Below are 126,186 nucleotides of genomic sequence, written 5' to 3'. Positions count from 1 at the left end.
CTGTCCCACAGCAGACAGAGCTGGCTGCACCTTCAGCTCTGCCCCGCTCAGCAACTTCGGTGCTAACACACCATCCCACAGGGAGCTGCTATTTCTGCTCACAGGAACAAGCTTTCTGCTAGAATAGGTACCAAACACCTTCCAAGCAGCAGGTAAGAGGCTGGTGGCTTGGGGTTTAGCATTATTCAGCTTCCCTGTGGGATAGAACATCCATAATACCTCAGTACAAATATCCTTTCTGCCTATGAAGATTTGAGCATTCCTGTATTTCCTTGTTACATGAAACCACCACATTGGTATGAGACCATCTTGCACTAAGGCAGCTCTGGGCTGCAAGGAGCAGAGTGCTCTGAGATTGGCAATGATAGTGAAGAGCTGAGTGTGAAACCCATCTACATGAAAGCAATGAACCCTGGATTGCAGAGATTGCTTCAGAAAGTGCTTGGGCAAAGCCCCACCAATACAGCTTGATGCTTTTGGGGAAAGGCATCAGGAGCCTCACAGGCAGGGAAGGAAACTGAACCTTGGCCTCTCCTTTCTAGGCAATGCTCAGCTGTTGAGTATCTGCTTGTAGCCACTTGTGCAAGCGAGGGGAAGGGCTGCAGGGCAGTGCCACATGCTCTCAGTCCTCATCCTCCTGTCCTGCCTCTACTGTGACTCTGGACAGGGCAGGGACACGAGGCGTGTGCTCAGCATCTCCTGCTGCCAGGACTCTGTCACACCCACATGCATTACCCCAGCCTGGGATCCCTGCACAATGAGGCATGGCTGCATGGATGCCAGTGACACCCGTGACACAGTGACACCTGTGACACAGTGAAAATGATGCTCTACCACAAGAGAGCCATGTGAACATCTCGGTCCTCAGGGACCTTTCTTCTGCTGTCAGTTGTTATTTCCCAGACCCTGCCAACTCTCTTCAAGCCACATGCCCAGCAGTTGTGTGGAACTCTCCCCCAGTGAGGATGACTGGATGGATGGATGCAGTCCTAAGGCAAAGGGCCTTAAGTTACCCCACGAAGATGCAGTAACAAGATGAAGAAAGGTGCCTTCTGCTACTTTGCTGAGGAAAGTGACTCAATCGGTTGCAGGGGTAGGCACAGCTCATCTCTTCATTCAATGAGAATCCTTAATCCCATTGCAGTTTTATTTATTTAACAAGAGTGACAGAAGAGATTGCAAGAGGAAAGTCTGCATGTTCTAAGGTGCCAGTTGGGTATGGTTTCTTCAAACAAGCCCCTTCACCCTAAAGACTTAGTTGCACTACTAAACCCAGAGATACAAGAGAACTGGGTGTAATGAACTGGACAACACACCAAAGGAGACCTCCTTGTGCTGAGCTGCTACTCCACAGGAACAGAAACTGCCTTAACACAGCAGCTAGGTTTTGTCTTCTGTCTTGAAAAACCTCACCCCTATTTGTCATGTTGTGTTTTAACAAGGTCCCCACTGCTTCACTCTGTGCTGTCATTAACACACTCACCTCCATCCTGTCACAGCCTGGAATCAGCCTTGCAGTGCTGGTTGGAAGACACTTCACTTGTGGCACTTGACTCTTCCAGGACACATCCACGGTGTAAAGGACACATCAGCTCCAGGAGAGGAGATGGAGGAAGCACATTAATCCAGCAGGTACTCAGGATCCCAAAGGAGATTTAATGAGTGGGATCAGCAGCTCTAAACACAACCCTCAGCCTTGCTTTTGAGATAATGGTAAATAAAACAGTAGTGCTGCACAGTCACTGTTCAAATATTGCACAGAGAAGAGATGCCTGCTGAGATTAAGGTTACAAAGGACTTTCCCACAGGTAACAGGTGACTGTTTGGGCAAGTGTTTGTTATGCCAGCCTGAGGGAAAAGGGATCAGTCTCCCCTTCCTAAACTCTGCAAGGGAAGCAACTGTAAACAAGGAACAAATGTAAATGAAAGGCAAGTCACTAGCACTTTATCTTCATACAAACTTAGATCAGCAACTTGCCATGGAGATGAACAGTAAAGCAAAAAGTTACTGACAACAGAGTCATTTTGCAGAGAGAGCAGGAAGTGAGGCTGCAGGTAGGGCCACATGCACTTGTCCTACTTAGAATGGTAGATTCCAGATATGCCTCTCCATCAGGCAAAATCTCTACTCCCCACTCGGCTATAAAAAGCAAGATTGTTTGAACCAAAAAGCCAAGAAAGGAAGTGTCTGGGTGCTGCAGCAAAGATTCCCTTGGATTAAGAGGGAAAAAGCACACAGCAGGGACAAGCAGAAAGAATGTACCTATAGATATGTACATATACCACAGTGCTGTAATTTTTGTATGTAGCAGTCATGTAAATAAATGTATGGTTTTTATAAGATACATATTATAAAAATCTATAAAGGCATATTTTTAGTAAAAACAATGCTCTTCTTCTTTTGTAAATAGTTCTCTTCAGAATAAAACATCATTTATATGATACTGTCTCAGCTCTCACCACTTTACTGTGCCCAGCTGCAAAACAAGCTCATTTTTTGAACTGTCATTTAACACCCAACAGCATCTTTGGTGTTGCATCATCCCATGAAATTCAGTCAGGTAAAGCCCCTGTGTGTGCTTAGGGGAGAGAACATTTACATCTTTTGGTGCACAGGAACCCCTAAAGGTAGGTAACTCATCCACCTTCCAGCCCTGGTGTCCTTTACTGGCCCTGGGATGGAGGCAGACTCAGACTGGAAGGAGTTCAGACAGCAGACACAGACAGTGACACGCCCACAGCTGGCAGCAGCTGCAGCTCAGGCCATCCTCACATCCCCAGGAGTCCCCTCCAGCTGCTCCTCCTGAAGGCGCAGACGCAGCAAAGGCTCCTTCCAGAGCAGGTTTCCATCTCTGCCCCGGGAGCAGCCTGGGCAGGGCAAGGGCCTGCTGAGGGCACAGCCACAGCTGCAGTTCCTGCACAGAGTCATCAAACACACAGTAATTTCCTGGCCAAGTGAGGAGAGACTCCAGATGCTTTTTACTCACCTTGGGAGAAGGAGCTTTCAAAGATCACTCAATACTTTTTTTTGAGCAGAAATACAGAAGATTACAGCACAATCACAGGCATCTCACTTCACACTGAAATAAGTTACCCGTTCCATCTTCCTCTTTCATGCAAACTAAAACAGCAACTAAACATTTGAAAGCATTAATTATGTTTTTTTTTAATATCCCCTCTCAGGAAATAACCCTTTACAATCAGCAGCAGAGCTCACCCCTGGCTTGCCACCCTCCACCTCCAGGTGCTGGACAGCAGAGGAAACAGAGCCTCAAAAAAAGATTTGGCAGCTTGTAACCTTTATTTTTAGTTTTTTAAAATTATTTAAAAAGCATAATTAGAAACTTTCATTACAGAAATAATCCTAGCAAACCAGTTAGACATTCCATTGCTCAACATTTAGGAAACTTCACATCAGCACCACTAGAGACACGGTCCCCACCCCTTCCAATTGAACAGTGATGGCAAGAACAGAGGTAACTGCTCCTCTACAGCCAGCTCTGGGGAAAAAAAAAAAAAAAAAAAAAGAAGAAAAAAGAAATTCCCACTTTAAGCCAGGAAGCTGCACCTGGATTGACAGAACTCCAATCACAGCCACAAAAACCTGGACTCAAAGAGGACCAATTTTTCCATATAAGAGAACACTCCAGGCTTGGGTGCACCATTTCCTCATTTTATTGCATCATTTCCAGTAAATTCAGACACGTTCTTTACTTCTGCCTATATGAAGTTACTCCCTCCTAGATCTGCACACAGCTACCAACAAGATTCCCAAAGTAACACAGCTGGGCCCCTCAGTCTGCAGGGGGGAACCCCCACAGGACAGCTCCAGGGACCGGCCCAGCTCCTCCCAGCACACACCACATTCCACACTGGAGAGCAGGCAGGATGGACTGCTGTGCCCGAAGCCACCACTTTGCACAGCCTCTCAGCATTGATCAGAGCTCACCCCAGCACCACCATCCCGGCTCACTCCAGTTCTTGGTTACCAGTGCAGGATATGTGAAGAAAAGAGGTGGGTGAAGGCAGCTGGATCCATATCCCAGCACCTGAACCCATTAAAAACCCACGTGTTGCACATTCATCGTTTGCACTTCGGAAAAAGTCTTTAAAGTGATTGACTGTGATGTGATTGTATGATCGGGGCTCTTACCACAACCTGAAAAATCTAAAAAAATGCAGGCAAAATAAGTGACTAAAATTTAGCCTCTCCTGGAGAAAGGGTGAGGAAGGGAGAGAAGTGGGCTGATTCCAAGCTCATGGACATGGGTGAATCACATCCTACCAAACTAAGGCCAGCAATTCCACAGGGCCACTTATTGGCACATGGAGTATGTCCACCTTCAAGGCCTTAAAGGAAGTCATACCCTCCATGCCTTTTAAGGTAAAATTATTTTTTAATATTATTTAGGCAATAATTCAGGTGCTGAGCATGTCCTTTCAGCCCAGACATTTGATATTTTAGTTACACACACATACACTCTCCACCTTTAACTACATCTATTCAGGCTGAGGAAGTGAGCCCTTGTTTTCCCAGAAAGGCTGACGAGGGCCAGGAAAATGTTGCTGAGCACAGCAAGCCCAGTTTATTCCAAGTGTGATCCTCCACCACCACATAACCCAAGCAAGCAAGCTTTCCATTTCTTTGCATTAAACAGCAGTCCTCCTTCCTAACTGAAGAATCCTGGGAATGATCCTGCAGCTTTCATATTCAGACATCGATAAGAAGAGCTGGATTTTTTTTCATGCCTTTTCTCTCTCAAAAACAAAAGCTTTGCCACCAAAATTCACATTCAAGTTCAGATTGCCTATTTGTGGACAGGGCAACAAGGAGAAGTTTGGGGGTTTTGGCAGAATCACATGATTTTTGTTCTTCTCAAAAGAAATGGACCCTCACTTAGGACACTGGCGGAACCAGAAGCAGAGGTCAAAGTTGTTAAACTTTGATTTAGAAAAAAAAAAAAGGTTTTATCCAAACAAATCCCACTTCTGCAGGTCAGTTTGTTTTCCAGTATCTTGATACAAACTACAGGAGAGCACAGGTACAGCTAGGCTGCAGCACAAGGAGGTGAAACCCAAGGATCCAGCCACAAATCTGGATGATGGCAAGCTGAAATTCCAGGCCCCAGCAGCAGCTCCAGCTGCCAGCCCAGGGGGTGGTGAAATGAAACCCCGGGCTCCAGCAGCGACACCTGCAATCCTGGTACCTAGAAAAACACAGCCTGAGCCCCAGGAAAAGCCAGGGACTCCAGGAGAAGCCAGGGGCCCCAGGGGCACCAGATGCCAGCCTGGAGCCCAACAGAAATGCAGCTGGAGGCCCCAGGAAGCAGTCGCTGCCAGCCCGGGGCCAACTCAAATTAAGAACTTTTAAACTTTTTCTTTAAAAAGATGAACTCTGCAGTCCATGATTGGTTGACATTAAGAAGGCAGAAGCCAAAGCGACAACAGAGAGGCGAGGCTGGTTAAAGCAATATACATTATATACAAACTCTTGGGTTAATTAGTCCACTTGGTAGGCAACGTCCTTCTTGTCTACAAGGCGCACTGGAATGAGCAGGGGAGGAGAGGGGGGCAAGATTCCATCCGATACCTTCTTGGCACTGCAGTGGGAAGGTGCCAGCGCCTCTTGATAGAAAACATGGAGAAAAAATAATCTTTAAATAACGGCACAAAACTGAGAAAGTCCTCCCAAAGCCTGCCCCAGTGGAATTGCCCGAGTCTAGCTGGAGGGGCTGATCTGTCTGAGAGCAGAGTCTCTGCAGCAGGGAAGGGGCATTAGCAGCACCGCTTCTTCCTTTTACTGTTCTTCGTTAGCTTCACCACATCGTTCTGTTGCTGCTGTTGCTGCTTTGCTAAGTTTTCTTTCTTTGCTCGCAGGACAAGCTCTGTAATGCAATTAAACATCTGCAAAAGAAACAAGCACACTCAGACCACCCCAGAACTCAGGCTGGCTCCTGTGGGGTGTTGCTCCTTGGAAGCCATTCCCCTTTTCTGTAGGTTTCAATAATGCTTCAGAGACCTTCCCCAACCCACTATGGCCCAAATGGAAATCCAAGACCTTTTCCCAACCCACTCCCAAGCTAAACAGTACCTCTATCCCTTTTTCCAAACCAGTAAGTAAAACCAGGGCAGTTTGGCAGTTGAGGCCAGGAGTGAAGCCTGGGCAGTCTTACCTCCTACAAGCATTCTCAATTCTTTCCTGCCTAATACATGAGCACTGCAAAGCTACTGAAAATGCAGTGTGGGCTCCTTCATTTTGCTTCCCCAACTCTTCTAAAACAGCTGAACGTCCTCTTTTTGACATTTTACCTACTACTGGCAACTCATACAAGCACTTTTTCTTTCTCAATGGGAAGAATGGAATTTTTATTTCTTCTCAAACCATTATCCCTAAATCATTACATCTCTACTCTTCTGAATATTATATTACCTCTTCCACATTAATATTTTCTTTGGCGCTGGTCTCAAACAATTGGATCTCCATCTGCCCAGCAAATTTATAGGCATCTTCTGTTTCTACCACTTTTCGGTCTGGGTCATCATTCTTATTGCCCACTAAAAAAGGAAAGAGAATGAAAGTCAGTTTGGTATTCCAGCAGGCCAGCCCACGAAATAAGATGCCGTAACTCCCTAATTACCTACCTAGTATCCTGCAGACATCATCACAGTTCTGATTAATTTCATGCAACCACCGTTTTACATTCACAAAAGATTCTGCGCTCGTTACGTCGTAGACAACAATGACCCCGTGTGTTCCTCTGTAATACCTGTGGGGTGCAAAGGACACCAAATGTTAACTCAGGGCATCACCTTCTCTTCCACTGAGCTTCTACAGGATTCACAACAAATCCTCAAGTTATGGTAATCAAGTGCCCTCATTTTCTCTCCATTGAGACTCACGTAGCTCTTTTATAACAGCTTGATCCCAGGCTATTCCTCCAAAGCTACAGAGCTCCCTGCTCATTCCCTCTACACAAAGACATTTCCAAGTCCAAAGTCTTCTAAAATCTTCCTTGTTCAGGTTGTCAAGACCTTCAAAGATGACTGCTATCTTCCAGCTACAGGACCAAAGGCAATGGTACCTCCAGCACATCCTCAGAACTGTCTGTGATGTGATCCTTGGGGCTGTATAAGCCACATCAAGTTTTTGCAGTAATTCTGTTATCTGTGAACGATCCCTTACAGACTAAAATTTCAGCAGATCTCCAAATATACTCAGCCTTCAGTCACAGTTCTCTTGAGCTCTCAAAAATTTCTGTCTTGTTGAGCGACTGTGTTCTGATCACACCTTCCTACTCAACAGATCGACTCCATATGTGCATTCAATATACTCTGCTACCTTTAGCCATTAAAAATAAGCTTTATTTCAGTTTATTCCCATTAGTCTTGGGCAACTGGCACCTTTAAAAGATGATGCACAAGTCTGATACGCAAGAAAAATATCTGAATTCAGGTTCCAACATTATCACCTGCAGGAAGCTACCAAAGACAGACAGTATGTGCACCATGAAAATGCTAAATAGAAAACCAGCAAGCTCTAGCTTCTCAGTTTTCAGCCACAATCCCAAGGCCACCAAGTACAGTCCCTATGGCAAATTAGGCAGCTGTGACCCAAAAAATAAAAAGTAATTTAATAAAAAGGTAACAGTTAACAGTGAGGTCTTCATCAGGATCCATTTTTTGTATTATGTGTAGCTTTATTCTTTTCCTTTCATCCTCTTTTCTTTCTTCTGATCAATATTAAAATTTTTAATAAAACAAATTCAAGAAACCAGCATACAAAATTGAGGATTTTCCCTTAAATTGTGGTAGCATTCCTAGACCTTGCTGTCTTATCACAAGCACTTCTTGCAGTACATCCACTGCACTTCAGAGATGTCCACTGAGACCATTCTGCTCCTCTTTGATTTTTCCAACTCAGCAAACACACCTTTGAACTTCAAAGCTTTCAATCTAACCCAAACACACCTTTGAGAAGATCTCAAAGCTTCAACTCACTTTGCTACTGAAGTGCTTAAGCAAGTCACTGTCTCTTCCCACCTCCAGCCTCATCATCCTTCTACAAGAGAAGCCACCTGCCTTTATGCACCATCAGACAGACTTGCAGAGAGGCAGAGATCACCCCCAGAGTCACACACCTTCCTCTCCACATCCCCTGCAGTGACAGCCCCTGGGTACCAGTGCTCCTCCAGGATGCTCTGCAGCAGTAGAACAGTCTGCTCCTACTGGGCACTTGCAGAAGACACTCAAATACTTCTCCCATGCCATGTTTTACCAGTGATTTATGCTGTGCATTTGCTTCCCTTGGCAAGAAGTAACTCAGGTAAGAATTACTTATTCCCAGCCCATAAGAAACCCTGCACTTTCAAATGTTCTAGTCCATTCACAGTTCTTTCAACAACTTCAAAACTTGCTACAGCACTGCATTTGTGCTTTACTTGATTACAACACAACTTTATTCATAACTTGGATGCTTTAGAGGGAAAAGTACTTCATGGCCTGAATCCACATGTTGCAAAAATAACCCATCCTCTCCTGATGCTGGCATGCCCTGCACACTGGTTTTGATGAATCCTGTTTTGTGTGATATCATCAGAAAGGGAAAGATCCCCAATCCCACCAACACACTGCATTTCTCCCCAGCTGAACAATAAACCAATTATCTTCAAGCTCTCCCATATCATCACCTAATAATCTTTTAATTCAGCAGCCCCCAGGCTGACCTACCACTTCCTCCCCAGCACTGAGCATTGCATTTGCCAAGACAACACAGCCCTTGGAGAAGCGCAGTGGTTCAGCTGCACCTACGCAGAGCTGCTTCACTCTGCTGTGCACACCGAGCCCAGCCTGGCGTCCCTGTCAGCCCAACCAGGGGCCCAGCAGAGCATCCTGCTGCTCCTACCTTGCCCACGCACCTCCATTTTCCTCTGAGCAAAGCAGATGATGTCGGGGAGTGGAGAAGGGGCAGCCTGCACGCACCGATCCCACTCCTGACACCTCGTCAGCGCCGCCGCGTGCTGCTCCCGGGATGGGGGCTGCGGGCTGGACCCTGCACAGACACCACCACGGCAATGGGAACCCTGCAGGGGCTTGGAGCTCCTGCCACTGATATTGCCAACCACCTCACCAGAAATAGCTTCCTTTGTGCAAGACAGCAACCCCTGACTCCTGCTGAGTGCCTACCAGCATACACTGCTGCTATTTTTGGAACGGAAAATTGTCTGGCACATCGTTCTAGAAAGGTTGCCAACCCCTCATCTACACTGAAATGTCATTTTCTCTATTGGCTGTCATTACCAAGAGAGATAAACCTGAGAGGTAAGACCATGACTACCTGTTATTCTCTAACTCTTAAGTCCATAGCACACATTTTTTCTCAAAAAGCTGGTCATGCTATTTTCCATCAGTTGTTAGATGCTCTGCATCCTAGATAACATTTAAGGCTTAACAAGTACAGAGAAGCTTCTCCAACCCCAAATGCAGGACAGTACTAGAAAACAAAATCTAATTTATCCTATCCCATACTTCAACTTCCAGAATGATGCAGTGCAGAATTGCTTTTATAACAGGTTGTGGGCTTTGGCGAGTAGAGAACAGATGGGGCTTTTGGCATTCAGGGAGGAGTAGGTGTAAATTTTGTGCTTTTGGCAACCAAGAGGTAGTTGAGACTTTGACACAAGAGAAAGAATGTCTTATCTCCTTCCCATCCACATTTTTGGGGAAATGGAGACCACAGAAACGAAAGCAGAAGAGACCTGAAGTCCTCAATCTGAGCCTCTCAGTCACAGACTGATGCTGGCTGTCCTCTGTGTGGTGGGAGTGCTCTGCCATGAACTCTGCAAACCCCCAAAGCCAGCATCTGCTGGTGCAAATACCTTCATGAAATACAGAAAAAAATGTTCTAGCCCAGTTATTCATGTTAAGAGTATCCATGAAAGTATCATCCTGAGGTGAAAGACAACCAAACCTCAACTGTGTACACCCTTGGATGCTTGGCAGTAGCCAGCAATCTCCCACATAGTTGGAAGTCCCTAGACCTAGAGGCTTTACATTTAGCTTGGGTGTGGAAAAGGCTTAAGAAACCCAACATTTAATTGAAATAAACACCTTATTGTTTGTTCTACCACTAGAATTAAACTGGGGCTTACCCCAACTCAACATGTCCTTCAGCCACCTGCATCCCCTCCTCACATCCCTGAACACAGTCTTGGGAAACACGAAGGAACATTTGCCCCTCATTTCTGGGGCATTCACTACTGCCAGAAACCAGTGAGAAAGCTCACAGATTCCCTCTAGCAACTGCTTCCCAATATGAACATCTGGAGTTATAACAACCAGCTTCATGGAGCACAGCAGTAGCTAGGTCAAATTTAAAAGAGACACTATGTTGGTCCAGTAGGATCCATATGTTGTTTTTTTCAGAAAAACATTTAACTGCCAAATGTGAAAGGGCACTGGTTGAATCCAGCTTCTTTGTTCATATTTCATTACTTTGTAGCACACATTTCCTTGACTTTTTCATTCATTTAGAATTTCCAACCATTTTCCAGAGACTTCTAATAATCTGATTTCATACTCATCTTTCTTTCAAGTCCTTGGAAGCACATCTATTGTCAGTCAGACCAGTCTTTGAAATACTAGACTTTTAGTAATATCTGCTTTACTAGACACAGCAATTCTATCATCTCAAAGATTTATCCCTCTCTCAAACATGCCATTCCACAGGAAACCATGGCAGAAGGTCCCTCTGCTATCACTATTCATCCTGAGCTGGCATCTGACAGCCATTATGTAAAGCTTGAATCCTAAACCCACAGTCCTGAATCAGGACAAAGTAGTCCTGTCTACAAGAGGAAATCAAGTACAGGGACTGGCTGTTCATGCATTTTAAGTATTCCTGCTAATACAGCTGCATCCTGGCATGCTAAATCCCCGGTGAATTTAAATCAAATTTAATTTGGATGACATTCCATGGCAACCAAATTCACACAGATCAGCCTCTCCTCCCAGAAGGCAACAGCTATCCCAGTATTTCCACATTTAACAGACAATAAAACCAGCTGCCTTTATACTTCCTAGTCTGAAATTTTCTTGAGCTTCTGTAGAATACTCCAGACCAACTTGATTTCTGTTCCTTAACAGTTTTATTCTGCTTTTCAGCTTTTGACTGTAGCTACAGTCACGTGAAATCAAACTACTACAACCTTTTAATGTTTCCCAATTTTCCACTATTAACTTCCTACCACCTCTACCATTTTGCAGTTCTAAGTCCACACAGCAGCACTACCAATCTATTACTGTAATTACCAGATGGGCTGTAATTTCAGGCTTGCTTGCCAGGCTTGGCTCAACATCAATCTGAACTCTGCCTTTCACTGTAAAGGGACTCCCTGACCTACTGTAATACTGAAGGAACACCTTTTATAATCTTAACTTCAGTCTAAACCTCAGTCTAGTCAAAGACTAGGCAGACTACTATATTCTGTTGACAGGGCACTCACACTCCACCCATGATTTGACAGCCAAGCCTTTTTGTAAGAACAAGCAAGGTTACTTGATTTGTCAGTTAGTTTAGGATAAATAAATCAGTACTACTTTGCCAATAAATTAAAAAAAAAAAAAAAAAACAAAACAAGCCAGCCATAACCGTTTCTAAAATTTAACTTTTGTTATTGCCTGCTTTTATAGGTGATATGATTAGGAACACTAGACAGGCACAGCCAACCAACATAGCAAGAGGAGCCCTCATCCCACTATAATCAGCATTCCCAAAGCGTTTTCTTCAACACTTCAAATGCACTTGGACACATGAACCTCTGTGCCCAGAACTGCAAAAAATGCAGATCTTTTTCCTGACCATGGAGTTACCATTCAGCAACTACCAGAGCGCTAAGGCAGAAACCCCAAAACGTTAGATTCCCCCCAAAGTAAAATATGCCTCACTTGGGGTAAAAAGCAATGCAAAAGGAAGCAGCAGCAGAGTTCCAAGAGGTCACAGTACAAATGCCTCAAGCCATTTCAGCTTATCTATTTGAAATGTTCATCAAGAAAAGCATTTCCATAAAACACTGCACAAGGTCCAATCCGCAGCTACTCCCGTTGACAGAGGGCTCCCCCTTTGCTGGTATCCCTGCTCAGTGCTGGATACACCATGGCTTTCTAAGCTAGCTGGCATCAGCCCCACGACCCAACGCTCGCTCCCGAGCCCGAGTCGTGCCGGGGAATCTGCAAACAGGAAGGCCATTTGCTGACTCAGCAGTAATCGGGGCTCTCTGACTCGCCTGTCACAGCTGACAGGGCCGCAGCACTGCACGGCTGCCTCCCCCTCACCACTTCCTTCCCAAAACTGCCTGCAGCGCTCCAACAAGAAGTGATGTCACACACAGGAACCCTACAAGAGGCAACCGAGTTTTTTTCAAGCTAAACACTTAAGAAACAATGGAAGTCACCCAGTAATATCCGTATAGGAGTGCAGAGGAAAGGGGTGGCGCACACATCACGTTCAACTTTGCCATTTCTACACATAACACAGATGTAACCAATCTCATTATTTTCAGGTCTGAGCAAATTAATCAATTCATCGGCTGAAAATTATCCTCCTCGAAAATAAGAGCCAAAGGAGAAGTGAGTCATGAAAGACCAAGTGAAATACATGGATCTTTCAAGAATTATTTTGGTTAAAACCCAAGGAACAGAAGTTCCATTTCCAAGTGCATTTCTCCCTCTTCCCCCCGTGAGCAGTCCACTTTTACTGCAATCAGTTTACAAACACATTTTATTCTTAGTTCCCACCACCGCAGCTCTAGGTGTGGTTTCTTCAGGAACAGGAAAAGCTCTGCACATGCTGTTCAAAAGGACAATGAGTTCGAATCTGAATTCCAACCAAGGAAAAGGTTAATATCATGTGGGCGTCTGCTTCAGCAGAACTCCACATAAAGATAGCTGCTAAAGCATTTGTCCTAAAGGAAAACCAGGAGAAATCCTACTCTTCAATCTTCAAGCTGTCCATTAGTTAGATGACACTGACAGAGAGTTTGCACTCTGTGCTTCTGCTGTGCAGTCAGTCAGAGGACAAACTTGGACAGGCACCGAGACAAGCTGTCTACTACATGCTGTCTAATAACTCCAGTTCTACCATTTGGAAACCAGCAGCAGAGGAATAAGACAAAGCCACCACAGAAACACACAGAAAGGGGAGGAAGTCTGAAATCCCAGTTCCAAACCTTGCCAGAATATCACCACCACAGTCAGTTCTGACACAGCTGAGAGAAGTTTCACTGTACAGACCACACAGCTATCATTAGTTAATCAACTGCAACACTTAAATAGCTAAACCCCAACTCTGGACTACGAGATCCAGACCCAGAGCTGCACAGCACAAAGGCTGGTGTTACTCACGTTGATGTAATAGTCCGGAAGCGTTCTTGGCCAGCTGTGTCCCAGATCTGCAGTTTCACCTTCTCTCCATTGATCTCAACTGTCCGGATTTTAAAATCCACTCCAATGGTGGTAATGTAGCTGCCTGGAGGGAAAGCGTGGGTAAGTGAGAACCTAAGCCTTGTTTATTTTGGATGTCCCACAGCACACTTCTTGAACACGACTTGGCAGCAGCTCTCAGACTGGACAGGAGAACAAGGTTCCCCATATCTGCTTACTGTTCAAAATGCCTTATATCATGCTGATCTACGTATTTTTATCTGTACGTAACAGCTTTTCTTCCTAGCCATAAAACCACTTCTCCCATGCCACCTTTAAAATTAAGAGCTCAGTGTTACTAAATCAAATTATTATTTTTCTATCCCACTGATCAAGAGCATGTGCCCAAATATCTCAAGAGAAATAGACAGTAACTATGAGCGCATTTCACTTGTGAAAATTTTGAGACAACACTTTGCTTTAAGTACTTGTGGAAACACTTATTTTGAATACAGTCCATTTGAGGAGTTTCCTCCCAATAAATTGGTTATATCACAAATGTAAGTGGTTTACCACAATACTCAATCAATCTAAATCTCAAATGACTAATAGGAAGTCTGCAGAGTATAGCATAACCTAAACCACCCAAACTGTTTCTGGAACCACCTCAGTATTTCAATACTCAGGGACTTCCAGCTGCAAGTGAAGATCAGGCAGGATGGCCTGCACAGGCTTATACCAAGAGATGCAAAGTTAAAAGCATGATGTATTCCCAGCACAGCTATCAGTGGGCAAACACAGATTCCTTACAACCAGCAGCAAACCTAGAGCATTTCACTTACTGAAGGAAACAAACCACTCACCTGAGAAGGTATTATCTGCAAAACGCAACAGCAAACTGCTCTTGCCCACACCTACAACAAACAAACACAGCAAATCTTTCAATACAGTCATCCTGGGGGTCAGGGACATAACAGTATTTTAACCATCCACTGCATAAAAATCAGCACATCATTTAGTACCATCCACCTTAACTATTCATCTCCACACTCTCTTTGGAGATTTGACCAAGCACAGTCACCCCAAGATTCAGGATGCTCCTGGCAGCAGTGCAGGGAGGGGGGACTTGTGCCCTCCCTCCTCCTGCCCTCAGCAAACCCTCCAACAGCAGCTTCTGAACTGTGGTCAGTTCAAGTGGTCAGAGAAGAATAATAACTAAAAGCAAGTTCACAATCAGTAGGCTTACATCTGCTAGGGAAAGAGCCAAGGCTGAGCATGTCCTGTGAATTAACAAGTGCTCAGAGCACTGCTCTGAATTCAGCACTCTATTGAATTCCACTTGCACATCATGTGTGACGTCAGTAACAGCACTGCCTACCTCCCATTCTGTGTGGAATTTGGACTGCTCTGACAATCACACCAGGGCTCGGCACTACAAAGCTCACATTAGCATGGCCACAGTCTAACAGAAGCCGAAACCAAACAGGAATTAGGAATCACTGTCCTGTACTGCCATCCAAAACAGCCTTGCTCCACATCTCACAGGGAGGACACACACCTTTCTGAAGCTGTCCCTGTTGCCAAAATGTTCCATGAAATGCTTTGAGTAGCTCTTCATCCAGGTTTTCCATAACTGATTGCACCCTGATCACACCCTGTTGCAGGGAAGCATTTTTCACAGTGCTTCAAACAAGAACTGTAAGAAACTCATTCCTGCACACCCACCCGAGGGAATCTGGGTATTTAAATGCCTCCATGTTGTTATCTCTGCATAACATCTCTGCTGTTAATGACCCTTCCTCCCCAGAATAAATCTGCTATGGCATGAAAAGGAAATTCAACTTCACCGAGGTAATTATCTATTAAATCTTTTCAGGCAGAAGTTATCCAAGGTAATTATTTTGATGATACATAACTTGCAAGTTCTTCTTAATAGAAGACCTATGCAAAGGCTATGCAGAACTCCAGTAGTTCTCAGCTGCTGGCATGTGACAACAGCTACCAACAAAAAATAAAAACCAGCCTAAAAGTCTGCATGATTACAGTAAGCCAGGTCTCATTTGCAGAGACTTCAAATCACCAGCCATCTGGAGAAGCCATGCTCATTCCTCATTGCTACCAAGCTAAGGAACAAAACAGGAAAGGGACTAAAAAATGCAAAGCTACAGCATGCATGTAATCAATACATCTGAGCTCAAAAAAGGTAGCAGAGCAGTTCCTGTACTTAAGAGGACTGGTTATTTAGCAAGAATTAAAGCTCTGCAAATACCAGTCAATTAAGGAAAAATAAGAAATTAAGAGAAAACAAGGATGTTTCAGCAGCAAGTGCTGTGCTTCTTGACCAAGCAGCCTTGGCCTTCAGCTCAGTGAAAGGCAAGAAGGTGCCAGAACCCACAGACCTGTCAGACCACAGCACCATGTCCGAGCTCAGCCAGCCCTGGGCGATGCTGCAGAGCTGCACATGACACTGCTCTGTCACACTGCCCTCCACTGCACAAGCTTCACAGCTCCCAGCAGGCTGGCAGCTTCCAGAGAGAAGAAAGCTCCCGAACTCAGGAAGTTCTGCATGCTCCCAGTGACAACGATCTCACTAAACAAACCCTGCCTCTGACCCACACTGTTCACACAGAGAGAAACCACACTCTTGGTGACCCCACACTTCCCACACAGAGCTGTTTGAAGATCTGAAGAGAAGGCTTGCAGGGCCCTCAGCTTCTTGAAGACAGCAAAATGAAACAAAACAAAACAAAAAAAGGCCTACTGACTTTGCACAATTAAAATTAAAAGCGTATTTCAGCGCCAGACAAGATTCTAAGACCCATATCTTACTGAACAGTAGAGTGAATTAAAGAAGCAGATGCAAAGCACAGATCATCTGTATTATTTTTAAATATCTGGCACAGCTGAAATCACCAGCAGCTTTTCAAGATGACCTGTTCTAAAAACACACAAACCTACTACCCCTCTGACAGATTTGCATACAGGGGAAAGCAGATGAGACAGAATTATCCTATCCAGTAACAGTCCACTTCCTACTGCAGGGAATAAATGTCAATAAACAAGGCAAGCAAACTGTTTTGTGCAAGCAGGGACAAAGCCATCCTGTTTGGGTTAGCAAAAACAAAACCAAAGAAAAATCAATAGTCAAACTACATAGTGAGACTTAATTACAGTAGAGAACCACAGGCAGCCTGACAATTCTCACAACACTCCTTTCACTGGGTACACTATGGGGATTTTGCTCAAGAAGACTGAGCTGACAAAATTTATTTAATTGTTTAAAATGAGAAGTCTTCCTCAGAGTTTTCACCATCCTGTTTATCTTGCCTGGACAGTTTTGGAACTCATCAGCAACCAACAGAGCCACTGCTCTACTCAGAATGCAGCATTTGGTTGTAATAATCCAAGGCTCCCAGAATTGCCTGGGGTTTAAGCTGCTCTGAAGCTGCTGTCCTGTCTCCCTCCTTAGATCCCTTCAGGCAGACACAGTTTAATGTAGAAAAAACCATTTTTTTACGTGAAGCTAAAGCTTCTGAAGGTGACAACTGCCAAGATCGTGCAACATTACCCTTTCATCAAGAGCTGTGCCTCGCTGCATGCCGGGACCTGCCGCCCCAAGGACCACACCTCTGTTAAAAGGAGAGGGTGGATGCACCCTTCTCCAGTTTATGGAAATTCAGCTGTAAGCTGCTGGAGTGCTACCAACACCGAGCTGCACCGACGGCAGCAATCCTCCCAGTCCCAATTCCTGTGCACCCAGACCAAAGCACCAGACACTGGCACAGCTCACACGCTCAGCCCTCCAGAAGTGTCTGAGGTTGCTGAAGTATTTAAAGGTCTATTTTCAAAAAAACCTCAAACCACGCCTTTATCTCCTCTTTTTAGATATTTGCATCATAGGCTACAACAAGAAGCGCACAAAGCTACCAGCTCTTCCAGGATTCATTAAGAAAAATAAGGCACTCTAGAACTGAGACTTCAGGCTGAAGCACAAAAAAAGTCTTAAGGAATAATTAAGGTAATAACGACTGTTAAAACGTCCTAGCTGCCACACTGGAAACAACAGTCCTTAGGGCAGCCAGCCCTTCCCATCGATCCCTAAACTGCCTGTCACAGGGGAAGGGAATTCCCTGCCCATCCCAGCAACAGATTAGTGGGCGCCGTCAAAACATGCGCTCGCCAAGGTTGATGCCGGCAGCACTGCCGGTGCTATCCTGGCTTCTACGTGTCTGATCTGCCTTTTCCCGAACCCAGCCAAGCTATTTACCATAATATCCTGCGGTAGCCAGTTCCGCAGGTTTATCAGATAAAACCTCCCGGAGCCCAAGCGAACGCGCCCCGCCATTCACACACAGCGCGGGGTCCCGGCTCAGCCCCGCGCCGCGGCACCGGCAGCACAACGCCGCGGCTGCCCCGGGCGGAGGAGGCCGCCCCACCCCGACTCCCCCGCGCCGCCCGCCCCGGCCCCGCCGCCGCACTCCGGCCCCTCACGGCCCGAGGGGCGGCCACCCCGCCAGCGGCCTACCCACGCCCCCGGGCCGTGCCGCCCGCGCTCACCGCTGTCGCCGATGATGAGCAGCTTGAAGAGGTGGTCGTAGTCCCGGGCCATGGCCGGGGCGCGGCCGCGGGCGGCGAAGCGGGCGGGGGGGGGGGGGGGCGGGGGGCGGCGGCGGCTCCGGCCGGAGCCACTTCCCGGACAAACAGCCGGAACTGACAGCGGGGCCGCCGCCGCGCATGCGCCGGGCCGCCGCCGCGGGCCGCCAGCTGCGCCGCTGCGCCTGCGCCGGCCCCGCCCCGCCCCGCGCCGCGGCTGCGCGGGAAAACGGCCGCGCCCTCGCGCGCCCGCGCCTGCGCGCGAGGGGGCGGCGGCTGAGGCGGGCGGCGCGCGCCGGCGGCCATGGCGGGAGCGTGAGGGACCGGGCGACCCCCGCCGCCCCTCCGCGGGACCCGTGTCCTCTCCCCGTGCCGAGCCGCCGACAGACCGCGGCCGGGCGTGTGCTTCCCCCTCAGTTCCCGTAGGTGCTCGTGTGAGGACGCGGCAGAAAGCGACGCTGCCCCCAGGAAAGTGAGGGAGGCGTGAGGGAGCCCCAGCTGTCCCAGCTCTGCTCCAATGGAGAGATTTGTGTAGGTACAGGAACAGTTCCCAGCGCAGCCCAAGCCGCAGGTGAGGAGCCCCACAACAGTGATACGAAGTGCACAGGTGTGTGTCACAGGCCTGGCAAGTCAGGCCAGTTTGAAATTAAATGCCTGGGGTTTTTAATCCAGAGATGTGCCTGTGTGTGGCTCAGGAAGGGCCTTGACCTCAGGCCCATCTGCAGCTGTGCTTGCCCTGTCCCCAGCCCACATCTGCAGTTCAGAAGCACTCCCAGTCATCTAGTAGCCTGAGTGATTTTGTTATCAGTTGCACAGACATTGACTACACAAATTCTGCAAGACTGTGGTCACTTTTTAGGTGATTACCACTTCTAAGTGGAGACATGGCACAAGAACAGTGCTGGGTTTTGCTCTGATAATTTTTCTTAATAAACCATTCTCACTGGTACTTTACCATCTGAGATCAAGTTTGAATTATTTAATGAAACATGTTACTAACATGCATTGTCATCCAGATGGGAAGAGGTATATTAGCATTAAATAACTTGGATTGTTACAGATTATAAATGAGTCTGTATTAGGAATAAATTGTTCCCTGTGAGGGTGGTGAGGTCCTGGCACAGGTTGCCCAGAGAAGCTGTGGCTGCCCCATCCCTGGATGTGTCCAAGGCCAGGCTGGGTGGGGACTGGGCCAACCTGGTCTAGTGGGTCATGTTCCACTTAATTATAAACCTTTCTTAATCTTTACCTTGAAAAACATATTATGGTTTTCAAAGTTCACCCCATCAAGGTACTCACATCCTGGAATCCACCCATGTGACCTTTAGCTCACATTCACTCTGCAACTGATGCATTTTAAACACCACAGATACAGATATAGATGTCACTCACCCCAGACAAGCACTGGGGCAATCCAGCACCCCCAGAGTAACTGAGGACACTGTAGCTGCAGGGAAATCCCTTGAATCCAGCACACAAACCACCAGCTCAAACCCAAAATGACAGTGACTCCTCTATTACTTCTATTTTTAAGCTCATGAAACCTCATCATGTGAAAAGCACGAAGTGTCATAATGTTACCAAATAAAATGGACAGTAAGAACTGTGACTAATCAAAAAAAAATCAAAATACTTGAATATTTTATGCTTTTACATTTGTGTCTCTTCCATTGTAGTTTTTAGCACCTTGTAAGTTTAAACCTCTCTCATAAATTATTTTTTGATCTTCTTGAAATACACACAGTTCAGCTGTCATCAGAGACAGCTGCTTGACAGTTCAAAGATGTTATTACCATCAGTTGTAGGGAAAAATTATCTTTTACTGACAACTGGTATTTTAAGACATTTGAAATGAGAAAAAAATTAATTCTTTAGTCTCCAAGTTGGCACAATCAATTTATCAGATCTCATGTTGTGGCAAAAATTATGGGTGTTTTATCTCTGATATATTAATACTGCAGTGTATAAATAGTTTAGCAAAAGTAGCTATCAAAATCCAAATCGAGTGTTTCACTGTGACTGAAAAATCAGCATATTCTCCACAAGTGCAAGTGAGCTCCTACCTGTTACTCCTCCCTCTCAGGAACAACTAAGCTCAGTGCAGAAATTCAGCTGCTGTTTGGGAAAATGAATGAGTTTTTCCACTTGCTGCTACCTAAGCTGGAAATACAAATCATCAAAATAGTAAAATATCTTATTGGCTGAAATGAACAAGTTAATAAAAAAGGCTTCATTTACCTCTGATTTTCTTTCCCATGTTTATGTGGAGCATCAAATGGAACCAGAATAAGCCAAGGTGCCCATGAGCAAGAGCTCAAACAGCCATTCTTCACCAAAACTTGTCATTTTTTCATTCCTTCCTGGCTGCAGTGATGGAGTGAGTGATTCCAGTACAATCACTGAGCTTTTTGACACCTACTTAGTAGGTTTTGAGTGGCATCAAATTTTGTGCATGTTTCAGGGCAGAGGTTTTTGCATTGCATGGTTTTAACTGCTGTTCCTGGGATCCCAAAGCACAGCTAATTCATCACAGGTGAAACTCATTCCAGTGCCCCAAGCTGCCAGATCTTTTAAGAGCATTTAGCTGAGTTTTCACTCTTGAGTATTACCAACTCAGTGCAAAATATGTCGTTTTAAGATGATTTCAGATTCACAAGTACTTTGAAAGGCAAAAATCAGAAGTAAAACCCACCTTCAAAATGCAGCTAAATGTGATGAAACAGAACACAATTTCCATCAGACCAACTGGGAAATGCTGCAGTTTTGTAGAAATATGTCCAATGTATAAATACAAGATCAGAGATTATGAACTAAAGAGCCATTTTGTAGCTTGGCTTCATAGCTGATCACAAACTCAACGTGTCCACGACATGGTGGTGTTGCAACAAAGGAACACCCAGACCTTGTGCTGGGGTGGACAACTGAGTTTGTTATGTGGGGCTTGCAAAACAACAACTCAGGAGACCTGGGCCAGCAGTGGCCACCTCGAGGCAAGGAGGAGTCAGAATGAAACCAACAGAGGGGCAGCAGTGTAAGTTTAGAAAACATGGAAATCTCTAAGGAAATACATAGAAAATCTAAATTTATTTCATTCAGGGGTAAGGACACTGAAGTGATGATGCAGTTGCTGCAAAAATGAACTGTTTTCAATGTCTGTGGGAACAGGACAAGCAGTAATGGACTCAAGTAGCAGCAAGGAAAACTTTTTCTTCAGGTAAGTTCTGACAGTCTGATAAGTTCATGTAACAAAATAGATGGCATAGAGAGGTTATGGAATCTCCATCCTTTAATGCTGTATAAACAATTGTGTGGCAGTCAGCTAGGAATGTTTCAGTGGGAGATGAGCCTATCTTAGGTACAGGGTAAAATAGCTGATTTCCCAAGTTCCTTTCACTAACTCCTACAGCAAATCTGGTGTCAGGATGCTACACCACAGGCTGGGAACTGACACAGCACCAAGAACCTTTTCTCAGATTTTTGTACTTCTGACCAGAACAAACCACAGCACTCCCAAATACCTGCTCACTATTGTATCTTGCTGTCTGAGGCATGAATATGATCAAAATGTTCTTGTGTTTGCTGCTACTGCCATAACAATCAGAAAATTGCTTCTAGCAGAATGTGTGTTCCCATGGGGTTCCACCTCATGCTCTCAAATTTTATGTGTATTGTGTTCTCCCGTCATCATGGTTTGAGCCATCCAGAGTTACAAGCAAGGAAGATTACACACACACACACACCACCCACATGAAATAACAAATCTTAGTGCTCTGTCTTCTCAGGTGCAACCAGCTTCTGTGAGTTTGATAAAATAGGTAAGGCTCACATACCTATAGCTCTACAAGAAATGTAAAGCTCATTTAGCCTTCTAAAAATTTGTATTCTGCAAGATTTTCAGTATTTCCATCAAGTGACATCAAATCTACTAGTAAATTGATTTTTTTTTTCCCCCCAAGAGAGATATATGTGACCAGGTAAAATAAAGGACTTTCTTGGAGCAGCACAACTCATTGACCAAAAGACCTAAAGCCAAGTTTTTATGGAGCTTTTGAAGACATAAATAAAAAGGACTTTTTGTGAGTTGGGTAACTAAAAAGCTGTCTGTAGTCAAAAATACTTTGGAAATTAACAGGAGTAATTACAAATTTCATTAAATGTCAGTTCTGGCTTGACTTTAAACCCTGTCTTGCCTCAGTTCTGCAAAAGGTTTTCACAGATCACAGCACTGTCCACTCTACAAAGTGTATGCCCTAGAACAAACAGGTCTGAAAAGTAAATCACAGTTTGTTGACAAATGAATTTGTAAAAAGAACAGTCTACATCAGAAGGATCAAAGTCAGAGCCTTTATTAAATGTTCCTTCTCTAAACAGACTGCATTTAATCCCCCTTTCGCATCTGTGATTTCTAAGGCTATTTTAAATACTTCGTTTTACAGGGATTTTCAGTCTTCAGAACCGTCACAAGCAGCAAGTTAGCAGTACACAGAAACAATACAACTGAACTTTCACTGAGTTCTGTTCCTGCCTCCCAGGGTGTGTGCAAAAACCAATACCTCCAGTAGTGGAGTTTTTGCACAGACCCTGAAAAGGAAATAGTTGTCACCAGAGATTAAGCCTGATGTGCTCTAGCCACATCTCACAATTGGCCACAGCTGACCAGTACTGGTTAGTATGTCTGTCTCTTGCGCATTATCTGTTTCAAAAAGGGGACCAAATTTTAAATTTTCATCTAGTGTGGGTCTAATTAAGGCTATTCTGGTATATTTGATACTAAAATACTCTCTGGGAGTCCTTTTCATGAAATCCCATCAGAATTAACATTTTCAAAAATGAAAACATTTATAATAGGTGTTGGAGTTGAAATGCTGATGCAGCGGTTGCTTCAGTGTTTCCTGGTCCTCGGGAGCTTTATCACGTCAGGATAGTGTCATCGATCTGTTCCTCAGAGTCAGCCTGCCCAGCCAGCTTCCGCAGGGACCTCCTGCAGCTTTCATTGAGAAGCTCCAGGCTGGCAGCATCCAGAATCTTGGAAACTGACTGTGGAAGGGAGACAGCAACAGTTACCAACTCCTTACAACACACCATTCAAAATCAGAGTGAGTGAAAGTGCCTTACACGCTGTATCAACTAAAATCTTTCAAACATCCCAAAAATCTCCACCTGGTTTTACAATTCCAGACATGAGAACTATTCAAAGGCAGGTCAGAATTAAAAAACAGGTCTGGAAATGGATGTATAAAGTGGTCTATCCTAAATACTTCCTAACACCACTGTGACCATCCAGGTGACCAAAGCAATGAATTATCAGTGCCAGCTGACAGAACTCAGCACAGGCAAGGCTTAAAAGGGGGTGTGTTAATGCCTCAATTCTACTAATGCTGCCCTGTAAGGTTGTACAGAACAGGTGCTGCTGATTTCTTCAGAGCTTAGCATGCTGCTGAAGATATAAAAGAAAATGGGACTGTCCCACTTCATCTATTTCATAAGAGACTTCCAGCACATTCTGAGGCTGCAGGCATCTCACAGAGAAATGCAGAATGAGGTGACACAGCCTTACTACCAACAATTATGTTTTTTTTTATATGTCTCATACCTCAAGCACTTCTTCACCCGCTCTCATCTTCAGAAGGTTGACAATAGCCTGGTCACTGTAGGCTCTTACACTGGTGTTTTTATCTTTTGTGTTGTCCAGAAGTGCTTTGAGAATTGGCTTAATTGTCTGAGTATCCAATGGGGGAAGATGGCTTTTATTTGCCCACCAAATCATCTTTTCTGCAACTAACTTTATGTCACTGGATGAGTTCTGAAGACACTGAAGGAGACAAAGATAAACTTCCATTCAGATATATGGACACATCTTTAAAGCAGTTCTTAATTTTTTTTCTAATTTTAGTATTTAAAACTGCAGACAGTTTTCAACTCACAGGTACACAAGATACACACTTGTTACCAATTAAGTCTGACTAAACTGTAAGAGAAGGTCAAACCTTGAAAACATGACAACTTTTCAACAGAAAATTTCTAAATATGTAGTTGGTGACAGTATCACATGTTCATCTCAACTGTCTCAGGAAATGACAATGAACACTAAGTGCAGAAAAGCTGATAGTGTCAGCCCCTCTACAACATACTCACTCAGCAACAACAGCCAAGCCAGTCTCTGGTTGGAATACTGGGTGCATTTTAATAGTGAATTTAATTTCAAAATTCAAAGAATGAGAGTTTTGTATTTTAACCTTAACCCATTTAAAACATGAAAGCTAATGTCTGAATGTCAGGTGCATTATTAATATGGTGATAAAGGTTTTGTGGCAACTGTGGTATTTTATATTTTAACACAATACTATTATATTAACATAGAAAAGTTGGACTTCAAACAAAAAGTCTGCTTTGAAGAATGTTGGCTGTATCATGTCAACTTGGTATGTTTGATAGTTTTTCAAGTAAATTGCAAAGAAATGTAAAACCTGAAAATGTAACATGGTACAGCATCACCCCTCTCTATCTATCCTTGTCTACCAAGAGGGATACTCGCGTGTATGGTGGGGATTGGGGAGGGCAGACAACTAAAGAAATCAAAAAACCCCAGCCACACACCAAAAGAAACAAAAAACCAATAAAGGAATTTTGAAGAAAAATATTTAAATATTTGAAATGAACTGAAAAAAGATTTCAATGTTCTCAGGTCAGGGGAGTTTTGGTATTTGATACATTTCTAGCAAAGGCTGTTTGACCTTTAGCAATGTTAAAAACCTGACAGCTTCCTCACACTCTTCTCTGCCTCTGTGCCAGCTGTTTGCTACTGTGAAGGAAAAATGCATTTATAAGACTCAGACTTGGGATTCAGCACAGAAGGCTCAAAAGCAAATTTCCATGTTAGAGCAGGGATGGCAGTGTTGTATTCACAGCTTCAAAGCAGGCTGATAACAGTGATTCTATCTGCACTCTGCCTCAAAAAGAAATTTCTAGATTTTCAGGGACTTGATAGACCCACCCATGAGTTAGGTCAAACAGAGATTCAGATCACATAAGAACACCAGCAGTTGGCTAACATGAAAATTCTTACCTTAATAAAGAGGCTGGAAAGTTTGGGAGGCAGGTTGCCTCCCTCTTCCATGTGGTATTTCATGAGAAAGCCCATCCCTCTGATGCCACTAACTGCAATGGGGATCTTCAACATAAAGACAAGAATTGGTGTTACTACAGCATTTAAAACCAAACTCATGGTCTGTCAGCTTCTGTGGAAGGCTAAACCCATCTTTCAAAAGAACAGCAGCATCAAAAACCATTGGGTTAATGGTATTGGGTAATATGAAAAAATTCCAATGCAACCATGGGCGAAAAGAAATAAGGCAGAAGGCCCCACCAAGTCCACAAAATTCCTACCCCAAGCTACTCATTCAACACCAGATTTAAACTCTCCCTCCTAAAATGAGTAATTTCCACTTCTTGCAAACTTGGTCTATGAATGAGAACTCTCTAGGGAAACAGGAGAGTAATTTACTCCAAATGAAAGCTACTCTGCAGGTAAAGATTAAATAACCTTCATCTGCCCAGAGATCAGAACTCAAAGAACCAGAACAGTTGTGTAATTTCACCATAAAAACTGCATAGCCAAGGGAGAATCTTCAGATGGCACTTGGAGGTTTTTGTCCTGTTTGGAAATACAGGAACCTGTTCTTACACCTTTCAAAACTGCACCCAACAAGAGCTCCCAACAGCACTCCCCTCTGTGGGGCAGGACTCACCCTGTCAGCTGTGGCATTGCTGATGATCATCTCCTGGACACTGTTGTAGTATTTTGGGGAGCACAGCTTGCCAGGAGCCACATTCACAGCCACGGAGAGAGCCAGGCTCCGGCCGTGCCTCACCATCCAGTCAATGCCAGAGACATCTGCTGCAGAGGAAAGAACAGAACAATGGCAGGGCTCCTGCCACCTACTCCTCTTCATCTGAGAGGCTTTTGGCACTTTATCAATTCACTGCCATAAAATGAAATAATGAGCAGCATCTAAAGAAATGCCCTGCTTCCTCCATTTCTCCCAAAAAGACATACAGCTAAAATGCAACACCTTTTCCAGGCAGAACACCACCTGAGCAGGCAGGGAAGCAGACACAATCAAGGGACTTTCTTGTTCAACTCAGATACTTCTGATGGTTCAAAATTAGACAAGCTTTGACTCTCTAATAAATTTGTAAACGTCATCTATAATTTGACCAGCCAAGAGACATCCTTTCTAAGCCCACAGGGGAGAGTAATCCATAACACTCTCAAACACTGGGGGTTCTATATGCACGGTTTTTTCTAACTTGGAGGCAAAATAGTTAATTTTCCAAAAGCATGTGAAACCATCAGATGTGGCCTGCAGTTAACATCAGCCAACCTAAGATTACAGTGCTCTCCCAAAATGTGGGATGGCCCTCCTGTCCATCCTGCCTGAACATCCCTGCCACATCCAACTGTCCTTGTGTTGGCAACAGCAATTACTCAGCCATGCTAGGACTTTTATCAAGCCATCAGATAACAAATCCAAGGAAAAAAGTCTGGGCAACCCCAGCTGACAACCAGTTACCTGTGCTCCCTGTGCACCAGAGTGCACGAAGTAAGAGCCTTGAGCAAAGAAAAGCACAAGAAAATACAGAGCAGAGATTCAGTCACAAAATTAGCCCGAATCAATGGCTGAGAAGGAATCTTCCCTGCTTTCAGCATCTGTTCCAGTCCTGTAAAGAGTTTCACCTACCCAGTAAGTGCTGGTAGAGAACAGTGCTGAGCTCGTCGTCGGACAGAAAGGCGCACAGCTCTGCCAGGCAGCCGGCCGAGGCCATGCGGGTGGCATCCTGACAGGGGATGGGAGAACACAGAACATGGCTTGAGATCAACACACCCCAGAGACAGGCAGAAAAACAAACGTCAGAAGACGACAGGAGAAAATAAATAGTAGTATTTCACTCATACTCCTGAGGATTTCTTTCAGTTCACATTGCTTCTTGTACATAATGGAACTTAAAACCAAATCTAAGGTCAAAAAAGTCAGCAGAGACTGAAGAATTACAGATTTTATCTAAGTTAAATGGAAAAGTCATAAAGATGCAATTCAATGTTTTAAAAGATAGTTCATAAGAGCTTATTTTAGATTCACTTACTATAAGTGTTATTTCTAGCAATCTCAGCATGAGCTGGTTTACTTGATAAACTCTTACTACTCTTCATTTAACATTCCAAGCTTTTGCTGTTTTGGCTTCCTTATGTGACCATTTCATTACTGTCTACTTATCCCCCAAATTTATTTCTATTTCTATTTCTAGCATGTCAACAGTATCATGTCTGTTACAGAGACTGACATAAAAAATAAATTATTAGATGATTAATTTAATCTCCTTCATGTTACCATTGCTATCTGCTATAAACAGAAGACCCTATATTAAATTTGGAGAGCTTCTCTCATTGGAGAAAAATCTGTCATTATCTGAAAAATTTCTCATTTCTCTGGAATGATAAACCTTACCTGAGAGGCTACCATGCATAAAGTGAAAGCACTGCAGGCTTTCTCCAAGATAAAAAGTAAATCCTGACTGCAGAGCTACCTGAAACCTGTTAGTGAGGAGCTGCAGGTCAAACCCACATATGCAGTTGCCAAGGAGACATTAAACTGGAGGCTTTTCAAAGTTACCAGGGACTGGGCAGGAATCTCCAGTTCTTGACTGTGACTACATCATCAGTAATTTTCCCAGAAGTTATTTTACATAGTGATTCTGTTCAGATTTTAAATGTAAGAACAAGACTGTCTGCAGCAGGGGACCTTTGCAGGTGGCAGAAGCAGTACCTCATCATGTCCCAGCATCCCCAGCAGCACTGTGCTAATATTCTTCCTAATTGCAGCATCCACTTTAGCACCAGCTCCTCGTGTGACAAACCGCAGCGCTTGCAGCATCGTGTCCCTGGAAGAGACCACATTCTATAGTCAGACTGCCTCTCCCCCACCCTCCAAGAGAAATTTGCTCTGGATACCTGTAGATCCTTGCACAGCAATTACACTGAGATGCCTTACAGTTTGGGAGAGTGATCCCCTCTCTGTACTGCTGGTGAATCCATCCTAGGCAGTACTTCCATGTTTCTATCTAACACAACACAGATATTTTCTGTTTGTTCAAACATTAAAAAAATTATCATGTCAGGAAGTTCCTATCTTAGGGATCTGGGCCGGCTGATACAAGAACAGCTGCTTTACTTCAGGTCAGACTGACAGTCAATACTGCCTTTTATCTGAAAGTGGGCTGCTTGGGCATGTGCAGGAGAGGAGAACTGGGCAGACCCTAAGCACTCTTTCCCCTAAATACTCTCACAGCTCACCTTCTGACACAGGAAGGCCCCATCACCCCCATTCCTGGTTTACATTCCACTGCTTTCATTAATACATGCATCTTACTCTAATTGAGGTTTTGTTCATTCATCCCAACTCTTTCTTTCAACCTCAGTAAGCAGGAAGGTCTGAGCTGTCAGCTGCAGCTCACCTGATGGCAGAGTCGTCGCTGGAACGAATTCCATTCAGGAGCTCTGTGAAGAGAGGATCCACTTTGACATGGATGACAATGAGTTTCCCAAGAGCATCGGCAGCTTTAAGGCGAACAGCACGGTTTGAGTCTTGCAGAGCTTTGGTGAACGTTGTTTGCAACTGGGGCAAAAACGGTTTCAGAGCAATCTCAACCTATTCCAGAGTGGAAGAAGGGAAAAGTGGTGGGATCAAGTATTAAAGAGCTAGAGAGCAAAGCCTGAAAACCTCTTCTACAGCAGTTTGTTATCAGAGAACCCTCGTTAAATCTAACGCGCTACTAAAATAGGAAAAACATGAAACAACAATTTACCACAAAACCTTTGACCTTTTCCAATTTAATCATCTTTTCTTCACACTGAAATACAATGGTAGCACTGAGAAATTTTACACTATCAGGTACTCAGAGCACTGAATAGAAGCGCAGCTCTGTTCAGATACATAAGATCATTGCACTTTAAAATACATTAAATGGTGGATACAGGAGAGATTAATTTCATGGTGGGTTTTAATCACTTGAAAGTGGGATCAGCATTTATCAATGTTTCTAAGAAGCCCAGTGTTTCAGCACTGGGGGCTTTCTTTGTAGGCCAGAAGCTGCTGGAAGAATGCAATCCAGTTACAGTGCTATTCCTACATCTCAAATCCACAGCAGCAGGCATCCCAGCTGTATTTACATCAACAGCAGCAGGTACTTCTGAAGGTTGCCATGGAAAATGTTCACAAACCACAGTCCAATACTTTGAATCTTACCTTAGCTAAAAGAAGGCTTAATGTTTCAAGCAGAGCCACCTTGACATTCCAGCTGAACCGATCTCCCAAGATTCGAATGAGTGGCCCAGTGATGCTCACCACAGATGGTTTGAGAGCTTCAGCAGAAGTCAGCTTTATAACCAGCCCTAAGGCTTTTGCTGCCTCCTCCTTCTGTTCTGGATTACCAGTTAAAACACCTTCCCGCAGCACCACAAGTATGGAAGTCACTCCCTGTCACGAAAATCAGATAAGAAAGCTTAGAAGCTAAGATGCAAGAAATATGTATCTTATTTTTGCTGCTATTATACACCAGATGCACAAACTTGGAGAGTTCCTCTCAATTTCCTGTTGACCTTCAGCTGCCTGATTCCACATTGACAGAGCTACTTTTATTTGGTTTGATTTCATGCCTCTCCGCCTTACTAAGCCAGTTGCTATGAGAAAAGTGGTGGCGGTTCAGGGAATTTTTAAACCAGAGAAATTTGGCACAGAAGTCCAGTGTTACTCCCCCACAAAAAGCATCCAGTAACCATAACTTACGTGCATAACAGAATTGTCAGAGACCTCACTGCAAGAGGGGTCTTCTGTAGGGTTACTCAAGAGCTCTAACCCACAAAAAGTCTTTCAATATACAGGTTTGGAACGCCTACATAATCACTGCTTCTAATAGCTATAATATCAATCAGCTCTCCCCAAAGGTGGGGTATTGTGGCTGTGACTCATTCTGATCCTTTACCTTCTTGGGAATACAGAATCCTGGCACATGCTCGCCCTTGGCCTCATTCCCTACAATCCGGATATCCCTGTGCAGGTCCTCAATGAGAGCAAGCTGGTTCCCAGCGTCTAATTTCTGCAGGAGAGAGGGGTAAAACAAAGATCAGGCAACATGACATCCAGATATCTTTTGTGAAGTCTTCTCAGGCCAGGCATTACTCCTGTAACCTTTTTAAGCTGCCTCTCACCTTGGTGATGGAATTAAGGGCATCCCAGCTTTCATTCAGAACTACGGGGTTGGTGTCATTAAACAGGCGAATCAAGCCTGAAACCAAGCTCCTGAGATGCCCAGTGTAGTCTGCTTTTGTCTTGGAGCAGTAGATATTCAACATGACAGCTGCTGCCTGTCTCATGCCCAGCTCAGGGCTGCGGGTAGCTTCTAGCAGATCTTCAGTTATAATTCTTTGTCCAACATCATCTTCCACAGACAGGATCACAGACTGGCAGTTTGCCATCTCCTGAAGAGTCCAAATTAATGTTACATTAGCTCTCAAACAGAACAAAGCCAAATTTAGCCCCAGCTTTCTCCGTGTTATCCCCAGCATTGTCTCTAGATAAACCCTAAACACGCCCTACTGACTAACTGTTTCTCATTAAAGAGCTGCTCACATCACCATTAAAGGCTTGACTCAGTCCTGGTGCAGACACAGGTATGGTATGACCCATTCCTAAAATTTAACAAGTGACCAAACTCTGAGCTGATTGCTTCAGCAGCTGCAGGAGGGCTAATTTACAAAAATTAGAGTAGCTCAGTCTGCCCCATCTTACTCACCCATGAGAGACTGTGAGTCTTGTCAGATAACATTCTCCTGATTTAGGTAGTTTAATGCTGTGCGTCACAGCCCTAATTACAAGCACGTCTGTGGGTACATTAGAGATCTCCAGGCAGACTTGGGGCTAGAAGCTGATCTAATGGGTATCCACAGCAGAAAGACAACAGGACTCTGTCACTCATTCCTAATTCACCAACTGATTATGAAAATGTCTGTCCACAGTCACAACTCCAGGATGTTCTCTGGAGTCCAAACACCAGATGTTTTGGAAAGCAGTATGTGAGGAGTGCAGCATGCAAAATAGGAGATTTCCTCCCTGCAGCCCTTTAATCTCTCAGTCTTCTACACCAAGAATAAATACAAAGTTAACTAGACTTTCTGGCAGCTCTCCAGGAATAAGCAAACTGAGAATTTTATCTTGTAGCAGGCCAAGGAGACTTTTAAATGGATACAAATAGATTTGGAAAGCATACGTTTTTTGACTCACAATATGCCACCAGGCAAAAAGACTCATCCTGGAGAAGCTAATGGACTGAATTAAACATGCAATCTGTGAATCTAGAGAACACAGATTCTGGGATGGGAAGTAAACCTGGTGCACTATCTTCAGGCAACCTGTCACAACAAAGAGCTGAGCTGTGATACTTGCCAATTGCTCTTCACTGGTGCCCAGCTTCTCTTTGAGTGCAGACATCATGGCAGGCAGGATGACGCTCAAATGCCGTGTCAGAGCATCCCCTGCCACTGAGGAGAGGAAAGCCAGCACCCGGGTGTTCACTGGGGGGGTAGTCAGCTACAAAAATAAAAAATAACACCAAAAATTGAGACAAGCAGAAAGTTTTTTCAGAAGGAGTCTCTTTCTCTACAGCATGAAATATTTATGCATCACAAGCCAAATAACAACGTTTTGAGCACAAAACTAGAAGAAAATTTCAGACTATGCTCTCCTTTTTGCTATATTGGTCCAAAGAAAGCTGGCAACAAGCAGAGGAAACAGCAGAGATATCAAGTTTAAAATTTGTTTCCCAATGTACCTTTGGCACCAAGTAAGGCAGCACCACACGGCTCTTGACAGCCATAACTTGTTTAAGACCATCCACAGCAAAGTCAGCTGTCTCTTCATTATCCTACAGGGAAAGAGAAAGAGACAAACCTGAGAAGTGATCTGTGACACACTACGCTAAGCCCTGTTTCAAGGGACAATTTTACATGCGATCATAGGAACAAAACCAAGTCCTTCTATTAAAAAATGTGCTCATATTCTCATAGTACCTAGAAAAACCCAAACCCAGCTCTTCTGTCACATCAGAAAGATTTTCCATTTCAGGCATGGTGGCCAAGCAACTTCATCGGATGACAGTGGCAATTCCATCGCAGAGCCAGGTGTAGCAATTTTTAGGCTCAGGCTTAAGCCGTAACATCTTCCCTACCACTGGCTAGGACGACTCCAGGAGGAGACAAAATACTGCTGCCATTCCCTGGTAGGTCTGCCACCACAATCCTCCTGCTCCTTTAAGTTAATTATTCAAAACTTGTCCCACAACATCATTAATCAGGCTGTTGACTAATGCTGAGCAATGCTCACCAGCTGCTTCAGCAAGAAGGGCAGGATGTCTTCAAGAGCCTGATGGCCAATTGTTGAGTGCAGCTGTTCAAATGTTTTGGCTGCAGCCTCTCTAACTTCTTCCAGAGGGTCACACAGTGCTTTTCTCACTGTAGGAACCAGGGACTCGGAGAAAAGCAGCACCTGTGGATGATGAAGAGATAAAATTACAGAATATCTAAAGCATAACAGATGCTCAGTAAAGTAGTGAAGAATGCAGAATTTACACAACTGAAACTAAACTGCAGTTTGCTTGGAATAATATTGGAAGAAAAGCAGGAACCATCAGCACAAATAGCTGCAGTGCTCTAAGGCTACCTAGTGGAAGATTTCTAGCATTGTATCTCGTAAAAGGCAATGTTTAAATTTACTGACTGACACAAATTCATACAATTTGCCTGAGCAGCAACTCAGTGTTTGTTACAAGACCCGACTTCAGACCACAGAACAATACAGCACTAGCTGTATTTTTCTGTCTCAACTGCAATACCTGTACCATAACATCAATACCTGGGAAAATGGGAATTCCACCTGGCACATGTGACTCACCGCATCCCTGCTGGTTGATTTCATGATCTCACTCAAACCAATGCAGACTCCTTGCCTCTCATCACTCTTGTCTGATCTCAGTCCATCTTCCAGGATAGGAATGATTTCAGGGAGGATCTTCTCACCTAACTTTCGGACAAGGTCTCCTAATGTCCGTGCTGCAACCTGTTCCCAAAAGTGTATTAATTATTTTCCTTTTTTATAAAACTTTAGAAGGTGAACTGTGAGCAAATGTTCACTTTTGACCATAAGCTACTGTTCATAGTGCAGACAGAGTGTAGGAATGGAAACAGTATTACAAATAACCATTGAAAAATAGTTTTACTGTCATCACAATCTCAGTTGCCTTCAGCAGAGAACTCAGACCTGCTCATGCTCCGAACAGTTAAACCGATGACAGCTTTGGAGTTACTTATAGAGAAGAATTATCCTCAGTTCCTCAGGAGTTATTTTCTACAGTCACCTGCAGGATCAGGAAGGCACAACTTAATTCCTCACCGTTCGTTTATCAGCACAAGTACTGGCCAGGAATTTCAGCAGAAGCCCAAAGAGTGTTGGCAGGATTTCCCGCAGCGTACGAGGAGTGTTTGAGACAACAATTTTCCAGACATGTAAGGAGGCCTGGCGCACCACCAGCTGCGTGTCCGAGCGGCCCATGTACAGCCCTGCCAGCACCCTGTTCCTCCTCTCCACTCCCAAAGCATTAATGATAGCCTGGAAAGAAATAGCACACAATTGTATTATCTGTCCCTGAAATCTATAAAAAGAACAGAATACATGATTATTCAACATGTCTTTACAGCAGGCTATCCAAGCTGATTCAAAATAGGAGAATTTGAAAAAAATAAAGGCACAACAGGCAAGAATGGCTTTACCTTGTTTGACTGGGCTGTTCCAAAGTTGTCATCCTCTGAGGCAGTTTCTGTGGTCATTTTTCCAGTGACTCCTGAGATATGGAATAGGAGATCTCCAAGGAGCTGAACTGAGCTAAACCTGGCAACAGGAGCAAGTCAAGTGTTACAAACAGGGTGCTCAGGCAGTACCTGTCCAATTCTGACAGGATGTCAGGTACAGACTGGAGCCAAATGTGAAGCACAGCTGGGTCTGCACTGAAATACTGCATGGGCTGATGTGTTAAGTCAGTCTGCCGACATGGCTGAAAGCAGCATGATAAAGAGAAAGGGAAGGAGTGAATTCCAAACTGGAAGGGCTGAGAGAATTTTCAAATCAAAGCAATGAATCCAAGAATAGCCTTGACTCTAAAAAGGAACAAGACATTGTCTGCATCTGTCTAAAGCAAATGACATTCACCTGGGGCAAGAGTACTTAGCAGCACTCAGCTGGCACAAATCATTTAGTGCAGCTGATTTTTGAGTAACTGCTATTGGCTGTGAGTGCCCCACTGCACATCTCCATACACAGGAGAACAATAACTTGCTCAGCATTTGGAGAAATGAAAAACAGTACACAAGGGCTAAATATTGCCACATCAACTGCCTTGGTAGTGCATTTCAGAGTCACTGCCAGAATTAATAATCCAGCATGAATGCTCTGCAGGTAATAGGAAACCTGATCCAGCCTGGCAGGGCTTTGCAGACTCAAGTGCTGTAAGGCATCCTAATCAAATCAACAAGCAAAAAGAGACACTTGTTTTTGCTTCACAGGAGGTCTCTGCATTTTTCTGAGGAGAAACACAGAGCCTAAATCACACAAGTTTTTCAAGCAGGAAGGGAAATGTTTGTGATTTAGCTGGTTCTGCCTTACCTTATCCTCCACAAGTCATCAAAGAGCCCATCCTCGAGCTGTGGCAGGAGCAGAGCAATGGCAGTCTCGGCGTACATGCTGATGATCCGCTGTCCCGCACGCAGCGCCGTGTCCCGCACAAACTCATTCTCGTCTGCCAGGGCCTGCACACAGGCACAAAAGGGGCTCAGAAAACTCAGCCTTTCAGCACAATGCACAAAAGCAACAGGAGGAAAACAAACCAATGTTTTCTCTCTCCACCATGAAAACCGAATGAACTACAGAGTTGTGAATGCACAAAGATGACTTCCACAAAATGACTAGTGACCAAAAGTAAGAAACAGCAAGCTAGTAACTAAGGAGAAATAATTTATAATTTCAATTCCCTTTTTTTCTAGTAGTCCAGCCAAGCTGGACAAGTATCTACACATCCCACAATTATCTAAAATTTTACTTAAAATACTCTGGAGGCTTATTTTGATTCTGTGATAAATAAAATTCTTCACTTTTGCTACATACCTTAAGGATACAAGGAATGATGGGGCCAACATAGGGAGTGAACTTGTCTCCAAAGGTAATTGGCAGGTAGTTGAACATCATGATATAACCATCTCGTACATGTGGAGCAATATCTACTTTACTGGCAGTTGCTACAATTTCTGGCATAAGTTTCTCCAGCTTTTCTACCCCCAAACCAGCCATAACCTCAGCCAGACCTGGGGGGAAAAAGCAGGGACAAGAGCTGATACACACAGGAAACAAGCAGCTAATCTGACTTAATTTGAGAAGGCCTGAGCTCAGTGCTCACACACAGCTGTCCCCACCTTGAGCAGCACCAGAGCGATCCACTGAGCTCTGCTCATATGTCAGTGTCTCCATCAGCCACGGCAACAAATCCTCAAAGCACGACTCTCCCATACCCTTCACCATGGCCCCCAGGGCCTTCGCAGACACTGTGCGCACCTAACAGACAAAAGAAACAGAGATCTGCAAAAGGTCCAGTCCAAGGTGCTACAGATGTGCCAGACTGATTAGGAAAATATTTAACCTAATGCACTGTAAGACAAACTGTGTTTGTACAAAGACTTACTTCAGGTACAGGATCCAACAGAGAGGCCTTCAGTCCGGGGGTCACACTGGGTAGGTACGGAGCCAGATCCTAAAACAAAGAGGCCCAAAAGTCAGAACCAGATTCAAAATGAGAGAAAACACAGTCACCTTCATGTAAAGGACATTCATCCCTTATAATTAGCAAATATCCTTAATATCCTGAGAGTTTAATTAGCTGCTCTCATAATACTGCAGACAAGCATAGTGAATTATTCTGCAAGTCCAAGGAACACCAGTTCTGTGCAGATCACTCAAAACCTTTTTAATGCTCACACACAACCCAGCAGTTTGTGTCTTAGGAAAATCCAACACTCTTAACATTTACACAAGGTTTAAATGTAGAGATTATCAGCACAAAAATTAAACACAGATCTTTAGCCTACAGTCAGGTCCTAAAAATACTTTTCAAACAAACCCTGAATCCATTTGTTAGCAGCTGATCTGTGTTTCACTTGTTTGTTTGTTAAGGCATTTCTCATATGGTAAAAAAAATAACAAGACCTTTTTGCAGAGATAAATGGTAATAACTAATGACCAAAGCTGACAGTCTTAAGGACCTCAGAACTGTCACTATCCTCATAGTCATCTGCTCATTTACATACATTTAATTAAGAAGCTTGCATACATGCTAGCATTTTCTGTCTTAACAGCAAAATCTCCAAGCCAAATAAATGGTCTCTGGTTGCTTGTCACAGTGATCAGTTAGAATATAGTTAGAGGGCTTTTTTAGCACTGTACCTTCTGGTCAGTCAGGGAGTACATGTTCCCAATGATCTGGGCAGCCATTTTCCTGGTGTCTGTGGAACGATCCTGGAAAGCTCTCTGAACAATTGGCATGATCAGGGCTAACGATGGAGCATCAATAAAATGGACAAATTTGGTATCCAGTAGCGTCTGCAAACACTTCTGAGTCTTCCTGGAGGGGTCAGTAAGAGCATCCAACAGAACTGGAGCAATTGCTGAATGTTTTTAAAAAGGAGAGAAAAAGACTTTATTTGTACATAAACCAAAAACGTGCCAGGATGGGCTGGTGTGCTCTCATGGGGTGTTCTAGGCAAGAAGCAGCACAAGGACAAGAGAAACTCTATTAACATCAGATGAAAAAATGGACAGGAACATTTAAAAAGCCTGGAAGCAGACAGCTGCTGTTAAGCTTTCATGTTTTACTTCTGCAGGATTAGTTTCATTTCTATATGAATTTGCATTTAATCCTAAATATCGTGAACAAAAACCTTGCTATTATAAACCACAGTCACATCAGGACATTGGAGATGCACAGACAGGTCTTACCCAGGATCTCTGGATTCCTGATGACAGACCCAATCTGCCTAAGAGCCTGCTGCCCTGCATTCTGCACCTTCACATGGGAATCCGTTAGCACTTCAGTGAGTTTGGGCACGATGTTGGGTAAGCAGGAGGAGAGCTGTTTGGGAGCACAGTATGCCATAGCCCCCAGCAATTCCACTGAGCCTGTGAAGAAAGTACACCAAGAAAAAAAAAAGACAAAAGAATAGACAAAATACAGTATTAAGAACTGATATGAGATGATGATCACATTTACTTCAAACTCAAATCCACCAGTCAGAGAACACAAAGAAACGCTGAAATGCATTGTTAGTTACTCTATGCCACCTAAAGACACCAAAAAATACTTTTCTTTTGTACAAGGGAGAAGAAATATGTTAAGGAAATTCCAAGTTCTGAAGTACAGCTATAGATACGGGATACAAACTGTCCCTTGAATATGCCAGGGGGAAAGAGGTTACTCGAATGTGTCAGGGAACTCAGCTGTAAAAAGCTGGAGAAGTTCCACAGTCCCTCATAAGACAATAAACCATCATGGCCATGTGTAGGGATGAAGGAATACACAAGGGGGATGACAGCAAAGGGAACTGAGGGTCACTCTCAGTCATGTCAGGTGCATATTGGTCCATACCAGCTTTAGTTCTCCAAGATTCCTCTTCTAGTGCCGCAAGAAGTGATGGCAAAACCAGCTTCACCCCATGAGTACTCAGATTGCTCATTACAGCTTTGGCACAGTCATCTGCAGCCTCCAAGGAGAAGAGAACACTTACAAACTGTGACACAACACTGTTTTCCTTCCTCTGAGACTCTCTGGGAACAAAGCCTTCATATAAATAGTGTCTCACTACAATGATGCAGCTGGCTAAGTAGTTCCCAATTAATGGCCAATGAAATCAGATGCTTTCAGTTACTAAGAAGATCAAATTGTTATTACTGGTATTTCAAGGGATAGGTCACCTTCTCTATTTGCCTTGTTACAAACAGGATTTGCATCCATATCCATTCCACTTGGGTTTTTTAACATTCTGTGATAGCAAAAATTTCAAGCACCTTACCTCTCGCACATACTGGTTCCCATCTCCAAAACAAAGCAGCAGGTGAGGCAGCACATGAACCACATAGGGCTCAAACAGCTTCCCAAGCATGCTGCAGAGCATCTCGAAGGCAAACAGAGCCCCTAAAAACCCAAAAAGGACAGTCAGAGGAAAATACAACTTCATTTAAGGAGGATGGGAAAAGAAGATACAATTTGCCAAATATTGTTCCAAACGCACTGAAATCTCACAGCTGAAAGTCTCTTGCTTTTTTGCCCTTGTGGCTTGTGCTGTAGTAGGGATCTGTGGCCTCAGAAAAGGAGCTCTCCCCCAGCAATACCTGCCTTTGGAAACAGGAGAGGGGGGCACATCCATATAGTCTAGGACTAGAAATCCTTCCACCACAAGGTGAATCGAGCAATTTTGGGACACTATACACAACCAACGGCCTCACAAGAGATACTTCCCATTTCTTTCTCGCCGAACTTTAGTAAAATAAATGTAGCTAAAACAAACACAGGGGTGCAGGAACTTCACCTGACCACAGTGGTAGTAGGTACAAGAGAAGTGATGACTATGTGGAGGGAAAAGCTCCTGTCCCTTACCCTCCCGCCGGCGGAAGTTCTTCTTGTCCTGGATGGCATCGGTCAGCGTAGTCATCATCTCCTGCTGCTTGAGAGAGAGGATGCCCAGGCCTTTCACCAGGCCTGCCAGACCATAGGCTGCACCTTTGCGCTCAGCATATTTATCAGACTCCAACAGCAACTGCATCAGCTTCTGGATCATTCCTCCTGCATCTTCCTTAATTGCAGGCACCAGAGGTGGTAAACAGCTTGCCACTGACTCTTGAACCTATAAAACAATCCACCAGCCACCAGATCACAAAACAGTCATTACCAACATTAATTCCCCTTAGAATGCACCCCAAGTGAAACCTTTCTGTCACCATTTTTCATCTCTCTGCCATCCCTAACAGTATCCTGGTGTTAACCTGCGTCTGTGTGGAACCTGACAACTCCTCCCAAAGGGACCTACCTGCTGAGATGGGGTGGACAAGGCTGCTATCAGTTTGCCAACAATTGGTTTCACTTTAGGGTCACTCTTGTCCAGATGTTTTGCCAGTGACCCCATCAGAATGACCACGCTTTGCCTGACAGCATCATAACTGGCATCATTAGGAGCATTTTTCAGGAATTCTTCAAACACTGGCAAGAGAGAGTTAACATTGTCCTGAAAAACAAAACCACAGAACTTGCCACTAGAGTCCACTCAGAATGAGATTTGCTATGCTCAGTGGACTTGTTTGTTCTTCTCTGAGCCAACATCTGAACAATCACACTGTATTTACAGTTCATTTCATGTGTCACATCACATAAGACCTTGTACCATCCCGACAGGCAACAAATATTTCTTGCTAGAGAGAAATTAGTTCTTCAAAATTAGAATCCCCAAGCCTGCCAGCATGATGTTCTGCCAGAAGCAACACATGCTCCCAGGCCTGAACATCAGTGCCCGCTCCTCTGCTTGCCCCATTTGCCAAGGGAGAGCAGAAACATCAAACAAACTTCACATTGTTTTTTTTAAGAAATACAATGAAAGAATGAATAATATGAAAATACCCCAATTGTCATGGGCTAAACTAAAAAATACAGGCATCTGTCCAGAGGTGACTGGCACATATGAGGAAATCAGAAGCTGAGCAATTCACACTCTGCACACCTTCTTCATCTGACGCTGCTGGGAAAGAGCTGGCAGGGAGAAGGATGGTCCTCAGCCCCTCAATGTTTTAAGTTTAATTAAGCCAACAATGAGCAAGGTTTCATGTTTTGCTTTGCATGAAGCCTGAAAAGGAATTCTCATCTTTACAGGATTAAAAGATCTATGGTCTGATTTTACTTTTATTACTCTAGTTTTATACCATTTTAACTCCAACTGACCCAGGGATATTACATTTTATAGCAATGACAGGGATGAACCACATTTAGTCAACACTAGACACTAACAGAAAAACTCTAAACACGAAAATTCCTAAATGAAAGTTTTCAGCTGTTACAAGTAACAGCAACCTCTAAGAAATTTATAATTTTTTTTTAAATCTATAGGCTCCAATGCAGTATCTACATATCCATCGCATCTTTTTTCCCCTGACAGAGACAGATACATTCAGACTTACTTTGCCATGAGTGTTGAGTGTTGAAAGAGCTGCATCCAACATGCACTTCCTGACCTCAGGACTGCGATCATTCAGCGCATCTGGCACAAAAAACTGAAAGAGGGGCTTCACCTGAGAACTGTCCAGATGCTCTGAGAGCTTGTTAAGGGCCAGTGCTATGCCACACCTGTGAAGAAGGTGATGAGCCTGTCAGCTTACTGACTTCTCACAGAACTGAGAGCTCACAATCACATTTGCTACAGGCAGCAATTACAGAAACTGAGAGCGAGAACCATTACGGAAACAAAATGCCTCAGAGTGTCCAACCTCTGTGTATTTCATTACATAACTCCATGCTGCAGTCTCCCACAAGGACAACAATCCCTCAGCCATATAATAGCTTTTATCTCAATTAGGCTTTAGGGATACTTGAGCCAACTTAGACATCAGGATCACTTGAACTACTGCTGAAATGCAGCAGCTTTACAACAAGGTACATCAGCATTAAAGGATAGATTAGCTCAACAGAAGTAGCAAACAAGATGATCTCCAATTAAACCTATACAGAACACACAAGTAAACAGAAAGTAATTATCCAACCTGGAATGTGGCCAGTTCATTAAGGCTTGCACTGCTACTTTTGAAACAATCAATGGCCCACACAGAGGTGGGAACATGGTAAGCTAAGACAAAAATCAGACAGTCTGAGAAGGAAAGACTGTTTTTACAGGACATTGAGACCATAGCACCCAATATTTTGATGGAGTTCTACCTGCCCCCAGTTTGCTTGAAGGGCACATGAAAAGAGCAAGTCAATACAACTACATGTAATTTGTTCTTCTAAATAAAAATCAAAAACATTTCATTTGCATGCACAGGAAGCGATGAGATTAGTCTGAATACAACTGTACCTTGCTTCCCACTGGTCAGGTGGTGATTCAGATATCACTCGTCCCAAAGCATCCAAAACTGGAGGTGGCCTCTGGAAGGAGGAAAGATTTCATTAAAATGCCTTTTCCAGAGACAGGCATGCAGAGAATTTGTTAACCATACCTGCAATGCCATTTGATAATTGTGCACAGAGTTATGATACTGCTAGCAGAAGAGCAAAGTAAAAAAAAAAAAAAAGCAGAAAGCAAGTCTGAAGTCAAAATTACTTCAACTGACACTGCCCTACCACAGCCTTTCTGTATGATCTAAGGCACCCCTCCCACCTGTCCAATGGTGCCATTGGTGGCTGACAACATGAAGCTCAAGACACTGAAGTCTGTGCTAAGCTCAAACAGGACAACAGTAGATTCAATGCACATCTTCAGGACCAACAAAAGGAAAAGTGACTAACAGAAGATAAAGCACCAGCTCATGCCTGTCAACCCCTTAGGGTAAGAGTACTTACATAGAGCTTCTCCTGGTAGATCTCTGTGAGCTTGCTCATGACCTCTGCTGCTTGCTTTCGGTACTGAGCTACAGCTCTGGAAAGAGCCTCAGCCCCTGCCTGTCGCACTGCCTCTTCGTGGTAGATGACATCTTTGATCAGCAGGGAACACAGGTCAGGCTGCAGCTCCAGACCCATGGACTCCCACAGCCTGCAGCACACACACAGAGGTGATGGGTCACCCTTCAGCAAAGAAGCCACTGCCACATGTACAAGTGCAGAGACCTACAGATGCCCTCCAGCTGTGGGGCAAAGCCCCTGAGTGTAGCTCCGTGCCACGGGCAGAGAAGAGATCTCCCTAAAACCCAATCAACAAAGAAGAACCCTTACCTCTCTGCCAGCTTCTGAATCTCATCTTCAACATCAAACTTTACTACCCAGAGGCGACGCAGCAGGTTCAGTCCATTCTTCTCATCACTGTCTGGGGTTGGTAGAACCATTTGTAGCTCCATCAGTCCCTGAATTAGTTAACAGGAAAATCAGTGCAAGGGTCTGATTTTTAGAAACAGATGCTTTAAAACACTTAAAATTTTTGACAAGTCAAGCTCTCAGTGGTTGGAAGTGTCAAAATTCATGTTTGCTTGTGCCTTACACTGCCCATGGTGGTCAAGGGATTCCTATTGCTAGTAGGTGAGATGGTGAGACTCAAGAACAGCGCTCCACAGGCAGGTTGCAGAGAGTCTCTGGTGACTACAGTCTGTTCTGCTTCTAAGTACAGACAAAACAGCTCAGGTGGGCTAAATTGGAATTTGTTTCATGGCAAAGAACACCAAGCACCCTTGAGGTTTTTCTTTCTGTGTTCTCAGAAGTGACTAAGCCTGAAGCTTTCCAATAACAAGGCCTAGTACAGGCAGGAATTTTTTGACAGCTTCTCTCTTTAAAACTAAGCTCTAGCCAATTGTAAACAGAAGGTGTTAAGTAGTCTTAATCATACCTCTTTTAAGGAAACAAAGGTGTGGATAAACCCAGAGTACTCCTTTTTGCAGATAAATCTGGCACAAATAACATGATTTGGAGCATTATTGTTCAGACTGCCTCTGACACACTGCCCAAAGCCTGGCATCACAACTGAAGCCTCTCTGCATCAGTGTTAGACAAGATCCACCTCCCAAAAACTGAAGGAATTTGGTGTGACCCTGAATGATTCCCACCTACCCTGAGAGCTGCATCTCGAACGTTCATGCAGGGAGACTGCAGGGCCTGCAGGAGCACATCGATCTCCTCCTGCTCGGCGTAGGCACAGCCGTCCTCCCCGCTGCTGCTCGCGCACAGCGCCGTCAGCGCCTCCGAGGCCAGCACCTACAACAGCACCAGCATGTGACACTCACCCCACTACACCCTGAAATGCTGTCAGAGCAAGCACTGAGTGCTGCCACCGCAGAAGAAATTCCCAAAGAACGATGACAGAACCAAGACGTGACAAGTTCAGCCCGACTCTCTGCTTTTTATTATTGACCTTTCTGCCACTTCATCCCTTACAACACACTCAGAGGAGAGACTACTGAGCTTTTATGGCAGAGCAAGGCTTTAGAGAAAGAAAAAAATGTCACCTCTGGAAGACTCAAAAATATATTTGCTGCAATAAAACCCACAGAAAAAAAGATGCAGACATTTTAATCCAAGAATATCATAAACACAGAAGAAAACAGGGAATGTATCAACCACCAGCATCAGATATTTAAACCAGTGGGTACATTTCCCTCATTTAGATGCTGATGAAACTTAGCAAAAATGCTGGCTGTGGTTATGAAGCTGAGCACTCACCTGTAACCGTGGAGAACCCGTTCCTATCACCCGGGTCAGCAGAACCAGCATGTCCCTGCGCGGCAGCAACTCTGGGCCATTCTGAAAGGTTGAAGGGAGAAAATGGCATGGGAGGAGGAAAAAGACTTTTATCTTGTGATTTCAAAGTGCCTTGCCTATGTATGACACTCCTTAAAACATTCCAGTCAAAACCTCAGGCTGGACAGGTACCAAAACCCATGGCAAAAAACAATTCTATACAGGTAACTCTAACCTGGACAATTCATCTGCTTTGTCCAGTTTGCCCATCAGCTGTTCTATCCCATGGCTCATCTGAAGGAGATAATTTGACCCCACAGCTCTCACCTCATCCACCAACAAAGATTGGCCATTTCCTGATGATCTCAGCTGAGCATGGACTGTAAGAATCTGCAGAATCTTCACCAGGAACTCCTCCTTGTCTTCGTTGTTATAGGGTGTCTCAGTCATAACTGTCTTCAGGAGAGGAAAGACTAAGGAAAACGCTGGAGCTGATAATGGGGCAGCACCTGTGAAAAGGAAAAAAACATCCTGTGAACACAGCTGATCCTCCCATGACTTGGTTGATAATACTGACTGGTATAAAATGTACACTTGAGTAGCTCATAATAGATATGGCCAAGCTTCAGCCTCATGCACAAAGATGCTGCGTAAACCTAAGTATTTGCCACTTAACAGCAGCAACAGTGTAGCTCCAACAGGGACTTTTGGCATTTCAGTCCTAGGTTAAGGATAGGACTTGATGATCTTAATGGTCTTTTCCAGCCTAAGTGATTTTGTGATTCTACCTGGCTTCAATTAAAGTCACTTTAGGATTCCAAATTACTACCAATGCCTCAAGAGTATAGAAATACATACTGTAAATGGAATTGAAACAATTCCATGAATTAGTCACTTATAAAATTAATTTGTCCCAAAGCAAAACTCTGTTTGCCAGCTGCATTTCCTTTAAACACTTCATACCAACCTAGCTAACCTGTCATTCCAGCCTTCAGCTGGATCCTTGAGAATTAAGTCCTTCTACTTCTGGTGCAAGATTGAACTCCTCCTCCCCTCCCCTCCTTGAAAAAACTAAAGCTTTTGGATTCCTGTTCTTAAAAGATTTTGCTCCTTCCTTTCTACAGGGCCTTGACTATAGCATATAACAAATGCTCCTTCCAGTCTTTCATTAGTCCAGTTAATATTCAAGTATCAGGTGTCTACAGAAAACATTTCCTTTCTATAGCCTATCTGTGCTGACAGAGAATGCCCAACTTTAAATTTCTGAATGCAGATGAAGAGCATTGCAGATACAATACTGCAGTATTAGTCAGCTTATGTAGGGCAAAAATACTGCAAAAGTAGTTCAAGGGAGAAATATTAAATCCCCAACACGTTCTGAGCTCCTATTTAACATGAACAGCTTCAGTAAAACCCTCTCTATTTCTCATGTGGGATTTTTCTCTCTGTTTGCTCAGTATCTGTTTGCTTTTACACTTTTCATTTTAAATTACTGGCTGGATATTTTTAGCCTTAAACCACTGTCCCTCTAAACACAGCAGGAGGAAGAAAGCTTTACTGAAGGAGAAAAATGTTCTACTCACACAGTAGCTGGTATTAACCAACACAAGAAAGATTATAGGATGTATCTTGGCATTTCAGCAATGAATGATAAATTCTGTCATCCACATTACAGGGAGGAATGGTGTCTCTTAGGTCTCATACTAACCTGAGAAATTAATCTCTACTAAATCATATCTCACAAGTACATTCCAAAGAACTTTGAAAACAAGGAAAAATCCTTTGGGAATATAGTATGATTTGTCCAACAAAGTGCTGTGGAAACTACTGTCCTTCTCTTGCAAAAGTGGAAAAGAATAATTAAATATTAATATAATTAAACAATATAGGAAATCTTGAAGGACTGAAAATACTTCCACTATTTTCTTATTTTCTAGAAATGAGCCTGAAAAAGGATTCAGTTGTTAATGAATGTGCACTTACTATGGCAAAAAATTGCACAGTGGCAACACCAAATTATCACTGAGATGTTCAGCACTGCAGTGGTGATCAACATGGCCAATGGCCACTGGTCAGCTGTGACAGTGACATGTGCCACAGTCACACCACTGAACAGCAAGAGAACTGAACTATGGGGCTAAGGGACCAAACAGAATCCCACATTTCCCTTAAAAATATACACCACCATCTACCACAGCAGCTTTTGACTGGGTTATCTGATGAACAGCTCCCAAGCCTGGGAGAAGTGAACCACCTCTCTCCCTGGAGTACATCCTGAGACAGCCACAGCCATGCCAGCCCCCAAAGGACACACACCAACCCTCCTCTTCTGAACTGTCATCTTCAGTGGAGTGGCACTAGTACTTGTGCACTCCACTGTGAAGAAGATTCTGGAAGCAACCTAAATAAAAACTAACTCCAGAAAATAAATTTTTTTAAAAAATCAAGAAAAAAAGTTTACTTTAACTCAAATCATTACCTTGCACCGTAAAAATATTGATGCTTGCCTTCACGTTAGAGAGGGGAGAGAACTGCTCTTTCTACAATCATGCCACTATAAAATATTCATGAACTGCAGCACCAACAGCAAACAAGCAGAGGCCATGGGCACTTCACTCCTGTGATCACAGATAATAAGCAATTATTTTGTCTCTCCACTTAGCATAAGGGATTCAGAGAGACCAAGTGGTGCTGAAAGGTAGGAGCTGTCCTTGGCAAAGATGAACCTTAATTTCACTGCCGTTATTTCTGTATGAACCATTTTAAGAAAAAAGACTGTTATTTCATTTCTACACTTAACTATAGTTGCAACATCACTTCTACTACCAGGAGAAAAAAAACCCTTAAGGTTTTTCATATCTATGAACAGCTATCCAATTAAAAAAGAAAAAGTGAACTTTTGCTTGAAAAATAAAACACAAACTCTGAAAACTAAAGCAGTCCACAGTTATTGGAGGTGGGGGCAGTGTCAGCAGGATGTACCATATCCCCCATACTTCATACCTGGCTCTCCCTTGCTGGTTCGGCTGGGAATGGTGTGGGCATGCAGCAAACTGACCACTCTGTTCAGAGCAGTGGGCAGCTCTTCCTGACACCAGGATTCATCTAACTCACACTCTGGTTTCATCAGGCGCAAGGTCACATGGCTTACCAGAGTACCTGGAATGGAAGAGTAAAGAATCCATGAGAGGGCTAAACCAAAAGATTTCTCAAGAGAAAAAGCCTCAGGAACACAGACCCAAGAATTGGAACAAAGAGGCTCAGAGCAGGAAGCCCAGCCCAGGGCTGTCAGGGGACAGATTTCTTCACAACATGTGTGAGTTACACTCACACCGTCCTAACTCTGCACAGGGAAGGTCCCACAGTGACCAGATGCTCCTCAGAGCTGGACACTGACCAGACAAGTCCTTGTCTTTGGTCCCAGTCCTACCCAGCAGTAGGACCTCTGGGAAATCACAGTCATCTCCCTAAGCACTGTTCCAGGTGGTTTTTCCTCCCGGCTTCCTGTGGTACATGGTCATGACCCACAGTCTGTAAGAGCAAGAATTTTCACCACCTTCAAAATGACACACTCTGCCCTTAAAGAGCAACTGCAAATACTCACCAAAGGTTTTCAGTCGAGCAGGCATGACACAGGAAGCTAAGGAAAGAAAAGGCTTCTTGATCCTTGGAGCAGCCAAAGGAGATCGAAAAAGTGGCAAGAAGGAACTGATGAGACCAGGGATGTACTGAGTGAGACCGGGAGGCTTTTTCTTTATAACAGTGTTCAGGAGTCCTAGAGCTGTTTCCAGCTCATTATCAAGCTGTAAGAAAACCAATTCAAGAGATTACCATAAAGAAAGCTCCACTGGGAAAAAAATCAATTCAATCTCATTTGTAATAACAGAAGCAAAGAGGTGATTGTTACACCATTTTCTCTCCATCAAAGTGACTGGGGTCATGGTGGCTTCAGAGGTGACAAAAATACAACCAGAACTCACCTCCTTCAGCCGTTTCCTTATCTGAGCCTCCCTTTCCAGCTGTGCATGCATCAGCTCCTTCTGCTTGCTTGTCAGCTGCACCTCATCCTTTATTCCCTTCTTCTTTTTTATCTCCTGCAACAGAGAGCCATGGTCATCGTTATCTGGGAGCTACAAACACCATCCCTTCAATTAGTCAGAGAAACAAGTTGGAAACAGGGTTTTTTGCAATTTATTTTTAAAACAGTATCAAAATATCCTTCCAAGTATATCCCTCTTGAGTAAAGACACAAAATGGAAATCAGCAGGTTAACAACACTTTAGTGTCCCCCAGCATAACATAAGTTTCTCTGCATTGGTCACAAATTATTTGGTATCACTAAAAAGTGCTGTCCAGTTTATTTACAGTGGATGGTATGTCACCCTCCCCAGAGCTAAGAGAAGTCAACCTTTGTTTAAAAAAATGGAATACATGCAGATAGAAATATTTCAAGTAGTTCAGAGAATCTTTCCCACCAGCACACAGACATATGCCAGAAGCCATGGAACAACACACAACTTGCAGTGAAGATTCTGACCAGCCTGGCATTCCTTCTCCCATCAACTCACCTCCTTCAGCTCCAATTCAATGATTTGCTCCTTGAAGGAATAAGCTTTGTTCTCCCTCTTCATGTTAGTCTTTTTCATACTATCCTGTTGAGCACTGAGAAGGACAAGTAGAGAAAGAATCAGCACTGCTCTGGACTAAGGACCAGGCATAAAAATCCAGGAACTTCTATGCAGAAAGAGCATTTGATACACCCAGTCACCCACTGGCAAGAATATCAGCGGTGATCAATCCCCAGATGCACACAGAAATGATGAAGACTTACCTCTGTATTATAGATTTGTCATACAGTTCTCCCTCAGGTGTCTTCATAATGGCAAATTCCTCTCGAGTAACCTGGCACAGAGCTGGATTCTCCATGGATGTTGAGATAGTGCTGATGAGCTGTGGGAGCACTCTGCCAGGTAAAAGCAGGGAGAGAGACCCCACTGCATTCATAGATGACTGTCAGGAAAATAGAGGAAAAAACATAATCAGTCTTGCTTAAAACTGTCTCCAAGAAGTACACCCCCATTACATTCCAATCCCCAATTCGTTGTTCAGTGGGTATTTGAATGTTATCTAAAATTCTTCTCAGTTGCTGGTACATTCTTCCCCTCTTAAAATCCCAGCTCCTTTTCACCAGAGACATTCTCTTTTAACCTCCTCTACCACACCTTTTAGACAGCTCTCCTTCCTAGCAGACCAGTTAGTACTGAACTCCTCCAAGGTATCTCCCAAAAAGAACATAAGGAAAGCAGTTATCACCTGGTTCTCCAGAGTGTAGGTGGTGATCCTGGGTAAAATGTCATTCAGATGTTTGGTGATGAATTCTTTAGGATCTATCTTCATCTTGATGAGGAGGGCTGGCCAAAGTCCTGGCTGCACTGCCACTAGTAAAAAGAATAAATGAGGATAATAAACATTAAGCAGGTTGCTGGCACAACAAAACAAAAAGTACAATAAAAATTCATACATTGACCATGAGAGTATTATCCCTGCACTTACCTACAGATGGATGATGGCTCACCAGCAGCATCTCCAGGGCCAGCTTCTCTGGCTCAAAGGAGTCCACATCAAGCCCTGCCACACTGGAGATGACACAGAGGGCCTCATGCAGCACACGAGGGGGAATGTATGTCCTTCCCAGCTCCGACAGCTCTCCTGCCTCTGTCACCAGCACCTCGTGAGGCAGAATCTGAATGGACAACACCAAACTTCCCTGAGACCTGAACACATCTCCCCACAGCAACACCAGGCTGAATGCCATCTCCCTGTCAATACTAAAAACCTGAAGTTTTCAAAGGAAAGAAGGGGATAAGGATAATAGCAAAACCAAAGCATAGGAATGACAGTGACAGAAGATTAGGAATGGAGGACTATACTGGATTTGGCAAGCTAGGGTAAAATAAAACTAAAATGATCTCTTCTGGCAAAGACTCTGGAAAAGGTTGAGCCAGCTGGCTGAGAACATTATGCTCAACTTCTACAGGATAAAAGAATCAAGATACAAAAAAAGGAATGAAGCACTTGGTCTTTCAGCAGATATTAAATCTACATTAAAATAATAAAAATACATGGAAAGCTACAGCTTCCTCCCCAAAATATTTTAGATATGTCTTTTCTATGTATGTAGGGAAGACCAGGCATACCCCAGACATTTATACTGTAAGATGCAGTAATCCAGTAAAAAGTGGCATTCCAGGAGATCATATGGAGCTGAATCCTGTTCACATCAGGCTGTATGTCAATGCTAACAGCAAACCTAGGGCAGGGAGGTGACTGGCACCACTCAGACATCTGTCTGAGCAGACACTTGCTTGGCTGCTCACCTTATGAGAACTGAGAACCCCTTTGAGTTCCTCCAAGAGCCCATAGGCCAGCTTGTACCCTCCCAGAGAGGACAGGAGCTTCTTCACTGTTTGGTGGGCCTGCCTGCGGACGTGCCAGGTGCGGCTCAGCAGCACGGCCACCAGGGCACGGTGGTACTGCCTGCAAACACAGACACAGGGGTTAGCCAGGGAGCCAGCTCTGCAGCCAAGGGGACACAAAGGCACCACGAGTTCAACATTCTCAGGCCCATCCCCCCAGTGCCCACAGCAGCACTCTGGGCTCAGACAGGGATCGGGGACAGCAAGGGCACTGTACGTACTGAACTTTGCTTTCAGGCAGCCGCTGTGCATGATCCAAGAGCAGGCGCTCTGTCAGCTGCAGCACTGTGCACATGGCTGGGGGAAAAGACAAATATTTAAAACAGTATGAGACTTGGTAAGGAAACGGATTTTTTTACCTGAAAACGAATGAACAGCAAACAGGACACATTAAAATAGCTCCCCAAGCTGAGCCTCTACATAATCTTCTCATTGAAGCTAAGACAAATCCAACTCAGATCTGCCAACACTGGGAACTGAACCATGATTTCATTGAAATGTTGTTAGCTGGATCCCAGGACAATTTTCCTGACCATTGTGTGTGACCTATTTTGGTCTAAGTTGACAGAGCAAAGCAAATTATAAACACCACGCTCAGTGCTTCTGTTCTGTTAATTCCTGAGCCCTGCCAAAATGGCTTCAGTGGCAATGAAATGGGTACTGAGTGTCAGCTGTCACAAGGCCCTTCCATTTCTTTATCATTTGGAATGATAAATGAGTCATAACTCAGGTTCATCAAGAAATAAATTAATTCATTTTCAAGTTTAGACTACAGCTACTGTAGATGGACTCTGAAGAGTACACAGCTCCTTTTAATCTGAAACTGTATTCTCCAAGGACACAAAACAGGGCTAACAACATTAGTTGTCAAACACTAAGAAACACAGTTAAACCGCAACTGGATATACAGTAACTGCCAATTTACCTTCCTCTGATGCAGACTGCAAAAACTTCTCAGATGTAAAAATTTGTTTTTTCTCATCCAAAATCAGCTGCCAGAAACCACTCAGCTTAGACTCTGACAAGAAAAGATGATGTCCATTGAGGATGCTTCAAAATAAGTCAAAACTCATCAGTGTACATAAAATACAAGAGAATTCTCTCTCCTGAAATCCTTCAAGTTACTTCTAGCTTTACTGATCTTCAATTCTTAATCATCTCATTTCTCTCATTCATAACTAGAAACACACCCAAAAAACACCAGCTGATAAAAATACTTTTCTCTGACTTATATGTGTGAAATGTAAAGTCTAATTTACCTTAGGGCAAACCTTCCTAGAATTAAAGAAGAGGAGGGAAGTGGAGTGTTGCTTTTGGTAGAACACAGCTGATTTTATGTCCTGGCAGATGTATGAACTCAGAGAGCTCTTGTAATATCCTCTAATGGGAGACAGAATTCCAGTCCCTATGCTTTCCAAAGGTTTGTAAAAACACTACCCAAAAAGCAATCAAAGAATACTTCCAATGCATCAGTCAAATCTGACCATGTAAGTTTCAGGGTGAACATCTCCTGTCAGAATAAAGAGGAATATTTCCCTATGTGAATGGAAGGTAGAATTTGTAAAGCCATGGAAGAGCAAGAACTCTTCACTGACATAAATGAGAGAGATGGGAATTAATCTTTCCCTGGTTTATAGAAGATCAATGATGCTCTACATAGAAACTACACACAGATTAAGAAATAGTATCTCCTGCACACTGTCAAGGAGTGTTAACCCTCAGAACCCATTTATATTGGATTCTGCCAGCTGTTTTGTGACCTTACCAGTTTGTCCCTCAATTACAGACATCCTGCAGATCAACAAAGCTGCTGCAACTCCTTCAGTTACCATGGGAACCTGAGTACTTTGAGATGCTGCTTTTTCTACTGTCTGGATCAGCATTGGCAGCAAGTCCATTCCCTGCAATAATGTGTCACCTAAGGGGACAAAAGAGACACATTACAAAACAGCATGGTCCTCACTTTACAACCCAAGTATCAATGGTTTTTCTGCTGCCAGGAGACAAGGAGAGGAATGAGACACACACTGGGAACACTGAATCTCCCAAAGTATTTGCCAGTCACTACCACTAAATTGCAACTATGAAAAGCTCAATGGCAACCACTTCAGTCCTTTTCTCACAGACAGAACAGTCCCATCTCAATAGATTAAGTTTCTGTTCATGGGATGCAAAAAAAAAAAAAAAAGCTAATTCAGTTACATTAAAGGAATCACTTCAAATCACAGGAAGTCTGACTTCAAAGATTAATGTTTCCCTGAGAGAGGGAAAGCAAATTCCTGGCAAGCCATGACCATCTGTTTCACTTCAAACATTCAGAAGTTAAGGAATCCCAGAGGCCTACAAATGTGGATGAAATGCTGTAGTCAAAGGGGGCAGGACCAAGACATCAATCCTGAGAGGATCACCAAAAGAAAGTGATTTCTTGAGTTCTTCATTTCAAACACAGAAATTTTTTTTTAGACTTTCCAAGAGTCAAAGCCAGAGATGAAGATCCAACTGTGCTGGGTGCTATATAAAACGGAAGTAGGCCCCCTGAGCTAGAATTTAGTAGTAAGACAAAAATAAAGCAATCAAAAATCACTTTGAGATATATGAAAGACAGCATAATGGACAGTGATTTTAGTCATACAATGAAACAAACCATCTTTATAAACTTGAAGGCAAAAGAGTTTAAGGAGAAATGTGAAGGAGATCAGTAAAGACATTGCCTTACAAAATCTCTCCTAATCTGCACAGCTCTCTGTATCAGCAAGTATAAAGGTTGCTAACTCTCCTCCTGAGCCCCACAACCAAGAGTTATTAACAGCTGCCCAGTTTTACCTTTGAAGGAGGCTAGCATGCACTGCAGGTAGGCATGTCTCACAGCTGAAGTCGAGGTTTTCAGGCTGAAGGCTTTTTTTAGCCATTCCACCAGCTTTTTAGGAACTTCTGTGGTGAACCGAACACACCAAAGAGCCAGGACAGAGACTGCATGAACCAATGTGCCTTCATGGACTGGGGAGAAACACAGAGCTGACATCAGTTCAGCAATTGCAGAGAGCACAGAACAGAAAACAGAAAGCAGGTAACAACATCAGGATGCAGGAAAAGAACACGTGCTCCTAACAGGCACAGCACAGTCTCCCTAGGGCTGCTTATCAAAACAGGGCAACAGATTCTGTTACACAGCAGGCAAGAATCCAGATTTATCTTGAATAACCATGTGAAAACCCTGCTCAAGAGGAACACAGCTTAGCAAACCCAGAAAAAAGGCAAAAGGTCTCACCTTCTTGTTGCAGGAAAGGGATGAAAAGCTCAGCCACAGTGGCACTCAGAGCTTGGCTGGAGGGTCCAGAAACCACGTGGTGACTAAGGCTGCCAATCCCTGAAAGGACAGAATTCTCTCCATAATTCCCAAACTACCAGCACAACATCTAAAACCAATCAAGAATGACCCTTCACACGTCAATCCTTGCACAGACATCTCTTTTTCTTTGTCACTACATCTGGATATCACATCCACCATGTACCACACTGCCAGATCTCTGTCCTCAGTTTCACTCTGGGTGCAAGTCATCTTCTTTGAAGAAAATTTTTGGCCTATCAGCCAATTATTTTCTTTGAATGGAAAGTCAGGAACTGGTATGTGGTATCCAGCACCCTCTATGGCTTTAACTACAGCCAATTTAGAGTGACAGGCTGGAAATCCTAAATGCTGAGGTACAGATCCCTTCCATTCAGCCTTCTGCTCAATTTCTTCCACCAGAGAAGCTTTCTTCCAGGACCCTCACCTGAAAGGACACTCATCTTCTGAGCAACAACTGTCAGCTTCCCCTCTGAGCCTGCCAACAAGAAACACAAAGGTGACATTTGATTACAGGCAACGGCTCTGTGTTACCTCAAGAATCTCCTCCAAAACTCCAAAGCTTGCCCCATTATCCCTGATCCAGGCTGAGCCACCCCTTCCATACAGGCAGTAAAAGAGAACAGAAAATACAATACAAAAAACTTCTTGAGGCTGTCAATCCTTGATTCATCCCCACTGCTTATCCTACAATTTACTCACCCCCTAAGATGGCAAAAAGGTGCCTGCCCAGCGACTCCACAGCCGAAGGATCGCTGCACTGCCGAGCCAAGTTCTTTAATGCCACAACTGCTTCATCCATCAGCTGCACACTGTTGGATTTCAGATGACCTAGAAAATAACACATGAGCCACGAGATCCTTATGACAACCTGCATAAAACCAGCAAGTAAGGATTATCTTTACATGTGGCTTAATGCAGCTTCTGGAACCATCATGTGAACTATTCCAGTTCCAATTTACAGCATCATCCACCCTCCCACCTAAAACAACCTTTTCACTAGCAGTAAAGCTGTTGTAGGTACAGTCAAAAAGTTGCAGAAAGCTTTTATTCTGAATTCATCATTCCCTCCAGAAGTGAGAGTACTTACTGGCCAGTCCTTTCACAATGTCAAGAGCATACTGGCTAAGATCCAGGTTCACAGATACGAGCAAGCAAGAGATTGCTGACAACATAAGAGATAAAAACAGTTACTTCACAAAATGTAATATGCCATTAGCATTTTAATACACTCTTCCCCACAGTTCACATCAAGAGCAGACAGGTTAGTAAAGAGTAGGAATTAAAAAACCCTACTGAAATTGATGCCTAGTGAACAGAATAATTCAGGATTATTCTTAGCACTCAGCTCTGAAATCCTGTCCTCAGTGCAAACAGCAGCTATCATATACCCTGACATTTGGGATCACACCACAAATGCTGCTTCTCCACATCTAACCCTTGATGCCAAACAATCCTACCTGCACTCGGGGACCAAAAGCATAGCCCAGAGTGACACTGCCCCAACAGCTCCAGAGCACTAAGGATTTAGGCTCTTAGAGCAGTGAAGAGGTGGCAGACTCACTTTCAGTGACATTCTCAGGGCTCCGCAGCAGGGATTTCTGCAGAGTTGGCAAAACAGAGTCCTTGAATTCGGCGTGGGACACGTAGCGAAGCAGCGGAGAACAGCTGTCCTGCAAAGGGGACAGGGCACTCAGCACAGGGCAGTGCTGCCTGTGGGACAACATCACAAGCAGCTCTAAACACTGTCTCACCAGCACATGCTTCTGAGGCTTTGTCTTGCTCATAAGGATGGTCTTCAAGTAGAAATCCAGGAGAGCACTCTGAGCAAGCAGAAACACCAGATTACAGCCACGTCTCAACCTGTACTTAGCTCCTGGCACACCGTCAGGTACCAAGCTGGACATCCCATCTCCTCCTCCTCCTCTGAAAGCTTTCCTTCCACCCTCACATGAGCCAGTCAAGCAGAGACCAGTGCTCCCTGCTCTACCCTGAGCCCAACACTCAAACTGCACTGAGAGCTACATGCTGCCTGTCATTCCCACAACAGGGACAAGGCAGGAAGCTGTTTGTTGGACATCCACAGAAATGCACAGCAACACCAAACAGCCACATATCTGGCACCTCCTCTCTAAACACTCCCCAGCTGTTTCAGTCAGAAGTGCAGGACTACTGAATTGACAGACAGTGAAACCAGGGCAGAAGTTAAGTACCAGCCTCACTAAGACATTTACAGTCGTTTCTTCATGATAACAAATGATGCTTGTTATTCTCCCAAAAAAAAGCTGTACAACAGATTTACCTTGTATCGTTTAATAATATCCATCTCCTTCTGGGCTGTGCAAAACTGCACCACAAGTCCCAGCATTGCAGCATAACTCTGGTTTGGTTCAAGCCCAAGAATGACAGATAGGTACTGATCCACCAGATCCTGGTTCTTAAGAGGAAAAAAGCAAGGCACGTTAACACTGCAGAACAGAACAGCTGTAGAATATGGCACATCATGTAAGCATCACCTCTTTCCACAGCCTGTTCAACTTCTTCACAGCCCCATCCACCGCCTGCTTGTGAGAGCCTCCCAGGACTTCCAAAAGGAGCAAACACTGAACCTCCACCTGCCAAAGGCAACAGCCAGAAAAAACTTTGTGCACCTGCTTCTCAGAGAGCTCGTATCAAACAAGATATGCCAAATGTCAATGACAGTCAATGATTAGCTGAATCTGCTTAAGTCTTTAGATCATCTAAGTTCTTCCAACAAGCTGCCTTTGCTTTCATCCCAGACCTCGAACAGAACCATGCCTAACAGTTTTGGAAACACAGAAAACAGATTACATCTCTTCTTAAAATCTGTTCCAGCTATATCCCAGTGTGCTATAAGCACTGTCACACGTTTGTGTAAAGGAAGTGAAAAGAAAGGAAAAGCTTTATAACAGTATCATACAGAGATATTTCAAGGGAGGCACAAGGACTTCAGGTCACACTGCAGATGCCCCTCAGAGGCACCAGCACCCATCTCTGTATGCAGAGCAACTGCACAGGTGCAAGACTGCCCCACTCATGCTTTATACACCTTCTGCTTTCTCCAGGGGAACAGGAGAGAGGTCACAATACACCAAACCTCCCTTAAACCTGGATTCTAACTTGGTGTTTTCAGTTAAATTCAGAATTGTTTGCAACACTGCAGCAACTTAAACGCATTAGAAATATTTAAGTCTATATCTGTGATGGGATATTTCTCCAAACCTTAAAGAACCTACCAGTTTTTTCCATGTTTCTCCCTGTCTCTTGTCAGGTGTTGGAAAGACTGTGCGTACAAGCAGGCATGTCCAGGAGAGTGCCAGCAGAGCTGCAGATCCACTGCTCTTACTGTTGTACAAACATGAGAGGGAGGTAAATCTACAGTTCCCAGGACATAACTTACACCTACTAGACATTACAGACCTGTTTTGCCCAAATTAGAACAGCACCTGACTGTCAAGCAATTTTATCACACAAAAATGCAGCTAAAGCCTTAGTTTTTACAGAAATAATCAGCTCTCAGAAGGTGGTTGTTTCAGCTCTGGTTTCACACTCAAAGCTTCCAAATGGCACATGAGGCAGCTGAACATTTAACAGGTGATGAAATTCCCTTTCCTAGTAATTTTGGAGATTGTTTCTTGAAATAGTTTGTTCCTCATCTCTCCAGACCCGAGGTTTAACAAAGGCTAAAGTGTAACTCAGCCCCAATCCACCAGCAGTTATACCAGGATATTCCCTCTGCTTTCCCAGAAGACATGGAAGAGGTAAGAGAGAAACATCTGAACAGCATTAAGAGCTTTGTCTCTAAAGGCTTTCTTTTAACACCTCTGCCAAGCAGCAGCAGAAGCCTCATGCTGAACAGGAGGAACTGCCAGCAACTCAGAACTGCTTCTGCACAAGGCGACTCACCTGGGCACCGCAGCCCTGCCGCCGATCCCTGAGGACTGCAGCGAGTGCAGCAGGTTCCTGGCCGTGGCCTCAGGCTGGGACTCTGCGAGCTGCTGCAGGGCCAGCTGCAGGGCCCTGCGCGACGCCGCGTCCCTGCGACAAACACGCGTCAGGAACGGCCGAACCCGCCACGCCGCACCTCACCACCCCTGCACCACACCAAGGGCTCTGCCTTCTCACTTCAGCAGGCAGCCTAATAACTATTTTATCCTTGCTGTTCTGCACAGTGGAGAAGTTGTTATCATAGACCTCCATTCCCTTCTTCAAGTGACAGCAGTGTGGAGGCCCTCCAGCAGATTTGGGTTCTGAACAGCTCCTCTACAACACACCATGATTTAATCCCACCTAAAGTTTTCTAAAACACAGCTCTGTCTTGCTTCAAAAGGACATGCGTGTTCATTCTTGCAAACTGAACCACAGGATTAAAGTTTTAATTTCAAAATTAAAGATGAAATGCAAGGCAAATATTGTAGAACTTTTAAATGTCAATCCTTCCCTGTGAATGCAATTACAAGATGACATTTTTTGATGTCACATTCATTTCTGTGACACTGCATGCTAACACTTCCAGATGCTCCAGACCAATTTAACTACTAAATACTGATAGATTATATAATACAGCTTTTGCACATCAATTTACTTGTGGCCATGATATTTTATGAAAAATCCTTTTACTAGAATTTTTTCTCCTGAGAAGCTGAGACACCTCAGAGGAAAAGAAAAACAATGATTATCTGCTGCTGTGGATCTTTGATTGGTCCATGTTGGTTGTTTCTAATTAATGGCCAATTACAGTCAGCTGGCTTGGACTCTCTGAAAGTCACGAGCTTTTGTTATCATTTAATTCCTTCCTTTCCTAGCCTTCTGATGAATCCTTTCTCTATTCTTTTAGTATAGTGTTAATATATAATTCACTTTTAATATAATATATATCATAAAATAATGAATCAGCCTTCTGAAACATGGAGTCAGATCCTCATCTCTTCCCTTGTCCTGATTCCCCTGTGAACACCACCACATTTACTCACCGGTATCGATGCAGAGTAAGGCAGAAGAGTTTGCAAAGGCCTTTCACTGCACCTTCTGGGAGATCTGTAACAATGTATTTCAAAATACTTCTTCATAAATCACTGAGCTCCTGATCTTTCACACAAACACAATTCACTTTATGACTGAAATCAGTAAAATGCTTGCATCTATGAAATTGCTTGCAAGAATCACAGTAAAAGTTTGCTCTTTCTATACATTTTATGTGTATTTTTACAAATAATGGTATAACTGGAACATGTGAAACACAGTTATCTTCAGAAAATGAGAGAAATAAGTTTAAAAAATTTGCTTCAGTTGTTTTATTAAGACCATCTGTAATCTTCCACACTCCCCATCTCTATACATGTGTGTATCCAAATATTCCATATGTACTAAAAGAACAAGCCAAGAGTCATGAAAGAAACTCAAGTGATACACTATATGAAGAAAGACCCACAAACCCCACACTTGGAATTAACCCTGTGATTGAGCACTGGCTCAAAACACTGCCAGCCTCTCCCTAAATAAATACTCCTCACACAGCCCTTTGAAACAAAACATTTTAACATTCTCCTCAGGTAAGCAGAACAGTGCTCCCAAGCTTTTACCTTTCCCAGAAATGCATTTTCCCAGCTCACTGAGGATCTCTCTCCGCTCCTTCACGCTGGCTGTAGTTACTTTCACTGCAAACCGCTTCAGTGTGTCAGAAATCTAAAACCACAAAGCACAAAAAACACCAGACTGCCTTTGATATCAACCCACAGAACATAAACCAGGGCAAGCAGAACATGTCACTTGCTGCCACATGACCTCTTAGTGCCCAAAAGTGAGCATCCACCATCTCACCCACCAAGGAAGGGTCACTGTGCTTCACACACTGTGAAACTCCTTCCCCAGGACTGAGGGATGACTGCTCTCCAATTATCTGTGCTTTCATGCTCTGATGCACTTACCCCTCTAAAAGTAACACAGAGTAAGAACTGGGACCCATAATCTGGAGTACAGGACCTTTCAAAGCAAAAACCAGTAACTTCCAGAATTCAAAGGAGCTTCTCCCTGTATGTTATCTCCTGAAATCCAGGTAGTCTTGAAGGGGCACTCAAACTGCAGACAACCCAGGGAGACCTACACACCAGGTTTTCTGCATTTACATAAAGCAAGGCACAGCTCTCTAGGAAAGGCTTTTGAAATCCAGCTCTTAAACTGAGCAGCTTTATATCATCTTTCCGAAAGGCAGAGCATGTCTTTAGAAACTCACAGAAAACTGTTCCTTCAGTTTTCAGTCTTTTTCAAAGAGCTCATCAGAGCTGCTTTCAGTGAAGCTTTTTGCCTACACGCCGGAAGGCTGATCCTGTACAGTGGCTTCCTGGCCTTTCAAGTCTATCCACACCTTCCTGAGACTGGCACCTTTCACACCCACAAGTACCCTTAAAAGCTGGCTGGAAGTAGGGCTGCACCTCTGAACAGTAAGGTTGGGTTGAGCTGCAAAGGATGACCAGCAACGTCACTGAAACCAGAACCAAACGAACCAGCTGCTGTTATGGACCTGCTCTTCTCTGAAAGCTTTCAACTACATGAGTTCATCATATGCAAACTCAAACCAAGCTGCACTTACTCATGCTGCTTAATGACGAGCAGGGGAATGTGCAGACATGAAAAACATGTTAAAATTACCTTAAGTCTAGAAGTGAAAAATATAAATTATGTTTAACACTACAGGATCTCACCAGCATCTCATTGACTTACACAAACTGCAAAACCTTGACTACCCACCGAGTCTCCACCGAAAAGCTACTGGGACAGGCTTCACCAGTTTATTTCTATTTTTATTTTTTAGGACGTTTATGTACACATTATACAGCCAGCATACCAGCAATGCTTCTGCAAACAAATACAGAGAACAAAGGCAGTATTTGTACAAGTAAGGACCTGATGCTGAGCAGACTGGGATTTGCTCTGGGAACATCCCAAGCCCCTCGGGATGAAGCCGGCGGTCCCGCAGCCGGGGCAGAGGCGCGGTCAAACCGCGGCCAGGCGGGGCGAGCCGGGAACAGCCGCACACGGCGCCGCAGCCGGGCGGAACGCGACTTGTGCCGGGCCTCCGTCGGGCCGGGCCGGGCCCGGTCGCCCCCGCAACGCCCGGGTTCCCCGGCGGCGGCCCCTTCCCGCGGGCCGGGCACGGCGCGGTGCGGGCGGCTCGGCGGGGCCCGCCCCGGCTGCCACGTCCCCGGGCGGCTTCGGGTGCCGGGCCGGGCCCCGCAGCCGGGCTGAGAGCGTGGCGGGGAGCGAGCGGAACGAGGCACGGCCCCGGGCGCAGCCCCCGCCGGTCTCCCCTGCCCGTGCCGGACCCTGCGCGGCCCGTCCCGCACTCACCTGCGTGTCGGCCGCCATCGCTCCACCGCGACCCCGGAACCGGTAGCGGCTTCCGGGGCGGGCCCGGCGCTACGGCGATGGGCGCTGCCCGCCCGTCCCGGGAGCCCCGGCCGCGCCGCGCGGGGTATCGGAACGGGACGGGACGGATGGGCGGCTGCACCGCCCGATGTGCTGCGGGCAAGGCCTGTGCTCGGCCCGGCCGGAGAGATCTGCGCTGCGGCCCCGAGAACAATTGCTCCCCTGCAGCACCCGGGGCCGGGGCACAACCGCTCCCCTGCCGTGCCCCGGCCCGAGAACAACCATCGCCCTGGAGCGCAGGGCCCCTCGGGTTACACCTTTCCCAAACCCCAGCTGATACGGAGACTACACCATCGATGCAGGCACACATGAAGGTGTAAAATAGCTTTTTATTTCTCCCATCGGGCCAACTCTGACAGAGGCAGAGGGTGGCTGCTGTTAGTCAAAGAGACCAAATCCCATGTCCTCGTCAGACTCCTCCGACTCCTCCTTTGCTGCCTCCTTCGCTGGAGCAGCTGCAGCAGCAGCAGCAGGTGCAGCTGTTTCAGCCACCACAGGCATAGCTGCCACAAAAGCTGAGGGGTCTGCCAGGAAGGCCTTCACCTGTAAAAGCAGGGGGAAAAAGTGTAAATGCACAGGGAACAAAACATTTTGCAGGACTGAACCTTTGCAATGGTAAAGGCAGCACTTGCAGCTTGCCAGAATCCAAACAGGTCCACTTCTCAGTAGCAGATATGAAGAACCAAAGACATTTCAGCTAAGCTTTCAGCCCCAAAGAAGGAACCCCAGGTAAATCAGCTTTCTCCTGCCACTTGTACACAAGATACGGAATGAAACAAGTGCCCCTTCTCCAGACACACCCCACACACAGGTGTGTCCCAGTCCTCTCAAACCAGGGGACGTGCTGTGAATGTGCCTGGCTGTACTTCTAACAGAGTAAGAGGCTCTCTGCAGAGCTCAGAGCCAGCCATTACCTTTTCAGCCAGTGGGAAGGTGTAGTCAGTCTCCACAGCCACGGCCAGGACACGCTTGTACCCATTGATGATGGAGTGAGGCACGGACGCGATGGTCGGGTACCCAATTTGCAGACAGATGCTGGCAACATTACGCACACCCTGCAGAGAGACAGACTTGTGTTTCTGTGGTCTGAGAAATAACCTAGGAATCATAGCAGAGGATTGCCAGATGACAGCTTTTACACTGCCAACAGAAAGGAAAGCATGCAATGCACACGGGTAACAGCTCCAGTGAAATCAAGGCATCAATATTTAAATATCACTGATCTCTGCTCTCTGGTAACCAGTGACAGGACCTGAGAGAACAGCATACAGCTCTGTCAGGGGAGTTTTAAGTGGAATAATGAGAAAAAGTTCTTCCCCCAGAGGGTGGTGGGGCACTGAACAGGCTCCCCATGGAATGCTCATGGCCCCCTGGCTGCCAGAGCTCAAGAAGCATTTGGACAATGCTCGAGGGCACAGGGTAGGATTGCTGGCGTGTCCTGTGCAGGGCCAGAAGCTGGACTTGATGATCCTTGTGGGGCCGTTCCAATTCAGGATATTCCACGATTTTAACTGGCCCCAAATGATTTCTGAAGCAGATTCAGATGAAGAATCCTACAGGAAGGTACTCCCTGACACACATTTTCTCTAGGAAACCAGGGAGAGCCCCTGGCTCTGCAGGACCTCATGGAAAATACCAGACAGGACACTTTGTTCTGGCAGTGCTGGCTCCCAGAGCAGCGAGGGACAGGGCTGTGGCACTTACCTCCAGAAAGCGCTTGTGCAAGGTCTCCTCAGTGATGTCCAGCACTTCAGGGTTGTAAATGCTGCCATTATCAAAGACCTGCTGGATCACCAACCCGAAGGAGAATGGGGAGATGTTCAGCATGTTGAGCAGGGTGGCTTCGCTGGCACCCACTTTGTCTCCAGTCTTGATAAGCTGCACATCGCTCTGAGGAGATCAGAGAAAAGGAGTGAATACACACCAAGAAATTCCAGCACATCAAAGCAGTGGGACACAAATGCAGACAGTGGAACTGGAGGAGCAAATGAGCACAACCAACACACTCCACATTCAGCTCCACAATCAGAGAAAGCCCCAGACCACATAAACAAGTCCATGTCAGCCAGGAGAAAGGCAGCACCTTTCCTGCATTACCTACAAGTAGCTCACCTGCACATTCCTCTGACAGAGCCTACCCCTGGAAAATGTGATGGAGAACTCCAATCCTCCCACACTGCACACTGAAGCCAAACCAGACACCCTCCTCCACATCCCAAAGTACAATAATCACACTGCTCATACAGTATCTTGGCACTAATGAGAGCTTTGGCCTTCACAGCTCCCTCAGCTGCCACAATCAAGGCCTCCCAGACAAGAACAACTTGAACAACTACAGCTCACTGACCAGAATTTCAATGGTTCCTCTGGAAATCTTTGTGGTGATGCCCAAGGCCTGGAAAAAGGAGGTCTTCTCGGGTCCAAGGCCCGTGTTCTGGGCTGGCACAGTCACATCACAAGGAGCGATGGCACCAGCACGGGCAGCAGCTGGCACCTGAGAGGGGGAAGACGAGAAGCTGCAAGAATGCTCACCTCAGATCTTTTGGGACCACCTCCTCTCTGACATGCTTCTCCAGGAGAGACAGCACCCAGGCACACACAAGTGAGGCAGCTGAACTTAAGCAGTTTGGCTAAGACTGCAAGGGCCAATGCCCAACCCTTGAGGACTTCCTGTCCACCACGAAGACTCAGTTTTATTTTGTGTTCCATCTCAGCATAAACATGCAGTGAGGGCTGATCTCCTTTACCTTGTTAGCCAGCAGCATGTCCCGGATCTCAGTCAGATCCTCCTTAGTGAAGACAAAGCCCACATTCCCACGGATGTGAGGCAGCAGCCTGAAGAAAAGATGACAACCTTCAGTTTTACTCCTTAGACAACTTCCCCTCCTCCAAGACAGAGGACCCAGAAGGGTCTTCAGGCAGCATTACCCACTTTTCTAGAGCAGGGTTATTCTCCAGATGACCACGAATAGCTTTGCGCATCATCGTATTCTTCCCCATCAGCACAACAGCTTTTCCACGCAGGGACATACGGATCTGCTGCATCTGCTTGGATCCCACATTGTCTGCTCCCACAATGAAACATTTTGGGTAATCATCCAGGAGTTGCTATAGCGAAACAAACACTGTTAACTACACCCAAAAAAATCGTAGTAGTACACAGAGCAGCATTAAAACCACAACACATTAAAATGTAAAAAAATCTGTCAGAAGTTTGAGAATGATGACCTCCAAGTGAGGCTGGATGTGCCATATGCTGCATCTTTCAGTCAGCCATAGAGTCACATCCCTGAACAAGTCTGCAAGCGCAACGGCAAATGCTCAGGAGGCCTGATCGGGACTATCTCACATCTCTTCCTAGTGCCAGGAACTCGCTAGGACACCCCATAGCACTCACCTATCTCTCTTAAAAACCCCCACAGCCCGGCCCACCCGGTTCCCGCTGCCCCGAGCCTGCCCCGGCAGCGCCCCACGAGGGCTCAGAGCCGACACTCACGATGATTTTCATAAAATAGTTGGACTTCCACGTAGCCCTGTCTTCCCTGGGCATCTCGGCGGTGCTCCAAGGATCGCCCGGTGGGTTTAAAGACGAGCTGAGACCTGCCGGAAAGAAAAGCGGCTCAGGTGGGTCCCCACCCTTCCCTTCTCTCCACCCTGGGGCCCAGCGCTCCCAACCCCATAGCCCGGCCGCGGTCCAGACCCCGATCCCGATCCCGCTCCTGGGTCCCAGTCCGCTCCCCTCAGCGCGGGCCCCCAGCCCCGCCCGGACCCCGGAGCCGCCGCGCCGCGCCCGCACCTCCACGAGGGCTCCGGGAAAGAAGGGCCGCAGGGCGGGCTTGTCTCCTTTTATACTGCGACTCACGACCAATCGCAGAGCGCCGCGGCTCTGCCTGCCCTCAGCCCATTGGCTGTCCTCCGTGTCAATCATCCGCCGCTCTGTGGGAAGCGCGTGACGCCAGCGGAAAGGGGCGAACGGCGCAGGAGAGCGCGCGGCCGGGCGCGCGTCGCCCCCTGGCGGCCGGAGGAGCGCACTGCCCCTCCCTCCTTCCCTCCCTCCCTCAGCCCTGAGGGGCCGCCCGGGCTCCCGTCCCTCACACGCTCGGGGGCGGAAAACAACCGTGACACAGGCGTGACTATAACGGTAAAAATTTTATTGGCGTAACTGCAAGAATTTTAAATGGCGAGAGAAAAAAAAAAAACAAAAAAAGCGGAGTTAGAAGTTTACAAGGGAGGAAAGAATCAAATAATTGTCGACCCAGTAGAGCTTCCCCCAGCCCAGCCCAGACATGATGTGAAAGGCCTTCCCCAGGGGTAGCGCCTGGCCCGGGGGTGCCCACACACACCCTCCCGGAGCACCCCCATAGCCCAACAGCGGCTGTGCTACCCTAAAACCGCACCTGCACGGAACGAACAGGCATTCTGGACACCCACAGCGGCCGCAGCCACCACCAGGCATTATTTGGCAGAGTAGCATCGGTGTGGAATCCCAGCATATCGGACACCAGATGAAGGCAGAAGGTGAGTGTGATATCATCTTGGTTAAGCACTAAGGCCAGAGGAGCCTCCTCTCAGCACCACACAGCCCACAGAGCACCCTGCACCCAGGTGTGCCACAAGTGTCACTGACAAAGCCTCAGCTAGCAGTGAGGTAGGTTAAAGACTCCCCAGACAGAGAAACTGAGGCACAGGATTACACAGGTTGCAGGTGTCACACAAAGTGGCAGTGCCAGAAAGTCTCACCCCTCTCCAGCATCTGCACACAACAGCTGTGTGTTCCCTAAGGGACCATTCCAGAGATAAACACAGGCAGCTTAGGAACATCCATTTTAAGTCAAACAGACTTACAAGATGAAAAGGCAAATGCACAAGGCCTCTTGCCTCAAGAATTTCCCAGAGCTGTGTTCAGCCCAGCTGACACAGCTCCAGTGTTCCCACAGCTCCCTCTGGCCTCACACCCACACACTGAGGTTTGTTTGTTGGGGGAAATCCATGGGACAGTTTCAGTGACCTGAGCAGGGCAGCGCAGCACCGTGACGAGGTTACATGGGACAGTGACCCATGGGTTTCAGGGCTGGTTTCTGACACAGCCACCCCTGGAGCCCTATAATGCACCTGCTGAGCTGCAAACACAACCAGATGCCAACAGCGACAGAGCTGCAGCTCTCTGGAGCAGGAATTCCAAACACCACTCCCAGGGCTGGGATGCCACTGGGAATTTCAGCACAGTGCTTCCCTCTCCACAGCACCCTCCAGCCAGAGACCTAAAAGTGCTTTACCAAACATGAACTAGGTCTCATAATAACCTCACAAATCCAGGCTAAACTGCCCCCATTTGACAGATGGGGAAACTGAGGCACTGTCAGGTTTAGTGACTGGCCCAAAGCTGCACAGCTAGTCAGGAACAGACTCTGTCTCCCGTTTTTTTTCTCAGTCACAAGACCTTTCTTCCACAGAAAGAAAGGAGCCCCTTTCCCAATTAACCCTGTTCTGGTTTCAGGCAGCTGAAGAAGAGAAACCAAGGTAAAAAATCTGAACTCCTTCCTCCATAGCATCATATTAAGACTCACTTTTAACATCGTGGAAGCTGGGCTTTGGGAGAACGGCAGGTGATTCAAATACAGCAGTTTACGGATTATAATAAAAACTGAAATTATACCTTTAGGTGACCCAGAGGAGGAAAAAACACCCCAAATCTATTCACAGTTCACCTGCCTGTGCTAGAGGAAAATAAAATACAAGTCATGTTCCCTTGCCCATAGATTCCAGCCCCTCCCAACCCACAACAAAAAGGAAATATTGAATGTTAGTTAGGCTTAATAAAGCATTGAGATTACAGATGCAGTAAGCCAGCCCAACTGGCACACTGCCTAGAACAGCACAGCTTGATATAAAAGTTGCTTTCTTAAAATCACTTCAAAACCAATTTCTGTATAAGAGGATTAAAAGTAAATTAGATATGAATTCAAAATCAGTGTAGAAATCTACAGTTCTTATCAAAGACAGGATACAGTATTCACTTTGATAGTAAAACTCCAAGTGTGTCATGCACACCTGACCCCCAGGACTCGTTATACCAGTAACAGTCAATATAAAAGGTTATTGCTGTAGCATCTCTCAGTAGAACATGTTTAACAAGAGCACAGAAAAGGAAAACACCAAGGGGCTGATAGGTCTCATTAGCAAACTGGAAGAAGAAAGGATATAAATTTAGGATTTTTTTTTCCCTGGCTTCTTAAACCCTTCCTTCTAGCCACTCATGTGACAGATTCAGGCCCTGATAGATGGGAGAGTTCCAGGCCAGATAAACACACGCACGTCACACTTGTTCACGACAGGGCTGGATGAAAAAGGCTGCTCTAACCTCTCTGCACCTGTGTTTAAAGAAGGGGTGATGCCTCTTCCTCTGCCAGGAGCAGTAGGTGAGGGGAGCAGATTCCCTGAGCTGTCCTGGGTGCCTGTGGAGCTGCATGTCCCCACAGGAGAGCACAACAGTGCTGAGGGATGGTTGGGGCTTACCCCACCTCCTGCTCCAGTGTGCTGAGAAAAGGCATTGAGAAAGGGAGCAACAAACTAGGGAAAAAAAGGAAAAACACCCCACACAGTAACATCTTGATTCCTCTTAATTAGAAAAAGAGTAAGTGGTATTATCTCCTTACAGTGTAATGGAACTGGAGAGACCCTTGCAGGGTCTTGGCTGCCTGTGCTGATGCTCTAGTTTCAGCAAGTCACACACACCATGTAACTCTGTGAAGAGAGCCAGGGTGGCACTAAGGTCACAGGGTGGCCTCACTGTGCTGTCACTCACCCTGCACACGTGCAGGCAAAAGCCTGAGAATGAGGTGTCAAAGCAGAGGGTTGTGTTGTCTGCAAGTGTCACCATTTGCTCAGAGAGCTGACACAGGCTGAAGTGTACTGGCAAAGCCTCCTGCTGCCAGGAGGGGGCTGGGAAAATCTCCCTGTTAGAGCCCTCGAGCTAAGCTCAGCTGTCAGTCACACGCACAGACACACACACACCGTAATGAGGGATCTCAGCCTCTCTCTTCTGAGACACAGCAAGGGCGTTTCCAGTTTAATGGTCCATCTCATCTCTGGATCTACTGCCTCTCCATAGCAGCACTTCCCACCCCCCACCCCCCTCCTCCCCTGCCTGGTAAGGTTCCTAAATCACAGTAATGTTCAGAGAGACAGAACTGCCAAGGGGGTGGCAGAAAGATGCTTGAGCGCCCATCTATAGTGCCTCTAACAGAAGAGCTTGAGGAAGCAGTTCTGGCAGTAGGGCTTGTCATTCTGCTCCTTGAAGGTTCCTTTGTTGAGCTGCTTGAGGCAGAAGGCACAGACAAAGTGTTCTGGGTGGAATTTCTTGCCCATAGCAGTGATGCAGCGTCCTGTGATGGGCTTCTGGCAGCCGGAGCAGAGCGAGCCGCGGCGCTCGTGGTAATGCACCTCGCAGTAGGGCTGCCCGTCGTGCTCGAAGAAGCTGCCGTTGACAAACGGGGTGAAACATTCCTGCAGCAGGAGAAAGCAAAGGGGATAGGTTGTATGAGAAGCTGGGGTGGAGGGGAGGGGCAGCTCTACAAGCATCCTCTGCTCTGTGGCACCGCCCAGCTGTGCTGTGGGCAGGTGAACTGCTGCCTTTCAGCACTGCCCAGTTATCCAGAGCCAAACTCTGTCCATCAGGAAGAGCTTCCAAAAAAAACCTCAGAAATAGACAGATACAGACACAAGCAAGGCAATTAATCAGCTTCTTCGCCCAGCTGGCTTCACTTCTACAAAGAAAATACTATGGATGAGTTATCAGAAGTATCCAGCCAGGAAAAAGGAAAACATTCCTGCCCTGAGATGGGAAACATTGCAGCACTTTTCCCTGTTTTGTTTTTTTTTTTTTCCTCACTTCAGCTTCCCCACAAGGGCAAGCAGAAAAAAAGACCAACAGACTTTCATGCAGCAGAATCCTGAGGAGCATGGGACTGGTTCCAGCTGAGAAAATCAGGCACAATTAATCTTTATGAGTGACCTCTCCAGAATGGCTGGCATTAGGCAGGTACACTCTGCAAAAGATTGTCCAGCCTGAAATATTTCCAGATACACATGGGTCACTGCTGGGAGAAACTGTTTGTTCTATAGTGCTAATGATTTTGAATAGATAAGCAGAGGAGGATACACCAGCTATGGTGCTAAAAAATGTCCAGAGCTGCTCCCTCCCCTCAGCATCAGGCAGCTGAGGACACTTCACTGCAGAACTTGCAACAGAAGCGCCCACTATTCCCACCAGACTGGGGAGACTCCTCTACTTGTAAAAGTGGGAAACTAAGGCAGCAGATTACAGGAGGGAGTTTAGGACATTGCCAGATTTATCAAATATATCAGCAGCAAGACCCAGAGGAGCCAGTTTCCTGAACCCTGGTTTTGCTGTCCTCTTCCCCAGGGAGGATACTAAGTATCACACAGAGCTGGCTCCCAGCATATGGACAAGAGTCCAGCAAACAACATGCAGAGCTATGGGCAGTACCAGGAGAATGCAGCTTGTCTGCAGTGAGTCCAAGACTTTACCAATGCTGACAGTTACTTCAGTAGACAGTCTCTTCCTTCAGTCAGCAGAACAGCTGAAAAGTTTGCTCTGCTTTTGCAGAAACAGGAAGAGAATCACATCTTGTGGCCTGGAAGGAATCTGTTCTGGCCTCACTAATTCAGGCTGCAGTAGGGGGAAGGGAAAACAGAACTGCTTGATAAAGTCTCAATCTCTGCATAAGAAGACATGGCCCCCCCCAGCTCCAGTCAGGCACAGCTTCTGCCTCACTCTGCACACAATTGCAGGAGCCACAGACAGTCCCAACAGGTTGGTGACTGTCTGCTCTGAGCATCACAACAGGAATCAGCAGCTTGTGGTTCTGGCTGCTTGACCTGGTTTCTGCCTTCTCTCCCACTCTAGGAAACAGTGGCTGATTTGGCTCATCTCTTGGGGATGGTAAGAGTTAATATTTGCAATGCTCTCTGAAAGAGTGCCAAGCATTTAATCTGCAGTATTCCTGTTTATTATGCGTGTTGTTGTATGGAGCCTGCCACTATTTCATTGACTTGCATGTTTGTCTGAACAAGGTCACTCTCATTAGTTTACATTTTCAGATGGAGCATGGGAGGAATATCCTCAAAATCTGATTGCTGAGGCAAGTGCTTAGAGAGAAACTTAACTTTTAATTATTTAAAGGTCACAGAAAATATCTCTATCTGTGAGCTGCTGCAGAAGCCCATAGTTAAAGCTGGGAACAGAAAGAGCAAAGCAACTCCAAAGTGTAATATAAACAGAGAACAAGAAGATGTTTGGTTGCTGGCATGTTTTTATGGTGTGGGGCTGGCTGCCCTTCACCACCCCACAGACACCTTACCCCAATATGGGACCAGATGCCTCAGGGTGGAAACAAGAGGGGTCATACAGCAGCAGCAAAGGACCTTGGGTTTCTTACCCGACAGACGAAGCACTCGGGGTGCCACAGGGTGTTCAAGGCAGAGATGTAGTTTTCCAGGATAGCCCGGGCACAGCCTCCACACTTGGGAGCAAACATATCAAAGTAGTCCTTGCGGCAATAGGCTTTGCCATCCTTCTCATGAAATCCTGCCAAAAGAGAGGAGAGGCAAAGGGATCAGCTCCTCATCTTCACCTGTGGCCACACAACCTGTGCAGGGTAACCCACGTGGGTAGGAGCATCCTTCCCCCTGCTAATAAGAGCAGCTAGAGCTGTTTCTTGTTCTGTTCCCTTCCCATCCCAGCAGAGGCATGTTCTTCCTCCCCAGGGAGAAGCCATTATTACTGGCATCATCCTTCCCCCATAAACAGCTCCCTTGGAACTCCAGTAGTTCCCCTGTGATGCCTCAGGCTGTACCCCAGAAGCAGCTCTGCCTCACTCCCTCATCTGCAGTTCAGAGGGGAGATTGCTTTCCCCTTGCATAACCCAGCAATACCTTCAGGTCCAAAGAAAGCTCCACACTGAGCACAGAAAAAGTGTTCAGGGTGCCATGTCCTATCCAAAGCCGTCACCACTTTCTGTTGAGAAGAAAACACAAAGTGCAGGCCATGTAAATGAGTTGGAGGTGAGTAAGGGGGGCTAGAGAGAGGACACATGAATGTTGGTGCTGACAACAGCAAGCATTAAAATAGACTGTCCTTTGGAGAGCAGAGGCAATTTGCCCCTGCCTCTGGCTCACTCAGACTTTCCCACTGCACACTTTTTTTTACCCTAAAAGGATCTTAGGCACTGCGTCCTCCCTTACACAGGGCCCCATCCAGTCCTAAGGACCAGCACTGGTGCCTGTTACCACAGGCTACCAACAACAAAAGCTAAGGAATCATTACCAGAATGATGGAGCAATGTGGGGTTCTGAAGGAACTCCAGCAAAGGTTAGAGGGACCAACTCCACTCACTAGTGTAAGAATTTGACTGTGCCAAGCTGTTTCCCTTTCAAAGGAAGGACAGAACAACTACAGAAATCCCTGAACAAAACCTTTCACCCAGGATACACAGGTGAAGTGGAATTTTAACAGCTAGGCCTGCAGCAATTTGCCAGCACCGTGACTCCCCCAAGGAACTCACATCAAGGATGGGCCCATTGCAGTAGTAGCAGCGAGGAGAGAAGAGGTTGTGATAGTCTTTCTCGCAGTAGGGCTGCCCATCCCGCTCAAAGAAGTTCCGAGAGCCGATCTCCTCCTGGCAGTGGGTGCAGACGAAGTGCTCAGGGTGCCAGGTTTTCCCCATGGCTGTAACTACCTGTTGGGAAAACAGATTTTGGAGAACAACTCTATCTCTCCCTCCCCTAGACCACATGACTAGATACCAGCTGGAGGTCAGCAAGAATGACAAGTTCTACTACTCAAGTGAGCCCTGGACTGGGGTAGCATGAAAACTGAATTACCTATCATCTCAGGAGAGGGCAGTCCCTCAGGGGCAGGGTAGAGGTCACTGGAGGAGCTTACAGCGTACCTAGCCAGTGGATAAATAGAGTACTTCAGTTTCTCCAGCATCTCCAGTCTCTCCAGCCTCACGAAACAGCCCTCCCCATTACTCCCAGCTGCAGCCCAAGGTTCAGCAATGAGGCAGCACCTTCAACTCACCTGCCCAGCAATAGGCTTCTTGCAGGCTCCACAGACACCTTTGGCAACTGTAGCTACACCCAGTTTATTCAGGTCAGACTGAAGACTTCCCAGCATGGTATCCAGCTGACTGCCAGGCTTGGAGGCTGTGGATGGAGGGGAGCTGCTCCCGGCTTTTCCCTGCGCCATGAACTGCAGGTAAGACAAAAACAAATATTGTAAGGTGAATGGTGCTATGCTTATCAGATAAATGCCTGCTGTTACTGCCAGTGACTCCTCTGCAGAGACAGACAGGAGTCAGGTACGCTCTCTGAAGAAGCTGGTGAGAGCCAGGACCAAGTACACACATGTATTCTGACCATGCAGAGACAAGCAGAGAACTGAGATATGTAACAGCACAGCTGTGAACTGAGAATTTGATTTTCTTTCACTGCATATACAGCAACAGTCACCAGCACATCCCAGGCACTGAGTACACTGCTCTCTAAGCCTCTGCCAAAAATCTCCCTTTACCTCATCAGTTCCTGGCCAGCTGACAAAGCAGACGCCATCCAGAGGGCCCCTTCTCCTTGACCTCTCTCCATTCCTATGCTCTTGCTCTCAGTTGTTCTCTCTGATAGAGATGCTCTTCTCTCCCTCATCTCATCTCCCTTTCAGCTAGAAATTTTTCTCCCTTTGCACCACCATCTGCACATCTGTTTGCCAAGTCTCTCTCTCACCCTCAGGTGGTTCTCACACCATGCCTGACCTAAGACTCCCTCCCAGCTGGTTGTTTACCTACAGAGAGGGCAGTGCACCCCGAGCAGACAGGGCTGCTAGGTGTATTGTAGATGGAAATGCATCAGTGGGGGGAAGGGGATTTGGATGCTTGTCTCAGAGGCCGTTTCTGAAACTCACACCACCACAGCACATACGGCTTGGAAAGGCTTCCACAGGAGGGGAGAAATGTTTTACTGAAGTGCATAACTTATAAACAAAGTGTTATGTTCTCCTTGGCCACCACAGCCCCCTTTACAGACAAATCCCAGCGAGGAAATAAGAGATTATTTTAGCTGACTTGGCACTGCCATAGCTACTGTCAGGTTTAGGGACACACAAAGTGGGTTTAGAGCACATTTTCTTTTACTAAAAGAGTAAATTAAAACACACAAAATCTATGTCTATCAACAACCCACCAGCCTGCTGCCAGCATAGCCAAAGGAGCAGGGACATGCTGAAGTCCAAGCCTTGGCAGACCCTGCCCTTCCAGCCACAGGAGGAGCTCTATTCCCTGTCCTGCAGCTGCTTGTCCTTGCAGCTGACCAGTTTATTCAATGATAAATCCTGGTTTCTGCTCGTTTGTATAAACATTCTCATGACATACATGAATTTAGCTGCTTTTACACACACATCCACACACTCCCCAGCCTTGCCTCACACACAGCATGACTCCCAGTGGATCCTAATACACAGCTTTTCCCCTCCACTCTCAACTTATCTCTCCTAGTCCAGCAGCACAGAGCAGCCCCATCACACTGCAGTATCCTCAGCCTAAAACAAACCCTTCACCACACAACACACATTTGCTACCAAAAACTGTTACAGTGACTGTCTCCAAAGCACACACAGAACTGCAAGGATACTCTCACAGAGAGAGACAGCAGGTGTTTGGAGACAAAGCCTGTCCAGAGCCCCAGGATAAAGCCCAGGCTTCCTGCACAGTGCAGCAGGAAGAAAAGGGTTGCACTGTGTGAAAAGAATCACAGCTTCTCTTGCTCTAGTCAGGGGTTATGGCCACGCAGAGCAGGCACAGATGCCACACACAAGTGATAAATACCATCCAGGGAGAAAGGAGATGAGGTGAATTCAACATGTAGCAACAGAGGACTTCACCCTTGTAGTGACCTGGAGGGACCACACAGTCCTCCCAGTCACAGCTGACCCCAGAGCAGGTACAAACACCTGTGCACACCTCCATTTCTAGCTGGCCTGCCCATCCAGCCCTCTCGACAGCTCACAAATGAGACCCCACCTGAAAGAGTTTGTTTCCACCTCCTGTACATAATGCATGCTGTTTGTAAGGGGCACTCAGCACATCATCCTCATGCAAAAGCCCTTCAAACTCCCACCCTTCACCCCGAGATCTGCCATCACTCAAGGTCAGAACGGAGCTCTATGAGTAGCAAACCATGCAATACAGAATATTATCCACATTAACAGTGCTGGGAGCTGCAGGAGCAGATCCCAGCACACTCATCAACCAGAAGAGCACACACCATGCTGAGGAAACAGAAAGGGGATCCTGCCTTGTCAGGGGCTGTGAGGCCCTGGCGTGCAGGAGCAGCCAACAGACTGGCACTGCGGACTAGGGGAGGAGCAGAGGTCACCTGGAAAGTACAACAGGTCAAGATGCAGAGATGTTTCTTGCTCACTGTTTTAGAGCTGCCTGTACACTAACACTGCACTGCACATATATGCTAAGACTCCCCACCACCCTGGAGCTACAGCCCTTCCCTGGCAGGAGATGCATAATCGAGGTCTTGACCATGCCATCTCCTCCCCCAAATCCACTCATACAGTGGACACCTGCCTAAAAGGGCACACACGGGAAGGACTGCTGAGTTGCTCCTTCCAGTATGCATGTTCTGCCTTCTTTTACTCCCCCCACTTCAGAGAGATTGTGGCAGGGAGAGCTACAGACTGTGTTTCAGAGTTACCTTCTTATTCTCAGAGGGAAATGAGAGTCCCTGTTGTATGAAGAGCCTGTCAGGACACACAGGACCCACATATCCCAGCCAGTTATTGCACAGGCATGTACTATGCAGCACTACAGCTGGGATTAGATATTGTCCATGAGTCCTCCCTCCCATCCAGCAGTTCATACCAGCCTTTACCTGGACACTGTATCTACTGAGCTGTCAAATTACAAGCAGTAGGTGGATTGGAAAACACTGCTAAAAACACAAATCAGAATAGAGAGGCCTGCCTGCATTTCTGGGAAGAAAACTTCATCTTCAGTCTGACAGCCAACAGAGACAACTGCCTTGGTGCTAGGAGTCCAGGTTTGAGCAGAACAGGAATGTTTGGGATCTTCATTAGGAGGAGTGCCCACAACAGAAACCTCATGATAATCACTATCAGAAGCTTCCCACTGGAAGAGAGGCTGGGGAGCCAAGCTGAAGGAAGAGGAAGGGACTGGACTAGGAGCTGGGGTAGATGATTCATGGGAAGGCTGAGGTGGGAGTGAGAGAAGAGGTGCAGGGCCAGAGGCAGGAGAAGGAGCAGCATTAGCAGGGACTATCTTTGCAGCTTCTTTGGAAGGCTGGAGCTGGGAGGAGACTGGAACAGAGATTTTCCTCCTGGAGAGGAGCGGGGATTCTGGAGGAAAAACCACCTAGAAAGACACGGAAGAAGAAGAAAGGTGAATAAATAAAGAGGAACCAACAAGCACTTCCTTTAACAGGAAGGCTGGCTGCTACCAGGTTGTTTTACTAAGAGGGAAAAGAAGCAAGAAGGAGAAGGGAGCTACAAAAGGTGCTGCTCTTTGTAGCTTAAGGAAGAGCACCATTTTACTCATCCCCAGAAAGCCCTGCACAGGTACAGCACTGGACAAAACAAAGCATGCCTGTATATCAGGTTTCCCAGTGGGGTTTTAAAAATAATCCTCACATGGACATTTGAGATGTGATAGCAGCAGACTGCATCAACAGATACCATAAGCAGCTCCCTCAGATTCCACTCCAGTTCTTAAACATCCAGAACTAGGACCCTGTGCTGCCTTCCCTCTCAGGCCAGACATGGGTGAATAGTTACTTCATTTTGTGTTGTTTAGGATGCTCAGAAACTCAATCTGCACCTCCACACAGTGCAATCAGGACAGAGGGACATGCTGGAATTTCCCAGCGCATGTGACCCTGCTTTCTACCTTCTCTACTTGCTGTTCACCACTCTGCTCTTCCCCCCGGGGCCTGGCAGTGACAATGACCCCCTCTGTCAGCCAGGCATCCTGGCTTTGCCACTCTTCCTGCTCCTGGTTATCGATGCCCAGTCTGTCCTGAAGCTCCTCAATCAAGCGATCTTGGGACTCAGTCTTGTGGAATATGGCAGGACCTAGTTTACGCCTTGGAGAGAGGTCCCGAGACATTGGATGCACATTCGCAGTCTCTTTTGTCCTCTTGATTAAAGATTTAATCTAAATGACAAAGGCAATAGTATCAGCAGAGAAGAGCGAAGTCAGAGCAAGCCCCAAGATGCAACAGCACAAACTCAAAGACATTAGTGACAATTGTGAGCAGGAAGAGTGATGGCATTTATTCCACAATGCCAAAATTCCTCTTGGCACAGCCCAGAACAGTGACTCAGTGCAAGGAAAAACCCTGTAAGGATAATCACAGCGGCCAAAAATAACTGTCTAGAAAAGGAAGGGAAAGATTAACCAGTGGGAAGCCAAGATAGGAGGTGCAGCATGAGCACTCCACTGAGCATTACAGAAACCTCAGCATCACAAGGGCATAGAGCTGTGCCTCTGTGTTTGCCCTTGACAGGCACAAGGCTCTTGGTGAGATGTCTAATGCACAAAGTGTACTTCCAGCCTGGAAAGGAACACTGACAGCTTCAGTAATGAGACTTAAAACAGTAAACAGAGCAGAGGAGCTGCCATCCCAATCAGTAGCATGAAACAGCCCTTTCAGCTTTTTGGAGGTCTCTGTGGACTGAGCCATACCCCAGTTAGGTAATAAAAGTCCATTTCACAAGTTCCTACAAACTGCCATGTTCTGTGCTGCTAAATCACATGCAGGAGAGACCACAAGATAAAGCTGGGGGTTGTGAAGCCCTGTGAGATGCAGCTGTCAGTGACACCGCTCAGAGCTCGTGCTGTTAGTGGGGTGAGCCCGGGCACACTCACTGCATGCACACACTGTTAGTGTGCTGGCAGAACAGTCCTGGCTGGGACTCGCCCTACTCCTACATTCACTCAGTGCCTGCCTGGCCTGATGCAGAAATCCTCTCAATGGGTGGTTTGGAGACACATGGCAGATCCCATTCAGCCTTTCCAAAGGTTTCAGGAGATTCCGAAGTGACTGTAGAGCTTCTGAATTGCTCCTTTTCCTGGTCTCCTCTGACCTTGGTAGTGTTAGCAGTACCTGCCTTCCTAAGAGTTCTGTCTCTGCCCTGCCTCTTCTTGCCCAGATCAGGACAGTGGTATACCTTGGTTTCATGTGGCACTTCAGCTTTTAGCTCCTGTTCTTGCTTCACTACACAGCCCAACTGGTTTTTAGTGTCTGGAAAGACATCCCACCGATCCAGGGCAACAACAGAAGGTTCATTAACAGAATCCAAGACATTTTCATTCTTTGCATGCACCTCTGGCACATGTGCAGGCAGCTCCAGGGGCCACAGCTCATCTAAAGCTGTTTCCACACTTCTGCCCTGGGAGGAAAGAACTGAGTTGTCCCTGAGTGCTCCCTGCTGATGCAGCTCCTTGGGTATCTGCCCCTTCTTTGAAATGGGTACACTTGAGATTTTGGGGTCAGTTCTCTGCTCCTTCTTCTCAGTCTCTTTTGCCACATCATATCCTGAGCCCCGTGCCTCCACATTAGCAGACCTACAGAAAAGCTCCACACTGGAAGCTGGCACAGCCTGGGAAGTATTTCTGGAAGAGTCAGGCTTTCTGTTCAGCTGAACTAAGCTGGCAGAGGCCACTTGCTCCCCACGAGTAGCATAACCAGAGGAGCTCCGTGGTGGCGGCACGGGGACAGCTTTTGCTAAAAGGGGCACAGGAGGAGGGGCAGCAGGCTGCCCTGACAAAGGCAGAACTGCAGCGTCACTGCCTTCCTCAATGCAGGTGTCTGCTGAGGGGACAGATGTTGGCACTGTTGAGTCCCCACTGTGACTTGCAGATGGGTGTTTGGAATGGGACAGCACTGCTAAACTGTGAGAAGTGTTGCTGGAGTCTGCATTTGCTGAACTGGGAACCGGTTCTAGGGAAGATTCAGAAATCAGAGACATCGTGGAACTAGTCTGCAAAAGAAGCGATAGAAGGAATAAGGAGAGAAAAAGATAATGACAGAGGTAAGAAGAAGGAAAAAAAGGCACAGAATTAAGCATTATAAGAATCACGACCCCCAAATCAAAAAGCCATGTTGACCCAAATCCTTACTTCCAAGAGTAAGGAAGAAAAATGAGACACCAAAGAGCAGTATGACATTGTACCAATCTTCATGAGTTCTACAGCCATTGGGATCCTTTTCCTGGGCCCTCCTCCTCAGTGACAGCTCAGTGTTCACCTGCAGCTGTGATGGGGGCATGGCATGGCCACTGCCACTGCTGGGAAGCCAGCCCCTAACCCAGGAGCGTCTCGACTGTGAATAAAGGTCACGTAAACTTACTCACAGTCAGACATGTAAATTTTGTATTCCAAAGCTGCAAAAAATTCAATCAATGAATAGAACAAAGCATGACATTTTCTTCTTGATACACTTAATAAAATGCTCCAGTTGGCTGAGTTCATGGCAATGAAAACAAAGCTTCAGGGCATTCACAGCACGAGCAGATGACATGGGCTTTGTTCTATTCACATCACTAATCTCACCTTGGAAGTGACACACACTGAATCTATACCAGCCTGTCAGTCATTCCATGCCCTTGTGAGCATTGCTTAGGTGGCAGATTAGCCTCTTCCCCTTAGGCCAAAGACTCCACACTGACATTGTAATAAAATCAGTGTTAATTTTGATCCAAAAAACATTCTAAGATGAGCAATTAATACGTAGGTTTTGGTTTTCCTTTACTTACAGGATCTTTTGAAAACAAAAGATCATGGGTCTTTCTTTTCCCACTTCCAGTGGTTCCTGACTAAACTCTAGGAGACAAAGGATTACTACTCCTTTTTCTTAGAAAGGGAGACTCAGAACAGCCACTTGGACAAGCTCACACAGCCGGTCAATCTAAGACCAAGACTGTGCCTTCTCAGTTTTAAAAATGTACCCACAAAGGATTTCCAAATCCAAGAGCTATCAAGACCTGCTCTAACTCTTCATCATATTTTCCAGAGAAGCGTAAAGAAGTCAGATGCTTATGCTCTGAGGTAGAAGGGCACATAACTTCCTAAGCCCCACATATGCTACCTCAGTCTCCACTTACCTTTCTGAGATACTTATCATGAAAAAAACTATATAATTAACCAGAACATGCACAAAGCCTGTCAGTAAATGGAAGAATAACCTGAGCTCCTACCATGCTGAGGGGCCAGGAGCTGGCACACATGCAGTGCTACAAGGAGACTGTTCTCAGAAAGGAAAGAGCAATAAGAGACCAAATTTCATTACAGATTGCTCTTCCCTTTGAGTAGCATGGCCAGGCTACTGTGACCACAGTCACAGCTGAGAGGAAAATTACTAGCCAGTATATTAAAATGAGGGAATATCCCAATATGCCTGCTCCCTGAATTTTGCCTAAGCTGGGTACACCTGTAAAAGTAACCTGGTTTGATGCTGTACTTCATATCTGGTTTCCAGACTTCCTAAAATGAAGTCAGCACTTTCAAGGCAAGAGTAACGTTTTGCTCAAACAGTATTTTCAACAGACTGAAACCATACTGATTCCAAAATAAGAGCAATGGGTGAGCACTCAACAGTAACAGAACAGTTAACTACAAGTATCCAGCTATGCAGTAAGCAGGCATCACATTACACAGAAATGGCAGAGGGTAAAAAAACAAGTGCCTTAAGTAATCTCAGTGCCTGAGGACCGATTAACCAGATAACCAAAATCAAATGGATACTGTAAGCAAAAAGAAGGGGCAACAAATTAGGGTGAGTAAAATATAATAAAAGGGTAATGTAACATCACCTTTTACTGAGGGGTACAAGGTAAATCAAGCACCAGTGCCCTCCACTCCTCCCATCCTCATCTATTGCAACTTCTACCAATTCCAACTAATTACACATCATATTTGGGTTTTTTATCCTATATCCTGCAGTCACGCACAGGTCTGATACTCCAACAGCAGCCTTTCATATTCCACCTTCACAAGGACTGCCCGTGTCTCCCTTATATTCTGACACTGGTACAGACTAGAATACATTTTTATAGCCAAGTTAACACCCCCAGCTGGAACAAACAGAAGAGGTATAACCAAAAAAATAGGGACTGAAGGGAAAATGAAGCAACCTGGACAACAGGAGAAAAGGAAAGTAACTTAAAAACAGTCAATGACATCATTAACAAAAGGGAAATGATCACAGAAGCCATGCTCCTTGTACTTCAGGAAGAATGTTTAGACACAGATGAGCTCATTGCTTCACAAAAATACCAATGCTGTGCTTAATAAAGCCCAAATCTTAATACCTTTCTGCATTTCAATTTGGTCTCTGAGGTCAACTGAAAACTAAGCCAGGACGGCAGGTGGTGTTAGTCACAGCAGCTCATCTCTGTCACCCAGGTTTTAGTGGAGATTCTAAAGGTTCTCAAGAGTGCAAAGTACTGAACACCCACACTTAAAAATGTCCACTCCCTGTATCTCACCTAAGAAGCCTGTGCTGGGCAAGGTCATTCTCAGCTGCCAAGAGCTCACCTGGGAGCAAAGGCTGGGCCACACCCCAAGCTAGTTTCTGATAAAAGCAGCAGGGGCACACAGCCACAGTGCTCACAGCTCCCACAGCACACAGAAGGAGCAGGGCACAGAATGCCAGAAGCACAAGTGGGAACTCTCTCCAGCTTCACAACACTGCAGTGTTGCAACCAGGCTGAACAGAGCTCGTGGCTATCCTGCACTACACCTCAGGACCTCAGAGGGAGAAAAAAGGTAACACTAAGATGTCAATATTTGCAACTGATTAAACACACGCTACATTAAGTCTAGAGAAAACACTGAGGAACTCACAGATTCTCACCGATTTAGGTGCATGTGTCAGGAATGGCAGAGTGAATTCTATTCCAGCAAGGACAAGGCAAGTGAAGCTTCTCAGAACACATGTGCCCAGTGCTAGGTTCTGAACTCACACACTTGTCACAATTCTGGGTATTGTATTGATCTCCATGGAACCCACCAAGCACAGAAAGAACAGCAAACAGCAAAAGCTGTCACTACATGTTCTGTACCTCTCCTCACAAAACACTGCTCAGCTCTGGCTGCCCCACCTAATGTCACCTAGGAGGGGATGGAGTTCAGCACAGACAAGAAATCTCAAGTATCCAGCAGAATCTTCCATACAGGAATAAAACAGAGAGTTAGGAACTGATTTAGGATTAGAAACCAGATAGGTATGTAAAAAAGGCAAACCTAACAAAGAGATTATCCAGTATATTTGCTTTCTCCACCTCTCTCAGAAGAAATCCAAGTCAATTCAGTAAAACTATAAACAAAGCAGCTGAAAGTAGAAAGTGAGAAAGTATTTTTCATTTTGCCATGAGTAAGGGTAAATGAAATCCCATGAGAACAAGCTCCATAGTTCGTCATCTAGTGCAGGAGTGGTAACACACACACATGAATAAAGAAAAAGTTATTCAAGTACATATGCTGACACTGAATAGTACTTGCCGTCCTTTGCCTCCACAAGAAACTGAAACTTTAATCCTATGTTGAGGTGAATAAGAGATTTTGTTTCAAGATAAAATCTTTGAAATCTCCTTCTGTCTGATGTAAACTCTTCAGTGCTCACACCAAATGCCTTGAATATCCTTTCTCCTCAGGGAAAGCACATCAGGGTAAAAACACACTCCAGAGAGGAGTCATCCCACAGAACAGAAGGGCCTGGTCTCTGTCAAAAAGCAGAGTGGTGTCCGACGCCTCTCTCCTTCTCATTAAGTTGTAGCACAGCAAAATAATTCACTCTGCTGAGCAGTAACAAAGCTCATTATCTTTGGCAAACAGACAAACTGCAGAACTGAAGGAAAAACAGATCCCAGAACTGCCTTACCCTGCCAGTGATGACAATTTATAGCAGTCAAGGACTGCCCCACTCAGAAAGCACAAATACACCACAGGAAGTTTATCAGAGCAAATCTGAGTGGTAAAGGAGGCATTCTGGAGACCAACCAAGGTCAGCAAATGTGGTTAACAGGCAAGAGACTGGGGTGGGTAGAGACCACCAAGATGAAGCATTAAGCTGCCGTGACAGGGTACCTTGAAGTCAGAGAGAGACGCCATCAGCTCATCCAGTTCTCGTGTAGCTGAAGAAGCAGAAATTCGGGTCTGCTGCTGACTAGCAGTGACACGCTGGGGGCTGCTCACCTCTCCCTGGCTCACAGTGATTGCAGGCCTGGCCAGGAGGAAAAATTAAAATAAAATTTTAAGAAGAGTGCATTTAAACATGGGAGGGCACTCCTAGACTGAAGTCCCACTGTTCCCCCAAGAAAGCAGAGCATGAGGAGTTTCATCAGCACAGCCCAACCTGGCACAGCTTCCCCAGCACGTGCAGACCCTGCCTCATGTGTGCACACACATCCCATCCCCTAAGAAACAGATGATGCCTGAACATTCATTTTGTATTTGTGGTCAGCTGTAAATCTGAGCTTGAACAGTCTACCTCTAATGGATGACTTATGCATTTTTCCATCCAGAAGTAGATTACAAAGCACCAGAACCCGCCTGACTTCTGACCCTTTAGACAAAGCCCATCTTCCATCCATCACTCTCCTGCAGCAGCTGCCCCTACACTACAGTCACCATTTCCCCAGGAGCCCATCCCACCCCCACCCAAGCCTGCAACCACCACAACATTACTCACACTGGACTTGGCACGGAGCTCTCCAGCTCATCCAGCAGGCTCTCCACACTGGGACGCACATCCTCAATCCCACGTGCACCATTTCGCTTTGGCTTTTCTTTTGTCGGGGGTGCAGCCTTCCCTCCCCCTGAGCTGCTGTTCTCTGGGACAACATAGTGAGGGCCAGCCACGTTGGGCAGTGACGGGCTTCTGCCAGCCTCATCTGAAGAAAGGGAGCAGAAAAGAGCCATTCAGAGCCCCATTCCACACACACATCTGCTAATCACAGGCAAGTACAAAACATTGTCCAGAAATCTTGTGGAACATCAATCTTCAAGGATATTAGAAAAGTAACAGTGCAAGGGCATGAGCAACCTAAACTAACTTCAAAACTTTAGTTAGAGGCAGTTTTAAAGTTGGCTTTGCTTTGAGCAGGGTGCTGCAGCTCAGACCTCAGGAGATCCCACCCTCACTAAGGCGTTGATTAAAGGCCTGGAGGGGTCTTCCTCACTAAGGATGTTGGAAAGAAAAAGAAAGCTATTATTCTGAGAATAAAATTATCCACTCATACCAAATGTCTTCCTATTCCTTACCTGCTGTGAAGCCACTGGCAGGGGTATGTTGAACAGCATTCAGTTCCAGAAGGAGTCTGTCCAGTTCTGAAAGGTTGCTGCCCAGAGAGGAGCTGGTCATTGTGGGAGATGGTTCCGCAGACTTCTGCTTGTTTGGGAAACTGAAGATAAAAGGGAAATGTGAAACTTCTGCATCAAGATACAGCAGAAGGATGGAGGGAAACTCATTAGGTTTCCAAAGTTTGCACATGTGCTGTGGTCTTTTTAGGCTGATGCTTTTAGCTCTGGGGGTAAAGAAGACACATGCTTTGTGACACGACTAAACACAGCCACTGCTATTCTTGTAAATTACAAAAATAGCATTGATGGCCCAGGCCCCTGATTTTAGGACTGCGTGCTGCCCAGCTCTGTAGGAAAGAGTTAACTGTCTCTAGGTCCAAAATGCAGAGAACAGCAGCAGAACCATTACCTCACGTACGGGAAAATGACTTGTTTCTGCTGACACCACACCAAGCAGCAACACCCTCCTCCCTGAGCAAGGGAATGCAGGGCTAGCACAGACTGGAGACAGAGGCAAAGCACAAGCCTCAGGTTAGTAGCAGAAACTGAAAAGCAGTAAGATATGTCATAGCCTCTTGCAACACTCAAGGTCTCCCCAAGTCCTCACACCTTTAATTTGGGGAACTCTAATCAATTCATAAGAAAGTAACTTGTTGTTATTTTCTACTGTGCTAAACACACATGCATGTATAAATCATTGGCTGTAATTACTGCTAGTTTTATATGGGTGATATCATTTACCACACAGAATTGCAAACTCTTCCAAAGCAGAACTTCACCTCAGTGCACTGATTTTTATAGTGGTTACACTGTAGTAACAATCTTTCCATTGTCAAGGGCAGGAACATTTTTTTTCTTCTGGTTTTACAAATGAAGACATAACTTTTAATGCCCTAGAGGTTCTTATTTTATCAAAAAGATATTTTCCAAATCCAAAATTTCTGCCTTGTGCACAGGACCACATGCTCAAGAAGTTAGTATCTAGCAGGTTAAGGACTCTGACACCTGTGACACCAATGACAATTATGAATTCCATAAGGGAAGTTATTCTTCTCTTCAGGTTGAAAAACAAGATCCACAACTGCAATCTGAGGAGAACATACTTCACACCGAACCAACACACCAGCTACAACTCACATGAGAACCAAGCCATGGCAGACCCTTGTTCAAGAGGGCTTAAGGCTCTAATTACCTTAATTTAACACTAATTGCATGCAGTCATCTGAAAAAATTACAATTACTGTCTCCATTGGACCACCTCTGGCTAGGCTGCCCAGAGGAGATGAGCTCTAACCAAAATTAGTTCTGGTTGGAAGCAACTTCCTGCTCAGCAGAAAGAGCTGGCATGGTTAGATTATGACTCCAAAGAAACACCAGTCTCCAAAGTGTAAAAAGGTGCCTAGGATGAATTTCTGACAGCCTCTGCATCACTGATCCCTATGTCAGCAGAAAGGTCTGTCCTACTGTGCAGGCTACTCCTCCAACCTCTCAGAGTGAGAGCAGCTGCCCTTGCAAGTGTGACCTTGTTATCTATCAATTACCTACTGAGATGGAAGTTTCCAGAAGCTTGAATTTACCTGAAAACTCAAGTCCCTGCACAACACTGCAGGCCACAAGTACTGAGTTCCCAGAAAAAAATAACCCTAAGGCCATCCACCTCCTGAAGGACTTTTGTGCTCTTTAGCAGGGGGGTGGATTTGTCACTTGTGTCTGGATCATATCCTTCACAACACAATCCAGATCCTGCTGTGTCTGATGGATCCTTAACCTCCTGCAGCCGAGCAAGCCCAAGGGCAGGGTCAAAGTTTGAAGTGAGTATGAAAGTTACAGTGGCATGTTACAAAAGAGGCAATCAAAACTGACACAAAGCAATGTAACACACACAGCAGTGTTTGTTTCCACTTATAGAAGGCAGCTTGACCCTCAGCAAGTTCAAGCTGCGAGTCAGCTTATCTCTTAAAAGGGAAGGGATACCTGTAGACGTGCTCCTCTTCACTGGCACGGGGAGTAGGAGAGTTGAGCCCGTCTCTAGGAACGGAGGCACTGGAGCTTTTGGCACTAGAGCTGTATATAGGAGACTGGGACTGAGGCTGTGGAAACAAGATTTGCATTGGAAACAGAGAATACAAAACAAATATGTACAGTAGCGCATTACAAATCCATGCACTGACAAGGCAGAACAAAAAAAATTATCTGCTCTTTAGTCAAGCCAGTCCCTATCAGATGAGCTACACCAGGAACAGTTTTCCCCTTACTTCAGACCTGTCTATGAGTCACAGCTTTGTGCTGGAAACCCCCAGTCTGCCTTCCACAGGCCCAAGACAGATGACTAACACTAATCTCATCACACCACCATTTTGTCAGCACAATGACGATGGCTTTCAAATTCTTTTCTGCCATTTGCTCCAACCAGTTAATTCTAATAAAAACTCCCAGCTCCCCCCCTTTCCCTGCTCCATAGCTAAATTCATCCTCACTTCTCCCTATTTCCTCCTCCTTAGTTTGCTGAGAGATCCTGCACTTACAAAACAAGCCCCCTCCCACACACACACAGCCCTCACCTGCTGGTGGCCGTATCTGGGTGCGTTGGGCTGCCACTGCTCTAAGGGGTCGATCACGGTGCCATTCAGGGCGTCGTTGGAAGGCGGCGGGGGCACCGGGGGAGGCACGGTAATCTCCTGGTACGTGTGGTTTCCAGTTGGGTAGGAGTAAGGAGTTTCCTCCGTGAGAAATACTGGTCGTTTGGAGATATGCGAGGTGGTTGATTCCAGGTCTGCCAGTAAGGCGTCTGCAGGAAAGCAAAAAAACCCAACAAAATGGTAAAAGCCTGGACTAGAGCTTTGTCTCTTTATTCTCAGTAAATGTATCTGTCTCAGAAGTTTTTGGGAGGACTTTTCATCTTGGGTAATCTACCAAATGCCTTGACAAACACTACTGCTGCTCAGCAATGAACGAGTTAATCAAACTTCTACTACAAAGAAAACACCAAGATGTAGCAAAGCAGCCAGAAAAGCTGTGTCAGTCTCAGATTTTTGCCTTAACTGGAAAAACATCCAACAACAGGAACCCGTAGTCTCACTGTACCCTGCAGAAGTGCAACCTAGGCAAGCCTGTCCAGAGATCTACTCCAACAGGATATTGACACAGACTAATTACAGGCCCCACATCATCACAGAGTCATTTACTGTGGCCGCAGGCACTGCTTTCTGCAGGAAACAAGATCTCAGGAGGTGTTTTCTCCAGAGTCAAAGGTAGTGGAAGAAGCATGACACGTTCAGATCAGTCCACCAGGGCAGCGGAAGGATGTATTTTAGTTCTCCTGACAAAAATCCCCATCAGTACATCATACAAACAGTTAACAAGCTTCCAGAGGCTGCCAGGTAAACGCCATTTCTTCTGGAAACAATTCTTAACTAGATGGGTGGAGACTGCTCACAAATTCCTCAAGAGAAGGAAAACCTCCACCAGCTAGAAACACTGTCACTCATGCCAGGCAGAGGACTCACATTACACAGTTAGCACTTCTCAAAAATCTCACAGTCCCATCAGAGATTAGGCATAAAATGGCATTCCCAGCCTTCTGGATTTCTCCCTGCAAATGTATCCTCTGCCCATTCCCAACCCTGCACTCCTCTGGGGTGACTCAAAGGCAAATCCTGACTGGCTGGACCTTCCAGGCCATGTGCCCACCCTGCAGAGCCCATTGCAGTTCCTGCGGGGGAAACTCCAGTGAGCGCCTGCAGGTCTGTGCTGCGCTCACTTTCCAAAGAAAGCCTCCCTGGCCACGAGCCCAGCTTTCCACTGGGGCAGCAGCACCAGCACACCTCTGCAAGGCTCTTAGAGAGGAGTTCACTGGACACTCAGCACTCTCTATGTAACAGCACCAGGACACACCCAGCAGGTCCCTTTGGACACGTGGAATTCAGCCAGAAAACAGAACGCAGGGGATACTCTATGAACCCCCTGGATATCCCTTCCCTCTGCACAGATACAGCTGTCCTCACAGAGACTCAGCAGACCCCTTCTCCTGCACACAGCAGGCACTTGACACTCAGGTTTGGGGCACAGGAGCTCAGCCTGAGTGTGGCCACCTTGCAGTGTCCCCCACCAGGTCACAAGGAGCTGATGGCACCAGAATAGCAACCGAGCAACTGCTCACACTAATGGCTGCCCACAGCTCCCCGGGCAGCACCTGCCAGCCCTGAGCCACTTCCTGAGCACAGCACTCCACAGCAGCCAATACACTTAGCAAGCCTTCAGGAAAATGTATTGGAAGAGGACAGTACTATTGCATTACAAGATGAGGAAGGTGCCGCTTTTATATTCACTCTTTTCAAAAAACCAAAGCATCACAAAAGAAAAAATAAGCAGTCCTGCACTCAGAGAGCAGAATACAGCCATTAGCAAATTAAATGCTGTGTTAAATTATTTCTATACACCTTTCATTCAGTAATAAAGATGCTCTGAACCATTAAAGTCACAGGATCTATCTTCCTAAAGGGACCAAAATATCCCAGAAGCAGATTCTCTGAAGGGAGACAAGTATTCCGCAGCTGGGGAAAAATGAACTGCATTTTCTTTTCAAGCAAAAGAACAGCTGGTGGATTGCAGAGTGAAAGGCACATACCTCCAGGGAACTGCCGATGAACCGCAATTCCTACAGTCAGGCAGGTCCTATGACTGGAGGTTTCACACCACCTCCCAGAGAAGTGCTTGCCGAGAAGGAGTGGTTTTTGCTTCTCCCCTCCAATGACAAAGGCAATTCAAACTCCACCAGGAAGTGAAAATCCCGTGAGGGTGTTGGGCTCCTCCGGCCCTGCAGAGGGGACGCAAACCATTTTTCCACCCTCCACCTCCAGCCCTCAGTGCAGGACCGGCAGCCGTAACCATCTCGCCACAGACACTGCCCTGCTCGGCTCCTCTCTGTGCTGATGATCCATGGGACAGACAGCCACTGCCTTTTGCTGATGGCACACAGTGAGCCCGGCTACACGCACCCGTTTACTTTTACAGGTCTGCGGAAGAAGGGAGGTCTGGAAATACCAGGGGCGCTGAGCCCCATGGCTGTGAAGGAGTTAAGATTAATGATTAACCGCCCCCATGCCCTCCCCCTTCCTGACTTGAGCAAACAAGGCACAGCCGAGGAACGGAAAGCGGAGGGAGGAGAAAAGGCCGGAGAGGAATTACTCGGTTACTCAAACCAAACTCCAACTTTACAACTGATATCGAAGCTGCTGCACGAAGACACCACCCCAAGCCGGCGGGACAGGAAAGGCGCTCACACACCGGTTTCCCGATGCGAAAGGACTTCTCCCAGTGCTTGCTCGCCCCCAAGTCCTGCAATGCCCCGTCCTCCCTTCCCTGCGCCCCGCCGCTCCAAGCTCACAGCCATGACAGAGGGAAGATCTTCCCCATTCGCGTCCCTCCCCGTCGCTGTTCCCGGATCCAATCTCATCAGCAACCACAGCTCCCTGAAACTCTGCTGAAATGGGAAATTGCCCCCGTTTAAGGGGCCCGACAGCAGCAGCAGAACGTCCCCGGCGAGGGCAGGGTGAGAGGGGCAGTGGCACCGTCCCACCCCACGGACATCACCCTGTCAGAGGGAAGCGACTCCCCAGTCCACAGGCACGGGCTGTTTGCTGGTCGCTCCCCCGGAGGTCAGCCCAAGGAGTTCCAGAGCGGGACTTGAGGCTATTATTCAAAACCCAACCAAAAATTAACCTAAGGGATTAACATTTTGTTTTCCATGAAGCACTTCATCCCAAGAGGTCCCAAAGCACTGTACATTCATTTAGGATTTGTTCAACTACCAGAAGACAATATCAGATAAGAGATGAGGGGAAAGAATGGAGATTAATAGAAAAAGATGCATCACTCTCTTTTGTAAAAGGGACCAGCATCTGTATCCTGATGAACTGTGACGGGGATGCTGCGCCTTGTGCTGCACCTCTCATCACAGCACTGAGTTCACAACAGTGACTGCTCCTTAAATGGAATATTAAATGCTTAAATAGAAATATTAAAGTCTCGATCGATTTACTGGGTAATGAAGTGTTCCTGCCCAAGGTGACTCCTGAGGGACAGTGCTGCAGGACGTGTGAATCAGCCGGTTGGTCCCCACAGCCCGTCGGAAGCAGCTGACTGGGTCACCGCAAGGCAGTGCCTCGGGCCAGTGCCCACCGGCACCATCCATCAGAGGGCACCACCAACACCCTCACAGCGACAGCGACGAAACCCACGGCAGTGCCCAGCCTGGCAGCGCCTTCACCTCACCTGTTCCGCCCCGCAAGAGCCGGGAGCCTGTCCCTGTTTCAGGCACACACAAACCCTCGGCGGTGCCACGTGTGCTGCACCTCCCCACGGAGACGCGCATCTTCACAGCAGCTACCGCCCAGTGCTCCGGAAACAGCCACACACACTGACCTCGCCACAGCCTCACCGCTGCCCCAAATACTCTCTGGAACACCACAGACACAGCTCTAGGAGGCAGAACCTCCCAAGGATGAAGACCATACATTTCGTTATCTCAAGAGAATAGATTTAACCATTTTGTAGCAGTAAAGTAAACCAGAGTTATAGCGGACCTTCAAACCATTGCTCCTCCCCAGGATCACCCCTCTCTCCACTCTCACGACTACAACAAGCCACTAACACAACCTACAGACAAAATGTCAACTCAGAGACATGTGCATGGAGCAGAATCACTCCAGTTTCCAAAGACTCCGTAGGGGTCAGCTATCTATGGGCTGTGCATATAGAAATCTGTATTTTCCACTCCATTCACAGAGTACTTCTCAGGAAAGTGCAAAAGGGACACCTGCTGGAACACCACCAACCTGGACATGCCTGCTTATCATGGCTACTCTGGAGCAGTTACACAGCCAAGAAAACCCTAACTCCCCATGCACTGCAGCACAGAGCACCTCAGCGTGAGCACAGCTGGCCCTCCACAGGCTCACGTAACCTGGCAAACCACCTGGTAAAGCTGTGTGAAAACATGAAACAGAAGGACAGAGACTTCCTCCCCTCCACTGGACAACCCAAAAATTACACACTCAACTGAAATCACATTTAGTCCTGAGGGCTACTCAAACCACATCCTCCCCAGTATGGGAGGACTGCTGTTTGAATTCAGGTGGGTTTTCTACAAAGATTTTCCTGAGGAGGAGGGACAGTTAAAGCATGATGCCGCATCAGACCCCTTTACCACTAAAAAGCACTCCAAGACACCTGGAGGTCCAGGGACATGAGTTTGCTGCTCTCTCCCTTTCCTCACTTTTGCCAAAGATCATTATTAACTACGAGGTCCTTGGTATTCTGGTCTACAAATCCACCACACCTCTCTGCACATCAGTTAGGTATGTATAAGCAGCCCTTTAATACCCTTTAATACCCTTTAATGCTTTGCTTCAAGGTAATTCCCAGCAAAACCAAAGCTCTGCTGGTCTTTTCAACAGCTCAGGACAAGAACTCTCACGCTGATGTCCAGTGCATTGAACCACTCATAAAACATCCCTTCTACCACCAAAGCAGCAAGGTAGAAGAGCAGGACAAATCCTTAGGCAGAGCCCCATTTACCAGTTCAAGCTGCACTGAAAAGATCAAGTTCTACAGTGCACATTCCTGTGCTATCTCCCCAGCCCACAGCTCCTTGGGCCCAGAAGAGCTCAGGCATTCCAGGGGCTCCAGGGCAGGCTCCTTCGGCATCGCTGCGTGTCAGCACTCGCTGGCCTGCAGATGCAGCATCCTGCAGCAGCACAACGGCCTCTGTGCAGCCAGGGGCACATTCTTCAGCTTCCCACAGCCCAGGTCTGTCTGACACAGAGCAGCAACACCAGCCCAGGGAGCACAGCACTGCTCTACAGTCTGCAACAGCAATGGGTAACACCGGGGCCCCTTCATACTGATGCACACATCAACACCCCTTTCTAGGAATTTGAGCTGGACTCAGCCCCTTTAAATAGGTAAAGTGAAGCTACTAAAAAGAAAAATATATATTTATATATATTTAGATGTACCTTCCCATGCATATCGAAGCATTCTTTGTGCACTTCCGCTTTCCTGTGCATCTCAAAAATGCTCTTGGATTAAGGTGACACAGTGAAGCAGAACACATCATGGACTAATTCTGAAAAAACCTACATGACAAGGCATCGACAAAATCACATTTGCCAACTGACATCAAGCAGCTCTTCAATGCTAATTTTTCCTCAAGCAGTAAATAATTTCCCACTATTCATAAGCAGTTTAGAATTTATCTTTTTCTTTTTTTTTTAAGTGAGGCAATTTAGAGAAATCTAAATTTGCTTTCCTCTGGAGAAAGGATTTCCATATGCAGTTCATCTCTCTCAACAACTGAGGATTATTAAGCCATGCTGACACAGCAAATCACAGCATTATCAAGACAGTGAGTAGATCAAAAGGATGGTGGTCAATTTTCTTCCACATCTCATCTACTGCTGGGGAGGAAATGGAAGCATAACTGAAGCAAGATACTTCAAATGCCTCACATATCAGCCTTTCATTTTCAACAGCTGAAAGCCACATCTGCACATATATCCAACCACACACTGCCTGTAGCTCTTCTTCTTGCATGAGACATCTGGAAAGTGAGTAGCACTGGAGACAGGATTCCTTACCCAGCCAGCACCCAGCAAATGCATTCAGCCACAGAGTCCCATCTTCCCCAGCATCTCTGGTGCCACATGTCCCTGGCAGCCCAGACACAGCACACTGGGGAATCAGGATGAGATGTCAGCACAAACTACAGAATTTCCTCTGCTGCAGCTGCACAGAACAGGTATCTGCACTTCCCCTATTTTCCCCCTGCCTCTATTTACCCAAATAAGTAGAAGTGATGCAAGTTTTCCTGGTTTAGGCAGCAGAAGATTCCTAGAGGATTGGCAAATAGAAATAAAAATGAAGATACCCCTAAGGGCAGCTCTCAATGAGATGAGAGATGGATTTTATATGCTAATCATGTCTCACTGGCATCAGACAAACTGCAGACCTCTCACTGGCAGAATCACACACCATTCTCCAGCCTTTTTTTCTTAATACCTGCAAGATGCTGAATTCAAATCCTTGATTTTTGCTGTCCCCTGAGAGAGTGAGGGGAAGGGAATCTCCAGAACTGCAATTTAAGCTTGCAGCCTCATCTGAGACACCTCTTTGCAAAACCCCTGAATGCAAACCTTAAAAATCTCATTAGGTTCAAAAAAGTCTTCTCCCCACCACCTCCAGGAGTAAATGCAGCTCCAGCTCACATATAGGGAGACAGCTCAAGGCAGTAACACAATCCCTGGAATGAGCTTTACGTTATGAGTAACTGCAGAGGAATGGGGAGCCTGGGTATATTTATCCTATTAAACAGCCTTTCAAAAGAAATATTTGTAGTGGTCTGCATCAGGACGTAGGACCTGCATCAGGAAGATTTGCTGGAGCCTTGCTAGGACTTCTCACTGCCCTGGAGTTTGACTGCAGAAAGTGTGGGGAGCCCCAAACACTGATGGCAGGAATTCTCATTTTGATTTTTCTCAGCAAAATGGAAGAGCCTTATCAGAAATAGGAAAATCATGAACAGGTAAAGGCAGACATTGACTTTCAGGTAAAGGACATTCATTAACAGGCTCCAATCAATGCTTTAAAATGCAAAAATATCAGAGACTACAAAAGCAATAAAATACAGACTACATTCAAAATGTGACCTTAAAAACTCAAAGTGCAATTATATGCTCTTAAAATCCTCAAATTCTCCAGCTCACATATATAGAAAGCATGTAAAATAGTTTGGCTTACTGTCTAAGACATTTTGAGATGACATCTAAAAGTTTTCCAAAATTTAATCATTATGTCAAGAAGGTGGTTAGAACACAGGACACATAAAAGTGCTCAGCTTTCTTCTGAAGCAGGGGCAGATTGTTATTTAAGATACACAAAAATCCAAGCCACAAAAGGTAAGTTATTTTCCAGACTTAACAACTGCTGGAGTATCAGTACAGAGCAGCCACTGGGATTTTTACTTCACATTGCTCAGACCTGCCTAGAGGAAGTTCAGATTGCATGGTCAGTGAAATCACTCAGCTCTCTCTTTAATGTACTAATGTTTAAAGCCTTGTGCTTTCTCACTATCAAGGTATTGGTGCAAGTCATATCTTGTGTCGCTGCTTAATAAAACGAATGTCCAAACTAATATCAATATGTGGCATGGTAAATTACAGTAAAGACAATAGCCATTAAAATTTTGAAGCTTCTCCCTACTTTCAGACCAAAACTGCCTCTGTAGCACTGATTCACAAACTTGTGTGGGTGCTCCCAAAAAGCAAAGGCAACCTCCCAGCTGCAGTTATGCCTGGCTAGCCCAGGCTGCAGAGACAAACTGAGCAAGGATTCATCCTGTGACAGCCAGAACTGCTGTTGGAATCAGGTGGTGGCAGCCACCCTGAATCCCTTCTGTGCCAGAACTGGAGTACTGACAGCCAAACCAGTGAGCCTTGCCCAGTACAGCAGCACATGCACCCAGCTCTGACCACTATCAGCAAATGTCTAAACAAAGACAAGACACTGCAGTGTGAGATGTGGTCGGCATGAGCAGCTGCAGCAATGACTGTGGCTTCCTTTCCCAACCACTGAGACCCAAGCTGGAGAGTTTATTCCAGAGCTTGTGGCCAACTAACTGGTCACAACTAACATGCACTACTACCACCCCAAGCCCGGGGCTGTAAAAGGGTGGGCAAATACAGCATATGTGAAGCAATTTCAGGAACTGTTTATCAGTAAGCACTCATTGCACTTTTGGGGATGAACTACAAACCCTGGAGTGCTCTGGCTGTAGTTCCAGCTGAGCTGACACCATCACGCACTGCCAGTGTTAAGGGAAAGGCCCAGGGATCCTCCCTTCTCCAGCATGCAAACCCAGGCTGCTCCTGGAACTTGCCCTGCTGATCACCACTTTCTAAACTAATTCAACTTACTAATCCAATAACAGTTTGCTGAGGTGTTGGTTTCAGGTTTTTTAGATAAACCCATTATGTCTCTTGGAAGCACAGTTCCAATCACTCTATGACTTAAGTAGCTTTTAGAAAATATATTAAAAAGACCAATGATAGAATTGAGCTCTTGTTCAAGTAAATGAATAAAATTTCTGCTTTAAATGGAAATGTTATACTTTCACCTTCAAAACTTAGGCCAGAACACAAACTGTAAATCCAGCCCATCTTGCCATTAGTTGAAAGAAATCACCTCCCCTCCTGTCAGATTCCCATCATACATCTGCAGCTCAGATGCAGACCAGGAAAAAAGGCAGCCTGAAAAGATGCAGCCAGCAGACAGCTCCAACTGAAACGCTCCTTATTCTGGAGACATCCCTCACCATTACCTGCAGCTTCCACCCAAACCTACACTGACTTTTCATTTTGGCTTTTCAGCCCCAGGATTGTGACACAGCTCAGTCCCGAGGGATACACGTGCTATGCACCCGCTGATGCCTCATTTGTGTTGCTGAGCTGAAGAGTGAGCTTTTGACACACTCCTGACCATAAAAGTGAAGATAAGCCTACTCTGTATGCTACAAAAACCCAACAGAAGCCACCCTGTGAGCTCAGACCTTCCACCAGATCTCTCAGATGGGCAGGAGGGCTATTTGTGTGTTGTTCTGCTGAAAAACCATTAACATCACCACCACTAGATCCTTCCTGCCCACACCAGGTTCTTGCAAACGAAGGCATTTCTGTGACACCCAGAGCTGCAGTGGTCTGTCTGTCTGTCTGCGGTGAGGGTGCTGGAGCACTGGGCAGCATCACGTGGAGTCAGCAGGTTCCTGTGTAGCCCAGCAGCTGCAGGGCTCTCAAGGGCACAAGGACACTGTAGGAGAACCAGCTGACCAGTTTGCAGCTTGACACCAGCAGTGCCTGGGAGTCACAGCCCCATTCCTTGAGGGAGCGCCTCAGATCCACCTCTTGACATCTTGGATGCAACAGGCTGGGAAATCCTTTGGCTGCTGGCTCCATTCACATCACCAAGCTGGCAGGGAGGTAACCTAATCTTAACTAGTTCCACAGGGCATGGGATCACCAACTCAGCATGCGGGCTGAGAGACACCACAAGTGCTTAAAGATTGAGTCAGCACAGTTTCCTGGATGAAACAATACAAATCCACAGCACTCCCTGGCCTACAGTCCAAGCTGTGTGATGGAACCACAAATTATTTTCCCGTAGGACCAGAATTTTTCCACTTAGCTCTCTGAACACTAAACTGGACTCCAGCTTAAACTGAGTGAGAGAAATGAACCACCACCTACAAAAGAGATACACATAGTTATTCTGCCTTTCTCCAACTTCCTGACCAAAACTTCCATCCCCTTTCACTGTCTCAGAACAGTACATTAGACGTCTGAGATAATGGAAGTCCCACAAGGTACACAACTTTTTGTGGTCAGAGATAAATATTCCTCAATATGTCACCAGTGTGCTGAACCTCCTCACACTGAAAGTAATTTGTACTTCAAGTCCCTTCTCCTATCAGAAGGGAAAATGCTCCAGAGAAACAAAATACAGTTTGAATATGGGGTTCTTTTTGGTTTTCAGACAAAAAGCTGCTAAAACCAAGTGTAGCCTTTTGAAGTTCTTCAAATTAACCTCAGCCATCAGCTCCACTGCCTTGCCTATCACATTCAAAAGCTGCAACTGAAACACCAGGAATAACAAACTCTTACTGGCACTGAAGATCTAAGGACAGCATAGAGGACAGCTACTTTCAGAGGCCGCTGCCTCCCAAGGGTGTGTCCTCCCATTTATTTCTCATTTCCAGAAGTGCTAGATCAGGGGGTGGGAAGGGAGGGAAGGGTCACTTCCTGCCACATATGTCATCGTTTTTATAGCATGGTTTTCTCCACACCTGAAAAGAGACATATTTACTTCCCTCCGTTTATAGTGGTGAGCAGCAAACAGCTCATGCCAAGAAAAAACATCTTATGCTAACACTGGCTGCTGAAAACAAATTCATGTTCCATGCTCCTTACCAAACAAATAAATATTTTCAGTTTCACAGCTACCAAAGGCTCCTGAGAATCCAGATCCAGCTACACAAGCCTTGAATGCCTCTGGAGATTCATGGTTGTGTGAAGCTGAAATAGAAAATAATCCTTTGTGTGGTTCCTTTCTACCTAGATTCACTGGGCTGTCAGAGCCCTGAATAACAGGAAACCATTTCCAAAGCTGGGTAAGCACAGAAAATTCTTCCACTGCTGCATGAACAATCTTCAGGAGAATGAGGAAAAGTTTGTCAAGGGTTTGTACATCACAGCTGTGGCACATCCTGTGACACAGCGCATGCAAAAGCTGATCTGACCTCAACGTTTGCACAATGCTGAAGAGCCAAGCTGGGCTCTGCTTCACTGGACAGAGAACTTGGAGATTGCACAAGAGAAGGATCACAAGGTGATACGTAAAACATAACCAGCCTTCCCCAGTACTCCAGCTCCTGGCCTCCAGGGATTCAGACTGCTATGATTTCAGTACCACTCTCCTCAGATGATGTTCCCACCCACAAGTTACAGCATTTATCACATGGAAGCTTTTCAGTCACACCTGTCACAGTTCCACACCCTAAACCTAAATCTTCACATACTCCATTTTGTATTGATAGAACTGGCTGTGGCCTGCAGCAACTGCAGGCAGTAAAGTCTGAAGCCACTGCACCTGAATCCCAACAAGGCTCAAAAATCAGAATCCTCACCCTAACATCCACACTTCCCTGACAGCACAAAAGAAATGGAGAACTGAGATGCAGCTCTGAACAGCTCAACATAACATGGCAAGTCCATATTACATCAGAATAGAAAGCAAATCTGACTCTCAGGCCTGTACTAAAAATATTTAAGTTGGAATTTCTCAGCCTGAATCTGCAGTCTGCTATGAGCTCCACCCGCCACCAAGTCTTTTGTCAAAATCCTCTCCTTTTGGAAGTAAATTGACTGGTGTTCAACAGGCAGTTATACCTGGCCCTGTAAAAGATCACAAGGAACAACTATGTGCACAAATTAGAGAGTCTCCATTTCTCTCCCTGTGTGTCAGCTGTGAAATTGGAAACAGCTTTGGACTCCAAGGAGGGTAAGTACAGCCTCTCACAGTCTTCTCCTGGTGTGGCTCTTCTTATGCAAGATCTATTTCTGATCTCTGCCTGACAGCAAACACATCCTCAGGCATTTCCAGGAAGTCCCAGACAAAGGCAGTAGCAAATGGCCAATCCTGACACAACTGTCTCTGGGTGAGCTGGCTTAGACTAAAGCCAGGGACATTGCTCTGTACAAACAGGAATAAAGCAGCATCCTGGCCAGTTTGGTGGGAGGAACAGACTGGAGGGAAGGTAAACATTTTACACAAACAACTTAGCAGTTAACACCTCACTACTGACCTGGGCTGGATTTTAGCCAACATTCTAGATGCGGAAAAAAACCCCAAAACTTAATAAACCCAAAACCACTAGTAACCAATGTACTGTCTTTTCTAGTCCTTTATTTATCCTTACACAATATTAAGTTAACCCTTCTCGTGCATGTCATAAGAGTTTTCATTTGCTGCTGGCTTCCCTCAAAGTTTCTAGAAGTCCAACAGGATCTGCTCTCCTCTGCCAAAACAAAAAATTACGAACACCAAACAAGCAGCCACTGAACTGACCCCTCAGGGAAAATTTCCAGGGCCAAGGCCTCTGGACAAAATACCAACTCCCTTGTATTCCTTACAGGAAGAGGGGCTCAGCCAAGCCAGCTATCTGAGGAACCAGACCCTTCCTGCTACACCAGCATGCAGCGACTCCACAAGCACTAGGTTAAAACACAGCACTGCCATTCTTCAAACATCTGACAAATCTGGTCCAAAGGAGATCTCCACCAGACAAAAGAGTCCAAGGATGGGAACAGAACCAGCAGGAAACAAGACACTGGATTTTAAACCACAGCTCTGGTAACAAAAGCTCAAGGTTTGAATGCGGAGGTGTGCAGCACCCAGCTACAACAAGCAACCCTTTCCATGCTCGTGCATGCCCACTGAAAAGAGGGTACACAAAGGCATTTTTTAAAGCCCTGTGTTGGTATTTGGTTGAAATTTGTACAACTGAAAATTGTCATAAAAAGCACTGAGGTTTCAACACATGCTGATCCAGGACTGGATCACTCTTCCATGCAGCTTCTAAGCAGTAGCTTAGGGTGAAATCAACAGTGGCAAACCACAACATTGTGAACACACAGCAGTGGTCTCCAAATCTCTGGACAGCAACAATCTTGGTGTGCTTGTGCTCCAGAGCCCTCAGGTAGAAATGAGAAGGGCATGGATTTGGCCTCTCAAGGGGATCCCTCACAACAGCTGTAAAGCACTTGTCAGCTTGGAGATCATAATTTGGTAAGTGCTGATTCTAATTCATCTAGGGAAGGAAAACATGTTACATCAGGGTTTACAGGAGCACAGGAGTTCCACTGGACAGTGAGCACCCTGGAGTGAAGGATACAGTTTCATAAGATGCAGAAAGGCGAATTAACAGCTCACCACTGCCAAAAATGGAGAGGTTTTACTCCCTCTTCCAGACATGTGCTGCTGCCACTTACTTGCGCAGGCTCTGGCTCTCACTAGACCCCTCTGTGAACCAACAGGATATACACCCAGTGGAAAAAAGCTGACTGTCTTCTTCTGGGTCAGGGAAGAGATGAGCACAGCAGTCAGCAGGAAGGGACACGTCAAACAGACAACAGAGAAGGAGAAAGGATAAGTAAAAGTAAAGGTATCTCCCCCTTCAGCAGCAGGAGCACCACCTCAGACACCCCAGCAGCACACAGGTAACCACACAGCCAGGAACAACATTGCTAAGGATCCCCGTGATCCTCTCCGTCTGCTTATGTAAAAATGGGTTTGGACACAGTCACAGACAAAATACAGTCAGAGCTTGCACAATCCAAGTTAATTATCTGTCTTTTTAAAAGTAACAGAAACAGGAAAGCATGTGGACCCTATTACCAATAAAGGGAAGAGTAGGATTTGCATGGTTATGCAATAATGGACATGGAACTTGAGGGGAAAAAACCAGCATCTTTTAAGCTGTGGAAATCCTATCCAAGCAGCATAAACAGATCTGAATATAGACCCATCTAGGCAAAGTGCCAGTTACAAAATTTGAGACACACATAAAGATGATGAAATAAAGGACTGAAATACTAGTGTAAATTCTGAATTCATTAAAAGAATTCTGAATTCATTAAAAGCATTAGAAGAACCAATTCTGCCAATGAGATGTAGAGTGCTCTGGCTACCAGCAGAAGGAAGACTCCAGTAATAAAGAATGGGGACACTAAAGAGACTCTGTAATCATACCCATATTTAGTACAGTCTTATTGAGGCATTCCTATCCTGAAGGCTCTTAAATGGGATATCAGAATGCAGACTTGACGGATTTTAGACCTTGAAACACATACTTTTCATTAGCTTCACCAACTTCCCATTCAGTAAGTAACAAGCATAGCTCCCAAAAGCATAAATGCAAAGAATACTCAACAAATGCAAATCTACCCTTAAAAAACCAAGGTATCTCAAGATACCTGTGTCAATAAGGGGATACAGAGTCCCAGCAAATCTCACCTAGATTAAAAGTTAGTATATTGAGATATAAATAAAGACTTGCTGGCTTGACCTGCCAACCACTCTGAAGTGGGTTGTTTCCCTTTTTTAAATGGGAACTTGTGTCAAATGTGGTTTAACTGGCTTGTTAAAAATCGAATTATGAAGGAAGTACTCTCAAAATGGTGGATGTTTCTTTTAAGAAGTTTTCATTTCTGCAAAGGTTCTCTGCAACAGGGTGGGAGCAGACACTTGGAAGCAACACCGAAATCTTTGTAAGCCAAAAAATGTAAGTCATCATCAAAAACTGACTTTACACAAAGCACTGCCAAAAGCACAATGTAAACTCACAGAACAGGGCAGGGGGAAATGACAACAAAATATTTCACATTTTTCAGTCGTGTGGATCGTGGTACAACTTATAACTATAATAGGTAGAAAGTTTTAAAATGAAGCTTTCAGTCTGATGAGCACTGCACTGTAACTTAAAAATAACCCAAGTTCTTGCAGACAGCGGGCAAGCAACAGCTTTGAAAGACAACAGAGTACAAGGGGCCAAGAAGCACATGGTTAAAAATCCAGTTAAAGCAGCTTCTCTCTACTTTATAAACAGCTTCTGGGAATGAAAGGAGGACAGTGTTTCAGAAATGAACGTGGGAACTGGTCCCCCAGTCCACTTTGGGAGACGTGGGTGGCAATTGGATGGAGACTGCTGATGGCTCTGTAGCTGCAGAGCTCTGGCTTAGGGGAGTTTTTGGGTTTTTTTAGCACTGGCAGAAGAATGTGGCTCAAGAGTTTCACAATGCCATGACACTGGCCCACCACAAGAAAGAAAATTGTTAAATCAGGATAGAAAACTAACATTTTTAGAACTGGAGTATATTGGAGCCAGTGGATGGAGAAGAGCTGGAGAATGTTTAACATTTTCTAATCTCTTCCTACATGAGAAGGTAGATGACCCATCATTGTACCTGTCATCTGGTATCATGACACAAGTACCAGTCACCAGTCTCTTGCTTGTTTCAGCAGCAGCAAGAGAAATAGTGAGGATATTTTACCAAGAGCAGTATTAATAAAGCAATTAAATGCATGACAGCTTCTTCATCTCAGTGCCCTAAACACAAGTTGTTGTTGTTATTTGATAAAAATTTTATTCTATCAACCGAAGGCTGTTACCCACAAGAGAACTCTTGACTGCAGAAAAGAACAAGTGAGAAAAAAAATTACTAAGACTAAAAAGCAAGTAGATTTTTGAGAGGTAGAGATGAGTAAGAGAGACCAATCTCCAGCACTGACCAAAAATGGAAATGGCAGCAATACTGAAATAGAAGCAGCATGAGAATAAACTTCCCTTTCAGAGGTACATGAAATAAATCCTTCTTCAAATTGCTTTCTAAAAAAGGGTTTTCAGCATGATCTCTGATTGTCCCTCCACCAATCCTATGATAAAAGTCACCAATCCTCTGAGATAACTGGAGAGACTGTTTTGCACAAGTCTAGAGAAGTCAAGATTCCTAGTGCCTACATACTTGCTTCGCTGAAAATTAAGTTGACTTCTTTGTCTCAGCTCATCATGTTCTTCCCCACTATGCCCTGAACTAGGGCACAGAGGAAAAGAGAGAAATTTTCTTATCAAGTACCTGGATGCACACATATTTTATATGGATGTGTACTTCCATCACTTTCATCCCGTTACTGTCGGGTACTTTAAAATTAACCTGCTCCACCTCAAACCACACTGGCATCCCCAGCCCTCAGAGCAACCCAGGGACCAGGCTCTGCCACTGACACACCCAATGTACAAAGACAACGTCCCACACATGCACAGCAGTGCAACTGCCCCCTCAGCAAGAACAATATTCCACTTCTATCTTTGTGACAAATCCAAGCCTAGAGTGTTTAAAGCAGCTGGAAAATAGAGCAACTCCAACTCCTTTCCCCCCTCCAAGAAAGAAAAAAAAAAAAAAACCAAAAAATAAAAACTGTTTCTGCCAAGCAAGTACTGAATACACTGCATTCCATTTCATTAAAACAATTATTCAAAAGCCAGCCAAGAATTACATAAAGCTTCCTCCCTGCACCACCCCCAGCCCCTTCCTTCAACCCCTCCTCCCCAGCAAACAGCCTCCCAACCCTGCAAAGACCACAGAGACACTGCTCCAAACACCTCACAGCCCACTGGCTCTCCCATGCCACACAGCATTTTCCAGACCCAAGCAGCACAGTCAGGGGGCTCCAGCAGATCCAGACAGCCCAGAAGCTCTCAGTTTCACACCACCACAGCCACACCACGCTGATCTGTTTCAAGCAGACTTCTCCCTCTCATTTGATGGGAAAGTGAAGCCCTTAACCAAGCCTACTAGAAAAATGAATTATAACCTAACAGATTTTCTCTCAAACTCACACCAAGGCTTTTAAGCATGGCCCTGAGACAGAAGGTGCTGGAGGCACTGGATTTAAGCAGTTAAGAAGTACAGGAGCAGCATGCCACGGCAGCTGTGAGGCACTGCCCAAGCAAACTGCTCAGGACAGCCAAGCAGCAAATCTCAGATTAAGCACAAGAAGGATAGATTGAAAACTACAAGCTTAGGGTTATAAGAACCTGACTGACAAATTCATCTCAAACTCCACACAGCCACTCCAGAGCTCTCAGCCTGACTGACAGTGCTGAGCTCCTCATCTTTCACAGGAGAAATAAAAGGCAGCTCCTTCAGGCCAATGCAGCTCACCCACTCACAACACTGAGTTGGCCACTGATAAGAGATTTCATGACGTGGATGAAATGGCATTTCGTTCCCTCCCCCAGCACTCCAGCTCTCTGCAGGGATCCTGTCTAACTGCTGGAGCTGCTCACAGCCAGGCAGAATAGTTCCAGCTGTGTGTCACTGCCTGACCAGGCCTACACAGCCCAAAAAAAGTCTCCCATATAAAACCATAATGAAAAAAAAAAGCAAACTAGCTGGTAGCTGCTAGTGCTGAGAAACAGGGAGCAATGGATCCAACTAATGGTGGTAAAACAAGAAGAGCAACAGAGACCAGCCAAGCCATCATCTTATTCCAGTTCATGGGGCACCAGTAACCTCAAGTGACATGCAGTTAGCCCTAGGCTTTTTTGTCTGACCCAGCTGAAATTAGTGGCTCCAACCCAAAAGAAACCTTTTCACAGAGAAGCCCTGAACTGGTTTAGGACCATGAAAGAGGATAAAACAAGGGAATACTAAGCCCCTAATCCACAGCAAATTATTTACAGCCCTCTTGCCCATGACCTTTTCTACCTCTGGCTTCTTTTACCATCTCCTGGTCTTATTAAAACTTAGCCTAACCACAGTCCCTGAACAACCACAAATTTCCTCATAGCACAAAGTGAAATTCTCTGTTCACCTTCCTCTTCAGCAATGGAAATAAAGCAAGATCCTGTGAGGCATCTAGACAGACACAGGATTAATTCTGTCTGCCAGCTCAGTTCTGTGACAAAAACACGGGACTGGTTTATTCCTGGAGCCCCCATACAGTCTGATTTATAGCTGAGCCATTTAAAGCACAATTCCCCATGCAGAGTGTCATTCAGAAGGTTTATTCCCTGGAGTGCCATTTACTTTTTTTTTTTAATGTTCTTCAAATGATTTGCAAAATGTTAAAGGTTTAAACATGTGCAATAAACAGTAAAAAACCACAAGAAATCAAGCTACACTCCACTGCACGCTGCCAGCCAGGCACTCAGTACCTCACCCAGCAGAGCCATCCATGCAGATGTGCACATGGTAATAGGAACACTGTGAGAAGTGGCACGACAAGCTGCACTGGACAACTTCAGACTATCTCATCATCATTTAAATAACTTGAACTGAACTTATTCACAGTGTAGAGACAGTCCAGCCCAGGGAAAAAGGAGCCAAGCACTAACAATGCAGGCTGCCTCCTCCTGTGGCCTGCCATAAGTTCTCTTGGCTCCTCAGTTTACAGTTGTCTCAAACTGCTTAGATAAATTTCCCATGTAAATTTAGAATAGTTACTGTCTGCTAAAAGAAAAAGCTGCATTTGTGTGAGTAAAAAAGAGTTTACCAGACTCCGAAACAGCACAAACACATAACCTCAGGGACTCAGTTCCTGTAACTGAAACACCAACACCAAACTTGTTCCACAGCACTCCAGTTGCCATTTCAACTTGTTTGCTTCATTGGGATTTAAAAACACACATGCACAGAAGAGAAAGCATGGATTTTAACACCCAGCTGGTTTCTGCTGCTCTGGGGCCATTTGCAAAGAGAATGAGCATGAATGGGAAAAACAGCTAAAACTGATAGGAGGAAGTCATCACCCACCTCCTATTTTTATGGTATATCTTTAGCACACAACATTCCTTGAATGACTTCACGACTCTCTGTGGTGAAGGGAAAGACGAGGGCAGAGCTACTGCGGGGAACTTGGAAGGGAAAGAAAATCTTTTCTCCCTACTCACAGCCTGTCATAATGGGGGGTGAAGAAAGGATGAGCAATCAGAAAGGCACAGAGGGAATATTCAACAGGGCTGAGAAAGGAAAAAAACTTGTAAATCTAATTTAAACTTGCCACTGTAAACTTTTCCAGCAATGGTGACCAGAAAAGCTTGAAAGAAGCTTTTCAGCTGGAAGCTATTTCAGAAACACAAAGATCTTAACCAACATAACCACACTTTGCAGGTAAGGAGTAATTACCCCTGTTTCACCAACAGAGAAACAACATGCCTTAAGTTAGGGTACATTTTTGAGGCTGTGGAGAAATGATTACCTTATGCTATATTAAACATAACCCACAGCTAAAGGAGGTAACCTCACAGTCCACTGTCCATGTAAAAAATGACTTTGAGAAGAATCAGCTTGCTGATGCAGTTAACTGTCCAACAGTTACTGTGGACACAAGTAAGGGAGATGGCCACAGAGACACCTCAGCAGCCAGCTTAAATCAAGTAAAACCAATTTGAGATCACAACTTATTCTCTAACCCATTCAACTGCAACCAAAGTGGAAAGTAATGGTGCACTTCTTGCTTCTACTCTGCACTACTGGATGTAGTAATCCTGCCACAGATGAGACAGTTCCCTAATTAACACTTTACAATGCAATATCCTAACAGTCATGATAACCTGTCCTCCCAGGGTTTGTTACTAAACCTCATTTAGTTAGGACAGGCCTGAAGTGAGCAAGGAACTCATTCCCTAAACATCATCATCTTATGACAGTGTGAGAAAGCTTCCCACAGACAATGTCTCACTTTCAGGCAGCTGGAATAGAAGAGCATCTTCATTAACAGCTTCCGCATCAGACAAAAAGGGACACACAGGATCAGAACACAAAGAGGGCAGCATAGGCTGGGAGCAGAGCAGGAAACTGGGACCAGAGATCCTATTCACTCACACTGATTTTCCACTAGCGCACACAACTGCATTCAGAATCTGCTCTGGCTGTCTCCAAAGCTGCATCAGATCCTGGGTATCACAACTAACACATTAGTTCGATTCAAACAGATTTGTTTTGTGGCCATGGACAGGCTTTCCCCCCCCTCTAGTTACAGAGTTTTAATATAAGAGATTTATCTGTCTGAGCAGCAGATCAGAAAACCAACTCTCATCTGAATAGAAGTGCATTATTAGTCCTTGTTCTGCTGCCAGACTAAAATGTTAGCTGTCACTTCTACAGTTTCACAACTTGTTTCATATAACAGATAGACTTCAAAGGGCAAGAGGTGAGGAAAAAGGGGTCCAGAAAACTGAAGTACTGTGATCCCTAGGAAAGGAAGAAAAAGGGGGGAGAGAAAAAGAGAGAGAGAGAAAGAGAGATTGAGAGAGAGAGAGAGATGAAGATGTATGAGAAGTTTCCCATTTGTTTCTCTAGTGGCAGAGATGGTGTTGGAGGATCAGTTTTAACCAGGAGGGCAGCTGAACACTTAGGACAAGTTGACCTCTCCCAGACGGGGACAAAGGAGCTAAAGACAGCACTGAGTCCAGCCTTTCCGTGGAAATAGAGCAGCAAGAAAAGCAGCCTCTCTGCATCGCACACTGCTTGAGGCAGAGGACTCCCTGTCTGAGTTGCTCAGGACAATGAAGTCCCTGTTTTACGAGGGGTCACAACAGCTAAGGAGCTGAAACAAGTCAGAACCCCATTGAGCAGAGCATTAGTTCTGTTTACAGCCTTCTCGCCCAGCAGCAGGAAGGACTCAGAAATCTGAGCCAGTAGAAAGCCAAGGCACCAAATTACTTTACCAGTGCTTCCCCCCAATACCATTTCCTGGGCGTAGCTGACCATAAGCAATTTCACAGCAAACTTTTAGTCAAGTGAGCCCAAAACCCACAGCATCTGACTCCCAAACTAAAGGAATTGAGTCAGAAACAGGCAAGCATCTCCCTCTGGAGAGGGACAGACAGCACCGCCCTGCAGAGCACAGCAATCTTCTAAAAGTTAGGACAGATGACAGATGGAAACATATGCACCTCCCTCCACACTCCCATGAAAAATCAATGGCAAGACTGCTCTCTTTAAAGTCAATCTTGAGAGGATTAAGCACTGAAGAGAGGGTGGATTAGAGTTCCCAAAACAGAGGAAAACAACTAATAAAGCAAAATCTCTTGTGCCCTTGAACTATGCACCCAGAATTTTGAAGTCAAATTGCTAGAAAAACTTTAGACAAAAGAAAAATCCTTCCAGAAGTGAGAAAGTACACCTAAAAAAAACCAGCTCACAATGTAGGTGATGTGGACAGCCAAAACACTGCCATATATACATTCCCATTAAACAGATACAACTTCTTTGTAAAACACCTTTTACAAGCTCCAGTGAATGCTGTTTTGGTTTTGATTGCAAAATCCAGTTTAAAACTATCTGAAGCCTTTGAAAACAGTTTTTTGGGTTTTTTTTACATAGCAACAGAGAAGTGACAATTTCATCAAATGAAAGCTTCTAAAAGCCACACCATTTCTGTCTGGAGTTACCAAAAGGTTTCCCGGTAGTATTTGCAAATAACCCTTCCAGAAAAAGGCTATAAAAAAACTTTTGGTGTCAAAATCAAAACAGTATTCTGACTAAAGCAAATGTAAAGTTTCTCTTCAACTCCTCTCACCATAAATACATGACAGGTTCCACAAATTAGGTTTCTTCCTCTGCAACAAGCAGAGCCTAACAGATCTGTTCCCTCATACTACTTAGATAAGGCAGCACCACAGAACCAGTCACTCAACATCTCATTTAGTCTCAGATTGTCTGAAGTAACAATGTGTGGATGGTCACTTGTGTGCTGGAAGCACAGGCTGTGCTTTGGCAATCCCCCGAAAGGGGCAAGAGCCCCAAATCTGGATTCTCACTCTTGAGGACAAAGCTGTACTCCCTGTGCCAATTTACAGCACTGCAGGACGGCAAATTCATTCAGCAAACTTCCTGTCAAACTCCAAGCACATCCGCAAAACGCGCTTCCTCAGAGAGACTGCAGGGAGACAATCTGCAGGGAGACAAGCCCGGCCAGCTGCTCTCCTCCCCCTTCCCACCACGGGCTGCTCCAGTTCCCATCCAGCCCCAGCACTGCGTGTCCTGTGCCACGGAGGCTCCCCCAGAACAACAGGGTGCACAGCTCCAGCCTGCAGAGAGTTTCCTGTGGGAGCTTCTTCAACACTGGGGGAGGGGGGAAAAGGGAATGAAGATTTCTTTCAACTCCAAATGAATCCTCAAAGGAAGACAAATCCATTCTCATATGTTTCATAAACTGTCCAGTCCAAGAACCAAACTGAGATACTCCTGGACCTCCATTTTACAGTGGACATGTGCACACTGATCAAATCCTCCAACTCTAGGAAGAGGGAGGAGATTTTTGATAAAGGCAGGGAGTTAAGAACAGACACACCAGTGGTGTCTGTGAGGGATTCCCTCATGCCCAGCAAGGCCTTCCACTCACTGCTCGGTTCTGTGCCACACAGATTCAGATGCAAGGTGTGGATGCATCTGAGCTGATTTTACTTGACATCAACTCTGAACCTGCAAGTCCCAGCTCAATATCATATTCCTTTTGGGCCAAAACTGTCCCTGGAAGCAGAGCAGCTTTGTCCACATGGCACTGTGCCTGAACCAACAAGTCCTGCCTAACCAGCTTGACTCTGGACAGAGCCAGTGCAGACGTCTGTATCCATGGCACAGTTAATCCACAACTCAGATAATCCACCCATAGATAATGAGGAAAGAAAAACAAACAACTCTCACTTGAGTCCGAAAGTCTGACTTATTTCAGGGGAGTTGTATCAGCACAGCACAGTTCCATTATGTGTGCATCCCAAGGTGAATGGCTTTAGAGCAGTAAGTGAGCCATTTTGGGCTAACAATGATTCACAGAGGGAAAACAGCTGGTGTGCTTTTCCGTGGTGAATTCTGTACACCACAGAAAAGCTTACAGAGAGAAAGGGTCACACTTTTTTTTGTTCAGCTGCCTACTGTTAATTAGATCTTGTCCAGTCTGAAAGGCTGCACAAAAATTGAGACAGACGCGGTGTAATTAAGACTTGATGAAATCAAATTGCTCAGACTAAAAGTTCTAACTTTTGGTTGTCCCAATACACTTCAGAGCTCAGAAAAACAAGCCAGGCACAATTTCAGATCTTTTCTACAATTTCTCTGCAGTTCATCTCTAATTCTCCTACAGAGGAAAGAAAAAATGTTAAGGGACTTCAGCAGCCTGTTCCAACAAGTGGGAAGTCACACTACCACTGCTCAGAAATGCAGCTCTTGCAGTGGGCACAGTGAGGCTCCCCCGGTTTACTGAAGAGCAAACTGCTGAGACACCAAACTGGTCCTACACAGACCTGTATGCTCACCTTGAAGGACTACTCATCAAGTCAATACACAGACTGGGTGAATCCTGTTCTGACTAGCAATGCATTCCTGAACACGCTAGGAACTCGCACCAAATCTCCAAGAGATAACCAGAATGAGGAATATGAGAAAAGGTAAACAGAGCTGTCTCCACTTAAAGGAGAAATAACCATGAGAAGAAGCTGCAGTAGAAATTACTTCTGTTTCCACCAAGAGCTACTTCACTAAAAGAGAGGGTTTCACTCCCCAAGGATGAATCCTCCATGGGCACACCTTTCACCAGAAAGCCACACAGCAGATGGACTCCATGCCCTGTAAGTTTTATCATTAGCCCAATTCAAAGTCTGTTTTCTGAAGGTGTGACCACCAGCTTTATGCCAGCACCGTAATGTGAGCTTCCAGGTCCAGAAATAAACCTGCAATTTTCTCGGACTATATGTCAACAGAACGTCTGGTTTCTATTAAAGGTAGAATGGAAGTAACGGATCACAGCCCCTCCCCAGTGTCTGATTTAATCAGTTTCATAAGCGGAACTCAGTCGTCCTAATGCCTCCCAGAGCACAAGGGATTTTGGCAGATCCACACCCTTTCCGGCTTGGTACCAAAGGAACTCAAATTCTCTAGATCTTTCCCTCGAGACTAGTTGCCTGACATTTCTCCATTACACGGTTTCGGGAAACCGTATAATGCAGCACACCTGGGAGAAGCAGAGGGAGGACAAGGATGAGCTCCGAGCCCGGCTGAGCTCCGCTTATCCCCCCAGGGCTCCCCACTCCATACCCGCGCAAAGTTCGGATGTCGCCCAAGAACAGGCTGGAGAGGCTGCGGCGGGGCAGGGGAGGAGATGTTTGCTGAAACCCGAGTACGCTCCACGCCGCTCCGGGCACAGGAGCGCAGGGCGCCCTTCCCGGCCGGGACAGCCACCGCCTGCCTGCCCTGGCTGCGGGCGGGCGGGCGGCGGCGGCTCCGGGACAGCCCAGTCGCGGGGGCCCGGGCGCGGGCTGGGCGGGGAGCCAGGCTGGCCAGCGCGGTGCGCGGGGAGCGACACGTCCCCGGAGCCGACAGGCGCGGCCCGAGCCCCGCGGCGCCGAGGGGCTGCAGCGTGGCCGGGCGGGCCGCGGCCGCCGCCGCCCGGGGCGCGGCGGGGAGGCGGCCCCTGCCACGGGAAGCCCGCGCAGCTCGGAACTCACCCAAGTCGTCCATGGTGCCGCCGTGCCCGGTGCCGCCGCGCCCGGAGCCGCTCTCGCCCCGCCGGTGCCGCCGCCGCCCCAGCGCCCGCAACTTTCCCGGCCCGCCCCCGCGCGCGCCCGCCCGCGCGCCCCCGCCGCGCGCGCCCCGCACCGCCCCCTGGCGGCCGCCGCGAGAGCCGCCAGCCCGCGCGGGGAGGGCAGCGGGGTCGGGGCCCGGCCCGGTTCCGGCCCCGCTGCGCAGCCCCGGCTGGGAAACGGCCCCGGGCCATGCCGGGCGAGGCGGCAGCGCCCAGAGCCGCCGCCCGCGGGGCTCTGTCCGGAGCGAAGCGTGTCCTGCCGCACGGGAGCCGTCCCGCTCGCCTGCGGCCCCACGCGCGTCCGAGACTGAGCGGGAACGCGACACGAGCCCCGCACTGTTCCCTGCAGGAGCAGGAGCCTTTCCCAGAGGAATTGTCCTCCCGGGGCAGTGGTGCAGCCGCACTGGGCTTATTGGGTGCTGCGGTAGGGCTGTGCCCCAAAACCTTCAAACAAACATTTCAGAGCCTCAGCTGATTGACCCCATCCCAGGGAAGCTGGGATGAAACCCAGCAGAAACCTTTCCTAAGCAATTTTCCATAAGCTTCGGCCACCATAAAGGAAAGTGACCGGCTACTTCTCCTTTGCTGTGTTCAAAGACTGTAACAGCCCACCTGGATTTCTCATGTCATGACCTTGAATCATTTCCCACATGCTTTTCCTTTCAAACCTCTATAAAACAGCACTCCAAGGTACCAAAGTCCTCTCTTTCAGCCACATCACAGCTCAACCCTCATCAGAGCTACTGTTTCCCACTGTGCTCCAGCCAAGTTGGACATTGCACTAAAGGCAGTTGCTCAGCCCAAATGTTCACTTTATCTGATGAGAGATACACCAAAAAATATCAGTGTGGGAACTGCCGAGGATCCAGGAAACATGACTCTTGTAGCTCTTTTCCTTAGAAAATTACTACCGAGTCAGAGAATGTTCCCAGCACTGAACAGCACATGTCCTGTTGTTGAGCTGAGATTACGGAATTGTATTTCCATTAAACAGAGACCGTGAGGTCAGCTGTGAGCAATCTCCAGTGCTGTACTTTTCACTCTCTAGGCACAAACATGCCCAGTTTCCCCTGCTAGCACAAGTCAGACATCATTATTTCCTGTGTTAAGTCATGCTTTAATGGGAATTATCGCTAGGGGGGCAGGGAAATATCTCCTCCCTCATCCCAGCCAATGCTTACAAATAGTCAAAAACCTCCAGGAAATTCATTCCAGCTTTTACTCCAAATACAGGAGTTGTCAGAAAATATCCTTACTGAGATCTAAGTACAACACAAATGTAAGTAAATACTTTCATTGCATGCTTCACCATCCATGCCAAAGATCTCACCCGACACCCCCCTTGCTGGTCTCCCTCAGCAAAATGTAAAACATTATTTGGAGGGACTGTTAAATTTTCTCAATATCCATCACTGGCTGTACAGTGACAACTTCAGAATGCATGTCCCCATGTGGAGCAGCATAAACCACTAGCACTGACTGGTCACAGAACAGACCTAAAGTAATTAGAAACATGTCCTTTCCTGGGGTCTGTATGTTTCCCCCACCAACATGTGACAAGCATGTGCCTCAACTTGGGTTGTATTTTTACCTCTGCATAAATAAAGTGCCTAGTGTGCTCTGTTCATATTGTAGCCTGGTATGCAGTTTTTATTTTCAGCTTCCTACGGTGTCCTTTGGGAGTCTGGAAGAGAATGTAAATCAAGAAAGCAGTTTCTATTGTGTCTCAGGGCTGAAATTAAGCTGTCATAAAACCAGCTAGGGTTGCACCCACAAGAAATGGGTTGTGTCCAAGATGCTCAGTGTTAACAACAAAAAAATCGAGTCATTGTTTCTAAAGCTTTGCCTATGGCTTCTGCACTGCATTGAAAGGGTTGCTGGGGTGGGAGACAGGGCTGTCCCATGAGTGATAATATCCTCTAGGCATACTGCTTTTAAAACCAACCTGCTCACAGCCAGGTGCTGTTCATAACTGAATTCTTCACACATTGACATTTCTTACTTAAAATTACCAGTCCCTAACCCTCTCATGAGAGCTGAAGGAGTAGGGGCAGGTTAAAACCCCAGCTGCCAAGGCAACTTCTCAGTGGTGTGGGCTCAAGTCCTGTCCTTCCCAATGCCTTGAACTCCTGTTTCCTCATCATCTATCTACCTGCTCTTTGCCCCAGGCTCCCCCTGACTCACAAACACCTGTTTGCTGCTAGAAATACACAGGCCTTCCTCTTATGCTGTGCCTGGTGGCTGAGACATTCTGATTTACCCTTGTCTTTCACAGAAGGTGCAACAAGAAGTTACCACCCCCGTCTGCAGATGGGAAACAGGGCTGGGAACTGGAAATTAAGTTAGACAGTGAGTTAACATCAACAAAATGTGGAACTTCAGGTCTTCCTGTCTCCACACAATCCGTGTTCAGAGTATTCCTGACTCCACACGATCTGTGGCCAGAGTACTTGCCCAAGGCATCTTTCCCCCTTGTCAAAGAGTCATTTATTTACCAGTTACTGACCAAGTCCCTCAAAGGGCAGCTTAACCCACTGACCACACACAAGACCCTCAAAGCTGATGGATTACCTGTCCACCTGTGCTCTGTCATTTCACACTGGCTGCCAAACAGAGGAGTGATCCAAGCTCATTTCATACCACCACCAAAGAAAAGCATCATTATTTGTGATCTGTGTCAGAGAAGAGAAATGAAGCTACACTGCCCTGTGAGGCATGTTTAGAACTTACCTGTGCACTTTCCAGAGAAGGACTTGAAACTGCAGAGCAATGACAGCACCTTCATTGCAGTGTGTGCCCTCTGTGCTGTGCCACATGAACATCATGCAAGGGGATTTTGGTCTTTCTTCAGATGAATGCAAGGAAAAAAATTCAATCAGAGCTTTAGGCTACAGACAATAGCAGTAAATCACAACATGCAACTCCCACATTTGAGGTCCAACTTCACGCTTGTTGAAAGGATCTATTACAGAAAAATTAACAAGCTTGGTTTCTGCCATAAGATGTAGGACATGACTTTGCAATGCAGATTGAAAGCACCACACCAAGGCATTATCACAGACAATTCTGGCATCAAAGATGAGAAACAATCAAGTGATAAATCCAATACTTATCAACACAGTTTATAAGAAAGAAATTACCTGAAGTGTACGACTCACTGCAAACTACATATGCCTTTGCTATTTATTTTGGCTTATTCTGCCAAAGGGAATGGCATCCCTGTGCTTCAGGGTTTGATTTCAATTGATATTGCTGGCAATAGGAACAAATGGGGGGAACAAAGGCAATCTGTGAGGTTTCACTGTCACTCTTGGTCGCTGTTGTGTATAATACCCCAGCATGACTGGATGTTATTTTAAAAAATAATAGTAATTATTAAGAGGAAACACTAATGTTCACTACTAAGTTTTCTACTCTACCAAAATTTCAAGAAGCTGCCCAGCTCAGGGTCTAAGGGGCTGGGCAGGAGCATTCAGATGGCACACGTGGATCTTATTCCCTGCCCATACAGAGCATGTCAGAGGCAAGCAGGGCAGAAGGTTCATCTCACTCACACAGAGTGACAGAGGGCAGCTGCTCCCAGCTGCAGTGGAGCCCCAGTGGAGCTGGTGTGCAGTGGTCACTACTCTCTCTCTGCAGGGTCTGCCTAGCTATTCAATTGCTGCAAATTAGGAAAGGATGCGGTTTACTTACATATATATATATATATATATATATATATATATATATATATATATATATATATATCCTATTATATAAAGTATATACATAAAGTATATATACATAAATATACTTTACATAATAGGAGTTGGCACCAGCAGCTGCTTTTTCCAGAGTAAAGGTTTGTGATTTCTTTGACAATACGGAGCCTTTTTTTTTTCTTAAAGCAAGTGATGTCAATAAAGAACTGCACACAAAATCACAAAATGGAGTTTACAGTACTTTACACTAAGTGTTCCCTAATGGGTTTTAGAGGACTTCTGCAGCTGGGGAAGCACGATTCAGACTTTTACTCCCCCTAGATTTCTCCCTGCCGGTTGAGAGGCTGAGCTCTCCTAAGGATCCTGCTCAACAAGAGCTATTCCAGAAACCTTTCTCCAGCACCAATGCCCCTCCACTTCCGTTTTCGCTGACCGATTCCCTTTACAGTAATCTTGAGAGAAAAAGAAACGGGCTTTTCATGTAACAGCGCCCTCATTTTATTAAACCGCGGTGTCAGCAACAGTAAACCCGGGCAGCGCTGAAAGAACAAAACCCGTACTATCTTCGTTAAGCGCCCATGCACTGCCGAGACGTACCCCTACCAGAAGCACTGAGAAGTTACTGACTAAATCGCTTTCGATCTGTTTTTCACCATAAGATTCAGTCTCCGTAGAGACTGTCAAAAATTGCCAATGCCGACTATATTTCAAGTCGTCATGGCGGGGTATTGGGAAAAGTTTTCAATTAGCAATAATCGCGCCTCGGATTAACCTCATTGGCTACGATACTGCCACTGCGCAAAGCTGACTGGATTACCCCGCCGCTGCCGGCACTCGCCCCGGGGCTGCCGCCTAGGTCGCGGCGAGTCCCGCCGCCCGCCCCCTCCTGCCTGCACCCCCCTAGCCGTGCCCCCCGCCCGTCCTGCACCCCCCATGCCCCGCCGGGACCGGGGCGCTCCGTTCTGCCCTCTGATCTGGGCCCCGGTACACCCGCGAAGGCTGCTGGGAGGGAATATGCAAATTAACGTGACGTCACCGCGGGCAGCCCCGCGCGGAACGAGGGAGCCGCTCCGCGCACCCCCGGCCGTACCGAGACCCGGGCACCCCGCGCACCCCTGGCCGTACCGAGCCCGGGCGCCCCGCACAGCCCCGGCCGTACCGAGACCCGGGCACCCCCCGCACCCCGGCCGTACCGAGCCCGGGCGCCCCGCACAGCCCCGGCCGTACCGAGACTCGGGCGCCCCGCGCACCCCCGGCCGTACCGAGCCCGGGCACCCGCGCACCCCCGGCCGTACCGAGCCCGGGCACCCGCGCACCCCTGGCCGTACCGAGCCCGGGCGCCCCGCGCACCCCCGGCCGTACCGAGCCCGGGCACCCCGCTCCCTGAGCCCCAGGCAGCCCCGAGCGGCCACAGCGCCGGGGAGCCCCATCCCAACACGAGTCCTTGCCGGGCATCCCCGCCACCTGCTCCAGCCAAAGGCAGCGTTTAATAAACCGTGCGCGCTTTTAGATAAAGAGTTCGGTGCCTATTTTTTTTTTTTTTCTAAGGGGCTGAGGGTGAAACGCTCAATGAAACTGGACGTGGGACAACCCCAAGGCTAAAAGATCCCCACTTCTGAGCATAGGATCCTCAGACCGGTGCTCATTCCTTTATCTGCTCATCTCTCTTTTGACCACACAGAATCCGCCTCCGAAGAGGCTCTCAAAAATTGCCAATGCCGACTATATTTCAAGTCGTCATGGCGGGGTATTGGGAAAAGTTTTCAATTAGCAATAATCGCGCCTCGGAACACCCTCATCGGCTACGATACTGCCACTGCGCAAGGCTGCCTTCCATCCCCCACCCTCCCGGGCCCGGGGCCGCCGCGCCCCCGCTGAGCTCAGAGCGGGTGCGGATGGTCCCGCTGCCCCCCGCCCGCCGCCCCCGCCCGCAGCCCGAGCCACGCTGCGGCGGCCGGGGATGGACCGGGAGGCGACGGAGGGATGCACCGGGGGCCGGTGTCACCGCCGGGACCCGCAGAGGTTGCCGGGAGGGCACTATGGTAATGAGCGTCCTGGAAGGCGCTGCTCGAGCCGGGGGCACTGGCCAAAAATCGTCGTTTTCCATCCCGGGAGGGAGAGCAGGGAACGGGGCGGGGGCACTCTCGAGGAGCACCGGGGAGAAACGGCATCCTTCGGGTGCCACCAAAGCAAAGTCATCACCCAAGAGTTTAAAACACGTTTAAACGCCTAAGGTATAAATCACTGAAAGTCGTTTAGACTCACAACACTGCCAAAAAGAAGGCTGCACTCCACAGCTAAGCCCAGGGTCAGAGGGACAGGCAGGGAGGCACTGCAGGATGCGCTTCTTCCTTGTGATCACAAAATTACACACTGCTACACAGACACTCAGGTTCCCCTTGTTTTTGCAATAACTGTAAGAGACCAAAAAAAGAAGAAAGGATTAAAATTCTGCAATGTTTTGAACTGTTTAGCAAGAGCTCTTTGGTGAATGCATTTGAAAAGCAGTGCAAATCTTTAGAAAGAGCCCATGGTCTGTAAGACTGCTGGGCATCCAGTGCACCAGGCTGCTACCATACAGCAGTCTGGCCTTCCTCAAATTATTTGTTGCTCAGAAAAATAAGCCTCATTTAAAGAAAAACAAAGCAAACACAAAACCAAAACAAAACAAAAAAGAAGAAGAAAAAAAAAAAAAACCCGAACTCAAACTCCTTATTGCCAGGCAAACTGAACAAATTATCAGGTGATTATTGAGACTGAAACCTGCACCAAGCAGGGAGGCAAAAAGATGGGTTCCTGCCAGGGTGCACAGAGTCAGCAGCAGACAGGTTGGCACTGCCCTAATCCCCAAGCTAGAGGTGTCCTTAACAGCCCTCAGTGGATTTTTCTGCCATTATTTATTCAGTCACACTTTAAGCCTAAAACATGTTAGTGTCGGTTAAAAGAAAACACGTCTTTCGTAATGACAAGCATCTACGATGCATTTTATCAAAGCTATTGCATGCATTTGTATCAAATGAATTCAGATTTTAACCTCACACATTTCCCTGATGGCTGTAAGGAAGCTCTCAACGTTTTCAAACTGTCTCAGGTGCTGGGATGTTGGGAACACCTTTCGCCCCCCGCCCCCTGACGCATGGGAGTTGTAGTCTCTGTGCTTAGGGCTCATTTTTCCCCGTGAACTACATTTCCCAGAGGGCTCCCCTTTCCGGTAGGCCGGCCCCGTCCTTCCGCGGCCGGGCGGCAGCAGCATGAGCGGTGAGTTTGCGGCGTTATTCACCGCATCGCTCTTCTTTCATTAGCCGGCCTTGGTTCGGCTGTCAGCCCGTCCCCGCCGCTAGCACAGCACAAGGGACACGGGGGGGTCCCTATGGCGCGGGGGTCCCTTTGGATTTCTGGCCTGTAGCCCTTTGTAGGATCCTGTTCCTTTTCTACCTTAACCTTGCCTGATCTTTTCCTGTGGAGCATCTTGGGCGTGTGCTAAAAACAAACTCTAGCCTCAGATATCCGTAGGTACGTTTAAGGCGTTTCACTTGTTATGCAAAGAGTTTTGGTTTTGGGTGGGTTTTTGTTTTGTTTTGTTTTTTAATCTCAGCAATTTCATTTTAAAAGCAGCTTTGTATTTGACAAGAAATATTCCATCCTTTAATATTTTCTCTTCCATAAGTCCTTACCTGGTTCACAGCAGCTTTCAAATGTATCTAAATGTATCTGTAATTTTTGCTTTCTCTCTCCTGTGGGCCAACCCCTATTACATTTCTATTTCATTTTGCCTCTGAGCATTTCCTTCTGAGAGATCTTTTGATGATAAGGGGCAGGAACGAAGAGTTTTCATCAGTTAAAGCAATTTAATTACCATCAAGCTGGCTTAACAGCCTTTGGGGAGCATCATGACACAAGTTACTCTCAAAGCAAATTAGTTTATTGGGAGACTTTGTCCCTTCTAATGAATTCATATGGGAAATTAAACCTCTTTAGAGGGAATGCCCAACACGACTCCTGCTAAACAGCAAAACAAAGCAAAAATCATTGCAAACAGAATCACTGCTCAGATGCAAAAAGCAATTCAGACTATGGAGTCTGTCCAATCTTCCCTGCATTTCAACTGATGATGACAAAAAGCCTTGAGAACTGAAGACTAACTGAGCCAAAGCTACCCTTTGCCACTAGCAACAATTTAGTATCAGTGCTTGGAGCTGAACACCTAAACTTCAGCTGTATGTAAGCCCTCAGTTATCCACCAGTACTAGGTGTTACAGTAAATGGAGCAATTTTTAAATACATCTGAAGTTTAGGTGTTCAGGAGATCATCCCGTTTTATCAGTAAAGTTTTTCCTCTGTCTTCAATGTCTCGTACAAACCCCCTGCTTAGGGAGATTAAAGGAGGCAGAAATACCAGACAGTCAATTCTCAGGACTGTTGCTCTCAAAGCTTTTTGTACATTATTTGCAAAACCATACCAAAAACCATAACAGAAAAAATAGCTTTAAAACAGTGAAATGGAGAAAGAACTGCAGACTGTTGGAATGCCCAAACAAAATCAAAGTCCAAACCCATGCCCTCGTGTCTCAACAGGTCCTGCACACAATTCCAGGCTACTTAGTCAGCAAAGCCATCCACCCTGCCTGTCCCCAGCAGGGCATGTCATTCCTCCCTTAAAGCAGGGCATCCCTCCCATTCCTACCTGCCAGGCAGTTCCTTCTGCCCCAAACTTTGGATGATCCCTTCTCTCTCAGAAAGCCCCTGTGTCTGCTGGGGAATCAAAGCAGTGCCCGTCCATCCCCCCACTGACTCTGGGAAGTGGCACCCACAGAAGAGGAAGTGCCAGAGGCATTTAGACAGTACCCTAATCTTCAGTCCCATTTCAAGGCCTGTTTTGCACCAGGCCTTTGTAAAAAACAAAAACAAAAAGTGAACCAAAACATGCCATACAGGAGTAACTCCAGTCAAGGCCTTTGTCTGGGGGTGGGTGAAACATTTTGAAGTTGTTTTTGTCTCCCTTCCTATAGCATGTGTTAAGGATGGGGTAAATATAAAAGACTGATTTGGAGCAGGCAGAGTGTTAAAAATGCAAAACAATGGTCTCTTCTGGGGAGGAACCAGCCAGTGCCTCTGGAGTGAGGTTCTTGGCCTTCCTGCCATTTCCCCTCTGGCCAGCTGCACATACCTGGGAAAGACTTCACATGCACAGGTCTTTCTGGGCTCTTTCCAAGTCCTCTTAGGCAGCCATCCTTCACACCAGGGTAGAACAGCAGGAACCTGCAAGTCAGAGTTGTTAACTTTGTGCTCAGTGTTCCCCTCTTTCAGAAGAACATACTTGGATGGTGGAATTTAGTTCATGTTTCCAAAATAATTTTTTTCTTTATTAAAAAGAGAGCAAAGAATACTTAGCAGCATAATTTCCCAGAGAATCACAAGCAAATGGCATTAAGGACGTGCTTTTTGCTTTCTGTTACCTGCCATGTGTTCTGTTCTTGCCTTTTAGCTGAACATGTTCTCTGCCAAGAATGGGTCTGGCATTTTCAGAGCTGTCAGACTGCATCATTGCAGATCCCGTTCTGTATCCAGAGCCTCTCCAAACTTGACTTTCGTGCCAGCCTGTCTTCCCCCAGATCCTGCAGAAGTGGAGGAGCTGCAGCGCTTTGTTTCTAACTCCAAGAGGCTGTTTGTAATGACTGGAGCTGGAATCTCCACGGAGTCAGGGATCCCTGACTACCGCTCTGAGGGCGTGGGGCTCTACGCCAGGACAGACAGACGGCCCGTCCAGCACGCTGAGTTTGTCCGCAGCGCCAGTGCCCGGCAGCGCTACTGGGCAAGGAACTTCGTGGGCTGGCCCCAGTTCTCCTCCCACCAGCCAAACAAGGCACACCTGGTGCTGAGAGACTGGGAGAAGCTGGGCAAGCTGCACTGGCTGGTGACCCAGAACGTGGATGCCCTTCACACCAAAGCCGGGAGCCAGCGCATGACGGAGCTGCACGGCTGCACACACAGGTACTGCTGCTGGCACGGGGGGGTTGTCAGTGGTGACTGACATGCAGCTGCAGTGTCAGCTGCTGAGAAAGGAGACAAAACCTCCATGCTGCATTTCTGGAGATGACAGACACAAAGGTGGACAAAAAGATCACAACCCAGTGCTGTTCACACTATTTAAGAAACATGACCACCACTCCGTTTTTTTGGAGCATTATTTGGATCACTTTCCTTGAAACCTGCATCCATTTCCCCTTTCCTTGGTACAGCAAATGTCCTCTTTAGTAAAGAGAACAAGGGGATCATGAGGATACAAGGATTATCCACCTTAAGCAGAATAGATAGGGCCAGAATTGCATGGGATATATGTACTGGAGAAGGGCCATCACAGCCTGGCTGGGATATGAACTGAGAGAGAGGATGCATGGCAGGGTTGAAAGCACTTCCTCTAGAGTATTCCTACAAAGTAACAGAGTAGAAAGACATCTCCTTGACCTGTACTATTTGGTAAATATATGTGACAGGCCTCCTAAGGAACAAGTTAGAGTCTCCAGATCTTCAGCTGACATGAAACTCTCCATTAAGACTTTGCTCTGACTTTCAGGGTTTTCTGCCTGGCCTGTGGAGACCGAATCTTGCGTTCTGAGCTCCAGGAGCACTTTGAAGCTCTGAATCCTACTTGGAAAGCTGAAGCGTTTGGGGTGGCTCCAGATGGGGATGTCTTCCTGACGGACGAGCAGGTGCGCAATTTCCAAGTGCCAGCCTGCCGTAAGTGCGGTGGGATCCTGAAGCCTGATGTGACCTTCTTTGGGGACACAGTGAGCCAGGAAAAAGTCAGTTTTGTACACCAGCGCCTGGCAGAGTCAGACTCCATGCTGATAGCAGGATCCTCTATGCAGGTAAGTAGGTCTGCCTCCCAAACTGCATTCCTACTTCTCTGCTACTCTGCCTGCAATGATCCTTGGTCCCACAGCTTAGGACTACAAATGGCTTGTGGATCAGACCAGCATTTGCAGAGCTTCTTTGTAATTTGTTTTTACTGTGGTTGGAATCTGGCTTTATGGGTGACCTCTTTGGGCGTCCCTGTCACTCTTTGCCATCTGCTTCATGCTGCTGTAAATACTTCCATTCAGACCTCTCTCTGCTGCCTCCTCCATCAGGTCACAATTGTCCATAAAGGCAAGATACCTGATATAATTCATTCCTCACATTTTTTTACCTGAAATTTTTAGCCTTTGGTAGCTTTTTAGGCCTCATGGCACACTGTGTAAAATACCAGGTTTTAGGACCTCTCATTCTTTATAAAATTCTCAATAAGAGAGCTGAAATATCTCTACTGCTTGGGGTTGTCCTTTGTATCACAATGTGTTTTCGCCACTAGCCTCTTATCTATAAGGTAAGGTAACTAAACAACAGGGGTTTCTAAACCCATAGAAGCTTTTGTAATGGTGTTTATGTAAGATAATTTTTTCCAGGAACAAGTTCAATTACATAAAAAAAACCTTACTCTTAACACCTCCCAGAAGGAGATAAAACCAAGGCTGACTGATTGTGATTCTCTTGGCTTCAGGATACTGGATACAAATTCCTTAAGCTTGCACTTCTTAAGCTTATAATCCTCTGTACAGAAATGATTGAAATGCCTTAGGTTTGTTCTTGTACTACCTTAGCTGGGCCATGCAGGAACCATCAAAGTGCAACATTTAAGTACCTGTAATAACTAATAAAAACTGCTGCAGTGATTTACTAAAAGACAAGGACATTTCCCTTCAATCTGCTCTGAAGCTTCATTTTCTATGAAACTGCAAATCCTTCACTGACAGAGGTTGAAAGCTGTTCTATTCTGTGCACTCCTGAATGAAGACATTTCCTACCTGAGCTTAGTGCAGCTGCCTAACACAGCCCTTTCCCCATTGCCACTGGCACCTATTTTATTCCTTTCTGTAACTCTTCTTTTGCCTAAGCTGCCTGTAATTTTGTTTTCTGGTACTCCTGCAGGTGTACTCTGGTTACAGGTTTGCTCTTGCTGCCCGGGAGAAGAAGCTGCCAATTGCAGTCCTTAACATTGGGCCCACCAGGTTAGATCACTTTGCATCCTTAAAGCTGAATTCTCGCTGTGGAGAGCTGCTGCCTTTGATTGTTTGCTCATGACCCAACCAGCTGAGCTTCAGTAGCTATCAGGATTAAAGTTATTTTTACAAGGTGAGTACCTTCCCTGGTCAGTCACCTTTCAGGGTAAGAATACGAGTTCCTGGCAAATGCTGAGACTGAGGTGTGCTGACTGAAAAAATGTTCCCTCACTGCACCAAAAGGTGGCTGTAAATTTTAATCTGTAATTGGTCTGCTCTGATGGGCCATGATGCTGTTTCCCATGATCATAAACAAAAAACATACTAAATGCTTGCACTCCCAGAGAATTGGGCAGGAGTATCCAGAAGACTCAGTAGTGTAGAATTCCAATCCATTTGTTACTACCAGGAAACTACAGGGGATCACCTGTAGTTCCACAGAACCTGATCACAACTGTTGCCTTTGCAACTGACAGTTCAAAAGCTGTTCCTGATTGAATTGGTCCAGCTAATCCTAATCAAACACTGCTGTTTAAAATAATCAATTCAGCCGATAAAGCAGTTTCTTTCTTCCTCTCCTGCAGGACTCAGAAAGGGAAAAACTCCAATCCAAGAGGCAGCTGTGAGATGCAGTGCACTGCCGCTGAGGGCACCAGGAGAGGGCAGCAAGCCTCACACGTGTCAGCCTCACCAGTTCTCTCCACGAAACCATCTCCATGTATCAGGAAACAGAATGAGGATGAAAAAAAATTACTTTTCTGCCTTCCCTTGCCGTTAAACAGTGCCTTTTCTTTCACTGGGACAGGATAATTGGACTACCACGTCTGAGGACAAAATACTTTTCTTTTAATTGTCTCCAGAGGAGAAGGGGGGGACAGGGATTTTGACCAGGTAATTTGAGGCTGTAACACAGGAGGGCGATGTGGGACACTGCTGGGGGATCCAGTGTCACTGGTGGGATACTGTGGAGTGTGTGCAAAGAGGAAAAGGAGGCAAGAGGAACTGCAATGGTCACTTTAAAGAAAAAAGGTTCAAAAGAGAAGCTGAACAAGAACACTGCTCTTGTAACAGATTATTTGGAAGCACAGGCTATAAGGCTGATGAAGTCAGCATTTCTCTCAACTGTCAGTTGACAAGCTAAACTGCTTCCTATCCAACCCCTTTAAAAATTAAATATTGTTGAGATGTCAGAGGAGTTACTTGAAGCTAGTCTGACCAGCACTACTTTCAGTGAGGCCACTACATTTTCCAGAATGCATTTTTGAAGATGTTATTTCATTAATAAATAGCTAAGGAGCCAATTAAAATTGTTTAGAAGATTGAGACTATTTGCATTGTAATTTTCTCTCCCTCCTAATATCTATTTAAGTACATTCTTAATAGCCAGTTTAGATTCTTTTTTTTTTTTCCACTGCAAAAATGCAGTTTGTAATTACTAGCAGCTGATGAATTAAGAGAGCAATACAATTAAATCTGTACAATAGGTCTCCCTCAGGAAGTTCTCTCTGTTGAAAGGAGCAATTTCCACACTCCTAACAGGAGATCCATCACTACTGGATAGTGATTTTTTGTTGATCCTCAGATGCTCAGGATGATATTGTAAGCTCTGTCAGACTGTTCACAGAGTAAAATACAGAACCTGGCACAAACTAGAACACTAACTTTTTGACCTGATCTTATTCATGAAACTACCACTCCCCCCTCCTAGCTCTGAGGGATTTAATTGTTGGGGTTTTCCAAGTGTCCCCTCCTACTCCAAGTAATGTGTCCTGGACTAATATTTTGACAAGAACTGTAACAAGCAGTTGGAAACAAGGATGCCAGAGTCATCTGCTAAAAGGTCAAGTAGCAAAGCAAGGATAGCTGACCACAGGATACAAAGTTCATTTTTGCTTTGTTGTCGATTCAAATCCATGCCAGGAGAGAGCAAATAAAGCAGAGAATCTAAGGGATACATAAGGCATACAATTTCTGCAGAAGGCAGAGGGCATTAAGATGCCTAACACATTTCAAGATTTGGCTGTATTGGGTTAGAGGAGAGACAGCTTCACTTTGAAGCCAAGCAAGAACAGTTTAGGACTCCCACCTGCATTCTGCTCGCGTTGAATGGTGACGCCACTTCCCAATGACTCAGGTTTCTGCTGCTTGGCAGTGAGCAAAGCTCACAGATCTCTCTCCATCTTTAGCAGTCCTGTCACAGTACAGCTGTCCCACCAACCAAAGCTGTTGCAGAAATCATGCCTAAAGCACAGCAGAGTCTCCACATACACCATATTTTCATGTAGGGGCTTTCCCTGTAAGAAGAGATGCCAATGCCTCAGCAGGGGAGCTGGGGCTGAGTTTCTCACTATCCACATCATCTTCTCCCCCTCCATGAACCTTACACAACACTGGTGTGTCAAAACCAGAGGCTGCAGGTTCAGTGCCAGTAGAGCCAGCATTTTGAGAAGGTGTGGGAACATTGCCAAGCAGTCTAAAACAAGTCTTATAATGAGTTCTGTGACAGGTAACTACAACTCCCACATCTACCCCTGCCTTCTCTCCAGTTCTGCAGCTGAGCCTGTGGGAGAGGAGTCAGGGTGTCCCTTCAGCATCACTCTCAGATGAGTCATTACCCCAATTGTACTTTTAAGCCACCAGGACAATGACTCAGAATAAATAAAAATAACAGTAAATTTCCTCTGCATGGTTTATTACTATATGGTAATGAGCATATCTACAACAACTGTACGAGGCTGAGATGAAGAAGTTCATTCTTTTTTCTCTTAAGTTAATCCAGCACTACTAAAATTGACCTCTTTTAGAGCAGGGTCAGAGCACTTCAATTCTTAACGTATTTCCCAAGATACCATTAAGTTTGCTCACATGAGAAATGCCTGAGAGAGCCTAAAATTCCTACACCAAAAGTCATGACATGAAATTAGCTAAATCAACAGCTTTTGCTCTTCTCTTTTTCTTACAGCTTCCTCCTGAAGCTTGGATAGCTGAGCTGAGAGTACCTCATAATGAATTTTTCTTCTGCTCTTCTGAAAGTGGGTTGGAGTTACCCAAAGCAAATAAAAGTTACTTCCTATTTGGCAAATCTTGTCTTTGTTTCTGGGCAAATTCTCAGAGCCATCTGTAATTGAGTCTGAGGAAGGTATTTCACATACTGAGCTCCAGTGAGGGCAGCACAGAATGCAGATGGCCCAAAGGGTTTAGTGCCCATGGTGTAAGTGCAGCCTCACACATCTTACAGTCAGTTTGCTCCTATTGACACACCTGCTTGTTCATTACTTCTGGAAAATGACCCAAAACCCTGGGCATGCAGAACTTGGGAGGTTCAGTGGAGTGAAGGTGACTAAATCTACCATCTAGAGTGTGCTTCTTCCCCTGTGACTGCTTGGATGTCACCCTTTCCTAGCCTTTGCAGTAGGCAGGGAAACCAGAGTACAGTCAAGCCAGATGGGCTTTAAAACCACTGTTCCAGAATGTTCCTGCAATTCTGTGTGCAGCTCCCTGTCATCTCCCTTCCCACCAAGGAAAGGTACCCCAGTGCACTTCTTCCCTTCTGCACCACTAACTAGACAATGGCAGAGAAAAAGAGAAGCCGAGCCTGAAGAGGATAAGCAAGAGTGCAAGTGTCTCAAATTGGTCTCCAGGCCCAAACAGAAACTGGCACAGGATCTTTACCATCAGCAGAACTGTTTGCTCTCTGCACGTCTCACCTCAGCTGGAGCACTCTTTTTCATCTGTGCAATGCCCATGTAGTTAAGAGTAATTCAGCTCTCCCTGCAGAGAGTGAAAAATCTTGGCATAGAAAACAACAATAGAGAAAAGATAAGAGCCTGAGACTTCACTTCTGCAGTGAGCCCACAGAGCTGCTCTCCCTCCAGCATCCTATGCAGCAGCAGGTGTGTAGGGTCTCAGAGCTCCCCCTTGCTGAGCACAGGGATACCTCGCATTCCAGGCAATCCCTTTCTGCTTTGGAACAGAGGTACAGCATGGTAGATCTTCACACACTCCTTGTACTCCCCTACACTGGCAGTTCAAGCAGTCACCAGCTCTGCTCTTACTCTTCCTACAATGTTCCTCAAAGCCCTAATGAGCAGCTTTGCACAACCCCTTCAGCCTCCCCACCTGTGCTGTTCATTAGGGCCTGACACTCTGCATTATGTGGGAAGGCTCCCTATGGATGGGGAATGTTTGGGTTTAATGGTGGGTCTTTCACACCACCAAAGCACCATGGAAATGAGAAGCGTGATCAAGGGACCGATCATAAGTGCAGGCTTATAAAATCTGTGTGGAGTAAGACAGATATGGAATCAATTTGAGCCTTTATCTGTCTGTGGGGTTTATCTACGGAATGCTAGCATACTCCAAATGCTGAATGCCAGGAGTATGTATACTGCTCACCTCAAATCAAAAGTTCTTGCTACAGGCAAAATTCATAAATTCATATTAAGTTTCTTAATGCTTCCAATGCACCCCAGCAATCTTCCCTACTTGCGATAATACAGCTCAAAAATG

At 46.0% G+C, this 126,186-nt stretch overlaps 5 protein-coding genes across 8 annotated transcripts; 1 reads left to right on the top strand and 4 right to left on the bottom strand.

Moving 5' to 3' along the window:
* Positions 1 to 3,292: 3,292 nt before the first annotated feature.
* RAB35 (RAB35, member RAS oncogene family) lies at positions 3,293 to 18,054 on the bottom strand. The gene is made up of 6 exons (XM_084216924.1): positions 17,974 to 18,054; positions 14,280 to 14,330; positions 13,399 to 13,522; positions 6,643 to 6,767; positions 6,431 to 6,555; positions 3,293 to 5,904 (listed from the first exon to the last, which is right to left on the bottom strand). Exons 1-6 carry the CDS (start codon positions 18,023 to 18,025, stop codon positions 5,776 to 5,778), a joined length of 606 nt encoding a protein of 201 aa, XP_084073050.1. The 5' UTR covers positions 18,026 to 18,054; the 3' UTR covers positions 3,293 to 5,775.
* Positions 18,055 to 22,339: 4,285 nt separating this feature from the next.
* Positions 22,340 to 60,788, bottom strand: GCN1 (GCN1 activator of EIF2AK4). 2 transcript variants are annotated; one of them, XM_084217542.1, is made up of 58 exons: positions 60,763 to 60,788; positions 58,998 to 59,100; positions 58,389 to 58,452; positions 57,322 to 57,453; positions 56,652 to 56,760; positions 55,911 to 56,009; positions 55,697 to 55,831; positions 55,149 to 55,217; positions 54,959 to 55,067; positions 54,485 to 54,559; positions 54,097 to 54,225; positions 53,822 to 53,872; positions 53,317 to 53,415; positions 52,872 to 53,045; positions 51,814 to 51,966; positions 50,974 to 51,066; positions 50,270 to 50,345; positions 49,950 to 50,109; positions 49,126 to 49,315; positions 48,886 to 49,010; positions 48,404 to 48,582; positions 48,141 to 48,234; positions 47,553 to 47,666; positions 47,177 to 47,375; positions 46,576 to 46,731; positions 43,900 to 44,081; positions 43,555 to 43,635; positions 42,946 to 43,089; positions 42,121 to 42,248; positions 41,752 to 41,941; positions 41,267 to 41,337; positions 40,377 to 40,542; positions 39,239 to 39,433; positions 38,809 to 39,055; positions 38,225 to 38,346; positions 37,801 to 37,915; positions 37,155 to 37,334; positions 36,603 to 36,823; positions 35,845 to 35,913; positions 35,579 to 35,717; positions 35,274 to 35,470; positions 34,776 to 34,918; positions 33,887 to 34,004; positions 33,510 to 33,725; positions 33,012 to 33,176; positions 32,445 to 32,606; positions 31,894 to 31,986; positions 31,509 to 31,652; positions 30,275 to 30,544; positions 30,049 to 30,162; positions 29,313 to 29,543; positions 28,522 to 28,715; positions 27,834 to 27,948; positions 26,751 to 26,847; positions 25,758 to 25,906; positions 25,076 to 25,180; positions 23,603 to 23,821; positions 22,340 to 23,046 (listed from the first exon to the last, which is right to left on the bottom strand). In XM_084217542.1, the coding sequence occupies exons 1-58, from the start codon at positions 60,778 to 60,780 to the stop codon at positions 22,921 to 22,923; spliced, it is 8,013 nt and encodes a 2,670-aa protein (XP_084073668.1). In that variant the 5' UTR covers positions 60,781 to 60,788; the 3' UTR covers positions 22,340 to 22,920. The 2 variants fall into 2 exon arrangements, with proteins under 2 accessions (XP_084073668.1, XP_084073669.1); XM_084217543.1 differs by having other exon boundaries at positions 25,758 to 25,903.
* Positions 60,789 to 61,149: 361 nt separating this feature from the next.
* On the bottom strand, positions 61,150 to 64,648 carry RPLP0 (ribosomal protein lateral stalk subunit P0). The gene is made up of 8 exons (XM_084217252.1): positions 64,637 to 64,648; positions 64,337 to 64,440; positions 63,773 to 63,948; positions 63,588 to 63,675; positions 63,188 to 63,334; positions 62,545 to 62,730; positions 61,755 to 61,895; positions 61,150 to 61,383 (listed from the first exon to the last, which is right to left on the bottom strand). The coding sequence occupies exons 2-8, from the start codon at positions 64,388 to 64,390 to the stop codon at positions 61,219 to 61,221; spliced, it is 957 nt and encodes a 318-aa protein (XP_084073378.1). The 5' UTR covers positions 64,391 to 64,440; positions 64,637 to 64,648; the 3' UTR covers positions 61,150 to 61,218.
* Positions 64,649 to 64,876: 228 nt separating this feature from the next.
* Positions 64,877 to 109,974, bottom strand: PXN (paxillin). Of its 3 annotated transcripts, XM_084216957.1 has the most exons (15): positions 109,861 to 109,974; positions 85,805 to 86,031; positions 85,218 to 85,333; positions 83,205 to 83,344; positions 82,633 to 82,834; positions 82,029 to 82,164; positions 76,889 to 77,923; positions 75,828 to 76,094; positions 74,889 to 75,296; positions 74,209 to 74,289; positions 71,945 to 72,115; positions 71,427 to 71,600; positions 70,798 to 70,879; positions 70,302 to 70,450; positions 64,877 to 68,346 (listed from the first exon to the last, which is right to left on the bottom strand). In XM_084216957.1, the coding sequence occupies exons 1-15, from the start codon at positions 109,871 to 109,873 to the stop codon at positions 68,080 to 68,082; spliced, it is 3,468 nt and encodes a 1,155-aa protein (XP_084073083.1). In that variant the 5' UTR covers positions 109,874 to 109,974; the 3' UTR covers positions 64,877 to 68,079. The 3 variants fall into 3 exon arrangements, with proteins under 3 accessions (XP_084073083.1, XP_084073085.1, XP_084073084.1); XM_084216958.1 differs by lacking the exons at positions 64,877 to 68,346; positions 70,302 to 70,450; positions 70,798 to 70,879 and adding an exon at positions 71,746 to 71,813 and having other exon boundaries at positions 71,467 to 71,600; XM_084216959.1 differs by lacking the exons at positions 74,209 to 74,289; positions 74,889 to 75,296; positions 75,828 to 76,094; positions 76,889 to 77,923.
* Positions 109,975 to 116,861: 6,887 nt separating this feature from the next.
* On the top strand, positions 116,862 to 121,772 carry SIRT4 (sirtuin 4; the record flags this gene model as incomplete). Its single annotated transcript, XM_084217015.1, is given in 5 exon segments — positions 116,862 to 116,896; positions 119,124 to 119,629; positions 120,213 to 120,507; positions 121,607 to 121,750; positions 121,752 to 121,772. Coding segments are annotated over 4 exon segments (960 nt in total). The 5' UTR covers positions 116,862 to 116,896; positions 119,124 to 119,129.
* Positions 121,773 to 126,186: the final 4,414 nt, after the last annotated feature.

Source organism: Fringilla coelebs (assembly GCF_963513975.1).
Source record: "Fringilla coelebs genome assembly, chromosome: 17".
NCBI lineage: Eukaryota > Metazoa > Chordata > Aves > Passeriformes > Fringillidae > Fringilla > Fringilla coelebs.
The sequence above is the reverse complement of the archived record's forward strand: the minus strand, read 5'-3'. Positions and strand labels throughout refer to the sequence as shown.

Bases quoted from the DNA above. Each gene is read 5' to 3' on its own strand.
- RPLP0 (XM_084217252.1), bottom strand. From the start codon at position 64,390: ATGCCCAGGGAAGACAGGGCTACGTGGAAGTCCAACTATTTTATGAAA. The intron at 63,335-63,587 runs GTAAAGGAGATC...TCCCCCTCTCAG, and splicing joins ACATGCTGCTGGCTAACAAG to GTGCCAGCTGCTGCCCGTGC. The intron at 61,384-61,754 runs GTAATGGCTGGC...CTGCTTTTACAG, and splicing joins CCTTCCCACTGGCTGAAAAG to GTGAAGGCCTTCCTGGCAGA.
- RAB35 (XM_084216924.1), bottom strand. From the start codon at position 18,025: ATGGCCCGGGACTACGACCACCTCTTCAAGCTGCTCATCATCGGCGAC. The intron at 13,523-14,279 runs GTGAGTGGTTTG...CTTTCCCTCCAG, and splicing joins TGCAGATAATACCTTCTCAG to GCAGCTACATTACCACCATT. The intron at 6,768-13,398 runs GTGAGTAACACC...TGCACCCCACAG, and splicing joins TTCCGGACTATTACATCAAC to GTATTACAGAGGAACACACG.
- PXN (XM_084216957.1), bottom strand. The intron at 70,880-71,426 runs GTGAGTTCCTTG...TCTTCTCAACAG, and splicing joins GCAATGGGCCCATCCTTGAT to AAAGTGGTGACGGCTTTGGA. The intron at 70,451-70,797 runs GTATTGCTGGGT...CTCTTTTGGCAG, and splicing joins AGCTTTCTTTGGACCTGAAG to GATTTCATGAGAAGGATGGC.
- GCN1 (XM_084217542.1), bottom strand. The intron at 53,416-53,821 runs GTGAGGGTCCTG...CTGTCCTTTCAG, and splicing joins GAAGATGAGTGTCCTTTCAG to GGATTGGCAGCCTTAGTCAC. The intron at 26,848-27,833 runs GTACTGCTTCTG...ATCCCCTGTCAG, and splicing joins GGATGCTGGGACATGATGAG to GATGCCACCCGCATGGCCTC.